The following is a 139,678-nucleotide window of genomic DNA, read 5'->3' as shown; positions in this document are numbered from 1 at the left end:
GATCTTTCATCCATTTTGAGTTTATCTTTGTGTCTGGTGCAAGAGAGTGGTCTAGTCTCATTCTTCTGAATGTGACTGTGCAATTTTCCCAACACCCATTCTAAGAGGCCAGCATTACCTTGACCCCCAAAAGAGACAAAGACCCCGCCAAAATGGAGAATTATAGACCAACATCCCTGATAAACATGGATGTCAAAATACTCACCAAGATACTAGTCAATAGGATCTAACAGTACATTAAAAGGATTATTCACCACGACCAACTGGGATTTATTCCTGGGCTGTAAGGGTGGTTCAAGATCCACCAATCAACCAATATGAAGATGTGATAGATGACAAATCACATTAATAAAAGAAAAAAACAAGAACCATATGATCCTCTCAACTGATGCAGAGAAACATTTGACAAAGTGCAGCCTCCTTCCTTGATTAAAACTCTCCGCAGTGTAGGGATAGAGGGGACACAGCCCAGTATCATAAGAGCCGTCCATGAAAAGCCCACAGCAGATATCATTGTCAATGGGGAAATAGTGGGAGCCTTTCCCCTCGGGTCAGGAACACGGCAGGGATGTCCACTGTCACCGCTGCTGTTCAACGCGGTACTGGAAGTCCTGGCCTCAGCCATCAGACGACAAAAAGAAATAAAAGGCACCAAAATCAGCAAAGAAATCTCACTCTCCCTCTTCACAGATGACATGATACTTTATATGGAAAACCCAAAGGACTCCACCCCAAGGTTGCTAGAACTCACACAGCAATTCAGCAACGTGGGAGGACACAAAATCAGGCCCAGAAATCAGTGGCATTTCTATACACTGACAATGAGACAGAAGAAAGAGAAGCTAAGGCGTCGATCCCATTTACAATTGCATCGAAAACCATAACGTACCTAAGAATAAACCTAACCAAAGAGGCGAAAGGTCTGTGCTCAAAAAAACTGCAGAACACTTCTGAAGGAAATCAAAGAAGACACAAAGAGATGGAAAAACATTCCACGCTCATGGATTAGAAGAACAAATATTGTTAAAATGCCGGTGCTGCCCAGAGCAATCTACACATTCAATGCAATCTCTATTAATAACATCAATATGGTTCACAGAGTTGGAATAAACAATCCTAAGATTTGTATGGAACCAGAGAAGACCGGATATAACCAGAGGAATGCTGGAAAAAAGGGGGAGGGGGCATCCTAATGGCTGACTTCAAGCTGTACTACACAGCCGTGGCCATCAAGACAGTGTGGTCCCGGCACAAACACAGACACGGAGGCCCGTGGAACGGGACAGAGATCCCAGAAGTGGGCCCTCAACTCTATGGTCAACTCATCTTTTTTTTTTTTTTTTAAATTTTATTTATTTATGATAGTCACACACACAGAGAGAAGGAGAGAGAGAGGCAGAGACACAGGCAGAGGGAGAAGCAGGCTCCATGCACCGGGAGCCTGACGTGGGATTCGATCCCGGGTCTCCAGGATCGCGCCCTGGGCCAAAGGCAGGCGCCAAACCGCTGCGCCACTCAGGGATCCCATCTTTGACAAAGCAGGAAAGAATATCGATTGGGAAAAAACCAATCTCTTCAATAAGTGGGAAGAGTGTTCCTATGAGAGAAACCCCACCGAGCTCCTCGGATCCCTGCCACCGTGTGAGGACGCGGTGAGGAGCCGGGAGACGTCAGCAGCTTGTCTCCAGCTTGGAAGGGAGCTTTCACCAGAACCTGACCTCCCGGGCCCCTGCTCTTGGACTTGCAGCCTCCGAACCGAAGAACAAATCTGTGTTGCTTATTGGACCCCTGGTCTCTGGTCTTTTGTTACAGCAGCTCACACAGACTGATACCGACGGGCACCCTTGGTTTTCCAGCTGTCCTAAAGGAGGTAAGCACAGCCAGCAGGTGCACACTGGCGCCCGCATCCCCACGCAGTCCCGCCGTGATGTGGAGCATGCACCCCCGGCCCCCGCCCTGTGGCAGGCACACTGCACGCTCCCAGCCCTGGCCCCGCCGTGGGACTGCGTCTGGATACCTTTGCTCTCCCGCTGTCAGAGCATCTGAAAGCAGAGGGAGGGGGAGAGAAGCCACCTCAGAGAATACCCGCAGTTGCATGCGACGGGACCAGCTTGTGCCTGTGCGGGCGTCAGTGGGCGGGCGTGCAGGGGCCGTATGTCCCTGGATGCTGGTGCGAGGTGGTTTCACCAGGGCCTCTCCCCTGCTGCTTTGGGGCGCTCTACCCCCATTCTCACAGGAGTTAAAGTGAGTCCACGACGTGAACGCTTTCCTTCCCCTACCCTGGGTGTCCTCGTGTAGCACGCAGCACGAACAACGTACACAGGAAAGCCGATAACCGAAGTTTGACAAGCACAGGAAAAGAGCAGCTTGAAAGATCCAGGAAGCAGGGCTCTGGTCCATTAATCCTGTGGCCAGTGAACTCCAACCACATTTAATCACAGCATCACCCCTGCTCAAGACACCAGTTCCCGGGGACGGCATCCGGCTGGCCTATCTTGGGCCAGTGTCCACACTTTGGCCGGGGCGGGACAAGTCATCTGGATCGGCAGCCCCCCCCCTTTTTTTTTTATTCATAGAGACACAGAAAGAGAGAGAGGCAGAGACCCAGGCAGAGGGAGAAGCAGGCTCCATGCAGGGAGCCCGACGTGGGACTCGATCCCAGGACTCCAGGATCAGGCCCTGGGCTGCAGGTGGTGCTAAACCGCTGAGCACCCCGAGCCGCCCCGGCCCGGGAGCCCTTTAGCGCCGTATCCTCTCGACAAGGATGGTTCCCCAGAACAGAATTAGGGTTCTGTTCCCAGAAAGGCGGAAACGCCGAGCAGGCAAGGACGACAGAGGGCTGGCGGCAAAATTAACGACGGGTCAGATTTCATTGCTCCAGGACCTCGCAGAGCCAAGAGGCAAAGAGGCGCCCCCCACACACACACCGAAGATCACCTTTAGAGAAATAGGAGCAGCCACCTGTGAGCCGCAGGTACTGCAGCCGCGACGGCAACGAAGTCAACTTCAGCCCCGAGTCTCCAAAGCCTAGAGCCGACGCGGCCCAGAGAAGGCGCTCGGCAGGTGGGCGCCGCGGATCCGCCGTGTTGTCCACGCGCTTTCTTAGGCGAGTGTGGACCGCGGCGGCCTGCGAGAGCCGCGCTCATCAGAGGAAAGCGGAGTCCGGTGTGTTACCCTGGGCTCACCAGGCCCGAGCCGGCCGTGCCTCCCCCGCGGAGCCCACGGTCTCACTGCCGAGGGCAGCGTCTGGCCGGTGGTTTAACGCCCCGTCACTTGGCGAACGCCGTCCCTCCGAGCAGACCTCCAGGCCGCCCGCCTCCGCCCCTCAGTCCATCCAGCGCTCAGAGTCGAGGCGCGCTGTGAGCTCCCCGACGCCCCCGGCTGTCGGCCCGGGCCTCGCCTCCGTGCCTTGGTGGCCGCGGGCCCACATGCCGTTGTCTCTGCCCGCCTGGCCGCCGTGCTTGCGAGCCGCCCGGGAGCACGGGGCCCACGCACACCCGTGGCCGCGGCTCCTTGCACCGGGCACCCAGCGGCACCCAAGCACAGTGAGAAAAAGCCCTGCAGGGGCTGCGGACGCAGGGCCTGCGCCCGGGAACGCGGTTTCTGGGTGACGGAGAGGCGGAGACGTCCCGGGGCCCTCGAGGGTCCTAGTCCGGTTCCCAGGGGGCAGGCTCGGAGGCCAGTAGGCAACGGAAGGCCCTGCCGGCCCAGGGGATGTGGCCCGAGGCGGGGAGGCCTCCGGGAAGGTGAGCCAGGCCCCTGCCACCGGGCGCTGCTGCGGCCCAAACCCACGCGGTGCGAACACAGCCCTTCCCACGATCCCGGCGCGGCGCGTGGGGGGGCCTCCGGGAGTCAGGTGGCCGGGAAGGAGATGGGGAGGCACCCTCAGGTGTGGCCCGGGGAGGGGCGCCAAGGTCACGGCAGAGGCCGCTCCGGGGCCTCGATGTACCGCGTGGGGCATTGCAGCAGGACTGGGCTTCTTCAGCAGCCGCTCCGAGCAGAGGGCGCCCTGCGCAGCCAGAGACTCACATGAGGCTCCCTCGGGCCTCCTGCCCCCAGTCTCCCACCCCGGCCTCTCACTGGCCCGAGCCCGCTGGGAGCCACTGGACAAGACCCAGCACCAGCTCCCGGCCAGAGACGCCGAGCAGGGGGAAACGGGCCACCGAGGAGCCCGCGGCTGCTGGACTCGGGGGGCCGGGCCGCTCTCCCCCGCGCCGCCGGCCTCCGAGGCACCTGGGCAGTGGGTCCACGAGGCAGATGCCCGGGCCCTGAGCTTAGTCTCAGGAACCCGAGCCTCACAGATAAAATTAGGGGCCCAGGAATCTGTGTGCTAACAGGTCCCCAAGGAGATGCTCACACAAAATGAAACTTGGGAGCTAGTGTACAGGTGCCTCAACGTACAGGTTTTGAAGAGGAGGGACACCTGGGGGGCTCAGTCAGTGAAATGCCCGACTTTCGATTTCGGCTCAGGCCGTGACCTCAGAGCTGTGAGATCAAGTCCCGTGCGGAGCCCTGCCCGGCGCCGCGCCTTGGCCTCCCGGCTTTGCCAAGTCTACTTGTGCCTCCCCGGCCCCCATCACAATTGGGTGCTCTCTCGCTCTCTCAAATAAATAAATGAATTAATTAATTAATTAAATCTTAAAAGAAAACCATTTCGGAGATTAAAAACATAAATGAAACATGTAACAAGATGCGAATTCAATTTCTGGCTAATTCCGTCCATCAGCACGAGTCCGTGGTCTTCCAGTTAATTTAACGGCCTAACAAGGTCACAGAAGAAGTCACCAAAATCAAGGGACATTGGAAAATGCAAAAGCCTGAGGCAGCAGCAGGGAACAAGACACGAAATAAAGATGCTTCTGTTGGTCCACTTGTCCTAGGATATTGCTATTATTTTTCTGTTATCGATTATGATTAGTCTCGGCCACAGCTGTCTACGCGGCCCCACCCCCAGACTGAGTTTCTTGAAGACGAGACTTGTGTCTTGTCACACTCTTCACGCAGGGCACAGAACGTGGCCCGTTACACAGCAGCACTCGGATAAACGTCTGTAGAATCAAATTCAGCATCTACAGTCGCCCCTTAGCCAGCGTGTCTCTTTCAGGCCCAAGTCAGCTCAGAATGTGGCCAGAAATTCTTTCTTTTTTTGATTTCCAAAACTATTTTTGAGTTTTCCATAAAATTGACCTTGTATAACGCTTTTTTCTCCAGTTCTGAGCATCCGTTCAGAATTGTGCAGTGACGCATTATACATGATACATTGGGTCTACTTCAGAATAATTAGGCGATTGTTGTCCTAGAAACTGCACTACTCTGTTTTGTTAAGAAAAGCCCCCTTTTCCTAAGACAGTAATATATTCAGATTAAAAAATATGCCAAGGCAAGAATCAGACAAAACAAGCTTTTAGGGATCCCTGGGTGGCGCAGGGGTTTGGCGCCTGCCTTTGGCCCAGGGCGCGATCCTGGAGACCCGGGATCGAATCCCACGTCGGGCTCCCGGTGCATGGAGCCTGCTTCTCCCTCTGCCTGTGTCTCTGGCTCTGTCTCTGCCTATGTCTCTGGCTCTGTCTCTCCTTCTATCTCTCAAGAATAAATAAATAAAATCTTTAAAAAAAAAAAAAAACAAGCTTTTAAAAGTGCAAACTTAAAATAAGAAAAAGATGAACGATACTTAGGTGGCAGGGGAGATACCATGATCAAGAGAAAGATGAACGATGCTCTAAAATGAGATGGACAAAAATAAATAAATAAATAAAATAAAATAAAATAAAATAAAATAAAATAAAATAAAATGAGATGGACAGGGCGGCCCGGGTGGCTCAGGGGTTTAGCACCTGCCTCTGGCCCAGGTCGTGACCCCGGGGTCCTGGAATCGAGTCCTGCGTCGGGCTGCCTGCAGGGAGCCTGCTTCTCCCTCTGCCTGTGTCTCTGCCTCTCTCTGTGTCTCTCATGAATAAACAAAAATCTTTTAAAAAATAAAAATAAAACATAAATAAAATGAGATGGACAAAAACAATTCATCAATCTTGCTGTTTCTGGGGAGCGGACAAGAGGACGAACACTGTACACGAACACGGCCGATACCATGGCCATGGAAGGCCCCGCGCGGATGGGAGGCCCGTGTGCCCGGAGCGAGGGCTGCTTGGGGGACAGGCCCCCAGGAACCGTTACGAGGACACACGGAAATCAGGCAAACGCGGGGTGAAACAGGACCTGGCGTAAAATATCTACATGCTCCCAAGCACATAGCCAGGTGTGCACCTTTGTCTTACCGTCGGATCCAGGACAGTGATGCGCCTCGGGTGCCCCGGGGGCTCTCCGGTCATTAGCCGCTGTCTTAGTTGGCTCACTTCGGAGCTGATGAGACGCGGCTCTGTGCACCCGGGCCCGGGTGTGGGACGGCCGAGCCGGACAGGACGGGCCCAGGACACGGGGCGGGGGGCTGCGGCCACCTCCCTGGGGCACAGTGCACATAGGAAGGGAGCTCATCGCGGGTCTGGTAGGCGGGGCTCATGGGCCAGGGCCAGTCGGAGCGGGCGTCTGTCCGCGGTGACGCCCGGGCTCCACCGACGCCAGGTCTGCGGCTCAGCGTGTCGGCCGCTCGCTAGCTGCGCGCCTGGGCCAGGCTACCTCTCCCCACCTCCGCGGGCACAGCGGGCACAGAGGGGCACCTGGGGGCCCAGCCCATGAAGCATCCGCCTTGGGTCCAGGTCACAGCCTCAGGGTCATGGATTGAGCCTCTTGTTGGGCTCCCGGCTCAGGGGGTCCCCCTCCGTCCCCCGCTCCACCCTGCTCCCTCTTTCTCTCTCTCCAATAAATAACATTAAAAAGTCTTTAGAAAAATGGCATAATGATGCCCACCCCCACGGCTCGCTGCCAGACGTAAGCGTGACCAGGTGTGTAGCGTGTTCGCCTGGGCGTTGGCGCGTAGTAGACGCTCAGGGAACGCGAGCTAGAGGGGTGCTGGCCGCGCCGCCTCTGTTTTCAGGTTTGCTTCGGGAGCGGGATGCCCCTTCCCACATGGGTGAGGACTGGGGTTGCCGTTGCGGGTGCGCTGCTGCTGTCGCGCCCAAGGCGAGGGCTCGGGTACGGGAGCGGGACACCGTGCGAGACCGGGTCGGACGAACAGGGTGGAGCTGTCGTAACTGAACCGGGACAAGACGGATGTGCCCAGCAGCAGGTATGACCCGACGGGGGGAGCCAGACCGCGACGGAGATTGAGCTGGCCCAGCTGTTGCTAGACGAGGGCTCTGGGAAAGGCCGCCCGGCAAGGCCCGCAAACACCAAAATTGAGGAGTAAAACTCCGTGTGCATCCAGAGGCCGCTGACTCAGTGGTGCCTTCGCTCAGCGAGCAAGTAGAAAAGCCTCCTGAGCAGAATCTAAGTGATCGTCCTCAAACTCATGAAACGGAATGGGCATCCTGCACCCTTGGGAGACCTCACCCCCGGGTCAGGCCCATTGCTCCCGCCGCCCGAGGGGTCCGTGGAGCACCTGGCCCGTGACGGAGACTGGTGGTGGTGGCGATCCAGGCAAGAGAGGCGCCACAGCATCGAACAGGAAGCCAGTCGCACCGCACAAGTCCGCGGCACCCGAGGGCAAATTGCCCCGGACGCCTCGAAACCCACGGAGGCAGAGTGTGGTGCCGCGTGTCCGTGGCGAGTGGCTGTGCCCCTCATCGTGACCACCAGCGTTGCCGGCCACCCCGTGCGCTGAGCCAAAGAGCCCACGAGTCCTGGTGCCCGCCTCCGCCCACACATCACATCCACGGGCGAGTCTTCTGCGTCCTAAAGACCCTGTCGGCTCGCCCAGCTCCCGGTCCTCTGCACCCCCCCACCCCCCACCCCCACCCCCGTCCAGGCCGCAGCGCTCTCCCGCCCAGAGCTCCGACGGCTCCTCGGGCCTCCACAACCACCCGCTCCCCCAAGTGGGCTTCGAAGGACACTTAAACACCAGCTTTCTCTTTCTCCGGCCTCGCCGCCAGCGTACGGAAGCGCATCTGGCTCCAGGGCACGGACCCCGCAGGCTTCCTGGATCGTCCAGCAGCAGCTGGGCCGCGCCGTCGGGTTTTCTGCACAGACGCCGTGTCCTGTGGGTCGCCCCCTGAGGGTCGGGCTCCTCCGTGCAGCTGGGCGCCTCTTAGGTCTTGTCTGACAGCTCCCGGACTGTGGGGAGCGGCGTTGCCCGGCACCCCGGTCCCTGACCTGAGCGGGGAGCACTTGCCATTTTTCCCGTTGAGGATGATGTGGGGTTTTTGTATATGGCTTTTATGATGCTGTTCCCTCTATCCCTACACGGTGGAGAGTTTTTATCCAACAAAGCGTATTTGTCTTTTTCTGCAACTGCTGAGAGGATCATATGGCTCTTGTTTTAGTAACGTGGTGCATCACATCCAGTGATTTGTGGGGGCTCAGCGACTCTTGCAGCCCAGGAATAAACCCCACTTGGTCGTGGTGAATAATCCCTTACTGCACTGTTGGGCCCTGCTGGCGAGTCTCTTGGTGAGAATCTTTGCACCCATGGTCGTCAGGGATAATGGCCTGTAATCCTCCTTTTTGGTGGGGTCTCTGTCTGGTTTTGAGAACAAGGTAGTTCCAAATAGATGGACACAGGGGAAGGGAAGGAAAAATAAAATAAGATGAAAATGGAGAGGGACGCAAACCATAAGAGATGCTGAGCTCTAGGAAGCAAACTGAGGGCTGCTGGAGGGGCAGTGGGGGGGGTAACCAGGCGACGGGCACTGCGGAGGGCGCTGCTTGTAATGAGCACTGGATGTATATGCAACTGATGAGTCACTAAATCCTACCTCCGAAACTAATTTATTTTTTAAAAAAACAGTAAATATTAGCTTATGGCACTTCCCTGACTTACATATTTGGTAGCTTTCTACCACCTTATCAGGAAAGTAAAACCCAGGACTCGGTTCCTGGGACGTAAGGTCTGACTACTGCTTTCCTCGCCAGCTCAACTCACCACCCTCTGGTCGTGCTCCCCTCTGTGCTCCTGGAATAGTCCGCGCCCCGCAGGGACCCTTGGACTTCCTCTTCCTGGAATCCTCACGTCCCAGGTGTTTGCAGCCAGCAGCTCAGACGTCACCTCCCCCCTCAAGTCTACTCTTATCACCCGATCTACAGTAGACACCTGCTTATTCTATGACTCCCCGCTGCTGTCTGAACACTTTGCATAGCATTTAACCCCCCTACTCCCCGATACCTCCTGTTTACGTCACAGGGCATCATCTGTCTCCTTGCACAGGGAGGTGGCCTCTGCTCTCTCCTTCCCCCTGTGTCCTCAGCACACACAGCAGTACGGGGCACCTAATTAAATGCATTACGTATTTGCATTTTGCAAATATTTGCAAAATCAATGTAAATGTATAAATGTGCACTCCTCAATTTTTTTTTTTTAAAGCAAATCATCTACAAATCGTCAGAACGGAACATCAGTACCGGATACATGTAAGTCGCTTGCAGCCCCCGACACTCTCCAGGGCCTGCTAATGGCTGAGAGCCTCCCCATGCCCAACGGCAGGACGTGTGAGCGTTGCCCTCCCTGGACGGCAGCAGCGTGGAGAAGGACTTTTATTTTTTTTTTAAGATTTTATTTATTCATGAGAGATGCAGAGACACAGGCAGAGGGAGACGCAGGCTCCATGCAGGGAGCCCGATGCAGGACTTGATCCCGGGTCTCCAGGTTCACGCCCTGGGCTGAAGGCGTTGCTAAACCGCTGAGCCACCTGGGGATCCCCGAGAAGGACTTTTAGAGAAAGAATTTGGACAGAAATTGCAGCACGGGTCAGAGGGGGAAGGCAAGAGCCAAGGTGACCGGTCACACGTCTCTTACCTGCCCAGGTGTGAGGGCTGGGCCTGAACGAGAGGCCATAAAGGGAGCAGATGCAAGGACTATGGTGGTAGAAGAAGTAACAGGGTTGGGGGCAGATTAGATTTGTGGCCGGAGCCACCTGCGGGCCACTGGGAACTCACGATCTTGTCCCACGTGCGTAAAGTCTGCTCTATAAGACTGACGACAATGAGCAACTGCTTGATTCAATCAAGAACTAGAGGTACACAAAGCCCTACAGCAAGACGTTCCTCTATAACTTGATTTCCCTCACGTGATCATCGTGAAAGTCTTGCATTTTTTTTAAAAAGACCGGATAGACTTACTGGACGTCCATCGCACATCAATCAAAAATGTTAAAGTGACTATAGCTATGTGGTATAGGAATGTGGCTATTTTGAATAAATCCAACAAAAAATGAGCAGTTGGGTCTTTCCCGCCTTTGTGCCACTTTGAGGACTTGGCTGACTTCTTACTTGCCCTGCCCTCGGGGCGGCCTACTCGTTTTCTCTAACTGCTGTACCAAGTCACCGCTCCGTAGCTCAGACACAGTTCGGGACGCCAGAGGTCCCGCCCCAGCCCCGCTGGGCTAAACCGAAGCCGTAGGCAGGGCTGCCTGCTCTTTGGAGGCTCCGGAGGAGGACTCCCTTCCTCGCCCTTTCCAGCTCCGAGAGGCCGCCCACGTCCCGCGGCGGGTGGCCCCTTCCTCCATCTCCCAAGCCAGCGACGTGCCTCCTTCTAGCCCTTCCTGCATCACAGAACGTTTCCCTCTGACCACAGCGGGAGGAGGTTCTCCGTGTCTCAGGCCCCGTGCGATTCGATCGGGGCCACACAGAGCATCCAGGACGGCCTCCCCACCGCCAGGCCCGTGAGCACACCTGCGAGTCCCCTTTGCCGGGTGGGGAAGCATTTCACGGGTTCTGGAGGCTGCGGTACAGGCATCTCGGAGGGCGTTATTCTGGGGGCCACGTGTGGCAGCCGTAGCCATCGTTCTTATCTATTAGAAGGAATTTGTTTTTTGGTGTTGCCAATTTCCCCTTTTGTGGCTGGACTGTCCCCAGTGGCCACTCACTGCCATGGGAGGAAGAGCCAGATCAAAAACTCAACTTGATTAATCTTATCACCAAAGCTTTAGAAAGTTGTTTTATTTCATTTATATATACCGCCCCCCCGCCTTGGCCTAGGAAGACTTCAAGGACTATTACGGGTCCTTCGGAACGTGATGAGGATGATGCTCAGGTGCAGAAGCACAGCCTCCTCTTCCCCTCTTTCCATGTGGACCCTCTCGCGACAGTAGAGCACAAATGGACCTGAAGTTGAGGGAAAAGAGACATAATGTAGGACCTGCCTCACAGGGTAGTTGTGAGGCTTAAATGAATTACATTTGATTAATTTGTTAATGGAATGATCCTAACCCTCAGAGCAAGGTCTCGTGTATAATAAGCTTTAGATAATAATTTTTTTAGAAAAACATATTATTTTCACGATTTTAGAAGTTTGCCTCAATGAACAAAGGTCAAATGTTCTCCCCCTGGGGTATAATTTCAGGCCTCAACGTGTCCTCTGGGGGGTTCTAGTACGTCATGGGCTTCGTTGCTCCCTGCATATCCTCGTTCCTGCATGAGTCAGAGAGCTGGCCCGTATCTCTCGAGGTGTCCAGACTTGGGGTCACAGGGGACCTTTTGCGCCCCAGGACCCTGCAACAACAGATCTGGCCAGCTCTTCCTCCAAGGAGAGAGTCCATGATGTTTAGAAATTCAGAGTTTGAGTGTGAATCACCTTGGAGAGTCGAGATGACGCTGGCATCTTCCGCTCCTCTGACAGCATCACTCTTGCCTCCTCTTCCTCCCTAAATAGCCGGCCTGTCCCCCTATATTCGCCCAGGGGTTTTAAAGCTCCCTTATGGCTTTTTCTAGCCTGTGCTCAGCACAGATCCCTGGTAACCTCCCAATCAGCCGTGACTTTTCCATGATAAGGATACTGACCCTTATCTCAATCACTAAGGGATTCTCAGTTCTACAAAAAATAAATAAATAAATAAAAATAAAAAATTGACCAGTCCGTGATGCAGACATGAGGTGCCTAAAAAGTAGTGAAATCCCATTTGAATTCTCCTACACGCACACCTTGCCACCAGGAAGCCCTGTCCCGAAGATCAGAGTAAAACGGGGCCCTATCCCCTTTCTGCTTTACTTGAATGCTCAGACACTCCCATGCCCCATTAGCAAGAGGTGGTATTTTGGGAAATCCTCGAATCTAACGAGCCTCACAATCTCCCAGGAGCTTGCACAGCGCAGCAATATTCCGGCCTGCCCTCCACACGAAGCTGGAGGAGAAGTGGGTAGATGGGTCCGGGGCAGCCGTGTCGTCTCCCTGGCGTCACCACGGCGGCCGGTTCTGTCCAGTTCTTCCAATGCCCGCCCCATTATTTGGACTCTCAGGTTGTAAGTCGTTCGGACGACGCCTCCATCCTCAGGGACGCTCCCCTTCTCCATCTTTTCGCTGCCAGGAGAGCTGGTCCAGGGGAGCTCCTAGAATGAATGATGCGTTGTGTAGAGATTCGCTCTACGGCCCAAACTGCAGGGTCTTGGCTCCAAATCATCAGCCTAGATGCCCTCTCTTTATAAGGTTGATTTCATTTTGGGAACCTCATAGCCCTTCCCTACCCTGGGTTAAGGGGAGCCCTCCACCCGCCCGTCCTCAGCAGCTCTACCTAAGAAGACCCCAGGGAGGAATTGGGAAGCTTGGCCCCTTGTCTTCCAAAATGCCTTGGGCTTCTTTGCAAATCAATTGTAATTTTCCTCCAGAATGAGTTTCCCCAAGTAGCAGCCTTGCTGTGTTGACAAAACTCAGGCGTGCCCCAAACCCAGCACACGGGGTGCCTCTGATGCCTGCACTGACCTCTTACAGGCGGGGGAGAGACGAGCCTCTCTTGGTAACACGTAGACCCACGCATTTCAGATGGAAAAGCGGAGTCTGAGGACAACGTCAGGCCATGCCGTGTGAGCTGTTTGAGAACACATTTCTGGCTGACCCGTCCAAACATCAGAATACATTTCATTAATTTGGGTGAGTTCTGGAAGATTGGAATGCCTGAGATGTGCGGACAGAGGCACGGATGGCAACGCTTCGGTCAGATGCGTTGGCTACTGGCAAGGCCTCCAGGAAGATCTCCCGATGTCAACACTCCACGCTCTCCTCGGACACGAATACTTGTTAAAAGCAAATTGGCAGCAGGCGGAGGCCCTCGGGAGCCCCCACGGCAGGAGCGGAGTGCTGCCCTTGTGGATGGGCGATGCTCGGGACCCCAGGCCTCAGCCTGCTCCCCGCCGGCGCCGACAGGACGTGAGAGCGGGACAGCACACGGGGCGGCGCCCGGAAGGCCTGGCGAGGCTGGGAAACCACGCTCCGCTCGCCAGAATCGTTGGACAGTCTACGCAACACCTGGGGGGGTGACCCCGGCCAACGACTCCGGCCATCTTCACGTCCACGCTGGTCTCCACTGGCCTTGCAGCCGGCAGCTTACTGAAGCGGCTCCACTTCCTCTCCGGGGAGAACTGAGGGCCCGAGTCCTGCAGCCGGAGCCGGGGGTGGGGGGGCTCCCACCTTCCCCTCAACGGGCAGCTCTGGTCGGTAAGGAGCCCGCATCTGGCCCCAGAAGGTGCAGAGCAGCGTCCCCGGGCCTCCCCAGGGCAGGGCCCAGCCAGCGGCGGGCGGGAGCCAGTGAGGGGTGCACTAACCACTGTCACCTCCAGCTCCACCGTTGCACGGAGCAGGGCGGTGGGCCCACACTACAGTGGAAGATGCTAGTTCTGGGGCCGCCAGCTACCTGGCCACGTGTCTTTATCACTGAGCCTCAGTTTTCCTCCCTACAAAGTGGACACAGCGGTGCCGCCCCGACCGGTGAGCAGGTGACATCGCACGCTCTGCTGGATTGAGCTGGGGCCCTGTACTTCTGCGCGGCTCAGTGCGTCCGCCTGCCCCTCCCGTGCGAGCCTGGCCGGCCCTCGGTCCCGGAGGCGGGCATGCTGCCCCCCCCACCGGGCGGCCGCAGGAAACCATCCGGGAGGGGGCGCAGGGAGCAGGCAGCGGGCCGGATGGTCAGCTCCTGGGCAGGATCGCACCGTGAGCTCTACGACAAGCAACAGGAGAACATGAAACATCCAAGTGCCACGTGGCTGCATGGAGACGGAAGAGGTTTCCAGAGGCATCTCCTTGACAACCGGAGACCCCGAGGAGCCGGCGCAGCCTCTGCGGCCCGTTTCTGTCAGAACAAACCATCCCTTCGTCACACCTGTCCTGGGGCCTCTCTGTGCTCGCAGGAATCCGCGTTTATTCCGTAGCGCGGACTTGCTGCTCTGCGTAAATGCTTCACAAACGAAAATCCCAGGACACAGGCAAAATCACACTCAGGCTTCCCAGGGCCGCGGCCCAGCTCCTCCCAGCGGTGGCCCGTCTCTCTCTCATCGTCTCCCCCTGCGCAAACCTCTCCAAAAGCTTTGCAAGCCTCGGGGATGAAATCCCGGAGCCTGACGGGGCGCCCGGTGGAGCCCACGGCCCCCACCCGTGGACGCGGGTGCTCTTCCCGCAACAGCCACCCACCCGCCCCCGGCGTCGGCCTGTGCGGGGGAGCCCTGGCCCCCGAGATGCACCCGAATCTCCCCGTCTGCTCCTTCAGGTCCCTGCGCACGTGTGCCCTCATCCGAGGACGTCCTGCCGCCCACCTGTCCCGTCACGATCAGTTCTGGGACTTTTCCAATGTTTTCCCCCGTTGCCCTCGTCCCCGCTGCCGCGGGTGCTCACGTGTGTGTGGGTGCACGTGGACACGTCCGCAGATCGACAGACACGCCGTTCAGATGCCTGCTTCGCCCGCCGCCTCGGGGTGCCCGCCCCTGCCTTGTTCCGGGCGCCCGAGGGGACTCGCCCTGCCACGCAGAGGGGAGCTGACCCGGGGAGAGGAGCTCGCGGGAGGACGGACCGGTGGCGGCCACGCAGGGAGAACTGGAGGAGAAGGAGAAGGAGAGCCGTGGGGGCCACAGCGGCCCTGCTCCCCAGCCCGGCCTCAGCCCGCAGCCCAGGGGGCTCCATGCCGGCGTCCAGCATGCAGGCCTTCCACCCGCCCTCTCCGTCACCTTCCTATCGACCCAAGTCTGCTTTTTTTTTTTTACATGTATTTATGTATTTCAAGGTGGGAGGGGTAGTGGGAGAGGGAGAGACTCTGGAGCAGGCTCCCCCCTGAGCTCTGAGCCCAGCTGGGTCGGGGCTTGATCTCATGATCCTGAGACCCTGACCTGGCCGTAATCCAGGGTCAGATGCTCACCTGAGTGAGCCACCCAGGCGCCCCCAAAGTCCTTCTTGTCTCTCTAATGCCCACCCAATGCTCCCCACCCAGCCCCTCAGCCTTCAGGCACCCCTACAACTTCCATCAGGTCCTCTGTCCAGCATTAAAGAGGGTTTTGGGGTTTCTTTTCATTTTTTTTTCTCTCCAACTAGATACTAAACTCGTTCGGGAAGCAAACACGTACAGACTTTTGAGGTGTGTTTGCATCCTGACCCCCTCACTTGGTACCGTATTTCACTGGATCTAAGCCAATGTAAGGCACAGCATTATTTCATAAACCAGGAAAATACCGCCGATCAGCTATAAGGCACGATCGACTGCAAAATGCATCCTGAAAAAAAAAATGAAAAAGAAAAAGGAAAAAAAAGAAGAAAAAAAGAAGAAAAATGAAAAAAAAAGTAAAAAAAAAAAAAGTAAAGAAAAAAGCACCCTGAAAAGTAAAAAAAAAAAAAAAAAAAAAGCACCCTGAAAAGCACTCTGACGTAGGAGAAGGGTACGTCAGCGAATCGCGAGAGGCGGAGGGCGTGTGGTCTCCGCTGGGCGGCTGGACCTCTGAAACTCAGACTTTCCTTTTACGAAATGGAAACCACACCTTTGGGTTCATTCAGCGAGTATTTGTGGAGGGCTTACGTGTTGCAGTTTTTCAGTTAAGAGGGAAAAGGAACGGGCTCTGGATGACTTCAGCAACAGGAGATTTACCGGAAGGGGATGGGGAGCTGGGAAAATCGGAGAGAGGCCGAGAGGCCAGCAGCAGAGCAGCCGGCGGCCGGGAAATGGGGACCATGGCAACCGCCTCGCTGGGGGGGGGGGTGCGGGCGCTGCGGCATGAGGCGTGAGGCATGAGGCTCGACCTCCGGCCTCGGGTCCCAGCCAGCACCTGGCACCGCTGCCTTCTTCAGCGGGAGGCACGCACCTGAGTCTGCCGCAAGCACCGGACAACACAAAACACGGCAGGGGAGAGAGGATGCCCCCAGCAACCTGGGGCGGGTCAGGGGGGCCACAAAGGCGGGACGGACGCTGTGCGGCGGAACGACGCCAGGGCAGAGCCAACCACCACCGAGGGCACAGTCTACCCCGGGCTGCGCTCCGGCCAGGCCAGGGCCTCCACGCCCGCTTGGGCCTCGCGGGCCCGCGGCTGCTCAGGAGGTGGCGTTGCGCTGCACCAGGCCGTCTAGCCTTCCCGCTCTCGGAGAAAATGCTCGAAATAACGGGGCCTGCGATACAGGATTCGCAGGGGGAGCCAGTGAAGTCCTGCGCCTCGGAAACTGAGCTGCGCGGCGTGCGAGTGGGGAGGGGGGCCTCGTGGCCACGGGGCCACACGCCCCCCCAAGTGGCCCCCTCGCAGGGCGGCTGAACACATGGCAATTCACTGTGCTGCCTGCAAGGCAGGCGGGAGGCCCCAGACTCTTTCCCTTCCCTCCGGGTGGAGGCTGTGTCTCCTCCCTGCTTCTCACCAGGCTCCCATCATCCCTGCAAAACCCCCAATGACGGGCCCCTGGGGGCTCAGTGGTGCAGCGTGCGGACGTGACCACGGGTCCCGGGATCGAGTCCCACGTCGGGCTCCCTGCATGGAGCCTGCTTCTCCCTCTGCCTGTGTCTCTGCCTCTCTCTGTGTCTCTCAGGAATAAATAAATAAAATCTTTAACAAAAAAACCCCGATGAAATGGAAAGAAGCTGAAAACACCTCTCGGGCAGCATCACTGTATAATAATAGTGATAATTGGTCGCCTTTCTGAAAGTATGTTTTTAAGGCACCCAAATATTTTAGGCTTTTCTAAGGGAAAATAAGGCTCCAGCGGGCTGAGCCTGTGGGAGGAGGAAGATGCGCCCCTGCAGGGGGCTGGCCCACTGGGCCCAGGACCCCCGGGGCTGAGCCCGCCCACCCGGGACGCTGGCCGCTGTGCAGACCACACGTGCGCGGGGCCCCAGCCGGCGGGGGGACACGTCGGCAGGCAGCACTGGCCCACGGTTGGGGGCGGGACAGGCACCTGCGCAGCCACGCGCTTCCGTGCAGGGTGGTAGGAAGGGGTGGCTTCACGTTTGCCTGTCCACGGCACGGGGACTCGTGTTGCCGCAACGCCATCGGAAGGGACAGTCATCAGAGGGGAGCCCCTGGCCCGAGGGAGAGCCCCAGGGGGCCTGGGCCGGACCTGCCAGGTCAGGTCTCGGGCTGCAGTGGTGGTGCCCAGGGAGCAGAGGGGAGGGCTGCGGAGGGAGGGCCAGGGGACGAGGGTCACTGCGAGCGGGCAGGACCCCAGGACCCTGGGTGGAGGGTCACTGCGGGCGGGGGGGACCCCAGGTGGAGGGTCACTGTGGATGGGCAGGACCCCAGGACCCCGGGTGGAGGGTCACTGCAGGCGGGGGGGATCCCTGGGACCCTGGGTGGGGCAAGGGTCACTGCGGGTGGGGGGGATCCTGGGTGGAGGGTAACTGCGGACTTGATCCTGGGGCTCCAGGTGGGACTAGGGTCACTGAGGATGGGGGGGGACCCTGGGGCCCCCGGTGGGGGGGTCAGTGTGTGTGGGGAGGGACCCCGGGGCCCTGGGTGGAGGGTCAGTTTGTGGGGGGAGGGACCCCGGGGCCCTGGGTGGAGGTCACTGTGGACGGGAGCCCCCAGGGAACCCCGGGCTGCCTCCGGGGCGCGAGGCTCCCAAAAGTGGGCTTTTGTAAAGAAACATTGCCCCCTGGTGGACACCTGCCCGCGATCCCAACCTCTGTGAAAATTCTCGGAGGCCAAGGGAGGGCGACGTCTGGGAGCCTTTTTCTCCCGTGGCTTCAGCCCCTTGCCCTTCCCCTTCCGGGCCGCTCCACAGGCCGATTCTTGAGGGACATTCTCATCAGCGTCCAGGGTCACGTTCATCCAAACGTAAGGTGACAGCCACCAGCCTGCGGCCCGTGAAGACCAAGCCCCGGGCTGCCGCTGGGAAGGCCTCTCCATCAGCCCGGCTCCAAGCGAGCCACCCGGGGTCACCTCGACACCTTCTCCCTCACGTGCCCCCCGACCCGTCCCGACGCGGGGTCCCGCAGCAGCGTCCCCTCAACCTCTGTGATGCGCCTCCCGGCGTCCTGCAGTCCCCGTGCCCCTCGACAGGCCCCGCTCCTGCTCCTTATCGGATATCCTTGCTCATCTGGCTCCGGCCTGTGTTGGGGACCCAGGTCACCGCGCTCTCCCTCCACGCTCTGCATCCCGCCACGCCAGCCTCCCTTGCTGTCCGGGACATCCCACGCCCCTTCCCACCTCAGGACCCGCACACGCGCTCTCCTGGCTGGCTCGGGTGCGCTCGGCCCTACGGCACTCGGATATTCCCTGTTCATTTGTCGGGTGCGAATCGGAAATACGTGACTCTCAGTGTAAATTGTCTGCATTTTGCTTTATTGTGAAATCTTTTAAATTTTTTTTTCCAGGGCACCTTACTTTTTACGACTATTCATACGTACGTGTATTTGTTTTTTTAAGGTTTTCCAACTCTTCACCTCCCTTATGACCGTAGGTTCCTCGAAGGGAAGAGCCGTACCTGTTTAGTTCACGTCTGTATCCTTGGGGCCTCACACAGAGCTACATGCACAGGGGACGATTTTTTTTTTTTAATTGAAAACTTACTCTCAGGACCAATACTGCTGCCGTTGTTAATAATAATACTATCTCATTTAATTTTAGTGCATGATTCATTAAAAAGTGCTTTTGTCTGGGGGCACCTGTGTGGCTCAGTTGGTTAAGCATCTGACCCTTGGTTTTGGTTCAGGTCATGATCTAAGGGTCATGAGATCGAGCCCCATGTGGGGGCTTCATGATGGGCACCGAGCCTGCTTAGGATTCTCTCTCTCCCCCTCCCTCCCTCTGCTGCTGCCCCCAACTCTCTCTCTCTCCCCCGGAAAAGGCGCTGTCTTCATCCCACCAAAGAGGATGTACAGTGGGTGCCATGACTGAATGTCTGTTTCCCCCAAAGTCACATTTAAGTCCTAATGCCCAATGTGACGGTATTAGGAGGCAGGCGCTCCGGGAGGAACTTAAGTCCTGAGGGTGGAGCTTCGGGACGGAACTCCTGTCCTTATAAGAAAGGGGAGAAAAGTAGGTCGTTCCTTCTGATATGGGAGGATCCTAAGGGAAGACGGCCCGTCTGCAAGCCCGGAAGAGCCCAACCGTGCTGACTGCGGTGCCCCCCCCGCCCCCCCGAGGCCTGCTTCAACGGCCTGAACTCAGACAGATGGCAAATAAGCACGTGGAAAGATGTTCAGCGTTCCTGGGTGTCCCTAACCTCTTTGCCCGAGGAACCCTCTGTCCAACTGCGCTGGTTTTCGCAGTTCGAGACTGTGTCCTCCTTACCACTCCTGCGGCCCAGCGGAGCGCCTGCTTCCTACCCTGCGTACGACCACCCGTCCGCGGGAGCGTTCATAGACGACAGCGGGTCTTTCTCATCAACAAACCTCCCGGAACAGTGTTTTCAAGTGAGGGTCCCAGTCCATTAGTGCGTCAAGACACCCGTCGAGTGGGATGCCACTGACGTGGACTTAAAAGATGAACCAGGCCAAAAAACAAACAAACAAAATAAAAACAGCCACAAGAGATGTTCGCAATGTTGGCATCTTTGTCTCCTTGAGGCAGAAGCGTTCAGAAGGTACCTGCGTTTCCCTCTCCCCACCTTCCTGCCTCAGCCCCCCAAAGACCGCGGCTGTGCTCGGCTCCCAGGAGAGAGGGTGCTCCCACCCACAGCCACAGCCCCTCGGCAGCCCCTCGCGGGTGGTGCAACGGGGCGGCTCGGCCTGGGGGCTGCAGCCCGACGCACCCCAGGGCTTCTCGTGGCTGCTGGAGTCCTGACCCCTGAGCAGCGGCATCACTCCCCGGGCTCAGGCGTTCCTGGAGGTCCAGAGTTTCGGTCCACAGCGTGAGGGTGAGGTGGGCAGGCCCTCCCACTGCCCAGTGGGTCAGTGAGCGGGTTAGAACCTGCCGTGCCGGCTCGCTGCTCCACACTCAGCCAGTCTCCACTCGAGGGAGAGAAACCCCTACTGGCCTCCAGACCCGGCCCTCCAGCCCCGTAAGCGGACGTGCCTCGTACCCATCACACACCTGTGCTTCTGCGTGTTCCCTGGTCCTCAGACACGTAGCTCCTTGGCTCCTTGGCAGGGAGTCTTGGAGGTCTGAGGGACCAAAACTCCACCTGAAACCACATGCAAGACATACCGAGACCTCGGTAATAGGTGAACCGGATTCATTTCATGAATTTTTAAAGACTTCACTCATCGCTCCAAGACTTCAGGCAAGTTTTTAATCTTTAGTCTTGCGTGTTTAATATAAGTGGTGGGACTTGATGCCCCGTCCGGGGCGGCGATGGTAAGGCCGGCCTCATAGGTGGCAGTAGGGATTTCCTGCGACAGTGACTGGCACGAGTACGAGCTCACTAGATGTTAGCCTTCCTATTAGTTCCTTCTGATTAAAAAAAAATTTTTTTTAGTATATCATGGTGCATATGTGCAATGACTAGGAATTTAGTCCAAAGGACTCTCGTCATGGACATCATGGCAAGGAAAATGCGAAGGTCAATAAAAGAAGTAACAGAAAAGCACGATTCAGGGAAGAAGAAAGGTAAACAAGACATAGTCTCGGGGCCAAAGGAAAGGGGAAAAGAAAATGAGTCACGATGTAAGAGAGCCTGAGCCTAGAAACACTGACGCTTACGTAGCTTCTCTGGGATCTCACGTCCGGCCTGCGCGGCCGTCGGAGCCCAGAGCCCCACCGCCCAGGCCGGCACGTGTCTGCCCTGCCAGGCAGCACCTTCGAGTCCCGGGAAGGGTCAGGGACACGCGACAGAACGTGGCTGACGCGACGCGGGTCGCTCGGTTCCTTCCCCAGATGCCACTGAAGTGTTCGGCGCACCGCAGGCCAACGGGGAAAGGGAGAGGAGACCCACACGGGCCCGAAGGGTAGCCCAGCGGCAAGGCAGCCGACCAGTGACGAAACGGGCTGAAATCCGGGGTCTCCAGTGGGGGGGACGGGTGCTGACACAGAGCTGGCTGCTTCCTTCTGCCAAAACCCACAGGGGCTCAGGACCCGGAGACACCAAGTATTTTTGATGATAGGGATGGGGAGAGGGGCTCACCACAGGACTGCCTGGAAGTGTCTGTGAGACCTCCACACCCTGCCACCTGTCGCAGCCAGCCACCACCTGCCTGCCCTCGCTGGGGCGGAAGATGGGGCCCGCTGGGTGGCACGGTAAGCTCGCCAGGGCAGGGATTTTCGTCTGCTTTGATGGCTGGTGGGTCTCACTGCAAGCACCCAGAATAACGCCCCGCACGAGGTGCTAAGGGGAAACCAGATACATGTATGTTGAATGAATAAATGATTGGAAATCCAGAGAATGGGCATCCCGGGTGGCCCAGCGGTTAGCGCTGCCTTCAGCCCAGGGCATGACCCCGGGGTCCTGGGATCGAGTCCCACGTCGGGCTCCCTGCATGGAGCCTGCTTCTCCCTCTGCCTGGGTCTCTGCCTCTCTCTCTCTCTCCTCTCTGCGTTTCTCGTGAATAAATAAAATCCTTAAAAAAAAAAAAAGGAAATCCAGAGAGTAAGGACAAGAGCCTCGGTTGAGTACAAGGTATTAGGAAAAGAAAGATAAAGTAAAAAAAACCTAGGTTTATAAAGCAAAACAAAACAAAAAACCACGATGAGACTTGCAGGCTCCTAGAGTTCCGACAGCCTGGCTGAACCCTGCCCCAGCCCCAAGCGGAGAATCTGCCCTCCTTTCTGGCCCATCCGAGTAGTTCCAGAGAAGAGACCTGCAGAACCAACCCCGGTCTGCAGTCAGAAGCCGGGCGTCTGCTGCGGCGCTCACCGCCACTCAGTAAGTCCTGCACACGGACACGGGTTCGCATCAGAATCAGCCAAGGACCAGCAGGCTTTTGAGGGAAGCTAATGTGAAAGACACAGGCCAAAAAAAAAAAAAAAAAAACACACAACAAAACAACAAACAAAAAAAAACCCAGACATTTTTAAAAAGAAAAATGAAAGAAAAAAAAAACTCAAAGGAAACAAAAGAGACAATGGAAAAAAAATCTCAAAAAAATAATTTAAGGATAAGATGAACTTTCTCTTTGAAGGAGGAGGAGTAAGCGTGCAGGAGGGGCAGGAGGCAGGAGTGCTGAACGCCGGCCCCCGGGTTACCGGCCTAAGGAAAGAGGTCAGGTGGCAGCTGCACTGCGAAACATAATTAGTATTTCTAAAGGGCCCAGGGCCAATCAGATTAAGGGGCAGGGTCAAAGGCAAGATTCATTATTACTGCCAGGTTCCTGAATTCCAAGCCAATTCCAAAAATGTGACCTAATCTACCAAAAGCTTTGGCAGATGTCCAGGGCAGCCTGACTGAAGTCGCCAGCACTGTGCCCCAGGATGTCCTCACACTGCAAATGAATAGAATTTGGCGTACGTGCAGCTAGCCCAGAATGAGAGTCTCTGCTCCCAACAAAACTTGTCTCATTTCCTTGCTTGGCATTCAAGGCTGCCCACGACCCAGCCCGGGGTAGCTCTCCCTCATTGCTTCAGCGCTTCACGAGCACTGCCCTGCAGCGGGCGGGGTCCTAAGAGCTGAGGATGCGGCAGTAGAGCAAAGAGACGTGGCCCGTGGAGCTACTGCCCCCCCAGGGAGACAGACCAGACCGAAGGGAGGCTCAGCAAACAGCGCTGGACGGTGGGAAGCGGAAGGAAGAGCAAGGCAGGGGGTAGAGGGATGGGCGAGGGCTGCTTACGGCCAACGTCGGGTGGAGGAACCCCCACTTGGGACAACCTACACACAGCAAAATATCCCAAACAACAGTTTGCAAAACACTGTCCTTCGGGTGACCCAGGGACCGTGACCCTAGAGAGAGGAAACAGATGAGGGGAGCCTCGCCAAGCCCCCCCGTGAACTGTCCTGAGGGGGGTCCCGGGCACAGCAGAGAGCGGGGACTGGTGGGCCCCCAGAGTTGGATGTGGGGATGGGAGCTCAGGGAGGCCAAGGCCAAGCCCCAGAGGGAGCATCAAGGGAAGGAGAACCTGGAGACCACAGACAGTCCAGCAGACGGTGCAGTCATGGGAATAATGAGTCATGGGGAGCTCACGCAGACGGAGAGCCACCCAGGCCAGGGCAAGAGCCACCTGCAAGGATCAGAGGTAAGTGCCGGATGCTCACGTAGGGCCAGCACCGCCGGGGCCTCCCTACCCGCCAGACCGGAAAAGCTCAAGATTCCTGGAGCCCTGGGTAGACACGCAGGCCTTGCTCCGCTGGGGCGAGAATTGGCTCTAGAGTGATGGCTGCTCCGATCTCGTTGAGTAACTCTTAAAAGCAAGACCTAAAAGTATGAATCTGTTTCCAAGTAACTTAACCATATTCCAGAACAAAGCTCCAGGCTATTTATAGGAATACAAAAATATCTCACGCAATCCATCAGCAGCCTCTGGAAGCAGATCCATGCCCAAATCGGTAGTGGAACCATATACGTGACTAATAAATACAAGAAAAGACGCCCGGGAAGTCGGGAACTCACAGGAAGACGCCCAGGGAGGGCTTTAAACACGAGAGGAATGTGGTCAGAACACCCGTTAGGTCAACGCGCCTTTGTCGCGTTCAGCTCTGTGACGCGGCACGTCATCCTGGGGTAGTCTGATTCCTGTTTTTAGAAACAGCGAGGTGATAGGGTGCGGATACTGCTGCTGCGGCCAGGAGCGTGCCATTGTTGGCATCACTCTGTTATCTCGGTATTCCTGGAGCAATCCGGAAACACTACAAACAAGTCCTCTTAACCACATTTTCCGAGAGTCCCCAGCGTCCCGAACACGTCTTGGATATTCCGGGAACCGGGCGGCGTGCGCTGCGGTCACAGAGGTTGCCGGCCTGGTATTTTCCATCCTCACCGGAATCTAAGGCTCAATGAGCTTCACAGGTCTGTTACCGTGGAGCCCGAGAAAACACTCCCATTCGCGTCACAACGGAGCTCACAGGGCAGACCGGGGCCCAGGCTACAGACGGGGACAATCTAATCAGGGCCCACCAGGCCGCGCCCCCTCAGCCTCCGTGGCGGCCTCTGTTTTCTCCAGGGAGGGTCTGGGGTCAGTGGCTGGCAGAGAGATGCTTCTGTTGGGCCATTTAATCACGTGGCATCTCGGTACATTCCACGCCACGGCCAACATCCAGCCCTCCCGGCCGGGCCGAGGGCGAGGCCGGAGCCAGGGCCCGGGTGCTCGCACCTTGGTACTTACTCCGGGCCCCGGGGTTTCTGTGAGTGAGAGCCGGGCCCTGGGCAGCTCCGCCAGCCGAGGAGGAAACTGCCAGACTCCCCACGTGAGCCCAGGCCACACGGACTGTGGGGACGGGAGGCTTCGAGGGGCGCCACAGGCAGGGGCGAAGGGACGGGACTGGCCTTTCCCGGGGAGCCGACGCCGTCCTTTCCTCCACAGCTCTGCGGGCCGGGGATCCCCCCGGAGCTGCGGTTGATGCTTTGGGACCTCCCGCCTCCTCCCCGGGATCACCTACTCAGCCCAGGCCTCTCTCAATCACTCTGTCTTGGAGAGACCCGTGCCGGACGGGGGATGGAGAGAAGACCCCCAGTCTCCCTCCAGTGCCGCGCCCCCTGGACCTTGGGGCTGCCCCCGTAACCTGTCTCCGGCTCCGCGTGGGCCCCCGCTTGACGCCCTCCGCTGACGGGGCCTCGCTGACCCGGGAGCCCGCGTGGGTCACGGCGACGAAGCGGTGCCTGGAGTCTCCACTCTCCAGGGCCACGGGGCCTGCTCTGCAACGAGCCAGACGGCCCGGCCCGAGTTCCCAAGCGCCGGAGTCAGCACCAGGCCTCGGCCACGCCCGCCCAGGCCCCGCAGCCTTCCACCCACGTGGGACGGAACCGGGCGGCTTCGCCCAGGACCCTGCCCACGGTGTTGGTCATAGCCCTGCCCGTGGCCGCACACGTCTCGACAGGTTACTTGGGAGTTTCCAAGACCGTGGGTGCTTCTCCCCGGCCTGACTTCCACCTGGGTAGACGGCAGCCTCTGACCGAGCAGAAAAACCAGTTTGTGAGGCACTTACCCAGGCAGCCTATCCAAAAGGAGGGAGCTCTCCGCGACTTTTGGGGCAGGTTCAGGCAGAGTGTGGCCGCGCGCAACAGGACGGGCAAAATCCTTAGGAAGCAAGTCTGATATTCTGGAAGAATCCTTCCCAAGTCTGCGGGGACCTCACCGCCCCCAAGGGCCTATCTGTTAGAATCGCGTCTCACCCAACTCTTTCGGACGGCTGCGCGACTTAGGGTGTTCTTGCTGGGTGGCACCTCACATATGAGCTGCAACTAACTCTAAAAATCAGTTCTGAGTTTTAAGAAGTTCTCTTGTTTGATTCATGAGGGACTATATAGCAGAGAAACAATTTTTCTTAACGTTTTATTTATTTGTTTGAGGGAGAAAGTTCACCCAGTGCCAACAGGTGTGTATCTGGGGGAGGGAGAAGGACAAGCAGACTGTGCACTGAGCAGGGGCTCAAGGCCGCTGGACCCCAGGACCCTGAGATCTTGACCCTCAGGGAAACCAAGACTGAGTTGTTTAATAGTGGACCGTGCCACTCAGGTGCCCCATGAGAAAACCATCTCTTTTAAAAGTGGGACATTAGGGGACGCCCGGGTGGCTCAGTGGCGGAGCATCTGCCTTCGGCCCAGGTTGTGACCCCGGGGTCCCGGGATCGAGTCCCACATTGGGCTCCCCTGCTTCTCCCTCTGCCTGTGTCTCTGCCTCTCTCTCTCTCTCTCTCATGAATAAATAAATAAAATCTTTTTATAAAAATGGGGACATTAGAGACCACCCTCTTATAATCTATTTTAAAGACAAGTAAAAAATAAAATAAAATAAAATAAAGACAAGTAAATGCCCAGTAGGGTTAAGAGCCCCAAATTAACAGTTTGTCAGTGGCAAACTCAGGACTTGATCCCAGAGGCTCCATCCCATCATGTGTACTTCACTACACTGCTACTCTTGGGCAATTGCTTTATTTATTTGGATTTATTTGTCTCCAGTGCCATTGGAGGGCTAGGAAATAATTGGGCCAGAACACATAGAAAAGGGAGGAAAAAAGAGTGGAAGGAGGAGCGCCTGGCTGGCTCAGTCGGTCGGTGAAGCCACTGACTCTTGATTTCTCAGGCTCCGGAGGTGGACAGTCTCTGCACTCAGCATGAGTTTCTCTCTCCATCTCCCTCTGTCTCTGCCCCCTGCACTCTTTGTAAAATAAATAAATAAATAAATAAATAAATAAATAAATAATAAATCTTTTTAAAAATTAAAAATTAAAAGCCTGAAGGAAAAAAATAGGAAATTAAATAACCTTATAGTATGAGAAGGGTTAAATGCAATAAAATATTGTCCAGGTGCTACACGGAAGACCCAGGGGCCAGCCCTCCTGGGCCGTGTTTTCCTGTCGCGACCAACTGTAAGAACGAGTGAGATCTCAGGGATCATCTGCCGAGAGAGATCTCGTACGGTGTCTCCTAGATCCTCTGCTCAGCGCTGACGCATCCGTGCCTGACCGTTCCCAGCCGTGTCTTCTGGGGCGTCGCCCTCAGGGAACTGCTTTGCCTATGGCTACACCTTTCTCCAGGTGCAGAGTGTAGAGAAGGCTACAAAGGGGACTCAATCTAGTTAGTTTTTTTTTTTTTTTAAGATTATTATTTATTTATTCCTGAGAGACACAGAGAGAGAGAGAGAGGGAGGCAGAGACAGGCAGAGGGAGAAGCAGGCTCCCTGCGGGGAGCCCGATGAGGGACTCCGATCCCGGGACCCCAGGGTCACGCCTTGGCCTGAAGGCGGACGCTGCCCCGCTGAGCCCCCCCACACACACCAGGCGTCGTGAGCTGCATCTGCTTAGTTCTGAAGAGCCACCCACTCCAGTACCTTCTGGGCTCCAGGCCCAGCTGTGACCACACTGAGAAGAGCTTCTCCCTCTGCCCAGGCCTGCCAACCCCACTTCCTTACAGTGAGGTGTAACCTTTTAACCACTTGCCAATTAAACTTCAGGTAAGGTGTTTCTAGGTAACCCCATCTGAAATCCCACCCAGATTAACACTTTCTGCGTAAGGCTCCCAATGGGGCTAAGCCCAGACTTCCCGCCCCGTCATCCTACTAACTTAAGCCACTCTCACCTGCTTTCCCTCCTGTGCTGGCTGGAGCTCTGGTTACAGCCGCCTTTCCCGGAGCCGCCCCCTCCCAAGCCCTGGGAGGCCGACTAGTGTACCTGTAAGATGACTGTGCTAGGACCTTGACAGCTGTTATCTTAGCGGGGGAGACCCCAGAAGCAGACCTAGCGTGGAGGACTCAGGTGAAAAGGATTTTATTAGCATCCAGACCAGCTCCGCCGATGCACCATCCGCAGAGTCAAGCACATCTGTGCAGAAACACAGGACCCCGGACTCGGTCTAACACCTGCTGTTGCCACCTTGAAGGTCCTATAAGCCAGGAACACTCTTCTTTATCTTGCCCGGGGCCCTGCCAATCACATAGCTGGTCTGATTAGAACGTGTTCCTAGGAAGGAGCACTGGAAGGGGAGCGGGAGGCGCGGCAAGAATGCGATAGCAGGCAAAGTCCCACAGGGGAGGGCACGGAGTTTGGCCCGACCTCACAGGGAGCTTTGGAGAGGGCAGGGGCCACCCTGGGGTTGCCAGGCGGCCAGGAACCCACTCTGTAGCTCCGTGTGCTCGGTGGCCGGGATCGGTGGCTGGGGGCCGGGGTGCGTGCTGCCCCCCAACCCCCCGCAGGTGCAGCAAGTCCAGCGGCTGAGGGTTCTGAGGAGCAGTCAGGCTGCTGGGCCCACAGCCCGGGCCAGGGCGTCCAGCCGCACACTGTCCCCTCCTGCAGCCCCGGGCCACGGCTGCCCCGGGCCTCCTTTCTGGTCCACACGCAGACGTCCCTCACCGACGCACCACACTCTGCCCACACCGGTTCCAAGTGACCCACTTGGGCCTCACCTTCTCCTCTGTCCTCACCCTGTCAGACAAGAAAGCCAATCGGGGGGTCAGGGAGGTCTGCTGGCCCCGAGCCCTCTGCCCCCGGCCTCCTTCCACCCCTCTGGGCTCTGCAGGCCTCGGCGGCTCCCCGCGTCTGCACCAGCTCAGCGCCCGCTCGCGGCCCAGCACCTGCCGGTCCCACGGTCTGGCCTCGGTCCACGCAGGTGGCTCCACGCAGGTGGCTTCTCCCGCCCCTGGCGCCGATCCCCGCCGAACCCAGAGTTGGCGGCCGGCGGGGAGCCCAGGGTCCGGGTCGGGACGGACGGACGGACGAGGAGCCGCGGGGCGCGCGCTTCCAGGTCCGCGATCGCGGTTCCAGCGCCGTTTTCTGGGAAACAGAACGTCCCCGTGGCCCCGGGGCCCTTTAAATTGGACTGTGGCTGTTTTCTTAAGACATTCCTGGAGCCCGGCCCAGCTCCTGGGGGGGCTGGCAGCCCGCGAGGGCCGAGGCGAGGCCGGGTGAGCCCGAGTCTGCAAGGGCCTCGGGCGGGGGGCAGGGGGGGGGGGGGGCGGGGGGGAGGGGGGGAGAGGGAGGGGGCGGGGCCGTGACCTGGGGCGGTGGGGCCGCGTGTCCCTGCAGCCCAAGGGGGAGGGGAAGCCGGAGAGGGGGGAGGGGGGGAACAGAAGGAGGGGGGAGGGGAGAGGGGGAGGGGGGAGTGAGAGAGGGAGGGAGGGGGAGTGGCAGAGGGAGGAGGGGAGAGGGAGGGAGGGGACAGGGGAAGAGGGGCAGCCCCGGAAGGGGGGCAGAGGGAGGGGAGGGAGGGGAGAGGGGGAGAGGGAGGGAGGGGGAGTGAGGGGACAGGGGGAGGGGGAGGGAGAGGGGGAGGGGAGGGAGGAGGAGGGGAGGGAGGAGGAGGGGAGGGAAAGGGGACGGGGAAAGAGGGATGGGAGAGGGGAGTGGGGGACGGAGGGAGGAGGAGGGAGGGGACGGGAGAAGGGGAGGGGTAAGGGGGGGGAGGGAGGGCGGGGGAGGGAGGGAGGGAGGGGGAGGGCGGAGGAGGGCGGGGGAGGGAGGGAGGGAGGGGGAGGGCGGAGGAGGGAGGGAGAGGGCGGGGAGGGCGGGGCGGGGCGTCCGGGAGGGAGGCCCCGGCCGCCTGCCCCGCCCGTCGGGCCGAGCGCCCCGCCCCCCCCAGCGAGCGCGGCAGCGAGGCGGAGCCGGCGCCCGGAGGAGCCGGAGGAGGAGGCGGAGGACAGGTCGGCCCGTCCCGGAGCCCGCGGAGCCCGAGTCCCCGGCGGCGGCGCAGCGGCAGGCGAGTGGGCGCGGGGGGCGCGGGGGGCGCGGGGGGCGCGGGGCGGGCGGGGCGGGGCGGGGGCGGCCGCGCTCCGGGCGCTGGGAAGCGAGCGGGAGGGAGGGAGGGAGGGAGGGGAGAGGAGGAAGGAAGGAGGGAGGGAGGGGAGAGGAGGGAGGGAGGGGAGAGGAGGGAGGGAGGAGGGAGGGAGGGAGGGGAGAGGAGGGAGGGAGGAGGGAGGGAGGGAGGGGAGAGGAGGGAGGAGGGAGGGAGGGAGGGAGGGAGCGAGCGTGTCCCGGAGGGCGGGGACTGGTCGGGGCCTGGGCGCCGAGACGCGGCGGGGGAGGGGGCGGGGGCGGGGGCGGGGGCGGGGGCGGGGGCGGGGGAGGGGCGCTGGCCCTGGACGGGGCGGGGCGGGGCGGGGCGGGGCGGGGGCGGCCCGGGGTTCCCAGCGCTGCCCCGGGGCGGCCCGCGCGCCACGCCCCCTTCCCCGCTGCCTTCGGCTCCTTCCCGGGCCCGGCGGGAGGGCGCGGGTCCGCGGGGAGGCCCCGGTCCCAGGTCCCTCGGGGCCGCGGCACCGGAGGCCTCGGTGGTGCCCGCAGGGGCGGGGGGGGCGGGGCGCCAGGCGGCCGAGCCGGTGCTCCGGGAGCCCGAGGGACCCTGGCGGCGCGGGGACCGCAGCCCGTGCTGGTGGCGACGGCGCGGCCCTTGGGGCGTCGAGGGCGCCCGCCCGCCGGGACCGCGGCCTCCGTACCCGGGGCGAGCTCGGGGTCCCCGCGGAGGGGCGCGACCTGGGGCGCGGGGCCCGGAGGGGCGGGACCTGGGGCGCGGGGCCCGGAGGGGCGGGACCTGGGGCGCGGGGCCCCAGGAGAGGGACCTGGGGCGCGACCTGGAGTGCGGGACCCCGAGGGGCGGGACCTGGGGCGCGGGACCCCGAGGGGCATCGATGCGGCCGGGTCCGCGGTCCCGGGGTGCTGCACGGACGCGGCCCTGGAAGCCCGAGCCCCCCCCGCCGGCCCCCCCCTGCCCCCCCGGCCCCCCCGGCCCCCCCGCGGCCGCTGTACCTGCGCGGACCGACCCGACTGCGATGCGTCCCGGGGGCGCCAGTGCCGGTCGGGGTCGGGTCGGGGTCGGGTCAGGTCGAGTCTGGGTCCGATGAGTCCGGTCGGGGTCGAGTCGGGGTCGGGGTCAGGGTCGGGTCAGGTCAAGTCTGGGTCGGGTCGGGGTCGGGTTCGGCCGTTTTCCGGGCCGGGCCGCCCGCAGGTGTGCCCCCGCAGGTGTGCCGGCTCCCCTCCCCCTCCCCTCCCCCTCCCCTCCCCCTCCCCTCCCCTCCCCTCCCCCTCCCGCTCCGCAGGTCTGGGCCCCACCTGGAGGACAGGAGGGCGGGGCACCGAGTGACCGCAGCGGGGCCTCTGTCTCCCAAACAGTCCCAGTCCCGTAAAGAGCTGTTTGGGGTTCGCGGTGTTTTTTCCTTTTTTTTTTTTTTAAGGCCAAATTGTGTGTATGAACAAGCCTCCTGTTTTTCAACAAACATATGATTCACACACACATAATCTTTTTAAAGTAATCAAACATTTTATAGACTTTAGTGATAAAAGGACTTTGGGATCCAATGTTGGGTCCCTTGGCTCCGCTCACAGTGAACTAGCACCATAAAAGCCTGGTTTCAGTCCAAAAAGTGCTCAACAGTCTTAACAACTGCGTGTTTGGGCCTTACAAAAAATTGTCGTGTTTTCACTGCGTTTGACCCAGGCTCTCCCCTAGGTAAGGGACGACGGCATTGGAATTCGTGTACAAATACATAAAAATGTGAAACTGTGTTTCACAAGAGACCGAAAAGATTGATATCGTGAATCTTTCCGCGGAGCCAGCTGCGATCTGGCCTGGAAGATCAGCCCCCGAGGCCGAGATGGGTGGTGTTGGGCTTGTGCTCTCACTTGTTGAAGGACACGGGTGGTTTGTCAAGTTGTGACAGCAAAGAGCTTCCTAGTCAAAACACCGGAGGAAATGGTTCCCTAATGCCAGATTAACTTTGTTTTCCATGTTGAAAACCTCTCTGAAAAGAAAAAAAAATAAAAATTTCAAACAGAAGCACGTCATTGCTGGATAAATTGTCAGATTTGTGTTGGTTTTTTGTGCATGTCTGTAAGTTTTGTATGTCAGTTGAAGCTGAATTTAGGGAGGAGAGTTGTAGAAGTCAGAATTTTTTTTTTTTTTTTTGAGGCCTGATTTGGAAGAGAAGCCCTTTAACAGTGGTTTGGAGTATGAATTTTGGTTGCAGAAACTCCATTCCCCTAGATGGGAATATTAGTCATTTAATCTTTTAAGTCTGATTTGTAAAATGGGGATGATATTCGTCTCTCGTTCAAGGATTTTTATGGAAATACACGGAACGATCTTTGCAAAACACGTCGACGGCACCTAACACAGTTAATAGTCAACATGATTAGATATTTTCCTTCTCCAGCTCACTCCGGCGGCAGGCTGTCGGATAAATTACAAGACGCCAGTTTAAGGCTCCTGGAAATGCTAGGAAGAGCTCTTTTAAATTCCAAAGAAGCTGCCTGATTTTGTAGCTAGAGCTGTCTGTCTGTCTGTCTAGAGGTACCAGGTACCTGTATATATACGCGGCATGTGTCCACCACAGTGGTGTGAATGACTGTGATTAATGGATTAATCTAATATGCTTTTAGTGCTGAAGTTATAGTCAGATAGTAGTTTTAGAGCCAGGCAGCCAGAAACATGAATTATTAATCATATTTTAAATTTAAAGAGGGGATCCCTGGGTGGCTCAGCCGTTTAGGGCCTGCTTTCGGCCCAGGGCATGATCCTGGAGACCCGAGATCGAGTCCCCCATCAGGCCCCATGCGTGGAGCCTGCTTCTCCCTCTGCCTGTGTCTCTGCCTCTCTCTGTGTCTCTTATGATCAAATAAATAAAATCTTTAAAAAAAAAATAAATTTAAGGAGAGTTTATATTTTAAGAAGTTGTGTTTATTAGCCCTGGGTAGGAAATTACACCAGGAACACAAAGATTTATCTTTAACCAAGTATGATTTTTAATTAAAGTATGAAAGAAATGTGGCTTGGGAGTTTCCAGTTCTGTTTCATGAACCGACGTTCAGGGCCAACTGAAGCCATCAGAAGTGTTTGGGACTGATGGGGAGCGGAGCTTCTTGTGAACGTTTCGTAAAGGTGTCGTGACTGGTTGCGAGCGCGGGTATTCAGCTGATTCGAGGACTCGCCACATTGTTGAATCATTCGTGAAATTTAAGAGAGATGCTTCCATCTTTAAACCAAATCGTCGGGATCCCTGGGTGGTGCAGTGGTTTGGCGCCTGCCTTTGGCCCGGGGCGCGATCCTGGAGACCCGGGATCGAATCCCACGTCGGGCTCCCGGTGCATGGAGCCTGCTTCTCCCTCTGCCTTGTCTCTGCCTCTCTCTCTCTCACTGTGTGCCTATCATAAATAAATAAAATTAAAAAAAAATTTAAAAAATTTAAACCAAATTGTCTAAGCACCTGTTGTTTCCTCCCGGACGTCTACAGGTGCGGGGGGTGGACGGGTGGGAACGGTAGCTCCCGGAACAGGACGCCTCGTTTTGCTCAGTGCCCCGCGGGGATGCGGAAACGGTGCCTGATATTTTTGCCTGGCTGTTAAAGGGTGCTCGGTGGTTATGAATTGTTTCTCGCCTGGGACATTATACCCTGAAGCAGTGAAGGAGCTGATTGAATAAGTTATTGATTCTTTTCACTCCTACAACCTCTTAGCACAGTGACAGATTCCCGGCTTATGCTTCTAGGTGTGTAGAGTGTGGCAAGTCGCTTCCTCTCTTCCTGCTTCCACCAGGTGTTGTGACAGTTAAATCAGTGAATCTACCTAAAGCGTTCAGAACAGCGAGTGGCACAGAGTCTGTGTTCAACAAATATTAGTGTTAAATTATTACTTCCCCAGATTTTCTCTTTCTGAACATTATATAATGAGCATGTATTGCTCTAATAACCAGGAAAACAATTATAGGAAATTCTAATGTTTCCCCCAAATCTACAGAAGCTCGGCAATTTAAAAAGTCCTGCCAAACTGTGCTAACAAAGTAAGAGAATATAATTGGGCAATTGTTATTGCGTTTTTTAAAATGTGGGATGGATTGCTACATTAATTTGTTCAACAAATTCCAGATCTCAATCCCATTTTCCTTTCTTATTGATACACTTGAAGTCACTAATCCACAAAGTCCTATGTTAGGGTGGGTCAGGTATGGGAAGGGCGGTGTGCACAGTCACAGCACATTATTAACAATTCTAGCCAGGTCAGCAAAAAAAAAAAAAAAAAAAAAAAAACTCATGCAGATGAAAAAGTCTAGCAGAAAATACAGACCCGTGGATGGTGGGATTCTGGTGCTTTCCCTCTTTTCTATCCAGTTTCTGCCATGAGTGTGTGTGTGTGTATATATATGAAGTCCCCTTGTGTAACGGTAACTCAGTAAAAACTCTGGTTTATTGGCCGCAAATAGCAGGATTTCGTTTTAGAAAAAAAAAAAAAAAAAACAGGTTGAGTAGCAGTTGAAGGTCCTGAAATGTTAAAACCTTGGTAGTGAGAGTTTGGCAGTGAAAGAGAGGCCCTTTCAGAATTTTGTAGGTTTATCTTTTCCCCGCCCCCCCCCCCTCGAGATTTACTTATTTACCTTAGAGAGAGAGGGCGGGGGAGAAGCAGAGGGAGAGGGCGAGTCCTGCTGCAGACGCCCTTCCCAGCGCAGCCCAAGGGGGCTCCGTCCCGGGCCTGAGCCTAAGTCGAGCGTTGGCCGCTCAGCCAGGTGCCCCGTGGGTTTATCGCCTTAAGGTATGTTCGGAATTAAGGTTCGCAGGCAGACCCAGCCTCCCAACGTTGAGATTGCTTGGAAATGGTCACGTGGAGGGTCTGGGCCCGGCCCTACCGCGCGTGGCCCTCGCCTGTCACGTGCCTCCAGGACGGGACATTCCCGAGGGAGACGCAGGTGCACATGGTCTAGCAGGAAGGTGCTTAGAGCACCACGGTGCGTCCATACCTTGGGCTGTTCTGTGTCCTGGGCCCAGATCGAAGCCCGTCACCTGTACGACCCCGCTCAGCCCTCACAAGGAGGCCGAGGGTCCGCGGAGCCCAGACCAGGGTCTGACCCCGAGTAGTTCCCAGCCCGCGTCCATGCAGTCGGCACAGCTGCCCGGAGCTGCCCTGCAGGTGCATCCAGGGAAGGGCTGGGGCCGGGGGCTGGGAGTCCCATGCAGAAGCCACCAGTCACACCCAGGGGGAGACGGGAAGGAGGCTCCCGATTCTCCTCCCGCCTGGGGGGGCTTCCCCATCGGCGCCGAGAAGTCGCCCCAGACACCCACAGGCCTGACGTGGGCCATAAAGTCTGCCACAGCTGCACGCCCAGGGAGGCCTTGAGGGTGCCGGGGAAGAAACCGGCCACGTCCTGTTCTCAACCTCGTCCCCCAGCCCCGTCGTCCCCGAGGGCCGGAGCGGCGGCGGCGGCGGCGGCGTCCAGGGCAGCGGGCGGTGGCGCCGGAGGCCGCGTCCAGCTGGGTTTTTCCGTCAGTTGCCAAGTGTCTTAAAAATCATTTCTAGTGCGACTCAGCGTTCGGTTTGTCACGTCAGGCTTTATCGGGTCCCGTAAAAGTGAGGGTCTGCTTGCCCTCCTCTGCCGGGGAGGGTCTCTGTCGCCTTGTCGTGGGTCTGCCTTTCAGAAGTCTGTGAGATAAAAGCCAGGGGGTGGCGGGCGGTCACGGCTTGGGGCGCTTCCGATTCCGCCGGAGAGTCTGTAGCTGAAGGAACGTCCTTTAGGGTCCGCTCGGTGAACCGGCCGCTGAGACGCCTCTGTGGTTTCCACGCCCGGGGGTCACGGCAGACACCTGGCTTCCTTACCGCGTGCGTGATCCTCGTCCTCAGTCCCCGTCGCCTGACACAGGGCCCCCTAGGGTTGGCCCAGGACAGGGGTGTAGGCTCGGGGTACCGGGGTGGCGGCATCTCAGACGCGCGCTGGCGTGGGCTGTCGGTCCCCCACCGCCTGTCTGCCTGCTGGAGGGCTCGCTCCGAGGGGCCGTGTGCACCACGTGACCCCCGGCAGTGGCATCTCCACGTTACCAGTGGAGAATAATCGGGCTTTGATTTAGTTGCAGATGCTATGGGGTCACGGTGTCCCTGAGCCCCGGACGTTAAACCCTGGCTCTCACTGGGACCCTTTGGCTGGGACTTGTGATGACCTCAAAGTTTGCCTGCTTTTTGCAGAAAAAAAAAAAAATCATTGCAGGGGAGCAACACAATTTTGCTATCAACACGGGCCAGTGAATCCAAGGATGGAGAGAGGACTCAAAACCCAAAAGCTGCGTGGACTTTAGTGAGGCTCAGTGAGGACCTCGTTGATAGAAAACCGTCACCCTGGGTTCATTCAACCTGAATCTCAGGCAAATTGGAAAAGTGTGGAAAGCAGCCGACTTGGTGCGTGTCCTGCACCCAGACTGTTGAAATCTTTTGAATTCTTCTTTTTTTTTTTTTAATCTTTTGAATTCTTAGACTGCGACCTGCACACGAGGCCACGGGGCTTTGCACGGGAGGGTAAGGTCCCCGCTGGCTGCTCAGGTTGTCGGGAGAGGCGGACGCCCGGCCACGTAGCGGAAGGACTGAGGCTTCCTGCCAGGGCCGCCTTGAACTCCTGTGCGTGGCAGGGGCGCAGGTGCGCTCGGGTCTTGGGCCGCCTGCCCCGTACGGACAGGCAGCGCGTGTGTGACGAGGAAGACGCACGGGCTCATAGATGCCTTTTGCCTTATTACCCTGGTCCCCGTGGCCTCGTTCCCGCCGCGCAGATCCCCAGACACACCAGGCGGATTCCCCCCGGGCTTCCCAGCCTGCGGAGCCACCTGTTGCATTCCCGGGGATGGTTCGGTTCCCGTGGGATTCCCGGAGGCCTGAGTCCCTAGGAATCTGGAACCCCCCCCCCCTGGAACCTGCGGATCCGCTGAGCGGCCTGCTGCGGCCCTTACCACCCAACCGTGGCCGGCTGCCCGTGTGAGGAGGGGGTCCCGGCGTCCCTGCCTCTTCCTCCCACTTCCTGCTGTCCCGTGTCCCCGGCCGCGGCCACTACCAGGGCCCGGGGACGCCCACAGGGCGCCCGGCAGGGGAGGTGCAGGTGCCGGGGGCCGCACTCACCCACACCCTGGCCGGGGTTTCTCTCCTGATGCCCTGCGGGCCTCCCTGCCCCTGCGGTTTCCCGCACCCCTTCTGAGCCGACGTCCTCCCGGGACACGTGTCTTCCCGGCCTGTCCTGTCCCCTCCTCCACGCTCCTGTGACAAATGGCTCGTCCAGCCTCTCCGCTCTGGGGCTGTTTTGTGCAGTGAGCTCGACGCCCAGGGTGGAGCCTGAGCCCAGCATCCGGGGCAGGAGTCCCACTCGGTCCCGCCTGAGCCACCGGGCGCCCCTCGTCATTTCTCCTATAGGGCATGTGTTTATCCGGCCCCGAGCCCTCAGCCACGGGTAACGGTGATGCCCAGGCGGCTTGCTCCGCCTCCGCGCCCCCAGGTCTTCCCACCCCTGCAGCCGGCCTCTCTGCCCCACACGGCCCGTCCCCCTGCGCCCTGCTTTAGTCGGCCTTACGCCCAGGGCTGTGTGGGTCCTCGTGCCTCTGCAGGTGCAGCTGGAGGACCGGTTCCCAGACGCCACCCCGCGAGCCCACCTGTGACCCCCGCCGGGAGGGCTGACTCATTGCGCTTTCCTCCAGCAACTGTGCGGCCCGGCCTTTGCCCCCGGCCCCCTGGCAAGCCCCGCGTCGGCCCCGTGCCCTCGGCCTGCTGAGAAGTGGGAACTTGCAGCTGTTGGACGGCCCGGAAGGAGGAGCGAGGTGGGCGCCTGGGGCCGCGGTCAGAGCCCGGCCACCCTCCTGCGGGCACCCGCTGGCCTTCCCCCGGACACCGGCCTGTCGCCCACGCTGCCTGCCGAGCCCCTTAGACGCGGGCTTCAGACGTGCTCGCTCTTTCGGGCCCGAGGTCCCGGGCTGCCAAGCTGTCAGCGCAAACCCAGGGAAGTGGAAAGTAGGGTTTCGTGCCCGGCGCTGGCGTCTGATTCGTGACTAGTTTGGGGCCAGTGGCGTCGTGGAGCTGGGGCTCATCCAGAACCGCCGTGAGGACGAGCTTCTGGAGCTTCTCCCCCTCAAACGGGAGCAGGAGACGGGGTTGAGCGTACGCCAACTCCAGCGGCATTTCCTGCGGGATCTTTAAAGAAATCTGGAGCTTTCTATCGACGTGTACGCCCTGAAAGGCTCTACGCGCCACGTTTTCTGGTTTGTTTACGCTGAACTGGGCTCTTGCTCCGGCCTTGACTTCAGCCTCGGGGAGCTGTCGACCCCACGTCGTCCACCCGTCCGTCCCGAAGTGCGGTGGAAGGAGAGCGGCCGGGGCTCGGGCTCGGCGACGACCCTGGGCCTGACGTTGCAGATTCGCCTTTGCCCTCGAGGGCCCTTGCGTCAGCCCTGGGGTGGGCGTGCTCTCCTGAGGCCAGTTGTCCTCTTTCTAAGAATAAAATCCATCAGCAGAGAAATCGTGGCTCAGCAAACAGGCGACCGTGGTGTCCTTGGTGTGCTCGTCGGCCTTCTCACGGCCCGTCCTGCGTCCAGTCACCTGCGTCTCCTAGGACGGAAGGAAGGAAGGAAGGAAGGAGGTCACGGCAGCGCCGCGCTGCTCGGATCTCCCTCCTGGGCTCACGCGGTGGAGGCCGGGAGGTGCCAGGAGGGGTGGCCCGGCCAGGTGCCCGCCCTCCGCCCTGCGTGTCGTGCCGGAACCGGGGCAGTGGGCGCTCTCGGGGCTTCCATCTGCAGCTGGGCGCCTGCTCCGTGAGGACAGGTGCTGGACCAGCTTCCATCCCGGTCCCGGCTTACCTGGCACCTGCGGGTGCTCCACCCACGGGAGGTGAGTGCTCCTGGGGTCCTTGCCTGGGGCCCCGGGTCACAAGGGCCTGGTGGGGGCAGCCGTTCCGGCCTGGGCTCTCCACAGGACGCTCGGCCTCCGTCTGCTTCATCTTTGCCTCCAGCCAAGAGAAAGTTCTGTTTTTAGGGGATCGTTTGCTTCAGGTGGGCCCACCCAGATAATCCAGATGCTGCCCCTACCCCCTGTATTAGGGGGGTGACCCTCATTATAGCTGTGAAGTCCCTTTTCCGTGTCATACAGTCACGGGATCCAGGGACGAGGACATTAGGCATCTCTGGGGGACCAGGCTGGGTCCTCGGTCGTCCCACCATCGGGGACGTCAACACAGTATCCTTAGAATTGACGAAACACGATATTGAGCTGAGGAATCGGTCACTGATGTGCGTAAACGACGTAAACGTTCAGCGTGTTGGCTGCAGGCGCTCGGGCGCGGAGGACCCCTAGCCCCGGCGTGGGATCACACGGTTCACGTCCAACCCGGCATCTTGAATCGCAGTTGCAGCCGTTCACACAGTTCGGAGCGTTTGGCAGCAAATAGTGTTCCAGGAGTTAGCTTGACGCCGAGGGCGCGCTCGGAGCTCTGGGTCCTCCTTGCGGTCGCCCCCCAGGTCGGCGGTGCTGGCTGCCCTGACGGGCCAGGAAGCGAGGTGGGCGAGGCCGAGCCCTGCGGGAGAACCCGCGGGTGGTGGCATCTTGCTTGGAAGCCGACGGGACCCCGAAGTCTGTGCTCTTCACAGTCCCCGGGGCACCGCGTGACAGGGACGGGGCCTCCAGGTCCATGCACTGGAGGGGAGGGAACACGGAGGACACGTGCCCCCTGACGTGCCTGGGACTCACGGGGGTCTTTGCCGCTGACGGCTTAGCTCATGGAGGACAAACGTCCTGTCTCTCCATCGTTTCCTCGGTTTTTATCAAGTTCAGAAATGATCTTCCGTCGTCCAGCAGGTGCTGTCAGTGCCCTACCCCGGGGATGCCGCCGTGAACGGCTCCCTGGTTCATAATACGCGTATTTGGGGTCCATCCCGTTCCTGGCACCCAGTTCCTAAAGCTCTGGGAATTTTGAAGGGAGGAGGGTGATAAACACATTCTGTTCTGTTAACGGGTGACTCTTGGGCCCCACCTAAGGACGGGCCTGTTGCCAGGGTGACTCAGCTGCGCTCGGAGTTGGACCTCGGGCCGCGGCCCTCTGGCCTCTGGAGGTGAGGAGCTGGAGCTTGGCTCGCTCAGCAGTGGGACCAGATTGAACCCTTTGTGTCCCCCATGGAGCCTGCGTGAAACCCCGGGCGGGGGGCGGGGGCAGCGTCTGGGGGGACGCCTGGGAGGCTGTTCCCGAGTCGTAGTCCATCGTCGCAGCAAACCAGGAACCCGGTGAATAAAAGGAGTCGAGTCCGTGGCTCACAAGGAGCCGGGCTGGAGGGCACCCAGGCCAGGTTCAGGGGCTGGGTCCCGCCCTCCCGGTGCTGCCCTGCCCTCCCAGCTGGCCCGACCCTCGCACTCGCCACCAGGATTCCTCTAGACCTTGGGGCTGAGTAGTCACTTCCTGTCCAGCAGCCCCCAGGCGTCGCGGGCGGGTGAGCGGTTAGGGTGTCGGTTCAAGGCCATGCTGCTGAGGAGACGCTCAGTGTCCCCACCTCCCGTCACCGCGAGGGGAGCGACCCCAGCACTTACCCCATGGACGGTGCTGGAGGCGAAGTGGGTTCCTGCGGTGCCCATGAGGAAGGCCCCCCTGAGCGTGGTCATCCCGGGCATGCAGGACCCCAGCGCACCCCTCCTGCCTCCCCTGCCCCGCCGCCCTCCTCCCTGCTCCCTCCTCCCTGCTCCCTCCTCCCCCTCCCTCCTCCTCTTCCCCTCCCTCCTCCCCACCCACCTCCCTCCTTCGTGCTCCCTCTTTTTCCCTCCTCCCCCTCCCTCTTCTCCTCCCCTCCCCCCTCCTCCCCTCCTGGTCTGCGGGCTTGCTATAAAGCCCACATGGACTCAGGCACCGGCCAAGCAATAACCCCCTCCTCACAGATGGGGAAACTGAGGCTCTTTCTGTAGCGTTGCTGCCGCTCGTCCTGGGTCGTAGCTGGCTACGGGCAGGGAGAGCTCGGGACCCAGGCCTCCTGCTTCCTGCTGTGTGCAGCCCCGTCGACTCCTCCCCGTGAGCTGGGGTCTGTGGGTGCTGGCCAGGCTCGCAACTGCTTAGCACTCGGCCCCGCCTGTGCCGGGACAGTTGAGCGGCAGGACGGGGCCGGAGGACCTCAGGACACCTCCCCAGGGCCTGCCTGGCCCGCTGGTACTGGTGGCTCACACCGTCCATGCCGAGGGCCACCTGGACACCTGTGGGGGGGGGAGGTGGGTCACGCCGTCCACACCGAGGGCCACCTGGACACCTGCCTGCAGGGGAGGGGCAGAGGTGGCCTGGGGCCACAGGAGACGCCCCACCGTGTCAGGCGCTTGGAGGCCTCACAGAGCGCTGGGAAGGGCATCCAGAGGGCAGCGAGGCCGCTGTTGCCACTTTGTCCACGTCCCTACACGTCTGCGTCCTCTCCCCACCGCCGAAGCGGGAGGGATGCCCTTCGCACTGGGCTCAGGAGCACGTTCTATGCTCTCACCTCCTAGGCCGGGTCGTCGCCTTCATCCTGGAGGCAGGGCAAAGGGGGATGGAGTCACCCAAGTTTTGACCTTGAACTTTGGTGTTGAGAAAAGTCTAAAATTGAGGATTTTACCTTATCTTTAAAAGGCTCCATCATTTTCCCTGTGTTTCATCAGGAAAAAAGAACAGGAATCGTCCAAGGGACGAGGCTCCGTGGTGAGGCAGCCTTGCTAGAGACGTGGGCACCCGTCTGTGGTGACGGTCAGCTGGGGGCCGACTCTGACCGAGGCCACGCTCAGAGCCCAGCTGGGCCGGCGGCGGTGGCAGGCTGGGTGTCCGCGGGGCCATGGGGAGGGCTCGGGGCCGTGGGGCGCGAGGGGGGCCACGTCTGCCAAGAAGCATGACTCGCTGTCGGCCGCGGAGCTGCCTGGCCCGCCTGGTTGTCCCCGGGTGCCGAGAAGCCGGCCCCGTACAGGGGAGACGGCGCTGCCCCTCGTGCAGGTGACAGAGGCCCCGGGCGGCGAGCAGCCTGAGCACAGGTCCCGTCCTGCGACCTTGAGCCCGTTGCTGCGGTTGCTGCCTTGGCTTCCGTCCTGGGAAATGGGGATGGCGCCCCTTCTTGCTGGGGCTACGGACGCCGAGGACCGTAAGGTGCTGGACCCTGCCGGCGCTCAGGGAACTAGGAGCCCCGTGAGCGGTGGCCATCGTTATCCTAATTAACCGGACGGGCTGACACATGATGCAGGGGGGGGGGGGCGGCGGTGACCTCCGACTCCTGCTGATTCTGGGGCTCGCCATGGGAGGCGCCGCCTTTTATTCTCGCGCTGCTCCAAGCTTAGGTTTCTAGGATCCTTCTAGGATCCGGCACCGTGAAGGGTCGTCGAGTGCTTATTAGGATGTTACCTTCGAGCCACACCTCCCGGAAGTACAGGATGCAGCTGCTGCTGCAGGTGGGCCGGACCAGGCGGGGCAGGAGCTGCGCCAGGGGACCTGCTCCCCGCGGCCCGGGTGCTACGGGGGGTCCAGGCACCCGACGCTCCGAGGAGCCAGCCCGCCCCGCAGAGATCCCAGCAGACGGGGTAGCCTCCGTCCCCTGCTGAGGGGGGGATCGCAAGCTGCCACCTGCAGCCCCAGGGGCAGGGCCTGTGATCGTGGGCCCCAGCTGCCCGCCCTCTCCCCGGCTGCACCCCTGTCGGGCTGCTGTGCCTCCGAGCCGCCCCGCGCCCCAGAACGTTCCGCAGCAGTGGACGCGGGCAGTCAGGCCGCCGCTGGCTCCCGAGCGCCTTGGAATGTGACTCGTGCAGCCGAGGACTTGGCGTTTTCACTTTACGTGCTGGCAGTTAGCCCTGCTGCGGCCCCGCGTGCCACGGCTGTGATGGTGCACGGCCCGGCTCCACGGGCGTGGGGGGAAGGCCTGTCCCCCCCCAGGCGCAGGTGCACCGTCCTGCTGCCAAACCCCGAGGCTCCCTCTGGGCCAGCTGCCCCGCGCGTTGGGCCCTGCAGGACGGGCAGGTGCAGGGCCTTCCTCCTCAGCTGCCTCATCGTGTCACTGTCTTCCTCTAAAATAACGACGATTCTCCTCCTCCTCCCCCTCCTCCCCTCCCCTTCCTCCCCCTCCTCCTCTCCCTCCCTCTCTTCCCCTCCCCCCTCCTCCTCCTCCTCCCCCTCCTCCCCTCCCCTCTTTCCCCTCCTCCCATCCACCCCCTCCTCCCCTCCCCCTCCTCCTCCTCCTCTCCCTCCTCCCCCTTCTCCCCTCCCCTTCCTCCCCCTTCTCTACTCCTCCTCTCCCTCCCTCTCTTCCCCTCCCCTTCCTCCTCCTCCTCCCCCTCCTCCCCTCCCCTCTTTCCCCTTCTCCCACCACCCCTCCTCCCCTCCCCCTCCTCCTCCTCCTCTCCCTCCTCCCCCTCCTCCCCCTCCTCCTCTCCCCTTCCTCCCCCTTCTCTACTCCTCCTCTCCCTCCCTCTCTTCCCCTCCCCCTCCTCCTCCTCCTCCCCCTCCTCCCCTCCCCTCTTTCCCCTTCTCCCCTCCCCCTCCTCCCCTCCCCCTCCTCCTCTCCCTCCTCCCCCCCTCCTCTCCCCTTCCTCCCCTTCTCTACTCCTCCTCTCCCTCCCTCTTCCCCTCCCCCCTCCTCCTCCTCCTCCCCCTCTCGCCTCCCCCTCCTCCCCTCCCCTCTTTCCCCTCCTCCCATCCACCCCCTCCTCCCTTCCCCCTCCTCCCTCTCCTCCATAGTCCCTGGTGTCGGGAAGCACACTTAGTTTTGATGAGTCCTGGGTGGGTTTTCTCCCCCCTACGATGCCGCAGCTGGTGACCCCGTGTGTCAGGGTGAGCCTGTCGTCAGAGCCATGACTCGCAGCCCGCATGGAACATGACCTGGAGGGCTCGGGACTGACGACAGACGGCAGATCCGGCCCGTGGTCGCTCAACTAGGCGCCCTTCCTCTGTCCTCCCGGAGGCTGCTGTTTGCTGGAGAACCTGAAGCAGGTCCCCTCTCTCGAGAACTGTGGCTCCTTCCTTTGGCTCCTTTTTCCCACGTCGCCCTGTGGGGAAAGCGTGGCAGCGTGCGTGGTGCAGGGAACGCGTCTGCTCCCAGTGTGGCCCCTAGTCGCCCGCGTCAGTGCTCCTCTGGCCCCGGCCGCCGTCCTCCACCCATGCCCGCGCTCGCTGGCAGGCCTTGACCCGTCCCAGAAGTGTGTCACCGGATTTTGACGGAGGCATGAAGTCTGTTCCTGCCACGAGGAAGTAAGTCGGTGTCCTGACCGGGTGTGAGCGGGGTCGCAGCCTGGCGGCAGGCAGAGCTGGGCATCTGGGGACGTTCGCCTCCGAGCATGTGGAATAGCCAGCAGGACAGTGACCTGGAGGGTGACCCGGTGTGAAGTGACTCAGCTGAAGGACGACTCGACGACCCCAGGGCACGTTGTTGCACGGCGGCAGGATCTGCCGTACGACCGTGGTCGAGTCTTTGAGACTCTTCGGTGGCGCCACCAAAGGCCGTGACATCTGGACTCGACCAAAGAGCGCCGTTCCCGCCTCTGCGGTTCCCGGGGCGGCCCAGGGGAGAGGCCGGGCCCAGGGCCGTGGGTGGCACCGGCCCACCCGCACCATCACCGCTGCCTCAGCCACGGGCTTCAGCTTTGTTCGGAGGCTTCCTCTGCTTAGAAAGAAGATGGAAACCACTTCCCCAGAGCAGTGGCTCTCAAACTTCAGCGACCGCGTGACTTACTGTTAAAGCAGACGTTGCTGGGCCGACGCCCGGGGGAGTCCATGTCGAGGCTTGGAAAACCGTCCGTGCCCCCAGCTGCCCGGTGGGGCCAAGGGGCTGGTCCCGGGGGCACTTGGACCGGAGAACCACCGAGTGTGGACGACAGAAGGAGTAGCGTTCGCTGCGTACTGAGTGTCAGGCCCCGTGTTGGACTCCGTGCCCCTCCAAGCTGCAAGCTTGCGCTACTGCCCCCGAGTCACCAAGGGGGAGACCGAGGCTGCAGAGTTCTGGGGACTCACCTGCCCTTGCTGAATGGGGGGCCAGACCCCAAGGACACCTGCCGCCTGTGGGCCCGGGATCCCCACCGTGTGGCCCAAGGCGGGGATGGGGGAGGATTGTGGTCGGGGCTTTGAACGTCCAGATGTGAAGAAGGCCTGACCCGCAGGCCGCACGTCTCCCCTACTGGACGTCGGCGATTGATGCGTCCCGTGACACGACGCTGGGAGGTCGGAGCAGGTCTCCCGTTAAGGACAGAGTCCGTGTGGATCGGCATCTCCCACCGTGGACGCAAGGGCAGCTACTCTCACAGAGGCTCGCACGTTGCTTGTTTGGTCCCTGATGGCGAGAAGCTGCGTTTCTATGGGGAACGACTGGGCACGATGGCACCAGAGCGCGGGGTGGGCGCCTCCCCACTGTCTGGGCCCTGGAGAGACGGAAGCAGACACGGTGTAATGAAGTGAGTCTCACTCAGGAAAGTTGCTGGGACGGTGCCGCCTTCCCGGGGTGGGATTTCTCCCCCCGGCCGGCCCGAGCCGTGCCGCAGCCTTGACCTGGCGTCCCCGCGTCCTGGCCTCTCCCTGCCCCGTCGCTGGCCGGGCCCACTCTTCCTCCGAGACCCGGGCATGTCCTGCGCTCTGTGTCCTGTCCCCCCTCTCCCGGCTGCGTTTCTGCTTCTCTCCCGTCTCACGCAAGTGACCGTGTGGGGTAGGCTCACCCGGAGCAGAAACTCCCCTTCCATCAGACGTGCCCAGGCTGCCCGCGCTGCTCGGGGTTGGGGTCATCGCGCCCCTACTGTGCGCCTGACACGGGCCCAGAGCGCGGCTTGCAGCTTCCCCACGGACGCCTGGCAGGTACCTCGGGATGGGAAGGGACACCACACGTGGTCCGCACGTCGCGCAGGGCCTGACAGGGAGGGAAGGGAAGGAGGAAAATCCCGTTCTCCCTGTCGTTTCCTCCACCATGTCCTGTGTTCGGTCTCTCACAGCTTTTCCTGAACCTTCTCAACTTCTCGACTGGTGCGTCCTGACCTTGTGTTCGTTACGACCCTGGAAGGAGAAAGAAGTGTCACGAGGTGGCTTACGTTTAAACTAACGTAGGTGTTTCCCTAGGGAGGTGACTATGACAAGTGAGAGAGGAGTCAGGTTTTATTGGGCGGGTTGACTCGGGCGCGCCGCAGACTGTGATACTCACTACTGTCCCCCAAGAGCCAGCTTCCACCCCGGAGAAGGGAGCGAGCAGTTCCTCGCAGGTGAACGGTCCCTCACCGGGAGCCCCGGGGACTTCGGCTGGACGCGTCCGTCATCCCGCGTGTGTCCTCACCCCGTGGCCAACGGCACCCGGGCCTCTGTCTGCCGCTCGTCCTGCAACGCCTGCTGTGTGCGCTCCCGGCCCCTCGGCCGCACGACTGGCACCGAGCGCACCTGCGACGTCCGGGCCAGGACCGTGTCTTGGGGGGACGGACTCACCTGATGACAGTCCTGTTCTTTACTGATCATCACAGAGGACCTTGAAAATAATATGGGCCCTAATAATAATAATAATAATAATAATAACAATACGGGCCCCAAATGCCACCTTTGAGAAGTTTGCATCTGGGGAAGCGCCGAATACCCTTCAGACATCCGGTTTGGCAGAGCCACAGGACAGCGGACGGACGTGGGGCCTGACGTGCCGTGCGGGTGAGGGTTGGGAGCCGGTCAGGACTGGTTTTCAGCAGGTGCTTCCTTTCCGCGTGTGTCCCTGACCCCACTTTCTCACTTTTGTTCCATGTGCCCCTGTGCAGAGCGTCCCAGAGGCGTCGGCCCTACTGTGTGTCCTTGCCTGCCCGCCCCCACCCCCCAGGCGCCCCCAGACCGTGGTGACGTTGGCCTTGGCATCCCCAGGCCCGGCCTCCTCGGCCCGCTGGATGCTCGTTCTTCCATCACCCGTCACCCGGCAGCCGGAGCACGAGCTGGAGCTGCTGCTTCCTGCCCAGTCCTGGGTTGTGAAACCCCAGCGGGCGGGCGGGTGGGCTCTCCCTGGCTCTGGCGGCTGCCCCCAGGCGTCCGACACGTAGCTCCCCCTCGTTGTCCTCCCTCCGCTTCCCTCTCAGCCTGCCTGCCCTCCCTGCAGCCAGGAACTGGGCTGGTTGCTTTGTGTGCGTTTTCTCATTTAACACCCACAACGAGCCTGTGCAGCCATCAGACGGGGGGTACGGACCAAACGGGGCCTTGTCAGCCTTCGGGCTCATCTGTGGGGTCTGAGGCCGCCACTGCCCATCTGTCCTTTCACTTCCGGCATGAAAATGGGGCCAAACTGCTCTGTCCTCCTGCCCCTCCTGCCAGCCGTCCCGGTCCTGCTGCGTTTCGTCCTCTTGCAGCTGACCCCCGGCTCCCCGGCTCCTAAACCACGCATCCGGACGACACCCAGGCCGCCCACGCACGACCCTGCTTTCTGTCCCCTTGGGCACAGGAGGGTGTGGTGGGAGCGACCCGGAACCTGGAGCCGGGACACCTGGGTCTGGTCCTGGCCCCGCTTCCAGCCGTGCGGTCCTGGGCACAGAATGGATTCCTCTGAGCCTCCTCGCTTCATTGAATTCAGGGGGCATTTGGCACGTGTCTGGCGCGCAGGCCGCCGTGCGGGGGCTGCCCGTCTTCATTATGAGGAAAGCAAGCACAGCCCCCGCCCCCAGAGCCGCCGGCCGGCCTCCGCTTCCCCCGGTGCGCGGCAGGGGGGCCGCCGTGGGGGTTGGGGGGGTGCAGGGGCGTGGCGGGCCTTGCCCCCTGCTGGGCGTGCTCGTCCCGGGTCGGGTCTGCTCCTGCTCTGGCAGAGTTCCCTGCACACGCACGTCCAGCTCCACCTCGAGTTCCCCGCACGCGCACGTCCAGCTCCACCTCGAGTTCCCTGCACACGCACGTCCAGCTCCACCTCGAGTTCCCTGCACACGCACGTCCAGCTCCACCTCGAGTTCCCTGCACGCGCACGTCCAGCTCCACCTCGAGTTCCCTGCACGCGCATGTCCAGCTCCACCTCGAGTCCCCTGCACACGCACGTCCAGCTCCACCTCGAGTTCCCCGCACACGCACGTCCAGCTCCACCTTGGCTCCCGTTCCCCCACCGGAACCTCTGAGCATCCTGTGCATCTTGGTGGCCCCACCGGAAAGAGACCTGGTCCCTTAACCCGTCCCAGAACCTTCATGCTTAGAACGAAGGTCTCTTCACTCACTGAGGGGTCCCGGAATATTTGTCGAGCACTTTTCACAACCGTTTTTCACGATGTGGTTCAGAGATCCTGGGAGCCTCAAGATCCTTTCAGGGCGTCTACAGAGTCGGATTCATTTTTATAAAATCAAGATGGTCTTTGACGTGTTTGTTCTGTTGACCTTTGCGATGACGCAGAAGCGTGTGGCCAAGCGTGGTGCCTCGTCGTGACCGCGGCGGTGGCTCCCCGAGTGCTCGCGGCCCGCATTCCTCACCGCCCCACGCTCGCCGCTTAAAAAAAAGCCATTTGGACACATTGTGTCCTTGAACTATTAGCTTTGTTAAGCCTCAAGCCTTGAAGGCGCCTGTTTCCAGGTTCTGGGTGGATCGAGCTCCTCTGAGAACAGCTGACGGTCTCGAGGGCCGCCCCTGGTGCGACCCGGGGGGCGCGGGCCGTGCTGCCCGCGGAGCCGACCCTGTTTCTGGTTGAAAGAAGGTCTGATGGGCGGACGTGGACAGGTCAGACCTGGAGGTTTGGTCGGGCAGTTTCTCGAGACAGAACGAAGCCAGGCTGACGCTCCAGGAGAAGCAGCCGTCGGTGTTTGTCACCCGCGGTAAAGTCCTAGCTTTCAGGCAAAAATCGTAAATGTGAGGCGCGTGGGTCGGTGCGAAAGCCCGACCGCCGCCCGCTGTGCCAGGAGCTTCCCCCAACGGCCTCCCGGCGACATGGGCGCTCCCGAGGCCGGGTGATGCCGTGTCCACATGCGGGGGCCTGGGCGGCTCCGCACGGACGCGTGTCTCAGGGCCCCGTGCGAGGAACGGTCCTGTTCAAAGGCGCCCCAGGCCGGTGGGTGTGAACACAGCGAGTGTGAAGGGTCATGCAAAGGGCTCGGGCCCACCTGGGGGCTTGTCCCTTGCGGAGGTTCGGCGTGACGTCACGGAAGGCGGCCGCATGTGCTCCGCGTGTCCCGGCGTCAGGTTGGGCCTCCTCGGCTCTAGCGTCCCCAGGACGCGGGCAGAGGCCGGGATGGGAGTCGGCGGCCCCGCTGGAGACCGCAGACTTGGCTTCGGGCAGGTCGACGGCCGCGTGAGTCTCGCTGGCTCGCGGAATTTTTTGTTTTGTTCTAGAAAACGCTTTTTCATACAACGTCGGTTTGGGTGAGACCTCAAGGATTTACCAGTTATTTTGAACGCGTCAGTGAGTATTTTTCAGACTCCTGTTTTGGCCTCTGGTAGTAAATACATCGGCAGGTTGAGGCTAACGTGCAGGAGCCGTCGGCGGGCTTCAACCTGGAGGCCTGGAGAGGGTCCGAAGACCAGGAGGTTCGGGAGCTGCTCCAGGAGGACCGTAGGTGGGAGGTTCTGGCCGGCGCCGCTCACCGGGAGACCTAGCGGCCTCCAGGGACGCCGGCCCTGCCCGTCGGTGGCTCTGGACTCGCACCACAGACTGGCTGGAGGACCAGGAGGACGAAGCCGCTGTAGACACGTGCTCCGCCTCCGCGGCGTCAGGGCGTTGGGGGCCAGCAGGGCCGTCCCTGGAGGCTGAGCCCCCCAGAGGCTGCGTCCCTGCCGCCTGCCCCACGGAGCCCCTCCAGGACACCCGGCCAGACGGCCCGGTCGGCGTGACCCTGACTAGTGTGGCTTGTCCCCGCGCCTCTGTCGGCCGCGGCCCAGTGGCCCCGAGGTGGCCTCGTGCGCCGGGCGTCCCAGGCCTTGCGGCAGCGCCAGGCCCGCGTGCGGGTGCTGTGGGCCTCCCGGGGTCCTTTGTGGGGATTTGCACACAAGGCATGGCCAGCGCGGGGACGGTCGCCCAGGGCCTTCCCATCTGCGGCCCGGACGCCGTCCCAGAGAGGCCCTCAGGTGGCCCCCGTCAGCAGAACCTGGGGAGGCCGCGGCTCGCGCCAAACACATGACAGGAGCCACCGCAGCGAGCGACCCTGCCCTCCGCTTTGTGACCTGCCCCCCCTTTGGGTCTCCACGAGCCTGTCCCGCGGCTCACAGCGTCTGTGTATCCACACAGCTTGCTGGACACCTAGGCCTGAGGGGTGTCCCCCTAGAGTCCCCACACGGGGCCTTGCCGCGCAGGAGGGTGACGGGCCATCCGTCGGGGTGGGGGGTGACTCGGAGGGGATGCGTCAGCAGGGCCTGGCGCGGCAGGTGGCCGAGGCGGCAGCGTGGCTGGGAGCCGCGTGGGGGCTGGGAGAGGACGAGGGGAGTGGCCCCCGGCAGGGGAGGGGCCGCCGGGTGCAGGTAGCCGGGCTGCGGAGGGACCTCGGGGCGCATCATAGGCCTGGCCCCACCTGGGCTCGAGTTCAGCACCCAGTCGCGGGGGATACTCTCCCCACCCCCACCCCACGTGTGTCCCCGCTCCATGTGTCCCTTACTCTAAAATAGTCTTAGAAAACCTCCAAGAAGCGGGAGGGCAGCCGGCCCGGGAGAGAGCAGTTGAATCAGGGAAGCTGGAGGAGGCCGCGGGGAGACCCTGCGGTGCTGGGGGGCACTGGTCACCGGGGGGGGGGCACCCCAGCCTGCTGCAGGAGCTGCGGAGCCCGGCCAGCTCCCTCCCCTGAAGGCCTGGGCACAGGCCTTGCTGGGCACCCTGGGCCCACCTTAGGGGCACGACCGGATCCGGCCTCCTCAGGATTCCCTCCGTCTCCCACCCCGTTTTCTAGGTCAGAGCCTCTCCAGCCAGGGTGTGAAGCGTGTTACTGGGAGTCCGCTCAGTGGGACCGGTCGGGGATTTGCTCCAAGTCAGGACTTCCCTGGCAAGGGGCCCCTTTTCCTTCGGCCGCACCCTCCTGGTTGGGCTTTTCGAGGTGTCAGGTGTGCAGCGTCAGGTCTCAGGTGTGTGTTATTTGTGCTGGAGTCATGTTTGCTCACAGTCAGCTTAACTCAGGGCTTCGTGCTGCCTCCACTGCCGACGCATCCAAGTGCCGGACACGCACTAGGACTCGCTTTCTGTGCATGTCGTGTCCCTGGTGATACCTCGTGGGACGGCATTTCCACCTTGCAGCCAAGTGTCGACGGGTAGGGGGTCCCTGCCTTTCAAGGACCTGCATCTCAGTGGCTGGACAAGTGGAGCTTGAGTAGAAAAGGAATTTTGGAAGTTATCCTTGTGAGCCGGACTTTTTGTGTTTTTATCAGGTCAGAAATTTCTGGAAGAAGCCGGAGTCAGCCGAGGAAAGGGTGTAGAAGGGCAGGCCTGACGCAGAAAGCATCCCGGGTGTGCCAGTCTCGGCAAGGGGTGATTGTCCCTGCACAGCAGACCGGGTTATCTGATGTGCGGTTTGGAAAGTGTCACGTATTGTGCTTTTCACACACATACCCACACACGGGGCATTCATCCTCACGTGGTCGGGGGCACTGAGCACAATGTATATGCTGAGCTTGGCGGATAAATGGATGCCCTTTATCCGTAGGGCGTTTATTTTCATCATAGGCACCGAGAAGGCACGTTTTCCAAACGGGTCACGCGTTCACTTCTGAGCATGTGAGAGTTCTGTCATATTGATCCTAAGGGGTCTGTGGAGGTCAAGTGGTAGAGAGAAAAGCCAGTTTGCAAGTGACTTGTTAGATTCTGAGCTTCTCCTGGGCTCCTAAGAACCATCCTTGGGAGTGTAGAGTCACGTTCCAACGCCTGGGTCGGTCCCTCTGTGTATTTTTGCGTCGTTGGGATCAGTGTAACATCCTCTTTGCTGATCTGCTTTTGCACGTAACCTTGGTTCATGTTGCTCTTTTCCTGTGTCCTCACACCCCACATCTTTCTCCTTGTAATGGCAACAAAATAATCCCCTGGGCTGATAAGTAGCCGTCGGTTTAACTTTCTATCCAAGCGCTGGACATTTGGGTTGTTTCCAGGGTTTCACAAGAACATATTTGCTGTGATCATCATGTGCAGATTGCTCAGTCAGCAACTTGTTATGCACCTTCTGGAAGGACAGTCTCTGCCAAGGTCTTGGAAGTGATACCAACTCATTAAGCTAAGAGTCTTCAGAACTGGCATTCAGGATTTCCTGAGACAGCATCTTAGTCTTTGGCTTATTTTTCTTCATTTAATTAGCAGATATGGAGAGAGGAGGACCTGTCGTGGGCCAGAGACCACTAGGCCCTGGTCCCCAGCCAATGGTGCGTAGAGCAGCCAGAGGGTTGGAGATGAATGCGGCAGGGGCAGACGTCATCGTGGTGACGTTGCCATCCCGTAAACGCGGTGTCGGTCAGACTTCCAGGTGCACAATGGGCATTTGGTCTTCGTGAGGCAAAATGTCTAGATGTAGTGCAGGGTAGCAGATGGTAGGGTGGGGTAGTAAAAATTGCAGATTAAAAAAATCAATACAGTTTTTGTTATTTCTAAATTAGGCTGACAAAGCGATGGCTGGGTTTGAAGCTGTATGGTGTAGTGAAAGCACGAGCCTCTGGATCCAGGGAGTCCTGCATTTGACTCTTAATTCTGTTACATGTAGACTTGTGGTTTTGGGGGAAACAGTTAAACCTTTTGAACCTCAGCATCCTTATCTCTAAATTGGGTATAGTAGTTTCTGTCCTTTGGACTGTGTGTATTTCTAGTGCCCAGTCCAGGGTAGGGGGCTCAGCAGATGGTTATTGGCAGAATAGAAAATGGATGGATGGATGGATGGATGGATGATGGATGGATGGATGATGGATGGATGGTTGTTTGGTTAGATAGATGGAGTGATGGATGGAGGGATGGAGTGATGATTAGATGGATGGATGGATGGATGGATGATGGATGGATGGTTGGTTAGATAGATGAAGTGATGGATGGAGGGATGGAGGGATGGATGATTAGATGGATGGATGGAGGGATGATTAGATGGATGGATGGATGGATGATTGGAGGGATGGAGGTATGGATGATTAGATGGATGGATGGAGGGATGGATGGATGGATGATGGATGGATGGATGGGTGATTGGATGGATGGATGGATGATTAGATGGATGGATGGATGGATGATGGATGGATGGATGATTGGATGGATGACTAGATGGATGGATGGAGGGATGGAGGGATGATTGGATGGATGGATGGAGGGATGGATTGAGGGATGGAGGGATGGTTGGATGGATGGATGGATGGATGGTTAGATGGATGGAGGGATGGAGGGATGGATGGAGCAGTCACTGTGGATTGAGAAGGCCCTGAGGCCCTCTGTAGTAAATAATATATCAGCATCAGGCTATATCTGCTCTATTACCTTGAGGTTTGTTGAGCAAATTTTCTCACCTCTAAATTAAAGGAAACCACATTAAGAATCCATAAACGTCTCTGTTGGGGCGCCTGCGTGGCTCAGTTGGTTAAGCATCTGCCTTCGGCTCAGGTCATGATGCCAGGTCCTGTCCCTGAGCCCCACCTTGGGCTTCTTGCTCTGCGGGGAGCCTGCTTCTCCCTCCGCCTGCTGCTCCCCTTGCTTGTGTTCGCTCTGTGTCAATTCAATAAAATCTTAAACAAAAAACCACCCCTCTCCCTTGTCATCTCCTGTATATTAAAAGCTGTAAATGACAAAGCGTGACTCACTGTGGCCCTCAGCAGTAGGGGCTTATTTCCCCAGACCTTCAGAAAGTGTGGAGGAGGCAGCTGCTTCTGCCATTTGCCACCAAGGATCTCTGCTGCCTCCGTTCCTTTGATTTACTCTGTGTTGAGTTTAAAATGTAGACTTTTTGGCGGCCAGCGAATGATCGTCACGGTTCTGCGCCTCGTGACCACTCTCAAGGTTGGGAACCCGAGAGGCACCTGCCAGGCTGCTTCCGTCTTTGATGAGGAGGCAAAGTCCTTCCCCAGCGTCCTCAGGCTTCGCTGGGTTGGCAGGGCCCCTGCTGCCCGAGCCCAGGCCCTTCGCTGGGCCCCGCATCTCCACCTGAGCCAACTAGGCCTCCGTCAGCAGGGCCGTGCTGAGGCTGTGTGCACGGGCGGCAGCCCACGTGCCAGCCACACATCACACAGGTTAACTGAAAAAGTAAAAAAAAAAAAAAAAAAAAAAAGGCAGAAGGGCAGGCTTGGTGGAGGTGATTTATTTATACGAGGCCCCCAGCTCAGGTGTTGAGACTTGGTTTTAAGCTGGGTGGCGCGTTTCTGTGGCTGCACGTGACCTTGTGGTGCGAATGGAGGGGTTTTCTTTTTTTTTCATTTGTTTTGAGTGACAGAAGGAAACAGCAGTGAGAGCCACGACAGGGAACCGCTCTCTAGCATCAGCTCCAGGCCTCTGAGATGCCACAGCCCGGACTTGCCAGACGCCCTGCGTGGACGGCGGCCAAAGGACGGTCGGCGAAATCCTTCCCCAGCCAAGCGGAGCGAGGGCGAGAGGATGGGGCCCGAGGAGGCCGCATCCGGGGGCTGGCGGTGACACTCCCACGGTCGCCAGGGTTCGGCTGATGCTGGCTCGCGGGGTCACGCCACGCACACGACCTAGGAATCCAGATCCGAGGTCACAGAGAAAAGAACGAGTTTTTGTGGGGGTTTTGGCTTGGACGACAAAATGCCTCGCGGTCACCCCCACCATTTCCTCTTTGGATGCCCCCCACCCGCCTTCGGAAGGGTTCAGTGGGGTCCCGTGCACAGACCTCAGGACCTTGGCCTGTAAAGACGTGCCTCCAAGTCGGCCTTCGACTGACGTCCCCGCGGTGGGCAGTGGGGCGTGTGCGGGGTGGGGGCCGGGCTGCTGGTGGCCCCGTGGGCATTGGCCGTGCCTGGAGCCGGCCCTCGGGGACTCGCTCCCCGGTGGTTGGAGCTCAGGGGTGTCTCGTGTGTGTTCCACGGCCCCAGACGTCCAGGTGCAGCGGCCATCAGAGGAGGAGAAGCACCCAGTAGGCAGATGCCAGTGCGCTGGCCCCCGAGGCCGGGCACAGGCGGGGGACGGGGCGGGATTCAGAGTGAGCGACAGGGCGACAGGGAGAGACCGGCTCGGCAGGGTGGGCCTCACTGCCCCGGGAAGATGCCGGCAGGAAGGAGGAGGACGTCCCTGGCACCCCCTGCTTGGCGCGTCCTGGTAGGTGGGACGCGTGGGGGAGGCACGGCCCCTGGCAGGTGCCCAAGGAGCCGCCGGAAGGCCCAGCGTGTGCAAGGAGCTGGCAGGGGCCCGCGTGTCCTGCTGAGTCTGTCCCCACAGCTCCATCACACTCGAGGCCGTGAGGTCACGGTGACGTGCTCCCTGCTGAGGGACGGCAGGTGGGCATGGGGGCGGGGCAGGGCCGAAGCCGGGGGGGCCCCCCGTGGGGTGCTGCAGCCCGGCCTTGGGCTTGGGGGAGGCGCCTGGAGGGGGCGGATCTGGGGGGCGCCTGGAGGGAGGACGGCCTGGACCTGCAGGTGGACCCGCGGGACGGGCGGGAGGCAGAGGGAAGCCACGGGTGAACGGGGTTGGGCGGGCACCCCGGAGGCAGCCGTGTGGACAGCTGTCCCCAGTCTGGTTGTGGCCGTCGTCGCATTTGGGGTCGGGGTGCGGCATCCGTGGGAAGATGAGCAGAAGGCAGGCCGGGAGCCCTGGGGCGCGGCCAGGGGCTGCCAATGGACGTGCACCTCTGAAGGCCACCACCTTGGGGGCAGGACCCAGCCGGGGACCCGGAGGACCCTGGGACCCTGCCTTCCCGGAACAGCCACCTGCCGGCGGGGAGGGTCTACCCTCAGCAGACGCTTGATGTTGACAACGCCGCGGGCACCATCCATGACCCCGGGGCTCAGAGGCAGCGCCTGCAGACAGTGGGACCCTCTGCCCGGGCGCCCCGCTTGCCGGCCCTCCAGGCTGCATAGCCCGGGTGGCGCTGGGTGAGGATGCGGGCGCTCCGGTGTCCCTTCCTCCGGGCTTCCCTCCCTCTGGGACATTGGCCCCAGGGCCTCTGCATCTCTGGAGCCTCCCTCCCCCTGGAGCCTCCTCCCTCCAGGCCTCCCTCCCTCTGGGCCTCCTCCCTCTGGGACATTGACCCCAGGGCCTCCCTCCCTCTGGGACTTCCCTCCCTCCAGGGCCTCCCTCCCCCTGGAGCCTCCCTCCGGGACATTGACCTTGGGGCCTCCCTCCCTCCGTGCCTCCATACCTCTGGGCATTGACCCCAGGGTGTCCCTCCCTCTGGGGCCTCCCTCCTTCTGGGCCTCCCTCCCTCCCTCCCTCCCTCCAGGGCTTCTCTTCCTCCAGGGCCTCCCTGCCCCTGGAGCCTCCCTCTGGGACATTGACCCTGGGGCCTCCCTCCTTCTGGGCCTCCCTCCCTCTGGGACTCCATCCCTCTGGGGCATTGACCTCAGGGCCTCCCTCCCTCCATCCTTCTGGGCCTCCATCCCTCTGGGGCATTGACCCCAGGGCCTCCATCCCTCCAGAGCCTCCATCCCTCTGAGACCTCCTCCCCCTGGGACCTCCCTTCCTCTGGGGCCTCCCTCCTTCCCTCCCTCCAGGGCCTCCCTCCCTCTGGGCCTCCCTCCCTCTGGGGCATTGACCCCAGGGCCTCCATCCCTCCGGGGCCTCCGTCCCTGGGGCATGGGCACAGTCATTTCTCCTGCCTCGCTCAAGCCTCCCTGCTTGGATCTTCTGGTTAAGCCTGGAGTCCTTCCCAGGTTAGCGTCAATACTGCTTCCTCCGGGAAGCCTGCCATGCTCACCCCACACTGGAATCGCCGCCGCCCTCTGCGCCCCCGGACTCCTCGTCCTTACGACAGTTCCACGCCGTGTGCTGGAGCTCTCACTGCCCTGTCGGGGGCGTGACGTACCGTGGGCTCCGGGAGGACGGAGCCTGTGTTGGTCTCAGTCCTCTCGGCAGCGCTTACCAAGTTGCCAGGCTCGGAGTAGGTGGGAAAGGCTCATGAGGGGCAGGATGGTGAAGGGCCCACCCCCTCCTGTCCCTTGCTTGGGCCGTGGGGGCCCTGCCGGCCGCCCGCCCCTCGGGAGCCCGAAGCCGCCCCAGAGGCCGCAGGAGGACCATGTCGCCAGCCTGGCCGGTTTCCCTTGGGCAAGGCGCTGAGCCCGCCGTGAAAAGACACCGGCACGAGCCGGGCTGCGGGGTCGGGGGCGTTGGCGGGGGCGCAGGAGCCGAGCCCATCCCCCAGCCGGGGGCACACGGCTTTCTGTTTGTTCGCACGTTCGCGGAATAAAAGAATTTCCTCTTTTCAGCGTGGAATCCTCCCCTCCGTTCCGGGGAGGCCGTGGCTCGCGGGCTTCGCTGTGCATTTCGGGGCTTTCGGTTTGTCATGTGGTGCAGGCTGTTTGCCTTTCCCGGCGGATGCTAACCGTTTCCTGTGAGCTTCCAAGCTGCCGGGGAAACATGCTCCCTACTTTCATCTGCGTTTTTCCCAAGGGCTGAGCCAGGCCTCCCATCGCCGTGAACCTGCGAGGGGGACGTCCCGTCGGAAGCTGCGAGCCGAAGCGCGGCCGGTGCGGCGGCGGCGTTGCCCAGATGCAAGCAAGGCGGGCGTTGCCGGCCGCTCCTCACCGCGGCTTGGGTTCAGCCAGCGCCAGCCTCTGGCCCGGGGACGCGGCGGGACAGGGAGCGAGCGGCGCAGCGGAAAGCGCAGGCGCTGCGGGCTTCACGGCTCGGAGTTTTGACCAAACTGGATTTTTTTGGACACCGTCTTGCAACCGTGGCAGGCGCTTGAGCGAGCCTCCGTGAGGCGCCGGGTGCGGAGCGGGCGCCTGGCTCTTCGGGACGTGCGAGCGCACATGGGCCGCGGCCGGAGACCCGCTCCTCCGGCAGGTGGAACGTGCCCACGTACCGTGCGGGAGGTCGACAGGGAGAGCGGCGGGACTCAGGGAGCCCGAGGGAGGGGACGCTGGCGAGGGGCGCTCGGTCCACAAAGCGTAAGGAAGCGACGCTTCCCTCAGGCCTGGGTTATTGGGGTTGTTCTAACGGCATAGGGCTCTGGGTGCGCCCCTAAAGCTGCACCAGCGTTCCCTGTGGGGCCGACACCCGGCGTCGTGGATGCGCGGAGTCCGCCCAGACGGAACAGACCAACTCGCAGAAACGGGGAAAGTGGCCGCGGGGCCGGCAGACTCCGCTCTGCGGTGACCAGGGTCGGGCCGAGCGTAGAACCTGCTGACGGGTTGATTAGCACCGTCTGGTGTCCGTGAAACTCCCTGGAAAGCAGGACTTGCCCGCCCCCACCCCGCCCCGAGGTCACGGGCCGTGAAGGCCTTGAGCCGCGTGGCAGCCGCTCGATGCCTGCAGTTTCCGTGTCCCTGTACCTCAGCGAAGCTGAAGAGAAGGTGCCGGCATTGCCGCGGGGCCCGGGTGAGGCGCGGCTCTCCGATGCCCTGTGCCAAGGCCCGGCGGCAGGAGGTGGTGCAGGCGGTGCTTCGGACGATGAGCCGTTTTGCACGAACACGCGTGTCTTTATTTGGCTCCTCTGGCCGTGTCCGGTCTTGGCCACCTCCCGGCCACTGCTGAGGCACGGCCCGCCGGGGACGCAGTGGGAGCCGCCGTCCCCTCCGCGCCCTCACAGGGCGGCTTGGACGTCCGGCGGGTGCAGGTGGACTTTGAAGGGCGATCACGCGGCCGGCACCTCGCCGGGAAGCACCGCCAGGCCCGACAGTCACTGCGGCCGCGGCCGGTTATTCATCGAGATGCTGTGCAGATGCGAAGGGGCCTGTCCCGAGCCTCAGAGAACCGGGAGGGCATTTACGGCAAATGCAAACACGAGCTCTGCGCCGCCGGGAGCTCCAAGGAGCTCACTCCCACCCATGACAAGAACGTCAAGATCCCGCGACACGAATAAGCAAAACACAGGAACTTACTGCCTCGCTAAAGGGGGGAACGTTCATATTCACTAATCAGAAACGCAGATGCAGACGGCGCTGGGAACGCCGCTGGGAGTGCAGAGCCTCAGGGCCCAGGAGTCCCCGTCACTCTGTGGGTGGCATCGTTGCACGGCAGCAAAGCCCTGTTAAAAAAGGAGACTCTTAACTCTACCGTAAGGAACTCAGGGAAGCTGGGGCCACAGGGTGAAGGAGTGAAGCATGAACATGAAGGTACCCAGTGTAGCCCTATTTATAATGATGAAAACTGGCAACAACCTACATATTTTGCGTGTTTAGGGGAGTGATTTAATGAATTGGGACTTTTCGGCATGAAGGACTGTTATTAGGCCCCTTAACCGTGATGAACCTGTGTAGAAACACACATTTAAATATTTAAAATAAAATGGAAGAAATAGTCCTCATTTATGGAGCTGGTCCTAGTGGCATTAGACCAACATTCTCCCTTTTTATTCTTTTCCTTTTAAGATTTTATGTATTTATTCCTGAGAGATGCAGAGAGAGAGGCAAAGGCACAGGCAGAGGGAGAAGCAGGCTCCGCGCAGGGAGCCCAACGCGGGACTCGATCCTGGGACCCTGGGGTCATGCCCTGGGCCCGAGGCAGACGCTCCAACGCGGAGCCCCCGGGCGCCCCCCCCCCTTTTTGTCTTACAGCCACCGTGTGCGAAAGGTCTCGTCACACTGTGGAGTCGAGGCTCAGAGCCTAATTGCTCAGGGACTCGCCCCTCACCGGTGCAGGAGGGACATTCAGTCCAGGTCTCGTGATTCCAGAGCTTTCCTTGGGCTCCTGCCAGCAGCATGTACCTGGCCGTGGGGAGCTGAGCACGAGCCCAGTGGTGCTCCCAGCCCCGCTGAAGCTGTCGCTGCGGAGCCGTGCGTGAAGCAGCGTCGCTGCCCTTGCAGTGGGAAGACGGGCAACATCGGTGGAGCGTGACCTTCCGGTTGCTTCTCCAGCTGTTCTGTGTCACCACAGAGGTTGGCAAGGTGGGAGTTGTGGGCGTGTTTTGAGCGCTTCTCCGTGGCTCTGGTGTCGCCAGGCTATGTCCCCGTGTTACCTGCCGAGGAGCTGGGGACACGCGGCCCCGGTGCCTTCACTGGGGGCGCGGCTTCCCGTGCCCGGCTCTCCCGGGGTTACGGCCGGTGGGCAGGGGCACCGCCCTCACTCCTGGTGCCTCCGGACGCGGGTGTACGCCTCGTGGGGCACATGCCTGCAGTAGCACCGTCCGTGGGCTCTGAGGGCCCTCGTGCCCATTTTGCCCCCTGAGATGACGTTGTGTCGGGATTCGCAAGTGGAACCAGACCCGGCGTGAGTACGGAGCACCGGAGGAGAGCCGGTCACGTCGTCCAGATGCCCCTCGACGCGGGGCCCCCGGGTCGCTCCGCATTTTGCACACGGGGAGGCGGAGGCACCCATTGGTTATGTGACTCGCTGGGGGCTGCAGGCAGTGAAGACAGCCGGGAGCCGGGCCCACGGACCCCGTGATCGTCCTGCTCCCTCCAGGCTGTGTTGTGTGTGGAAACCAATGCGATCAGGATCCACCGGCTGTTCCCAGGTGTCCCGGGGCTAGAGGCCCGTATTTCACGATTGCAGCAAGTATCTGGTGGCGCCGGGAGCCTGGCAGGGTGTCACGGGCATTCTGGGCAAGTCCCAGCGAGCGGAATTGTCGGGAAGATGCGAGAGCGCGGCTGAGGGCGCGGGCGGGGCCGAGGAAGGAGCAGCGTCCCCAGGGTGCAGGGAGCCTGCGAGCTCGGCCGTCCTGGGTCTGTGGGGTCGTGACTGGAGCCAGCGGGCGCCCCTGGGGTGCAGCTCCTTACGTGCGGCCCAGTAGCCGCTTCCCGTGTGCTCGCTCACCTGCACTCCGGCCCCGGGACCCGGGGAGGAGCCTCCAGCCGTGTTGGGTGGGATGTGCCGAGAGCCGCCGCCGTTGCCGTGGACAGAGCCGTCCCAGAGCCTGCGTCTCCAAGTGAACAGGGTCCCGTAGGTGTCCTGTTCTCATAAAATGAAGATGGTCTGCTTGAGGGAGAGGGAGCGAGTACACGGGGGGGCGGGGGGGCGGCAGGGAGAGCATCTGTGAGCACATGCCCCAGAGTGAGGGGCTCCAGGCCCGGTCCCGGGACCCCCGAGGTCGTGGTCTGAGCCAGGAGCCGGACTCGGATGCCTCAGCCCCAAGCCCCCTGCACATCGGCCAGGTCAGGATTCCCAGTGTCCGTCCCCCCACAGCCTGCTCCTCCCCCACAGAAGCTACTGGTCTCTGGAGCCAGAGCCGTGGTGTCGTCTACACCCGTTGTCTCCCTCGTCCCTCACGGCTGCTTCATCAGTGGGTCCCCTGCCCTGAGCACCCTCACGGGCCTGCGCTGTGTGTCCCCGGACAAGCGCACGGCCCCGCAGGTGGCCGCCCCGGCCCGTTCATCCACGCAGCCCTCAGGCCTGTCCACGCAGCCGCCCGACACACCACGAAGCTCTTCGGTCGGTCCCACTGCTCCCGTGTTTACGTGGAAGCATCCGCGGGACCTGCTCCATGTCAGGCGCCTGTAGGGACTCGTCTGGGTGCCCATGTGTCCCCTGGCTCTGTCGCAGTGCCAGGCCCGGTGTCAGGAGCCCCGTCCCCTCGTTCACAGCCGTGTCTCCCGCCGTGCAGCTGTGCCTGGGACGGGGTTTGTGCTCAGTGAACGCCTCTTCTCAGGAAGAGTCCCGGCTCAGTCGTCGTGACGGAGACTACGCTGGTGCCCGTGCGTAGGTCATGTGGCCTCCTGTGTGCGACGAGGCCGTGGGGTGGGTGTCACAGCCGCGTGCGTGCAGCTGCGAGCTCTCGCGGGGCCGCTGTCCCCCTCCCGCCCCTGCCGTGAGCCCAAGTACGCTCCCCCCCCCCAACGCCCCTGATGTCCCCGTCTTGCGAGTCGTGTCTGACTCCTGCTGGGGAAGCAGAGGAACATCCTCCAAGGTCACCTGCCGCGACCTGCAGGGCGGAGCGGACAAGCCGCCAGAGACTTTTGTTTGGAACGCACCCACCGAGTCTTTGAGACCAAGTAGACCTGAAGAAAAGGGATTTTGTGTCTTTTTTTTTTCCCTTGAATATCGTGTTTCTAAGAAGACTGTGTTCCCCGGCTCTCCTGGGTCACAGCCAGCCGAGGCTTCGGAGTTGTCAGAGGCGAGACGGGCCTGGCCGGGCCGAGGACGATGCCAGCCCCCCCCACACACACTGGCTGCGCAGAGCTGCTGATGTCACGACGTGCTTCCCGCCCAAGGACGCTCCTGCCCCGGTGGTTCTGTGCACGGCCTGGCTCGGCACCGACGGCCTGGGTGTGCCTCGGCTTGCTCACCTGCTGAGTGGGCGCGGGAGGACCCACCTCATGCAGCCGCTGAGCAGGCTGGGGGAGCGGAAGCGCGTGGACTAGTGCCCGATGGACTTCTCCGCGGAGCCCGGTGAGTGCTGGCCGCTGCGGGCGTCCCCCTTTTTGTCTTACAGCCACCGTGTGCGAAAGGTCTCGTCACACTGTGGAGTCGAGGCTCAGAGCCTAATTGCTCAGGGACTCGCCCCTCACCGGTGCAGGAGGGACGTTCAGTCCAGGTCTTGTGATTCCAGAGCTTTCCTTGGGCTCCTGCCAGCAGCGTGTACCTGGCCGTGGGGAGCTGAGCACGAGCCCTCACTGGCCTGCACTGTGTGTCCCTCAGCCACCGAGGGCTTCAGGGGCTTCCCAGCGAAGGTGACCTACGGGGCGGCCGTGCAGGAGGGAGGCGAGTGTGTGACAGCAGGACACGCAAGGCACGAGCGAGTGAGGCAGCGGCCCCTGGGCATGCGGGCGGGTCTGGCCCTACGGTGGCAGCGACCGAGAGCCCCCGGGCCCCTGGGGGCTGAGGAGGTGGGACCTGGTGCCGGAAGCTCGACTTCCGGGCTCAGCCTGTGACCCTAGGTGGCGGCGCCCTGGGTGGCCTCGCCCGCCCCCGCCGGCTGCCCCAGACCTCGGCCCGGCCCCAGCCGCCAGCACAACCCGCCGGCACCGCTGGCACCTGCCACGTGTCACGGGCGTGGCCTTGGGTCCCGGGCTGCCCGCTCCTAAGTGGAAGTAAGCGTCCGATTTCAGGTCCTTGGCCTGTTGGGAGCCCGGAGGTAAGGCGTCCCAGCCCTCCCAGCCGTGGCTTCCGCGGGGGGGGGGGGGGGCGGTGGGGCCGTGGGGCCCAGCCCTGTGTTGGGCTCATCTCCCCGGGAGTCTGCTCGAGATCCCCCTCTCCCTCCGTCCCACCCCTGCACACGCTCGCTCTTGCTGAAATAAATCCTTTAAAATAAAGGCCTCCCGAGCAGGCGCCCCCGAGGTGTGGTGAGCATCGCGGAGCCTTGGGCCAGCTCTTCACCTCCCGGGGCCTCCGTGTTGTCATGAACGGGAGCGGACGTCCGCTCGGCTCGTCAGGGCAGCGGGATGACTGGCAGGGGCGAGCCGCCAGCGAGGGTTCCTGGGTGCCTAGTGCTGCGTGGACACCTGCGAGCGCCCGTGACGTCCCAGCAGGATGATGCCGCAAGGGGGGTGCCGATGTGTCCCAGGGCAGGGGAGCAGACGATGCGGCCTCCGTGTGCGCGTGCCTTGCCCCAGCGGCCGGGGGGGCTCCCTGCGCGTGGCGGGCCGTACCCCTCGACGTGTGGCCGCCCTCAGTCCCGAGCCGACCTGCTCGGAACGAAACACTGAAATGGCTCCTTAGTGGCGTTTACGTTCGTTACCCGACGAAACCTCATCGCCCGCGTGGATGCAGTGAGCACCCTGGGGTTTGCCCTGCCCGTGGGGTTACTCGGGAGCGTGAAAGCGCGTGTGGGGCTCGCGTCTCGCCTCCATGGAGCAGCACTGCCCCCGGCGCACCCTCGCCCGTGACCCGAGGTCGGTGCTTGTCTGCGCCCGTGCGGCCTCCACATCACCCTCGGGGCTTCCACCCGGCGGCTTGGTCCTGGCAGGGACAGGCTCAGGGAACGAGGCGAGGAAGGCGCGTCCCGCTCACGTCGGGGTCCGGCCGGGACGCTACCGCGGGCGACACCAGCACCCTCAGGGCCGGGCACAGGATGCCACCTGCCCAGGGCGCGGGGCCACGTAGGCCAAGACGCCCCGTCGCCCGTCAGGAGCCAGCAGAGTTGCACCCGGGAGCACGAGCGCTCGGATCCAGGGGCTGCGCCCGCCCCCGCGCCCACCGGCCTCACCGTGTTCGCTTGACTCTTTCAGGTTCGTCCCCGCTTCCCGCCTGAAGGCGACGGTGGCCCACAGCACGTCCGATCGGTGAGTCCGCTTCCGTTTCTCGCACAGAGTGACCGTTGAAAGGACGCTGCCACTCCCGGGCCAGACCCCCCGGCCACTCCCGGGCCAGACCCCCGGCCCGGCGCTCCGCTCTGGCGTCTGTTTATTCACACTTTCTTCCTGCCCCGGAAACGATTCGCGATGTCTCCAGGCCTTAAAAACCCACACGGATCCGTGTTCCTCCGCTAGGGACGCCGTCAGGGAAAAGATCTGTGATTACTCGCTGAAATAAAATCTCTTCTTTTTCTAAATTTTTATAAAGAGACCATTGCGAGGCCCCCGTTGACGGTGCGCTGGTTCAGGCAGTGCCCAAAGCAACGCGCCCGTCCAGCCAGGGAGGCAGCAGTGGCTCGCGCGGTGCTGGGCGGACCCTGGCTCACAGCCGACATACCGGCTTCTGGCTGCCGTGTTCCCCGCCCCCCCCCCCTGTCTTTGCACCTGTCGCTGTGGTGACGTAACCGGTACCAGTGCCAGAAAGCTGCCTGTACGGTTGGGACGGTGACGTGGCCTCCCTCCCTGACGCCACGGTCGTGCCGTTCCGTGCAGCGTGTAGCAGTCAGCTTCTGCCGTGTGAGAAACCAGCCCGAGATAAACTGCCAGAAACACCCCCGTGAGGCTCAGATACGGGATCAGCCTGTTAGTAGAGCGGCTGCAGGATCGCTTGTGGTGCCCTTGAGTCCCCCGAGGACCACAGGGCGTGGAGTGAGGCCCCGAGCCGTGCCCATCCCGTAGCCCGCAGGCCTCCCTCCGCGGCCGGATGGGGGGGCCCTGGCAGCCCAGGTGAGCAGCCCCTGAGGTGAGCAGCTCCTGCCACCGCCAGGCCGCCCCCCACTCCCTGCCGCGTTGCTCATGCCTCAGCCCGACCTCCAGGCTGTCACCTCGTTGCTCAGGGGCCGCCCGTGCCTGGGACCTCCCACGGCAGTGGCCTCGCTCCTCCGCCCGCACCCTTCACCCCGCGTCCTCTCCTGCCCACCTCCCACCGGTCCTTTAATTTCAGTCGGGCTGGCCCGTTCGCCATTTCTCCCGAGGACGCCCCATGCTGTCGCCCCTTCCCCTGCTTGGAATCCCTTCCGTTGTGCAAGGCCGCTAGAGCTTCCGTCCTCCACGACGTGGCCGTCCCTGCCTGTCCCTGCCGTCTGGGGCCCGCCCCGCTCCGACCCCGTTGTGTGGTTCGCTGTCTTGGCTGTGGCCGGTCTGCTTCCCCTGCTGCCCCATCGGCGTTGTCTTTACCCCCGAACAGGCCGGTGTGGGATGGCAGTCACGCCGCGGTCCCGGACAGCCTCACAGGGCTGCGGCGTCCAGGCCGTCCTTGCGGTGCCACGCGGCGGCTGAGGGCAGAGGCCCTCCGTCAAGCAGGAAGGCGTGTGGACGCCGCTCTTGGTCGTGGTCGCGTGAGGCACCTGTTCAGATACCAGCTCCTGGCCCGCCCCGGGGCCGTTCCCATCATCAGGTGCAGGGAGGAGCCCGGGAGCGTGGAGCGTGGGCTCCCGGGATTGCTCTGCGTCTGCAGCCACTTGCTGTGGAAAGGAGGAGAGACTCATATGAGACTGCTTGAGCCCTGGGCCTGCTACCTCTGGGCTCGTATGAGCCCCACCTACCTGAGCCTCAGTTTCTCCACCTGTGAAATGGGAATAATGTTTGATTTGTGGCCTGCCAAGGTTTAAAGGCTGACGTACGTGCCCGTGTTTTATAAACCGTAAAAGATAATTAAAGTGCATTAATCAGTGGTGGGGCTGTGGCCGGCCGGTGTGGAGAGAGGGGCAGGTCCTTCGTGGCGTGGGCCTGGCTCTGGGGGAGGGAGGGCGGTGGGTAGTCGCGTGGTCGTCCCGGCGGGACCAAGCAGAGCAGCAGAGGCCGCAGCGCCTGCTGGTTGGGCTGCCCATTTTGCGTCCGACTGCGCCCGGCACTGTGCTGCCTTCTGTGGGATCACTCCACGTCCACGCCAAGGCTGTCGCGTCGGTCCCATCTGTAGCAGCTCAGCCGCCTCCCACCACTAGCGGGTCAGTCCCTCGGGTCCTCTTTCAAAATACCTGCTGAAAACTGTCCGTCCCTGAGAAGGGGAGTTCCTGGTTGGCCCCGATGTCCAGTACACGGTCCTGCAGACGGGAGGACTTGGGAAGGGAGAGCCGCCGGCGGTGCTCAAAGGGCGGGGGGCCAGGCTGGAGGGGCGCTCCACCCCCACACCCGCCTCCCACCTCCACCCCCACCTCCACGCCTGCCCCACCCCTTCCCCACCCCTTCCCATGCTCCACCCTCCTCCACGCCCCCATGCCCACACTGCCCTCACCCCCATGCCTACCCCTACTCCACCCCATACCCTCCCCTACTCCCACCCCCACCCCGCCCCCACACCCTCCCCCTTCCCATCCCATCCCCACCACCATGCCCACTCCCACCCTGCCCCATACCCTCCCTACCCCCGCCCCCATGCCCACCCCCACCTCCACGCCTGCCCCCCACCTCCACTCCCACCCCCACCCCTTCCCCATGGCCCACCCTCCTCCATGCCCCTGTGCCTATACTCCACACCCCCACCCGCATGCCCAGCCCCCTACCCTACCCTCATCTGGCCCCCACCCCTCCACCATTCCCACCCCATCCCTGCCCCCATGCTCACTCCCACCCCTTCCCAATGCCCCACCCCCACCCCTTCCCCATACCCACCCCCATGTCCACCCCACCCCTTCCCTATGCCCCACCTCCACCCTTTCCCCATGCCCCACCCTCCTGCACACCCCCATGCCCACCCCCACCCCTTCCCCACCCCCATGTCCACCCCACCCCTTCCCTATGCCCCGCCTCCACCCCCTTCACCATGCCCCACCTCTTCCATGCCCCCATGGCCACCCTCACCCCACCCCCACACCTTCCCCTACTCCCACCCCCTCCCCACCCCTTCCCCATGCCCCACCCTCCCCCACCCCCCCTGCCCACGCCCCCACCCCCACGATGCTCTCCACCCCATCGCGGCTCTGACTCCCAGCCTAGGCATCTGGCTGTGGACCCCAATTGGTGCAGGAGTCGGACTTGCCCCACCGCCCCTGTCGTGAAGAGCAATAGGCAGCTTCTGAAGGGACCTGTGAGCTGTTTCTCCCGTCCCGGGTCACCTCCAGGTCCACAGCCGGACCCAGCCCTGCCCTGGGCACACGGGATTTGCAGCGGCCTCGTCCCCATGACCTGCCGGCCGCCCTCCCCTGGCTCCACAGGTATTTCTCCTGCTTGGAGCCCCCTGGCTCTAGGCCATTCCTGACGCTGGAATGTTCTGGCAAGAACTGGGGCGGCCTGAGGCTCTCGCCGCCTGCGAGCGTTGGTGTAACCTGGGCCAGCCTGGGTTACTGTTGTCCACCCCAGTGACTTTCTTCTTCCGGTCAGAAGCTTTGATGCTTACAGCAAGGAATGGGGTCTGGTTGGCAGCAGCGTCGGTAAGAAGAACCGTCAGGGGCAGAGGGTCATGGGAGACTAAGCGAAGCCTAGACTTTTTATAGAAACACCACAGGGTGAGAAGCCCTTAATCCAGTAGGGATCCCTGTCAGAGAGCAGCCCACAATTCCCCAAGTGCCACCCAGGAACGGGGTCTTCCTTTTGGGCTTTATTTTCACTTGGCTCCGGCTTAGTTGTTGTTTTATTATTGTTGTTGTTTGGTTTGCAAGTAACAGAAATCCAGCTTAAACCAGTGGCTTGACTTCACGGTCAGGATGGCTCTGGAGCGGGCTTCAGGTATGGCCGTATCCAGGAGCTCAGAGGCCATCGTGAGGTCATTACCTTCCACACTCTGCATCCGTCAGCTCAGCCCAGTGCCGTCAGCTTGAACCCGGGCGGTAGCCGTCGAGCTACGTGTGCGTCACCCCCGCGGCTCTGGATCGTAGTGAAGAGAGCCTGTGTGTCTGGCCCTTGTTCTGACAACAGCATCGAGGAGGGGTCTGGACCGGCTCGGGTTGGCTTCCCTGCCTGGCTCAGCTCGGCCAGAAGAGCGAACAAAACACTGAGCAGCGTCGTGTGTTCCCGTGGCCCTCGTGAGGGTAGACCCCGCCAGAGCCGCGCGCAGCGAGGTCCCTACGACAAAAGGAAGAATTTCGTTACGAGAAGGAGGAGGAAAGACCGAGCATACCACGCAGATAAAACCTTTAGGTACCAGAGTCCGCTGATTGAGGAATTCGGGGCGGGGGCAGCCACTGACCTGGAAAGCTCACGGTTAGATCCGGCCTCCGATCCGATCCGTCAGCTGCCTGTCGCAGGTGCCGGGGGCTGGTCGCCTGACCAGGGTAGTGACAGCGAGGACGAGGACGCGGAGGCGTAAGGGTGGGCGACCCCGCCCCCCACCGTGGGGTCAGGTAGGCGGCCTCAGGCCGCAGTCTCCTCGCGCCCCCAGAACCTAGGCGTGACCGCTAGCCTGGAGGAGCGACGGGGTCTCGGGGTCTGCAGGCCTTGAATGAATCAGTGAACGGGCTTCTACGATCGTTGACAGAACCGTACGTAGGTTTGTTTTGTTTGCTGGGAAAAGGGATCGTATTTCCTCTTCTCAGAGGACTCTGTGGTCCGCGGCTGTTTAAAAACCATTGCTCAGGCTTGCTTACGTCGTCGTGCGTTCCGCCCGCGTGATCTTACACGTTCGTTTCTGGTCTTGGCTCGACTGGTAAAGCTTCGTGCCCGTGAGAGACGTAGTTCCCTGTGGGACGGACGCAGGGATGTCAGCAGCTGAGCACGTGGCACTGAACTGCGGGCTGAGGTTTCCAGGCATAGATGCAGACTGCTTGCAGGCCTGGTTGCCACCTGCTGAAGTGCTACCCTGGTGCCAGGCTCTGTGCTAGGTGCGTCGCCTGCGCTCTCTGAACTACTTGTGTGCAGACACGACACTACTTCTGTGAGCCCTGGGCCTGCCCCGGAGCGCCTGCTAGAACTGGCTCCTGCCGGCCGCGTCTCTGGGAACACTGGATGCAGACTCCGGATTGTCCCTCTTCCCCACGTCTGCTGCTTTGGGTCCACCTTCCAGACAGATGAGCGGATCCTGGGATCCCAGGGTTGGAAGACACTGCTCAGGTCGTGCAGCTCAGTGGTTTTCAAGCTCTGCTCCTTGGTGTTCCAGCTTCAGGACGAGGGAAGGCTGAGCAGGCCCCAGGTTCCTGCCCTGCTTCAGCCACCACTGTCTGCTGGGAACCACTCATCTGCGGGAATAAAAAGGGTTGGGGGGGGGGCGCAGCCCGGGTGGCTCAGCGGTTTAGCGCTGCCTGCAGCCCAGGGCCTGATCCTGGAGACCCGGGATCGAGTCCCACCTCGGGCTCCCTGCACAGAGCCTGCTCCTCCCTCTGCCTGTGTCTCTGCCTCTCTCTCTGTCTCATGAATAAATAAATAAAATCTTAAAAAAGGGTTCAGGATTAGGTGTCAGACTTGAGGTGGAGTCCAGGCTACTGCTTTACTCACCGACCCGTGCGACTCGGAGTGGTGCCTGACCTCTCTGAGCCGTAGCTTCCCCAGCTGGCAATGGGGAGAGAACATGTGCCTCGTGGAGCTGTTAGGGGGCCTGGCCCAGGTGGCATCTGTGAAGTCCCTGGCCCCTGCTGGCCCGCCAGGTTGCACACGTGACCTAGGAGACCTAACAGGATGCAGCTGTATTCTTTGTTGTGTGTGGTTCTTTTTTTTTTTTAAGGTTTTATTTATTTATTTAAAATGAGCATGAGCTGGGGGAGGAACAGCAGGAGAGAGAGAATCTCAAGCTGACTCCACCCAGAGCACAGAACCTGACTCGAGGCTCCATCTCATGACCTGAGATCATGACCCAAGCTGAAGAGTCGGACGCTCGACCTCCTGAGCCCCCCACTGAGTCTGCCTCTCACTGTTCCTTCAGAGTCTATGCAGAGGAGTGTGTCTTGCCCCCATTTTCTCTTCGAAACTCGGTCAAGCCCATGACTCTTCTGGTTGCTCTTAGGCAGTGAGGAGTCCCGTGGCCCCTTTAGGTGACACATGGCAGACATGCACATTCCCTCTGGAACCTGGAAGTGCTCGGTGTGGCCCACAGCAGTCGCCGTTCGCCCGAGAGAAGACGCCCGCCATCCTGCGGGGACGGGCCTCCCCGTGCTCCAGCCCTGCCCGCGCCGGGCCTCCCTGCGTGAAGCCGACTGCTGCCGTCCCGCCTGGCTCCGGGTCCTCCGGGTCTCTCTCCGTCCTGCTGGCTTCTGTGGCTTTCTCAAGGACTCCCTCTGGAACTTTCCATTGGATCTCCCAGAACTCAGGCACGTCTCCTGCTAGCTGTGACATCAGCCGGCAGCTTCGGGCCTCCACGCACGTTCCCGCAGCCTCAGGCGGGATTCAGCCCTTTGGGTGGAGCCTGATTCAGGGAGACAGGCCGGCATTCCCGGAGCCCAGGGTTCCCGGGGCTTCAGCTCCCGGAGGGAGGCTGGGCAGCCACCCCTGAGCGGCCTTCTGTTCCTCCGGGGTCCGCACCTGGGGGACCCCGACCAGGCCTTGCAGGTGTTGCTTGTGAAACCCCTTCCCTGAGGCTTGAAATGAAGGGCCAGCTGTCTGCCCGTCACCGTCGGGGGTGGGGGGCTGGGGGGGTCCAAGCCCCTGTGAGGAATCTGCCCCACAGACCCCTCCGTGGCGTTCCGCTGCCCTGAACCCGTTTGGGCGTCCTCATGATCTTGGAGCCCGCGAGGTTAGCTTCCTAGAAATTTCCACATCGTGGTCTGGCCCCTTGCTCTGGAATTTCCCATCTGTGGAATCTTGATGCTGGAGTGGAAACTTCCACTTTAGCATCTTGTCAGATTAACTGCTACCCCCGGCCAGGGCCAGGAGCTCCTCTTCAGCGCCCCCCAAAGCAGCCTTCGCTCCTCCTGGAAACCCGGGCCAGCGCCGCACAGTCCCTGCCCAGCCCCGCACGCTCCCTGCCCCCTCCTCCCGCCCAGGTGTCCCACCCCGATCCTCAGGGAACGGGGATGGGGGGGATTGCTGGGAAGGTGCTGCTTCCAGAGCCCACCCTGGCCCCCCGTCACGTTCCCGTCACGGGGGTGGGAGGTGCGCGTGTGCCCCAGGCCACGCATCTGCCCGGGGCAGAGATCCCAGGTGCAGGCCGCTTCCCCCGACCCCCACCTCTGAGGTCCCAGAAGCCCTTGACCTGCCTCCGGGAAGGCCTCCCTCTGGTTGCACCGGTGGCGAGGACCTGGAAACTCCACGCTCAGCCACCAGCCACCGTTTCTGGTGCCCGTGACCCTGACACAGTTTCTCTCGCTCCGAGAGCTGACTTGCCACACCTCGTGGGGTTGCAGGACTCTGAGAAGTGAAGACTTGCCGAGTGTGCGCTCGCTCGTGCCCCCGATGACACGGGAACCCCAGGCGGGCAGGGCCCCCCTGCACCCCCCACCACTCCCGCCTGGGGCCTCACCTTGGCCTCGGGGGACGGAGGGCTCTCCGCTTGGCTGTTCGGGTGGTGTAGACGGCCGCGACCTGGGACACCTGGTGTGTGTGCCCGCCGTGCGGCCCGGAGGCGCGGGTGTGGGCGGGAGGCGGAGGCCGCAGCTTCCTTAGCAGCCCAGACACGTCGGGCAGAGTCTCTGAGCCTCCATCTCCTCGTTTGTTGGGTGAGGGTAATGCCAGGTGCCCGGAAGCAGGCGGCGTTAGGGGAAGCGTCGGCGCGGGCGTTCACAGCGGCCTGCCACACGGTCTACGCCGGCAAGTAGCAGCTCTACCATTATTTGCTTTTGACTGTTGCCCTGATTCCTGAAACGTCCTCAGAGCCTTGGAAAAAAATAGTCCAATTTTCCAACAATTTTTTTTTGGGGGGAGGGGGATCAAATAGGAATTGGAGGGGAAAAAATCAAAGTATGTGCAGCTTCCTGCTGTAAAAAACTATCTTGCAAAGCTCGTGAGTCCTTCGTAGCAAACCATGTGACTTTGGGTTGCAGAGGCCGCGTGCGTGGCCCAAGGGCTGGGAGCAAAGCTCCGGCTGCCCGGCCCCACATGCGCCGCTCAGGACCTCCGGCCGGGCGGGCCCCGGGCAGGCCAGTTGCTCCCAAAGCCTCCGTTTCTGCGTGGGTAGCGGTGAGGGTGCTCCGCGGCGTCGCTGCGGGAACTAGCGCGGGGCGTGCGGGGTGCAAGCCCCAGAGGAGGGTGGCTCACCTCTTCCCGGCGTCTTCACCTTATGGGGGAGAATCTGCACGACGTTTGTCCCCGGCGACAGACGGCTGCGCGGAGACACCGCGTGCGAGAAGCTGTTCTCGCTGTCGTGCTCGGGAGAGAACGAGAACGTCGCGGGGCAGGGCCGCTCACGAATACCGGGCCGTGGCGGGTAGGACAGCAGGCTCCGTCCGCTAAGCCGCTGGCCTCTTGAGGCCTCCTCTCGTTTCCTTGCCAAGACTTGGCGACGTGGCCTTGCCACTAGCCCGGGAGACGTTTCTACGTCGCTGGTACGGGTCGTGAGAAGGCGCAGCCGTAGCCGCGGTGGCCAGGCGCGTGGGATTCAGAGCGGTCTGGTTCTCCGCAAGCCGGCGTAGCTGGCACCTTGGTGGAACCAAAGGGGGTCTCGAGAGGAGACAGGACCTTCCCGTCGGGGGCCCGTGGCGGAGCTGAGCCCTGACCCAGGAGGACCGGCCCCTCGGACGTGACGGGGCAGGCGTCCCTCGGGCGGATTGTTGTGGGGTCCTCACGGGGCCGTGGACACCCCCGGGCAGCAGCGGGTCCATGTGGAACCAAGCAAGCTCGCTGCTTGTCGGGCTGATTTCGAAGCCTGCGTAACTCATGCCTGGACGTCTTTGGTGAACGACTGCCCCGTTCTGACGTGGGGCCTGCAGACGGTTCCGGAATACTCTGTGTGGAAGCTTAGGACCTGGTGGAGAGCCAGGGCCAAGGGAAGGGGCGCAGCCTCAAGGGAGGGGCCGGAGGGTGGGGAACGCAGGCCGAGCACCTGCCACGAGCCCGGGCACCTACGGGGACACGCTCACCGCCGGCCACCCGGCAGCCTTTCTGCCCCGGCCCCGTGGGCCACTCCCTGAGCCCGGAGCTGAGCCACGGGACCACAGAGCAGCTGCTGCTGATCCATGGACGAGGGGACCCCACGCGGCTGCACCGACCGGGGAGCTTCAGCCTCAGACCCCTCGCTCCGAGGACCCCTTCGCTGCCGCCAGCCTGTGCTGCTCCTAACTCTGTCGTCTTGTCGTAAGACCCCCAAGAGTCCACGGCCCAGGATGCAGAAGGCCAGGTCCTCCGTAGGCCCCGGAGGACCGACCGGCAGGCTTGCTCCAGGGCTTTCCCTCCGCCCTGTTGGCAAGTGCTCACACTCCAGGTTGCTTCGCTGCTTGCCCCCACGTGTGACCCCTTCTGCGCCTCACCTGAGTCCCCGCTGGGGGCACCTGACCTTTCAGTGGAGGGGACGCAGGCCCAGTGAGGAACTGCCGTCGGGGCTGGGTCGGGCTCCGCACACCCTCTGAAGGGGGAAGGTTCCAGCATTCCTGCAGAAAGGCGGGCCGGTGCCCAGCCCTCTGGCAGCTTCGGGGTGGCTCAGAGGAAGGCCCTGCGGGGGCAGCCGGGAGGCGTCGGCCGGCCAACGTAGGCCCGGTGGAAAATGCTCCTAAAACAGAAAGGAAACAAAGCAATGTCCGTGAAACTGTGTCCACGCTGGCAAAGCCACAACCGCACGTCAAGCGTCAGGCGCGGGCCGGCGACCTGCCCCGCGTCCTTCCCCTCCTGTGGCTCAGAGGCCTGCGGTGCTTTGCTTACTCAGAGCTCAGTGTGTTAGAAAGAAGCGAGAGGAGGGGACGTGGGTCCTAGCCTGGCTTCCCGGGCCCCTGCGCACATCCAGGCGTGCACGGGGTCTCCCATCCGTGAGGCGCTGGCCGACCTCACCCCTGGAGCAGGACCAGGTCGCCTGGGACGCGCGGGGCAGGGCCTGTGCGGCTCAGGGTACGAAGGGCCCTGCTCTGCACGACCTTTTCTGGTTCTTTTCTTTCCTTTTGCTTTGAAACAGTTATTCTAAACTCAGGTTTAAATGCGTGTTTTTATTTTTTTTCAGATTTTTTTTTTTTTATTTATTCATGAGAGACACAGAGAGAGAGAGAGAGAGAGGCAGAGACACAGGCAGAGGGAGAAGCAGGCTCCGTGCAGGGAGACCGACGTGGGACTCGATTCCAGGACCCCGGGTCACGCCCTGGACCGGAGGCAGATGCTCAACCACTGAGCCCCCCCCCGGGTGACCTAAATGCATGTTTTTACGTCTGTAGAGAACAACATGGTTAAGACACTACCAGGTTCAAGGCTCACACCTATTACAGTGCACTTGGGGTTTTATTTATTCTTTTTTTTTGCCAGGTCCCTCCATCAATGCTAGTGATGGAAAGTTGCTCCCAGTATAGAGACAGGAACTACCGGGATGTAGAAAATGTCAGGCACCGCCCGGATACATACGCGTGACCCTTGCGCCCACGCGGCAACTCGCCTTGCTCGCCCGGACTCCAGGGTTCGTCCTGCTGGGCCGACGCCCCCGCCGGGTTCACCCTCCCTGGCCACTCACACCTGCCCAACAGTCGCTTTCGGCCGCAGCGAGGCCAGCGACGTTTATTTTCCACTTCCTACACGTTTCGTGTTATTTGAGAAACCCAAGTGCGAAACGGAAGGATAAGGAGTTGAAACAGAAAATCCCCTCCCTGTGTTTCCTCTTTTGTTAAAATAGGATTTTCATCCTGACGCCCTGGCTAAGCCCCTGATGACTCCCCGGCTTGAAAGGAGCAGCTCTGACCCAGTTACTCGGCTCCGTCGTGTCTCTGTAACGAGAGCCCTCGCGGTGAAGGCCTCAGCCACCGGCTTGTTCCCCACGCGTGGCTGGTGTCCCCGTGGCTCTGGGTTCCCACCCCCAAGTGGAGGGCGCCGTCGCACTGGTACGAGCGATGCATTAAGACTTGGTCCTTTCTCTGCTCTCAGAAGCCCCGAGATGCCGGGTGTTTGGGGCCGGGCCTTGTGAAGCGGCCGTTCGTGGCTCCTGCAGCCGGTTCCCTGCGTACCTGGGCCTGTTCTTCCTCAAGAGAAGGATGCAAAAGGGAAGAGCGCACACCCACCGCGCAGGTCACAATCATGAATCTTCTTAAATACTTCCGAAGAGGTTTCTAATTATTAGTGATCGTAAGCACATATTTTGTGTATGATTTTTCATCTCACGCAATTTTCATTTAAGAAAAACATTTTTTGGGGCCATCTCCTCTTTGCTTTTTGTGTCCAATATATGGAAACTGATTGTCGTAAGTGCTAAGCAGGCATGTGGGGGTGGGGCTAGATGTCCCCCGGGGTAAGGTCCTGGAGACTGGCCTTGTGTCTGGGCTCCAGAGGCGCTCGGGGAGCAGTGAGCCTGCGGAGCGGGAGTCCCTGCCGGCCTGCGTCTGCCCGCCGCACGGGCTCGCTGTTCCCCGTGGACACTCACGCTCCGCACCGGCGGCTGCAGCACCGCACTTGCTGTCTGGAGGGACACACACACACACACACGCACTCACACACACGGCCCTTTCTCCATCCTTCGTCCGCCGTGGAAAGGGGCCGTCAGCCCGGTGCCGAGACAGCCCGACTCAGTACCGCGCCTGGCGCGCCGGCGGCTGCAGGGCTGAGCAACACCAGGACGGCCGCAAGCCTCTCCCTTCACAGGGCTCTCAGGCCTTCGTTCTCACGCACAATTGCAACCCGCTCCACCTGGGACCGCGCCGCGGGACAGGCGGGAAGGCCAGGGGCGAGGTTGGCGCCGGGAAAGGGCCGTTGGGGCGAGGGCGCAGCAGGGGCTCGCGGCTCAACAGAGGCCGGCGGTTCGCAGACGCAGCTTGTGGTAAACAGCGTGAGACGCGGGACGGCGGTGCTGAGCCTCCCCGCTCCCAGCTGCACAGCCCTGCGCTCTTTCCCAGGGAAGCGGGCGCCCACCTGGGTCCACCTCGTGTGCCCCCCCCCTCCGCCAGTTGCTTGTTACTGAAGAACCTCATGCCCTTAGCACAGTCTGTATTATCCTGGGTTGTTTGTATTTCTTTATTTGAGAGAGAGCGTGCATGGGAGAGAGAAAGAGCACGAGCAAGGGGTGGGTAGAGGGAGACGCAGGCTCCCCGCGGAGCAGGGACGACGACGATGACGGTGACCCCGCCGTGGGGCTCAATCCCAGGACCCTGAGATCTCAACGCTTAGCCACCTGAGCCACCGGGCGCCCCTGTGTTATCTTGTGTTTCTTTGTGGTAGGAGCTCGAGGTCACCACTTTGTGGGGGGTTGCGGGGTGGGAGGGGACACCCCATGCCGGCCGTCCTTTAAGATGGAATCTGCTCGTGCAGCAACGCAGGACTCTGGGTCTTTGCCGACCCCGACTGTCTTCCAGCACGGCGGTGTGCAAGGCCACTCCACGCGAGGAGGCGTGGACACCGCTGTCCAGGAGGGGCTGCAACCTGACAGGAGCTCTTAGAAAAGAAGTCATCAATTGACATTCAAAACACCCTTAAAGTAGCCTGAATCCATTCTTTTAACTTTATGCCTTAATCATTAATATAGACAATAACAGGGAGAAGCCAGTAGGTAGACAGTGCACAGGAAGAAAAAGAAAGAGCACGACCCGGGGGTCGTAGCAACGGTGCACAGCGGCCCCAGTTGCACAGTAAGGGAGCGTTCACGTGATCGGATCTGGCCAAGGTCACTGAAAGTCCCGCATCCTCGCTTGTGTGGCCCAAAGCGCATGACCTTAATCTGTCAGGATAAAGGCCAACCGAGGGGCGTCTCACAAAATAAGGGTCTGCGTGCCCCAGGATCGGAATCGTGAAATACAAAGAAAGGCTCAGGGACCATCCCAGAGTAAGGGCGGCGGACGTGACGCTTGAACGCGGCCTGAACTGGGAGGCCCCGCTGCCGTCGGGCCAACGGCCGAGGCAGCCCGGGTGGTCGTGGGGTCTTCAGCCTCAGCTTCCGGAGCCCGCTGCCCGCTGACTGCAGCGTGCTGACGTGAGAGCCACGCGGGAGGATTCGAGGCCGCACGGCCTCACGTCTGCGGTGTCTCGTGCTCTCCGTCGGAGAGGGAGCGCGGGAATTAGAGGAGAGGCGCCTGCGCGGTCCGGGCGGTTTGCATCCAACTCAGAGTTGACGCCGGCCGGCCGTGATCTCAGGGTTGTGGGGTCGCGCCCCACGTCGGGCCTGTGCTCAGCCCGAGTCTGCTGGACTCTCCCTCTGCCCCCCTCCCCATCCCACGCTCGCGTGCACACGCTCTTCCAAATATATTTTTTCAAGAATAAATAAAAAGTAGATATAGCAAAAATGTTGATTTGAGGAATCCAAATCTGGGTGAAAGACCTCAGAGAATTGTTTTCGCTGTTGCTGTAACTTAGATTCTCTAAGTCTGAAATTCTATCAAAAGTCTTAAAACATGATGTTTAGGAAGACGTAATCACGCAGGGAAATGCCTCTGCTGCAAAGGAGCATAAAATCACAGAATGTGATTTCAACCCCTTTAAAAACTCACGGAGAAAATATTAGAAGGAAATAGAGCAACACGTGAACGTTTGGAATCTGTTGTCCGTGTTAATATGTGTCACACATTTTTCTCTAAGTAGCTGATATATCTTGAAAAATCAGGAGGAAAAAAAATCTTGCAGAAAAAAACTGGCCATCGTCGCGGTCAAGCTGGAGAACTTCCCTGCACCATCGAGGGTCTCCCAAGCCTTTGCTCCTTCCCACTGTTCCTGTGTTCATCTGTTTCGAATCTGTCCCTCCAACATAGAAGCTTTTTGAGGAAATCACTTTTGTCGAAGTTCCATCTACACGGCGCCGTCGGCTTCGGGCACACCGCGCCCGCCCTGTCGCCGTGCTGTCCTCGCAGTGTGACCGACCGTGTCCCCCGTGCTGCGCTGCAGCCTCCGTGACCGGTTTGCTTTATGATTAGAACTTTGTACCCTTTAAATCCCCCTCAACTGTTTTACCCACTCCCCATCCCACCCGCTTCTGGCCGACACCAGTTCCGTCTCTGGTATCTGTGAATCTGTGGCTGGTTGGGTATTAACCTGTTTTTTTTTTTTTTTTTAATTTCACAGGTAAGGTAGAGCCTGTGGAATTTGTTTATCCCTGCCTGACCTATGTCCCCTAACACAGTACCCTAGGTCCGCCCTTGCCACACATGGCACGATCCCGTTCTGTTCACGGCTGAGTTAGACCCCGTGATCTGTGGATGTGCGTGTGTATATGTGTAAATACCCCCCACGTCCTCTTTATCGTTCACCTGCGGGCGGGCACTTAGCTCATGTCCACATCTTAGCTACTGCAAATAATGCTGCATTAGGCATACGAGTGCATGTATCTTTTTATATTAATGGGTTTTTTTTAAAAAAAGATTTAATGTATTTATTACAGAGAAAGAGCATTTTGAGGGTGAGGGGCGGGTTGGGGGGGAAGGTGACTCCCCGCTGAGCAGGGAGCCGGGTGTGGGGCTCCATCCCAGGACCCTGGGGTCGTGACTTGAGCCCCCCGGGCACCCCTCATGTTAGTGTTTCTGTTTTCTTTGGGTAAATACCTAGTAGTGGGATTACCGGGTCATGTAGTATTCCTATTTTTAATTGTTTGAGGAGCCTCCGTACTGTTTTCCACAGTGGCTGCACTAATTTACATTCCCAGCAACAAAGCCCCAGGCCTCCTGCTATCCTCCTTTTTGCCAACACTTGTCATTTCTTGTTTTTTTGTTGGGAGCTGGTCTGATGGGTATAAGGTAACATCTTGCCATGGTTCTGATTTGTATTTCCCTAATGGTTAGTGATGCTGAGCATCTTTCTACATGTCTTTTGGCCACGTGTATGTCTTCCTTGGAAAGAAGTCTATTCCAGTTTTCTGCCCATTTTTAATTAGATTATTTGGGTGTGTGTGTGTGTGTGTGTGTGTGTGTGTGTTGAGTTGTGTTCTTTACATATTATGGGTACTAACTCCTTACCAGGTATATCATTTGCAAATACCTTCTTCCGAAGGTAGAACGAAAACAATATTTTCGTTTTGTTCACGGCTTCCCTTGCTGTGCAAAATCTTTTTATTTTTGGTGGAATCCCAGTAGCTTATCTTTGCTGTCGCTTCCCTCGCCTCGGGAGACACCTCCGTAAGCGTTGCTAAGGCCCGCATCCGAGGGGGGGGGGTGCTGCCTGTGTTTTCTGTTAGGTGTTCTGCGGTTTCAGGTCTCACAATTAGGTGTTTAATCAGCTTTGGGTTTATTTTTGTGTGTAGTGTGAGAAAGTGGTCTGGGGTAGTGTATTAAATGCATTTTCCACTGAACACTGTTTTCAACTTGCGATGGGTTTATCGGGACATAACGCCGTGGTACGTCGAGAACGATCTGTGTGCACGGTTCAACACCTTTGAAAAGTTGTGTTTCTCTGTAGTGATATTTTAAGGGAAATTCTGTATTGGGCAGGAATTCAAACACCCTGACCTCTTAAACCTCCTTCCGGCCCCGAATTCCTTGCTTTCCTTTCTAGTTCGTTGGAAGTCGGCACCTTTGCAACCAGACGCAGTGCTGGGTACTGAGCACGTAAGGACAGATGGGTTCATGGTCCCACAGACGGACACATCCGTGACCCCGCGCCTGTGGTAGGTCCCGTGGGAGCCTAGCAGTTCCCTTGAGAGGCAGACTGGCCCGGGGCAGGGATGGGAGTGTAGGCCAGGCTGGCGTTGACCCCTAGACCCGGGAGGTTACGTGAGATGGTGCCGTCCAGAGACGGGCGCGGAGCGTTCCGGGCTGAACACTCCAGCATATGCAGCACATGCTGTCACCGCGGCCCTTCAGGGTCGTTCTGGAGATGCTGGCCAGGGAGGCGAGCTCTTTCCAAGACCTGGGAGCACCAGATCCCGCAGGGGCTGCTTTCCCAGGTGCAGGAAGAAGTGGTCCAGGCACCCGGGGAGGCTGCGCGTGGCCGGCGGCCGGGTCCCCTCCACCTGCAGAGTCCCGGCAGGGCTTTGCCTGTGCTGCCCACCTGCCCCCGGGGAGCAGTAAACAAAGAGTCGGGGCAGTGCCGTTTGGGGGAGTTTGCTGCTCTCTGAGGTACCACTCAGTGGCGCTCCTGGAATGTGTGTGATTCGTCTGGAATCATAATAAAAGCAAAGGGCCAGGTCTGCCCGGCACCTGGCCCTATAGGCTGCGTAGCTGTCCCTGGAGTCCCAGAGTTACCCTGAAGTGATGTCACAAAATGTGTCCCCTGCTTCCCTGGACAGTAACTCATCCTTGAACCACCGTCTGCCTGGGCCCATTGTTCATGCCAGTTGTGAGAGCCTGAGGACACTGATACATGAATATTTCGGATCCACCGTGTAACCAGATCCAACAGGGGCAAAGCAGTTAAGAGCCCATAACTGGGTTAGGTCGAAAGCTTCTCCCTTTATCTCGGGACCTTTTTATTTTCCTTTTTGTAATGATTTGAGAGCACGATTTTTTTACTGGGGTATTTTCATGTTAAAGATGCATCATAGGTTCTTTTATTTTTTATTTTTTTATTTTTTGTGTATTTTTTTCATTGGCGTTGGATTGGCCAACATGCAGTACAGCCCCCAGTGCTCATCCCGTCAGGTGCCCCCTCAGGTGCTTAACAGGATCGCATGAGGTGACACGGATTCAGGACATGGCGAGGAGTGAGCCTCGGGGCTCCCGGTCACTAACTGGCACCGTGTGTGAAGACGAGCACGGGGTTCTCTGGCAGGAAACCTCATCCCTAGTCCCGGCTCTACCCCCAAGACCCTAGAGGAGCCCCTGAGCTGGGGAGAGGCCTTCCACCACTCGCATCTGGTCCAACAAGCTCATTTTTCAGGACCGTAAGAGATAGAAGAGCCCCTGCGATGGCTCGAGGCCTAAATGTTGTCCCCGTCCCTTCTGAAGCAGGAGTCGCAGCCCTGGGACTGGGGAGGGACCCGGCGCCCCGGGCAGCTCGGGCTCGGCCACACAGCAGCAGGGCAGTCGCCTTGGCCGGCGGGGCCGGGCTGAATCCTGAATCGGATCCGGGTCCCAGAACCCGGGTCTAGGCTGCCCACGTGTCCCGGGGCCTCAGCTCCCCGCCTGCCCGCCCTGAGGACAGAGTGTCCCTGGTGCCACTAGGTGTCGCGCTTGGCCCAAGGAGCGGAAGGGAAGGACAAGGGGAAAAGGGTGCCCTGACCCGGCTCCCTGACCCGAGAGCCAGCCGGGTGCTCGCAGCTCCCAGTCCCGGGGCCCTGGGTGCTTGGGGGCCCCGCCGCGGGGGTGGCCGCCCGGGACGTCCGGGTGCGGGTCTGGGTCAGGGCCCTGCTCGCGCCAGGGAGGGCCCCCCACACCCCGGAAGGTGGGCCCCGGCGCAGGGGTGTCACGGCTCGGGGCGCTGGGCGCCTGGTGGCAGGGGGCCACTCCAGGTCCTGAGACCCCGCGACGCCCGGCCCATGCCCCCCGCCTGTGGGGCCTCAAGGCCTCAGGCCCCTGCTTTCCAGAGCCGCGGGGCCCGGCGGGTGAGGGGAGGCGGGGGGCTCGCGCCGAGGGGGGCCCGGGCACCCGCACTGTCCTCGCTGCCACGGTTCAAAGGGAGGATTTGTTTGTTGCGTGGACCTTCAGGCAGATGGAGCGTCTGGTTTCTAGAATCCTTGGGGGACAGTCTTCTGGGGGTTAGGAGCAGCGCTCATGGCGCACTTAGGTCGCCCCGCGTCCTTCTGGCCGAGCCTCACAACCACCCGTGAGGAGGCAGCGCCGGCCTCTGAGGCCTTTGTGGACAGAGATGAGGGGACGGAGGCGCGGAGATGGTGACCATAGCCCTAGGCCGTGGCCCCGCCTGCTTCCCCAACGTGGGCTGGGCTCCCCCCAGGGCTGGGCTCCCCCCGAGGGCCGGGCTCCCCCCAGGGCCAGGCTCCCCCCGAGGGCCGGGCTCCCCCCAAGGGCCGGGCTCCCCCCAGGGCTGGGCTCCCCCCAGGGCCAGGCTCCCCCCCCCCGAGGGCCGGGCTCCCCCCAGGGCTGGGCTCCCCCCAGAGCCGGGCTCCACCCGAGGGCCGGGCTCCCCCCGAGGGCTGTGAGTACCCGTGGCACCTGCTCACCCGAGGAGGCGGCCGAGAGGCCGTGGAAGGAAGGGGGGAGCAGTGCACACAGCTGGCTCCTCGCCACGCGCCCCGCTGTCCCCGCAGCCTTTGAGCACGTAGGTCCTGCTCCGTGTTCGTGGGGTGCGTGGTGGGGCCAGGATCCGCCCCCTGCACAGTACCTCCTCCTTTTACCCAAAACCACACATCTGCCAGCTTCCACTGGCCCACGGGGCCGTGTGCCTCCCTCTGAGCGGGATTCTCATGCAGCCTCCTGCGGACAAGCAGATGGCCTCCTGGAAGGGGGCTGTTCCTAGGGCAGGTGTTTTCGGGCCGCCTTGCACACGGGGCATCTCCGCCGGTTTTGTCTGCTTTGAGGTCCTGCTGTGGCACGGCTGAGGCCGTGGTGGGTGGGGGCGCGGGCCCCGAGGCCCTCGGTGCTGCGGTCCCATGGGCGGGGGGCGCGGGGACCTGAGCAGGTGCAGGTGGGGGATGCGGGGAGCCCAGCAAGTGCGGGCGGATCACGGGGAGCTGAGCAGGTGTGGGCAGGGGCGTGGGGAGCCCAGCAGGTGCGGATGAGGGCGCGGGAGCCCAGGGGGTGCCAGGGTGGGGGGGGCGCAGGGAGCCCAGCAGGTGCGGTCGAGGGTTGGAGCACAGGGAGCTGAGCAGGTGTGGGCAGGGGGTGCGGGGAGCCCAGCAGGTGCGGGGGGGTGCAGGGAGCCCAGCAGGTGCGGGCAGGTCATGGGGAGCTGAGCAGGTGCGGGTGGGGCGGGTCATGGGGAGCCCAGCAGGTGTGGGCAGGGCCGTGGGGAGCCCAGCAGGTGCCGGGGTGGGGGGGCGCAGGGAGCCCAGCAGGTGCAGGCAGGGGGGTAGGGCGTGGGGAGCCCAGCAGGTGCGGGGGGGGGGGACGGGCGTGTGGTGAGCCCAGTAGGTGCAGGTAGGGGGGACCACAGGGACCCGAGCAGGTGCGGGCCGGGGGCACAGGGAGCCCAGCAGGTGTGAGTGGAAGGCGCAGAGTGTCCACCCTGGGGCAGTTGGGATGGGGGGTGGGGGTGGGGGGAAGCAAGCCCAGCCGTGTGCGGGGAGGCCTGCAGGGCGGCACCGGTGTGACCGTTGCACCCCCGGGGCCACGGGCCTGGCCCCCGACCCGCCTGAGCCTCTGGAGCCCGGGCCTGTGGCGTCACCTCTCAGGAGACCTTCAGACTCGTCCTTTCTTTCCTTCCCGCCCCTTCTCTTCCTCCTGCGATGGGGAGATAGGATCTGGGGGCTGAGCTGTGGCTGCCGTCGCAGGGCCCGGAGCACGCCGGTGACGCGTCCCTGCAGGGACCAGCAAACTGACTCTGTGTTTGTGGCATTTTCTGGGAGAGTCTGCACAGGGGACGGGCCTTGGCCAGTGACTCAGCAACAGCGGGCACAGCCCCTGCCTGTTTGTGAGAAGCTGTGGCTTGTCGTGTCTCTGCAGACGTGACAAGGGCTGTGGGTGGGGGACGGGGGATGGGTGGGGGGATGCAGCAGGGGGGACACGGAGGGGGAATGGGGGGACAGGGCGATAGGGATGCTGCTGGCAGCCCCGAGAGGAGGCCCTCAGCTGCACGGAGCACCCAGCCTGTGGGACATGGTCCCGGGGGCCGCGGGGAGCCCCATGAGCGCCGACCCCTTGGGGTGCCGTCCTGTTCTCTGGGAGCAGCCGCCCTTGTTAGCCCGAGGCCCAGCCTTCTAGCCCGAGCGTGTTGCACGGTCCTCGTGGGGACATGAGGACACGCGTGTGCTCCGGGAGCTGGACGTGCCTCATGCGCCTCATGTCGCGGCCCGGGGAGTCGGAGCGTGAGTGTCTGCGCGGCTGCGGCTGAGGCACAGGGCAGGTAGGTGGCCCGTGTGGGGCCTCGCTGCCCGGACAGGCCGGCCCACGGTCATTGCCGGTCTCCCTCGTCCTGGGCACGAGTGTATTCACCGTTTGTTTTTCTCTTTTTATGAAGATTTTATTTATTTATTCATGAGAGACCCAGAGAGAGAGGCAGGCTCCCTGCGGGGACCCGACGCGGGACTCGATCCCGGGACCCGGGTCACGGCCTGGGCGCAGCCCCGCCTCCTACAGCCCTCCCTCCGCGGTGGGCCTGCGTTCCCCTGCAGGGGGACCGGAGAGGGAGAGGCCCCGGAAAAATAGGCAGAGAGGAACGTGCCCTGCAGGGGGGCTGGTGACAGGGCGTGGAGTTGGCTGGAGACGGGGAGGCGCCTCAGGGACCGAGTGGGGAGACAGTCAGCGGGGACGGGGCGGGACCCTGCGGAGGGACGGGAGGTGGTGGGCGAGCGAGGGCCAGAGCAAGGGGCCAACATCCGCTCAGGCCGTGTGTCCGCGAGCTGCGGGCTGGGGAGGCCGCGTGTGTGTCGGGCTCAGCACCTGCGCACGGGTCCGACCCTCTCTCAGCCGCAGGTGAACCTCGTGTTTGGAGGACAGTCCTGCTGCCCGAAGACAACACGGCGACGTGTGAGGCCAGGCCCCACGAGGACGGGTGAAGTCACCCCGAGAGCCACAGCGGCCGCGCGGGTGAGGACTGAGGACCCGGAGGGAGTAAGCGACCCCTCCGCCCTCTCCCCGCCGCCCCCCTGCCCCCATCTCACTGCCTCCACCAAAGACCCCACATCCCCTGTCTCCGAAGGAAACGACACGCATCAAGGAGACACTTTGTAAAGCGCATTCCCGGGAGCCGGGCGCCCGGGCCTCTGAGCGCCCCCCGGAAGGCCGGGCCCTGATTGGCAGCACCTCCTGCGTCCCGTGTCTGGAGCGTCATGAAGCCAGGGCTCCCTGCACTGGCCTCTCATCACCAAGATGCCCGGATGCCCGGGCCGCCCCCTGCAAAGGCACCGTTTTACAGCAGCGGAAGCCTTTAAAAAGTGGACTGTGGTCCAGGGTGCGGGTTCTCGCCGCTCCCCTCCCTGCTCCCCTAGAGGAAGGTGCAGCGTTCCCGCCGCCGCGCCCTCCCCCTGCCGACCACCGGCCTCTGCTTCTAACTTAGCAAGTTCTGGATGTGTTTGGGTTTGGCAGGTGAGGACGGGGACTGTTGCCACCGCGCTCCGCGGGTCCTCAGCGGCCTCGTGCACACAGCTGCCCCCGGACCCCGTGCACACATCTGCACCCCCGTGCACAGCTGTTCCCCCCGTCCGTGCACACAGCTGCGCCCCTGTGTACCGAGCTGCCCCCCCATGCACACAGCTGTTCCCCCATGCACACAGCTGCCCCCCTGTGTACAGAACTGCCCCCCCATGCACACAGCAGCTCCCCTCATGCACACAGCTGCTCCCCCATGTACAGAGCTGCTCCCCCCGTGCACACAGCTCCCCCCATGCACACAGCTGTGCCCCTGTGTACAAAACTGCCCCCCATGCACACAGCTGACCCCCTGTGCACACAGCTGCCCCCCCATGCACACAGCTCCCCCCATGCACACAGCTGACCCCCCCGTGCACACAGCTCCCCATGCATACAGCTGCCCCCCGTGCACACAGCTGCCCCCCCCGTGCACACAGCTCTCCCATGCATACAGCTGCCCCCATGCACACAGCTGCCCCCCTGTGCACACAGCTCCCCCCATGCACACAGCTGCCCCCCGTGCACACAGCTGCCCCCCCGTGCACACAACCCCCCCATGCACACAGCTGCCCCCCGTGCACACAGCTGCCCCCCCGTGCACACAGCCCCCCCATGCACACAGCTGCCCCCCCCGTGCACACAGCTCCCCCCATGCACACAGCTGCCCCCCCCGTGCACACAGCTCCCCCCATGCACACAGCTGTGCCCCTGTGTACAAAACTGCCCCCCATGCACACAGCTGACCCCCTGTGCAGACAGCTGCCCCCCGTGCACACAGCTGACACCCCCATGCACACAGCTGCCCCCCTGTGCACACAGCTCCCCCCATGCACACAGCTGCCCCCCCGTGCACACAGCTGCCCCCCCATGCACACAGCTGCCCCCCGTGCACACAGCTGCCCCCCCGTGCACACAGCTCCCCCCATGCACACAGCTGCCCACCCCGTGCACACAGCTCCCCCCATGCACACAGCTGTGCCCCTGTGTACAAAACTGCCCCCCATGCACACAGCTGACCCCCTGTGCAGACAGCTGCCCCCCCGTGCACACAGCTGACACCCCCGTGCACACAGCTCCCCCATGCACACAGCTGACCCCCCTGTGCACACAGCTCCCCCCATGCACACAGCTGCCCCCCGTGCACACAGCTGCCCCCTGTGCACACAGCTGCCCCCCGTGCACACAGCTGACCCCCCTGTGCACACAGCTGCCCCCCATGCACACAGCTGACCCCCCCGTGCACACAGCTGACCCCCCTGTGCACCCAGCTGCCCCTCCCCCGTGCACACAGCGCCCCCATGCACACAGCTTCCCCCGTGCACACAGCTCCCCCCATGCACACAGCTGACCCCCCATGCACACAGCTGACCCCCCCCCGAGCACACAGCTGCCGTGCCCCCATGCACACAGCTGCCTCCCGTGCACACAGCCCCCCCCCCCAGCCGTGGCCTCCAGGCCGCTATCTCTGCCCTGGCACAGGCGGCCCACATTGCTGGCATAGCGTACATTCCTGGACAACTGAAGTAGCCGGGAGCCTTCAGAGCATCCCGGTGGGTCGTGGGTGTCTGTTCCGGGCAAGGGGGAAGGACATGGTGGCCCCCCGGGGCTCATATGATGCTGCCCACAGAGAGTCTTGCAGCAGCGGCGCGTGCAGCCTCCCTTGAGGACCAGGCCTGCGTCCAGGCTGCAGCGGGCGCCCACCTTGCTTGACACACACTGACTGGTGTCCAAGCAGGGAGGCTTAGCGGTCCCGGGTGAGGACCCAAGTCGCGGACCAGCCACTCGGGGAGCTCTCGGTGCTGCCAGAGCTGCCGTTGGAAGTTGGTGTCAGAAACCACATCAGGAGAGACCGAAGTTGGCACGCACCAGTGTTCTTCCATTTGTTTTGAGTGAATCGCTGAACTCCAGCTCCTGTGCCCCAAAACGGCGGTTAGAGTAGGGCTTGCTTTAGGGGTGTGTGCGGCCTTTGGCCTCCACGTTGGGCTGCACGCCGTCCGCGTCATCATCACCGACCTTCCGTGTATCTCCTTTCGCCTTTGCCCAGATTCTAAAAGAATGAATATTTGAGAACCTTGAAATCAAGGTAACGTCGTGGTCTCTCGGAGTTACTTCGCGGTACTCACAAGGTTAAGCATGATTTTTTTTTTCTTTTGGCACCTAATTTAAAAATCAAAACACCAACTGGTGGATTCGAGCCAAACCCCTATTTTTAGAACCGTGTAAAAAAAAAATCGCCGGTTTTATTTTAGGCCACGCGGAGGGACGGACAGCCACGGAGGAGGCTCCCGGGCACCGCTCCATCCCTCAGGCAAGAGCGGCCTCCCTGATGCTTCCCCAGCAGGGCTGCTTCCAGACCTCTGGCTCCTGGGTTCCTGGGAAGAAAGGATGTTGCAAGCTTAATTTCTGAAGAAGAAGGAGGAGGAGGAGAAAAACAAGAAGTGTTTTGTGACCTTCCCTCCAGCGCTGAGCTGGGGCGGGGCGGGGGCGTGGAGACTTTTTTTTTTAATTAAGAATGAAGGAGAAAAGTTGCCTTCTGTGTTCCTTGTGAACACAGAAGACTCGACTCGACTTAATTGTGCCTTTGTCAGCAGGGAGTTGAGAGGGGAGTCCGCTTCTTAAGCAAGGAGAAGGCCTGGCCTTTAATTACCCCAGTTGGCCTCGGGCTGCGGGCGGTCGGAGGGGTCGGCGGTCGGTGCACCTGCTGAGGACGGCCTCCGCCTCCAGCCTCTCAGCCCCTTCCTGCACCGACCGGTTCCGGGAGAGAATCCGGAGGCCTGCGGTGATGCGGGAGAGCTGAAATCTTTAGGTCACTTTGTTGGGTTTTTTGGGGGGTTTTTGTTTTGCTTCTCAAGCAACTTAAAAGTTGCGGATTCGCGGCTGTATTACCACATTCCACAAATTCAGTGAAGAGTAAGTGCTCAAGCTGTCGTGCCTTGAGAGACCCCAGATTCTAAGGGGACGGACCGGTGATCCGGGCTCACTCCAGCCGTGGTCAGTGATGCAGCCGTTTCCCCAAATATTCATCTGTCCACGGCCTGTTACCTAGACCGGGAGGTGCTCGCGGCCTCTCCGCGGCCTCCAGAGGTGCCTCCGAGCTGCCGCCGCCTTTCACCGTCACCCGCGGGGTTAAGGGGGACGCACCTACCCTTTTCTTCACGTTTGAGGAGAGAAAATGAAAATTCAAAGAAATGAAGCCATTTGTCCAAAGTCACAAAATTCCCGTGCAGGAGGGCCAGGAGCTGGGGCACCTGGGCGGGTTCCTGGCCTCCCCGTCGTGCCGTGCACACGTCCTGGTCGCCATGGGCCCGCGGGCGTAGCCCCGGAGCACACGGTGCAGACCGCCGGCCGCGGGGTCCCTGTCCCGATGAGGAGGCGCGGCCCAAGCAGGGGAGCCGGGCGGCTGGTGCGGCTACTGCAGGCCGCGGACGGCAGGGAGACGCCGGGTCCAGGCGCCCCTTGCCCCCGAGCAGGACTGAACACTCCCCCGAGGAGCTTCCTCCGTCTGTGAGAGGGGGCCATGCGGGGCCACAGGGCCGTGGGGACGGCGAGGCCCGACGTATCCGTGCCCGCTCCGGGGAGGCCGCGCCGGCCGGGCTGCCCGACGTCACAGGCTGACGTCCCTCTCCGGGAACGGGTGCACGTCGGGGACCCGGCAGTCAGAGAGGGGCCCCGCACGGTGGGCGGCCGAGGAGCAGCCCCTGGGCAGCTGTCGCCTTCCTCGCGCGGCCGAGCTCTGGGCCTGGGTCCCCAACGCACGCAGCAGCGGCTCCCCTAAGTCCCACCGCGCGCCCTGCAGCCGCCCTGCCCCGGTGCAGCTGAGGTTCAGGCGCGTCCTTCCCGGTCTGATGCCAGCACCGGGGTGCCCCTGGCTCCCGCCGTGTCCATCACTTCATGCCTCGGTTTCTCCCTCCGCCGGGTGAGGACAGTCGAGGCCGCCCCCGGAGGGTTGGCGGTCGTTGAAAGGCGCTCGGCAGGGCCCGGTACCTGGTAGGGACCCACCAGTGCCGCTGAGCCAGTCCTCGGGCCCAGTCGCCGTCCCACGTCCCTGGGGACTCCCCGCCCCCCCACACCCAGAGTGGCTCAGTGCAGCGTGGCAGCTGGCCGTCCTCGGCACCCTACTTACGGGCAAACACCGTTTCCTCCTCTCGATACATTTGCAGAAAACTATGCAGCGCCCACCGGCTGTGCCGCCGTCTCCCTGGGGCAGCGCCGCCAAGGACCGGGGTGGCCGGCCCACGGCATGGCTTAGCTCCCGCCACCACCACCCTGCCGCCACCTGGATTCATTGCTTTTGGAGCTTTTTGAAGTTTGAAAAATTTATTTTTAAATTTAAATTTTTTTTTATTTGTTTCTCCATTTGTCTTTGGGGTCTGGTTTCGGTGGCAGGGCCAAGAAGCAAGCTCAGAGGTCGCTAGATGGGCGCAAGCCCACGCGGCCCTCTTCCCCGAGGCCTCAGCTGCCGAGCGTGCCTCCGGCAGGAGGCGTCCTGCCCGTGCTCGTCCCTCCTGGTCCAGCGGCCCCCCGAGGGTCATGAGTGGCTGCGGCCTCACACCGTCCCGGCCGCCGAGGGGAAACTCTCGAGTGCTGGACGGAGAGATGTTCGCGCCGCGGGACGAGGCAGCGGCGTTACCCGCTAACAAGCTCGTCGCGTCTGGCTTTACGTGCGTGGGTCTGCGACTCTGGCCTGCCCGGCCGAGCCGGTGAGCAGGCCCCGCCGCTGCGCCAGGTCCGAGGTGCGACACCCTCGGTGGCCGTCCGGGGGCCGAGCCTCCAGTCTCTCGGGCACCAGGCTGCGCTTGTGGTCGCCGTGCTTCCCCTCCCCTTCCCCACGTCGGACCCTGGGAGGCGGCTTCGGGGCAGCCACTGGAGACCCGACCTCAGTGACCCAGCGGGACCTGAATTTTGCCCTTGGGGACCAGAGACCTTTGTTCTCCTGATGAAGTAGACGCTGTGTCCCTGCCGTTCCATCGAGTAAAACACGGGGCTCGCGGCCCTCAGGGTAGTCGTCGCTGCGAGCAGCCCTGGTGTCGGGTCTCCTGTTTTCCTTTGAACGTATTTTAAGTTAACTCCGTGTTTAAGTTCGCCTCTTTCTTAAAAAAATTTCTACTTAAATTCAAGTTAGTGAGTGTGCAAAGTATGATTAGTTCCGGGGCAGCGCTCAGACACGCCAGTGCTCCTCCCGCCGCGGGCCTCCCCCGTGACCCCAACTCCCGTGACCCTGTCCCTGTGACCCGTCTCTGTGACCCCATCTCTGTGACCCCATCCCCATGACCCCATCCCCTGTGACCCCATCCCCTGTGACCCTGTCCCCATGATCTCTCCTCCCTGGACCCATCCCCATGACCCCATCCCCCGTGACCTCATCCCTGTGACCCCATCCCCTGTGACCCAGTCCCCATGACCCCATCCCCTGTGACTCCATCCCCCATGACCCCGTCACCATGACCCTGTCCCCCGTAACCCTGTCCCTGTGACCCCATCCCCTATGACCCCGTCCTCGTGACCCCATCCCCGTGGTCCCATCCCCTGTGACCCCGTCCCCGTGACCCTGTCCCTGTGACCCCATCCCCCGTGGCCCCGTCCCAGTGACCCCACCTCCCGTGACCCCGTCCCTGTGACCCCATCCCCCGTGACCCCCTCCAGCGACCCCCAGCTTGTCCCCCAGGGTTACGAGTCTCTTGTGCTTCATCCCCCAACCCCCCCCCCCGTCATTAGCCTAGTGTATCCTCCCTCCCTCCCTCCCTCCCCGCAACCCTGTTCCCAAGATTCCCCGGATGAGCTGGACCACGTGGCGCTGCTCCTCCTCTGACCTCCGTCCCTCCCCTAACAGCCCTGCGCGGCGGCCTTGCACGGGCAGGACCCCAGGGGCCCTGACACCTGACTGGGATCCCATCATGTCTACGCAGCACATCTTCCTTATCCATTCCTCAGCTGGTGAACATCTGGGCTGTTTCCATGCTGCAGCTCTTGTGGACGCTGCCACCATAAACACGGGAGTGCGTGTGCCCCTTTGAGTCACTATATCCATGTCCTTTGGGGTAAATCCCCAGCAGTGCAGTTGCAGGGTCGTAGGGCAGCTCTATTTTTACCTCCTTGAGGCCCCTCCACACAGTTTCCCGCAGCGGCTGCGCCAGGTCACGTCCCCGCCAACGGCGCAGAGGGCTCCCCTTGCTCCACATCCTCCCCAACACCTGTTGTTCCCTGACTTGTTAATGTTCCCGTTCTCGCTGCTGTGGGGGGGGGTCTCGTGGTGGGTTTGATTTGTGTTTCCCTGACGGCCAGGGACGCGGAGCATTTTCTTGTGTCTGTGGCCATGTGTACATCGTCTCGGGAGAAATGTCTGTTCATGCGTTTTGCCCATTTCTTGACTGGACTAAGTCAGCCTCTTCTTAAGCGGTATCATCCAGAAAGCCATTGGTCTAGTGCATAATCATCTTTTTCTAGCAAACATTAAAATAAACATTAGCTATTATCATTAAGGAATCTACGTCTGCGACCACCAAGTCATTGAATGTTCCAAAGAGGAGAAAATAGCACTTTGACACGGAGGCCAATCACATGGTATGATTTACTAGCCTTCTTCTTTTTTTTTTTTTTAATTTACTAGCATTCTTTCCCTGAGAGTCGTGACTTTATTTATAACCAAAAATATTTCTTTTTTTTTTTTTAGCGTGTGTCACTTTGTACACACTGTTCTACATACTTTTTCTTCTTTTTCTTCAATTTCTTCCAACTCTGTCTTGTAAGGCTCTAACCGTATCCCCCTTTTGAGGTAATAACCATCCTTCTCTCATGACGCGATACGAGGACGGAAGCTCTGAGCACAGCGCCCGGCGCGGAGTTAGAGCTGGGAGTCGTGCGTACCTCTTTGGTCCCCGTGGCTGTTTTCAGCTCAGCTGAATTTATCAAATCCTCGGGATCACAGAATTCTTAAATTCCTTGTGAGTGTGTGGTGTGGGTACAGTGGCTCACCGCCAGGAAAAACTGGCACATGCCTAATAAATGAATAAAGCCTGGGCAGTCGGGGAATAGTCAGGGGTAAAAAACAGAGACCAGGGTCAGAAGGATGTGTCTTTTTTTTTTTTTAAAAGATTTTATTTATTCATGAGAGACACAGAGAGAGAGAGGCAGAGGCACAGGCAGAGGGAGAAGCAGGCTCCATGCCGGGAGCCCGACGCAGGACTCGATCCCGGGTCTTCAGGATCACACCCCAGGCCAAAGGCAGGCGCTAAACCGCTGCGCCCCCCGGGCTGCCCAGGATGTGTCCTGATATTAATGCACATTGTTGTGAAGGAGTCTTTTGGTGACTGGCTTTGTCCAGGTGGTTTCTGAAGGGGTGTTGGGGAGTCTGTGTCCAGCCAGTCACCCCCCCCCGTTCGCGCCACCTCTCACAGGAGAAGAAAGAACTGAAGTTATCCCAGGACCTTAAAATCGTTGATTCCTAAGCTTGTCATTGGTCCCACCACCGGCTTGAAACATTGGAACAACTTTCCCAAAGAGCTTTTACGCCCTGGTCAAAACCCCGGAGGCTGAAGGCCCCAGGCCGAGCAGCGTGGCAGCGAGTGGGCCCCGTCCGCCCCAGGACCATGTGCCCCGCCTGGGCCGCAGCTCGGCAACCATATGGGAACGTGTTCTCTGGAAAGAAGCCAGGAATCTGGATTTTTATGTGCAAACTCTCAATTTCTAAACGTTGGCGCTGCTTTGTTGTTGTTGCTGTTTCAACTAATTCTCTGTGGGCCCATAAACCAGGTCTGCAGGCCGACTCCGCCCCCGCCCCCCACCCCCGGCTGCCAGTGTGAGTCTTGACTTAGAGTTTGCTTCCTTGACTTTAGAGTTCGTCCTTAGGTAAGAGTATTTTTCAATAACTTGGCCTAATGTGCATCCGTCCGTGTTCCTGGAGTGCCTGGCAGATTTTCCGTGTGGTGAGTGCAGCCCCGATGTCCCGACTCCGGATCCGAGACTGCCATGCTCCTCCGTGGGCGGCCGGGGAGCAGGTACCCGGGCCCCTAGGCCCCTGCCGTCGGTTGCGACCCGGCTGCCGCGGGTGATGCGGGGCCACGCGTGTCCGTGTTGCAGCAAGACCTGACTTGCGCCAGCTGACGGCGGCCTGGGCCTGGCCCGCGGGCAGCGATCAGCCTCCGCTCCGGCGGCGGGAGGGAGAATGTGGGGGCCTCGACCGTATCGTTGGGTTTCTCTCTGGTCTCACTGCTCAAACAGTAGCAGAGCACGCTCCTGTCCCGGTAGGCAGCCAGGCTCACCCTTCTGAGCCCTGGTCGCTGTCCGTGGGCGTCCGTGAGTCTCATACACCCTGCGAGGGGCACACGTACCAGCGTTCCCCTTACTGTAATATGCTGAGCACTTAGGCGGCAACACGACCTTCCGAATCGAACCTGCATGGCTGTAGGACGCTGCCTCCTGCTCACGTAACGCGGTTTGTCCGCTTCGGTGTTTGGGGCATTTTGTTTTCTCCATTTTCCATTTTTCAGCAAATAATACTAAATACCTCTGTACGCACATGCCTTTTATGTTGGGTTGCTTCCTTAGGATAAATGCCCTGGGTTACAATTATTGGTTTCAAAAGATAAATATTTTCTTAGGCTCCTTGTAAAGGATTGTAAGGCGGCTCTGGAAGAGCTCCAGCCACTGCCCAGAGCAGTCCCGGCTCCACGGTAGGCTTCGCTCTCGCGGGCCGCCGGGACCTGGAAGGGCTGAGCTCACGAGTCTCTCCATGCCCAGCCCCGCGTTGCTCTAGCGAACAGGAGTGGAAACACCGCTCCCCTCCGCATGTTCCTCGCGGTGGGGGGGATCACTAGGCGTGAATCTAACTCTCTGCGTAGACGGCCCTGGAGCAGGCTCCTAAGGCATAGGGGTAGACGCCCCCTCTGGGAGGCCATCCCTGTGCCTGGGCGCCACGCGCCCCTCTGCTCTGTGACCTCCCGGCGTAGCCACGGCCCCGACGACATCCAGCAGGCTTTGTCGCCGGTGTGACGCCAGCCCGCCCTCGCTGCCCCGTCCCTGGCCCCCGCACGCAGCAGCTGTTTGAGACACGCCGCCTGCATCACAGTCCTGCTGGTCCCCGTGCGGCGAGTCTGTTGCGCCCTGATGGTCAGCGGGCAGGAGGCTGCAGAGATGCCTGCCCTCCCGCAGGGCCCGGAATTAAGGCGGCCTTCGGGGACTTACACCGGCAAGACCCCAGCACAGTGAGGGGAGGGCTGCCCAGGGGTCACCGGAGGGACGGGACCTCACAGCAGGAGAGCTCGGCCCAAATTGTGATCCTGGCCTGACTGTTAGCGGAAACGACACCGCAGGCCCCTGTCTGAGTACAGGATGCGCTCGTGGGAGGCAGGACGTCGCCCCGAGTCTGCAAGGGACACAGTCAGTTGATGTTTACTGAGCATTGTTCAGGGACGGATCTGCTGGGCCCGAGGTCGCTGCACAGGCGGGTCTGGGAGGCCTTCGGGGCGCAGCACGGCCCGGCGAGCCGTCTCGCTCACCTCCCCTTGCTGACCACGCGCTCCCCCCCACCCCCCGGGCCCTGCTGCGCCTCACGTGGCCACACCCTGAAGCACCAGATCCCAGGGAGGCCTGCCCCGAGCAGGAGAGCAAGCCTACAAGGTCCTCTGTGTCCTTGAGCGTGACGAGCACGGGTCATCCTGGAGCGTGGTCCTGGGCTGTGTGGCCGGGACCGAGCCGGGTCGCCCGCCCATGGCCGCCTGGCATCAGGGTGGGTTGTAGGTGGTGCCAGCAGTGCCTTCTCCTGGGCGGGGGGCAGGCGAGGGGAGTGGGATGGCCGGAGCCCCTCCAAGGGCGTGGCCCATCCAGGGAGGGCGAGTGCCTGGGAGGAAGGTTCTGGCAGGTGGAAGGCGGGGCCGAGGCCGCCCCGCAGGTGCACAGCAGGTGCAGGTGTGCGGCAGGTGCAGGTGCGCGGCAGGTGCAGGTGCGCAGCCACAGAGAGGCGTGGAGCCCGAGGCCTGAGGCCCAGGAGAGGCGGGAGCTGGAGACCCGGAGGGGGGAAGCACGGGACGGCGGGGAGGCCGGGGCACACAGGTCAAGTTTGCGGGGTCCCCCGAGGGGGCCCCGTGACCCCCGCCCAGGGTCCCCACCGCAGCTGCACTGCAGGCCTGAGTGGGTGTCAGGAGCTGGGCCCGGAGCGCAGGCCACGGGGCCCCTGTGGAGGCAGAGCTGAGAGCACGATGCTCCCTGCGTAGCTGCCAGGAGTCCCCGCCGGGCGGGACCAAGAGCCACCAGCCAAGCGGGCGTCAGCCCCGTTCCAAGAGACCCCCAGACAGGGAGGCCTGCGCCCTGTGCTCCCCGTGTGCCCTGTGCTCCCCATGCTCCATGTGCTCCCTGTGTGGCCCGTGCTCCCCATGCACCCTGTGCTCCCCTTGTGCCCCATGTGGCCCGTGCTCCCCGTGCACCCCATGCGCCCTGTGCTCCCCTTGTGCCCCATGTGGCCCGTGCTCCCCGTGCACCCCATGGGCCCTGTGCTCCCCTTGTGCCCCATGTGGCCCGTGCTCCCCGTGCACCCCATGCGCCCTGTGCTCCCCTTGTGCCCCATGTGGCCCGTGCTCCCCGTGCACCCCATGGGCCCTGTGCTCCCCTTGTGCCCCATGTGGCCCGTGCTCCCCGTGCACCCCATGTGCCCTGTGCTCCCCTTGTGCCCCATGTGGCCCGTGCTCCCCGTGCACCCCATGCGCCCTGTGCTCCCCTTGTGCCTCATGTGGCCCGTGCTCCCCGTACACCCCATGTGCCCTGTGCTCCCCTTGTGCCCCATGCGGCTTGTGCTCCCCGTGCTCCCCGCCCGCACTGTGCCCTACGTGCACCCCGTGCTTCCCATGCCCCCCGTGCCCCCTGTGCTCCCCGCCCCACTGCCCACGGCCCTGCCGAGGCCTCTGGGCCCATGGAGGCAGCCTGGCCTCGCCTGCGACCACCCTGCCATCTAAGGAGCGTCCTCCCCAGGAGCCTGTGCACCTGGGCCGTGGCCCAGGATGCTTCCCTCTGTCTCCTCCACTGGTGGCCCCGCAGAGGGGAGCAGTGGGCGATTCCAGGGCACAGACAGGCTTTCAGGGTGTCCGGCCGGAGGAGCTGCCGGGAGGAGCGTCGCTCGGCAGCCGGTGCTTCTGGGGAGCCTGTGCTCCTTCTGACAGCATCTTCCCAGGTCCCTGGTTCCTGAGCTCCTCGCGGCCCTTGGTGGCCGTTCGTGGCGGCTGTTCCCGTGGCAGCCGGGCCTCGGCGGTCAGGGCCGGCCCTGAGGAGCTTGGCTCACTGCTCAGCCTCTCCACGGCTCCCTGGGGCGCCCATCCTGCAAATGAGGAAACTGAGGCTGGGCCGGCAGTCGGCGGGGTGTGCGAGGTCTGTTGAGTGGCAAGAGTGGGAGCGTCAGCTCTGTCCCCGCAGCTCCCTCTGTCCCCGCGTCCGAGCCTCGGCACAGCTCCTGGGATGGGGTCGCAAGTGCACCTGCAGGCCCCACAGCAATGCAGCCTGCACATCCAGGCTCCCGCGGCTCTCCCCTCACCCCAGGCCGCCAGGGACTTAGCCTCCTCTGCCTCGGCCCTGGTGGCTGCAGGTCCTGGTGCAGCGGGGACCTCTCCCCTCCCCTCCTCTCCCTCCCCCACTCCTCCCCCTCCCCTCCTGTCCTCCCCCTTCCCTCCCCACTCCTCTCCTACTGCCCTCCTCTGCCTCCTTCCCCCCTCCTCTCCTCCCCACGTCCTCCCCTCCCCTGGACTCGCTGGGCCCTCTGTCTGGCAGCCCAGATAGCAGCTCGGGCTGGGCTCGGGGTTGGCACGCACACCTCCTAGGACGGGGGACAGCTATCTGGCGTCGCCACATGCTCGAGGGCGGCCCCGGGCCGAGGCTGCAGGAGAGGTGCTGCTGAGGAAGGAGCACAAGCTCACGCTGAGGCGAGAAGCTGCCCTTGCAAACCCCTGGGGGCCCTGAGCTCCAGACAGGAGACACTTGCAGAGCGCTGTGCCCTCAGAGTCACCGCCGCCCTCTGACCCTGCAGCGTAGAGGCCCCCCCAGGGGACCGGGTGCCGGGTGGGGGCTCTGGGGACTGCACATGGGCCCTCGGCGCTGCTCCCCCAGCACCCGTCAGCCTCAGCCGCCCTCAGTGGGCCGGTGTCCCCGGGGGTCAGGGTCCTCCTCCCTCCAGGGCAGGTGTGTCCGGGCTCCAGCGTCATCACCGTGTCCGGGGCACGTGTCCAGGTGTCCTCACCATGTCGTGTGCTCCGTCGAGGGCTGTTCCCTGCTGTGCCATCGCCTGCACGGTCCCCACGTGGGGCCCTTGTGGCTGGCGTGGCCCCAACACCTCAAGGCGTGGCCTTGGCCACAGCTTTCAAGGGGCACGTCGACTAGCGTGGGATTCTGGAAGGCTCGTGGGCCCAGGGCGGCGGGGTCGGCGCAAGGAGCTGGGAGGGCACAGGCCTGTCTCCGGGGGCGGAAGGACGGCCCGCGGGGGGCACAGCCCTGCTCCCAGCCGCCCTCCGGCTCGCGGGACAGCCCGATTCTGGAGGTGGCTTTGCCATCATCTAGGCTCCTGGGCGGCGGCTGCCTGGCAGATGGGCAGCTGGGGGGGACCAGGCTTGGCAAGGCCCCCGCTGCCCTCCCCTGTGGCACACGGTCCCTCCTTGGGTGTCGGGGGCACGGGGCACAAGGTGTGGGGTCTGGAGACCCGGGATGAAGGCTGTTTGCGAGGGGAGGTGGAGAAGCAGGTCCAGAGCAGGGCCCTGCGTCCAGGAGGGGAATCGGGGGCAGGCGGGGTGCATGGGGGTCCTGCAACCGTCGGGGCCTGCCCTGTGCCAGCCCTGGAGGCAGATGGTGGGGAAACGGGCAGAGGTGCCCAGGACAGTCGTGCTTGGGGGACAGGAAGGCCGGAGACCGAGACGCCCCCGAGGACGTCTGGGGACGGGGTGGGGGGGACCGTCCTGCGGCGTCGGTGCCAGATCAGGGGCCTGTTGTGAGTTCTCCGGCTTCGCCTGGAATCCTGACGTTCCACGGAAGCACCTTCCCACCCGACGGTCGTGTTCAGGGGCGTGTGTCGCGCGGTGCCTCCGCCGACGGGCGGCACGGAGCCCTTGCACGCGGTAGCGGAGCCAGAGATGCGCGTCCTCTGACATCCTTCCCCAGAACCTTCTGGCTGAAGGCGAGCTCCCGGTCGTTGGGGGCGGGCTGCACCTTTCCACGCCCCACAGACGCTGCAGGGGCACACGCCTGGGGACACAGCGTCCTGCCCCCTCCCAGTTAGGGGCTTGCACACGTGTAACGTCCCCGGCTCCAGGAGCTGCCCGGGCCGACCGCCCTCCCGCCACACGCATCGTCCTTGCAGGGCCCCGGTGCAGCCCACGCGGCACCCGCCGTGGTCGCGGTTTACCCATGTGCGCGTCTGGAGCTTAAGCCAGCACGCGGGGCAGCTCTGAGGCTGGGAAAGGAAGGACGTGGAGCCCGGGAAGCAGGAAGAGACCAATGAGCAGACTCCAGCGGGCAATAGAGCAGACAGACCGACGGTTGCCAGAGGCAAGTGGGGGGGCGGCAGGAGATGCAGGCGCCCGGGTGTGGGGGGTGGAGGGCACGGCGCAGGGGACACAGGCCAGGATCCCGCCAGAGCCTGTGCGGGGACACCCGCGGCCTGCAGACCGGCCGAAGCTACGGCTGCTCCTGAAACCAGCGGGCGCCCCGTGCCAGCCACGTCCCAACTCGGAAATCAGAAGGGAAAGGAACAGAAACGGAGCACCCGGGTGGTTCTCCCTGTCTAGGGCCGAGGCGGCCGAGGCCCAGGAGGAGGACAGGAGCAGAGCTCACGGGGAGGCCGGCCCCGTGCCCGGGTCGCCCCACTGCGCCCGGAGCCCTGCGGGACCTGCCCGGGTGCGCTCCTGTGGGCAGCTTGGGCGGGAGGCCTGCAGCCGGGCGCCCACGAGGGGTGGCTCGGGCTCCTGGAGGGCAGCGGACGAGGAGCCGGCCTCCAGGCGCCCTGCGGCTCCTGCCTCCGCTCGGTCCGCCTCTGAAGTCAGCTGTGCTCCATGTCGGAGACACCGTCATTACCGGGGCCTCACGTCCCAGGCGGAAGCAAGGAAGCACGTGTGGTTACCGAAAGCGGAAGAGGGGAAGCTCCCGACTGGCCGAGGAGATAGGAGTCTTCCCACGCGAGCGCCCCGAGGACGGACGGGCGCTAGCACCGGCTCAGCCTCTGGAACTCCTGCTGGGCCACAGGCAGCTCCGTGCGTGCCGCGTCCTGCGGTCCCCCTCCCGAGCGTGACCCCGGCTTCATTAAGGGCCAGGAAGGGTCACGGGCTTTACGAGGAAGCGTCTGCACAGGGGAGAGGTGTTCATGTTGCCGGTGAACGATGATTTGCTCGGGAGCGTCAGCCACGCCCCGGGCACCGGGGGAGCAGCGCCTCCCCTCCAGCTCAGGCCCCGACCCGCACAGGCCGGGGCGCCCGGGGTACCCGTTTCCTTCCCATTACTTCGCCGTACCCGTGCCGACAGGGAGGAATCACCAGGCCAGGGGCCGGGCAGGAGCTGCTCTGGAAGCCAGGGGTCGCGGCGACCTCGACCCAAGGCCCGCCGCCGCCCCTGCCCTAAGGACGGGGAAGACTGCACACACCAGGGCTGGGTTTGGGGACCGCGCCCCAGACACGGACGCCGTTGTGTAGTGTTGGGTCACGGCCCGCGGATGCTCAGTGAGGCTCCCTACGGACACGCACTTGGAGCCCAAGCTGAACGCTGAGCTGCTCCGACTCAGCCTCTTGGTGCAGCAGATACTGCGTCTGGGGAAGGAGCACGTGAAGAGCCCTTTTGTGACGTGACACGATCCCCTTACATGGGGCTCGGGCCCTCTCCACCCACCTAGGTCTCCGCAGACCCTTGAGTCACTGTTTCTTTGGGAAAGAATTTCAGGCCGTCACCTGCTGCCGGCAGGGGGGGGGTGCGGGGGGGGGGGGTGACTTCCTCCACTTAACAGGCCTGATCTGGCGGAGGAAGTGCTGGATGCCGAGGGACCCCGTCTCCACCCTTTAATGACAGCTCATCTCTCGTGGAAATCGCCATCATGTGCGGACCGTGAGGTCCTAGGATCATAGGGTCTTACTTTTGACTTCTCAAGCACGCGCCGAGGAAGAAGGGATCCCGCATGCCCGTCCCCGACGCCGCAGCCAGGCCTGCTCGCCGTCCTCTCGCCCTCTCCCCGCCCGGCTAGTTTCCGTCGCCGAGGACTGGCTGCGCCTCGGACGTCCTGCGCCCAGAATCAACGGCGCCTGCGCCCGAGCCTGGCTTCCTTTGCTCCGTGTGATGCCTGCAGGTTGGCCCACGAGGTCTGCGTGCGGCTCTGCTCGGTGGCCCTTTGTCCCCAACCTATGGGCGGGCTCCTGGGCTGAGCCGCTGGCCGCCCTCCCCCCTGCGTCTCCTCCCCTGTACCTGCCGGGCCTCCGGGCCTCATCCCAGAGCTCCGGCCTCAGCCCCGGCCCTCGGGCCCTTGTAACCCCCCAGCCCCGCCCCCGCGGCCTCGGCGCCCCTCACTTGCTCACCCTCCTCCTCCTCCTCTGCTGTTCTCTCATATTCCCTGTGCCTGGTGCTGCTGCTCAGAAACCCTTGGGGCCTCCCCCCTCACAGGACGGTCAGCGCAAGCCCAGGGCTGCCCCTCGGGACTTGCCCTCCAGCCCGCCCCCCCCCAGCACCTTGCACCCAGTGCCACCCCTTGGGACCCGCCTGCCCCCCCAGCACCCATACCCAGTGCCACCCCCTCAATACCTGCTATGCAGCCCAGCACCCCATACCCAGTGCCGCCCCCTGGGACCCGCCGTGCACCCGCCCCCCCAGGACCCATACCCAGTGCGTGGTCTCAAGAATTAGGGGGAGGGACACGCAGCGCCCAGGGCCATGAGGGCATCACTCACCGAAGACAGGGCCTGGGAAAGAGGGTGGGCACAGGCAGCAGGCGTCGCCGGCTCCTCCGGGGTCCTGGTGAAGCAGCAGCGCTCCGTGTGCGGGGACCTTCAGCGGCTTCCCCCCAAGGCTGGGAGTCGTGGGTCACGGAGCCGGAGCCTCATCTGCCATGAAGGCCCTCGGGTCAGGCAGGAGCCCAGGACCTGACGTAGGCTCTTCGGTTTCCTCGCTCCAACAGCCCCGCCCGAGGGACCCCTGTCGTCCCGTCCCAGCTCAGACGCTCACGCCCGAGTTTGGAGAAGTGACGGCAGCGGGTCACAGCAGGGCGAGCCAGGCGCCGCCGGACCTGATGGTCACAGCCCCAACCACGCCGCTGCCTCTGTCCTGCGGGACGAAGCCCCCGAAAACCGAGTCCGAGGAAGGAACAGGAGCCGTAGAAAGGCTCCTCAGGGGACAAGGACAGGATGGGCCAGCGGCACCAAGAGGAGGCACTTCCCAGAAGGAAGGGCTGCTCGGAAACCCGCCTAACCCTGTGCAGCGGGGAGCCCGCGGGGCCGTCAGCGCTGATGTCGGGTGCTTGGCCCTGCAAGTCCGGGTCGTGGGAGCAGTCGGCAGTTCCCGGGCCTGGTTCACAGCGTTGAAGGCTGAGTATGGGTGGGAAGAGCCGTTCTTTCACGCGGACGCGTTTTAATTCCCGAGCAAACGCACACATGGGTAGAACCACCAGGCAAGACTGAGCATCGTATTGGCGTTTCTCTCGGAACCGACTCGGAATCACCGAGGAAGCTTTTTGGGTTGTTTTTTAGATTTTGTTTACTTGAGAGAGAGCACGAGGAGGTGCTGAGGAAGAAGCAGCTCCCCCTGAGCAGGGAGCCCGACACGGGGCTCAAACCCAGGACCCCGGGGTCACGACCTGAGCAGAAGGCAGATGCTTCACCGGCGGAGCCCCCCGGCACCCCACATGGGAAGGCTTAACACGGACTCCTGGGTCCTGCCACAGACCAACTGGATCAGACTTTTCCTTATAACAAGTGCCCCAGATGCTGCAGACACACAGGGGAGGTAGGAACCCTCTACTCAGGCTCTGCAGCCGTCTCCAGGTTTATTAGCCAGACGGGCTCACTCTCGTGGCTTCCTGCGGCTTCTCAGGGACGTGGGGTCATCCTGCGTCTTACCTAGAACCAGTTCTCCTTCCCTCGGGCCTTCTCCCCAGGCCGCTGGATCCGGCCGCTGTGGCTGAGCAGTGACGACCTCGTGCCTGAGCAGCAGGCCCCACGTGGAGTGCTCCCTGCCGCCTCCCGGTCCTCCGCGTGTTTCTGACGGTCAGAGGCAGGCCCTGTCGGCGGTGAAGAGAACGGCCCCGGGAGTCAGGGGGCCCCGGTCCACCCCGCCACGGGCATCGGCATGGCCTTTGGCAAGACCCCTGTGACCTGCATCTCATCTGTGAAACCGAAACGGGAACAGAGCTCCTCTCTGAGAGGATTAAACGAAAGGATCCACGGAATTCGCTTACTGCGTACACGGGGGTAGTGGTCAGGAATCATCGTGACAGCAGCATCGCCGTCCAGGGTCGTCATCAGGACTCGAGAACATGTGCGTGGGCAGCAGGCGGCATGAGCCCCTCCACGGTACCGGCGGGGCTGCGAGCGTCTGCAGGTGTAAAACCTGCTACCTGGTTGCTCCTAAGGGGTTTTATTATTTGACAGGGAGGGAGGGAGGAGCAGGCTCCGCAGCAGGGGCCGCCTGGGGCTGCATCCCAGGACCCCGGGGCCGCGCCCGGAGCTGAAGGCCGAGGCTCCACCGCGGAGCCCCCGGAGCACGACCCTGAGAGGACTTCGAGGTCTTGAGAGACGGTTGTTCGCTGTCCTCCCTGTGCCGACCCTGGGCCCACAGAGCCCGGCAACAGCGCCGCTCGCCCAGCGCCCACCCTTCCCCGCCCCGCCTCTCTCTTCCCCCTCGGCCCGGCCCTTGTTCCTTGTGCCCTTTGCTCTCAGAGCCGTGCGGAGGAGGGCAGGACGTGCCGCTCACAGGCCATGCTTGCTCTTGCCGCCATGGGCTGTGCTCACGGGCAGGAGGCAGCGTCAGGTCCCACGTCCCTGTTGTCAAGTCTCGGGCTCCGGGGCGTTGGGCAGAAACAACAAGGTCACCTCTCAGCAGCCTGACATCCTGCAGCCGTCGGCGTCCCTTCACAACAAGCACAATGCGCTTCACGGGGGCCGGGGAGCTTGTGCAACCAGCGCGGGGGCTGCGGGGCTGCAGGGGCTGCAGGGGCAGGAGCGGGGGCTGTGGGGGCTGCAGGGGCAGGGGCTGACTTCCAGCAAGAGCACGGCCGGGCCGGAGCAGCAGGGCGCCGGGAATCCCAAGGCTGCTGCACCTACTTTGTCAGCAGCCTGAGCTCTTGACGGACGCCAGGATGCCCCTGCCCCCCAGTCCCCAGGGCACAGCCAACGGTGAGCTAGGCCCCAAGTCCTGGCTGTTCCTCACGCTGCCCAGATCCCGACCCGTGCACCCCTGGGGACCCCTAGTTGGGGGAGAGCCTCGGTGCCTCCATTGGCCTGAGCTGCCATCACAAAGCCCCACAGACCCGAGTGGCTGCAAGGCCAGAATATCCGGGAGGCGAGCCGTCTGCAGTCAGGCAGCGACAGGGCCCGTGCCCACGTGCTCTTCCCTCCGTGCCCACGGTCTTCTCGTGAGGATTCCGGTCGGATGGGATCGGCGCCCAGCCTACTGAGCTCATCCCACAGGATCGTACCCCTAAAATCCCTCTCCCCAATGGCAGCTGGGTTGCTGGGGGGTTAGAACCTCGACGTGTCACTGTGGGGGAGGCACGCTGGAGCTGATGACACGGGGGGCGGTGTTGTCTGCACAGCGCTGGGCTCGGGGCATGGCAGGGGAGGGCGGGGTAGCCCGGTACTGGGTGCGGGGCCACAGGGTGCTGAGAGCCCATCCAGGGGACGTGACCAGAGGGTGTAGGTGCTCACGCTCAGCACAAGTAGCCTTTGCATTTATTGTTCTCACACGCTCATTTTATCTGATGCTCTCAACAGCCCTTTGAAATAGAAAAATACTATCATCCCTGTTTTTCCCGTGAGAAATCTGAGGCTTACGTAGGTCTTGAGTCCCTCCCCGGGCCCTGGCGCCCCGGCGCTCGGTGGTGGCAAGGGCAGGAGTGAGCTCTGGTCCCGACCTAGGCCTTGAGGACGTCCCTGGAACGAAGTGTCCGAGGCACAGCACGAAGGCCGTGGGACAGGTTACGCTGGAGGGACGCGCAAGTGTGCCCGCAAATGTGAAAGCAGCAGCAGCCACGCAGATCCAGCCTGGTTCTGCAAGATTTTCTCATTTTTCCAGAAATCTTTCTTCATCTTAAAGTGAAATATCTTTCAAGTTAAAACACACACATGTGCGCACACCTGCATGCACACACATGCACACACGCACATGGACACGCATGCACATGTGTGCACACACGTGCACACATATGCAGACGTGCACCACGCACACCTATACATGCACGCACATGGACACATGCAGACACACATGTACACACATATGCACATGCACACGGACACACGCACACATGCATGTGTGCACACACATGCAGACGCACACCTGTACATGCACACACGTGCAAACACATGCATGCACACGGACACACATACATGCATGTTGCACACATGCACGTGCACACGCTTGCATTAACCCTGTGCAGGGCCCAACCAAACACGTCTGCCCTCAGCCTGTAGGCTCTGGCTGAAGCTAAGTGTGCACGGGGTGAAATGCGTGTTCCTGGACGGCTCACGGACCCCGTCTCCGGCCGTGTTAGAAAGATGCCGCTGCCGGATCGGGTTGCCGTGAATCCTCGTCTGCCAGGGAACCTTGGGGCCTGCGATCATTAAATAGCCGTGTGCACGGGGCACAGCCCTGCGCCCACGCTCCTGGCGGCACTCCCAGGCACCCCGTGAGGTAGGGCTGCTGCCTGCACCACTGCCACGGACGGGGGGACGACGAGGACAGGGAGGCGTTGACGGCAGAGGCGGAGTGACAAGGTCGCGGAGTTTTTATCAAACTGGGGTCCGTGCAGACCTTTGCGCCTCTGGGGCAGGGACAGCGCTAGTGGCCCAGGGTCTCCGGATGCTGACCTCAGCCCTGCCTCCCCGCGACACCCAGAACATGTTGCTCAGCTCATGGAAAGGACAGGGGACGTCTGCTGTTCAGGGCACTAGACAAACAGACGCTTTCCGCAGCAGAAGGGGTGTTGCACAGACGCCGGGCACTCAGCAAGCCCAGGACTCCAGGTCGTCGGTGTCAGGGTCACCCTCGCCCCGAGTGAGTCCGATGAACGGGAGCTGCACCCTTCTCTGGGCGGCGGAGCATGGCTGCTGCAGGGAGAGGCCTACAGGCTGGTTCCGGGCTTAGGAGCCGCGGGAGCCGGGAGCCAGCGTCTTGAACTTCAGGGGCCTCATCCCTAAGGTGAGGGTGAAACCATAATCCACCCTCCAGGGCAGGGCGTGGCTTCACGGGCTCCCGCACGAAGGCAGCATGTGCACCGGAGGCTCCGTGCAGACGCCAGGCGGTCGTTGCCTCGGAAGCTCTTCTCCAAGAGGAGAGCGAGCCTGTTATCCAGCTGGTGGCCCGGACGCCAGCCAGACATCCTTGCCCCCAGGGAAGAGCAGAGCACCCCCTCGGGAGGCTCAGACGGGCGGGGGGTGCTGCAGGCCGGGAGGAAGTGCTCCGCGGGACACCCCCCCCCCCCCCCCCCCGGCAGGTATTCCTGCAAACAGAGCCTGACGGTGAGCAGTTTGCTCAGAGCCACGCGGGGGGACAGGGGTGGCCCTGGCCGGTGCCTGGGAAGTGGGGGAACAGCGGCAGGACAGCTGCCTCGGGCCTGGGAGCCCGCGTGCCCTGGAGGCGAGGAGGGTGCTGCGCGCTGTTCTCACGCCACAGGGACATTAGAGTCCTCAGGCTACAGCCCGGGAGGCAGGCCCTGCCCAGGGGAATCCTGCTCACATTCTGGAGGCAGGACCAGTGCTCAGGGGGCAGGGGGCGTGGGGTGAGCTGTGGGAGGAGGGCAGGGTGGCGCCAGGGGCCCCGGGAGTGGATGTGGCCGCTGAGGAGCCGGGGGAGTGGGGGGTCGAGGGGGCAGGACGTGGCCACCGTCGGGAGGGGGGGCCGAGGGGGTGGCCTCCTGTCTTGCAGCCTCTGCGGCCCCAGCTCACAACCCTCCTGTGGCCTCCGGAGTGCGGGGTCAGCCCAGGTCCCCGCCAGCGCCTGGGGCACAGACACTGAGTCCAGCTGGTGGGGGAGGCCCCTTGCATCCACCTGCTCCCGTGGGTCCTCAGGCCGCCACCCTGGGGTCTGGCCGGCTGGCATCCCCCAGACACGGGGGCACCTGCCCCCCCCCAGCCTGCCTGTGGTACCCACCCCTGGACGGGCTCACGGCCCCGGAGGTCCCCTCGAGCCCTTCCCAGGTGGCTGGGGACAGAGCAGGAGAGCAGCCTGACCCCAGGGCCCAGGCCATGGAGGAGTGTCGTCAGCCACAGCCCCAACGAGGCCACTGGAGGGGGGTGGGGGGAGTTAGAACTCCCTGCCGCTCCACGGATCCCCTTCGACGTTTGCAGGGCGTCCATCACCGACAGTCTGAGCGGAAAGGTCCCCACTTTTTCTTGAACACACACTTCCCCATCGGCCTAGCATTCCTCACGCGGCTGCAAACCTCGATATTGCCTAAAAACGCACCCTTTGTGCAAAGTTCCGCGGAGGTGCCCTCCCTCGCCACTCCCTGGTGCCGGGGCTTGAATCCACGTAGTAGTTGGGTGAAGGAGTCAAAATGAGATAAAAGTCAAACCCTCCGTTAAGGTGCAGAGCAGGGATATTAGACCACGGGTAACGGGGCCTGGCTTGCGGACGCTCGCAGCCGCCGCAGGCCCCTAACTACCCCCGATGTTTGTGTTTCCTCTTAGAAGATTCTAGAAGAGGCTCCGTCGTGCCGTATGTTGGGGTGCATGGATTAGATGCCTTGTGCTGCAAGATTCACGGAGGAGCTCCAAGGGGAGGGCCTTCTAGTAACCACCTCCCAGAGCCCGCGACGACTGGGGAGGTGCACCCTTTCCCCCTTGGAAACGGAGGCTTTGGGACCGTCTAAACAGTTGTGGTCTTTTCAGGTTTCAGGTAGAAACAAGGGTTGAAGATGTCCAGCAAAACAGCAAGCACCAACAACATCGCCCAGGCACGGAGAACGGTGCAACAGCTGAGAATGGAGGCCTCCATCGAGAGAATAAAGGTGAGAAGCCGGCGGGGCCGAGGTCCCTCTGCTCTGCAGACGCTGGGCCACGATTCAGGGAAGGTAATGCCCTGTAGGGCAGCTTGGGCTCGGGATCCTCCCAGGCCATGCGGGGAGTCTCCCAAAGCCCTGGGCAGCCAAAGGGTCGGAGTTAAGCCTGTTTGGACGGAAAAACCTAAAACCCAGGACGGGCACCTGCTTCCCTGAACGAGCACCGTCAGGTCCCGTGATCTGTGTTCCGCCTTGGGACGGGCGTCCGGGTGGGCTGTCTGGACACCCTTGTCGTACCTCTGGAGTCCGCTGAGCGCCCAGAGTGATCGGTGCGGGTGAGGTAGCCGTGGGCAGCGAGCCGACGCGCACGGCCTCCTTTGTGAAGGGCGCGCTGCCTTTTAAATGCGTGTAGACTATTTTAAGGACACGTTCTGCACCCAGGGGCAGTAGTGCCAGCCTTCGATGAGCTCTGGAAGAAACGGGAAGGCATTTATAAGGTCGCCTGGCTGCGCAGCCCTTGCCCCCCAAATCTCAAGTGGGAACGCAGCATTGCACGCCCTGGAATGTCGTGACGAATGCTGTTTCCTAGAGACTGAAGCAGTCACCTGATACATTCCTCTGGGCCTGGGGAGAGTCACCTGTCTCCAAAACAGGAGGCTGCCTGTGCTGTTGACAGGCCCCAGCTGCCCCGTGCTCCTTGCCTGGAGGCTCTGGGCTGACGATTCTGTGGGATATCCCACCCAGCCATGGCATTTTCCATTTTTAACTCCTGCCAGAGGAAGGCACGGAGTCCTCCCGCTCGGGTTTGGTCTCTCCTTTTTATTTTCCCAAGCTCAGGGTTTAACAGTGACTGTCGAAGCTCTTCTAGAACTTGACTCCCTCCCTCCCTCCCTCCCTCTCTCTCTCTCTCTCTCTCTCTCTCTCTCAAGAGTATTGACTCCAAGCCAGGAATCCAGTTCCTGAACTCCGTTCTGCATTCCAGTCCTGTATCAAATACAAACTAAGACACAGCGTCCCCCGATTCACGTATACGTCCCCTCTCCCCACCCTCTGAGACATTTCAAGTCTATGGATAGTCCGTTGTAGCAACAAACACCCATATGCTCTTTGCCAAGATTCATCAATGATTAACAGTTCGACACACATGCTTTCTCTGTCTACACCCACATAACACACATCCTCTAAACAAACCAGTTGGAAAAAAAAATTTAAAAAAAGATAAACCAGTTGGAAGTCGTTCGCAGACATGGTCACTCTTCCCCCTTGATTACTTCAGCACCTGGCTCCTAACACAAGGGCATCCTTCTTCACGGCCACAGTACAACGATGACATTTAGGATCCTCTGATAACCCAGCACACAGTCCGTTTTGGAAGGATCCAGGCCGCGTGTTTTGCAGAAGGGTCCTCACTTTGGATACCACCTGTGTGCGATGATCCGATTCCCGTTACTTGTCTTGGCAGGAATACGTGCCAGCTGGGGGGACGTCCTCTGTGCTCACCCCAGGAGACACGTGATGTCCTTTTGTCTGACCTTGAAGTCTGATCACTCAAGGCCAGAGCTGCCAGATTTGTCCATTTATGAGCCTCTTCCCCTTACTAACGAACAAGTAATAGAGGAGAACGAGGCTGACTCTCAAAGTATCACCCCCACCGTCTTCCACCCAATGGGCCAGGATTCAACTCTACTTTTTTTTTTTTTTTTGGTGTTCAATTTGCCAACATATAGAATAACACCCAGTGCCCGTCCCATCAAGTGCCCCCCTCAACTCTACTTTTAATGTCTGTTTGCTTTGGTTTTTTTCTACACGTCAGGTTTCAAAGGCATCAGCGGACCTCATGTCCTACTGTGAGGAGCACGCCAGGAGCGACCCTTTGCTGATAGGGATACCGACCTCAGAAAACCCTTTCAAGGATAAAAAAACTTGCATCATCCTATAGAGGAACAGAGAAAGGGCTCCTCGCCTCTCCTCAACAAAGCAAATTATGAGCAGCTCCTTGGAAGAAATTTACCTTCAGCTTATCTGGTAACCACTGCTAATAACTAAAATACTCTAACTTGGAATAATCGACTCCGACGTCTTTATTTTTCCAAGTTGCCTTTTCTTTAAAACACCTTTTTCTGATTTAATACGGAATAACGGTCTTCTTTTCCACCCGGTAACTATGGTGTCCTCTTGGGTTACTGCTTAAGAAAAGTTGGTTTGGGCCATTTCGAAAAAAAAAAAAAAAAAAAAAAAAAAAAAAAAAAAAAAAAAAAAAAAAACAGTGCTAACTTAAGTCCTAAAGCCTTTACATCATCCTGGGGTTGTGCCGACCTGCACCGCGTCCCCGGGTGAGGAGCGCCGTGTGTAAGTCTTTGTATATACACGTCTCAAGGCTTATTCCTTGTTAAAACGTCTCTCAGTTCCTCGGCTCCAGAAGCCACGCCTGTGCCCTGTCGTATGTACGTGGTTCCCGAACAAAAAGTAAACGTCCTAAGGTCGGAGCCACTGTAACTGAGTGAGGAAGACTCCGTGCTGACCTCTTAGGCTCATCACCTGCACCAAGTAAAATTAAAAACCGAACTACAGGCCCTCCTCTGAGGTTTCCCCAAGGGAGCCTTTGGGCTTCAGCGATCGCGGGTCTTGAAAAGGGGAAGAGGCCCCGGGCAGGACTGTGGGCAGCTGTTCCCCGGGGGCTCGTGTTCTCTGCAGTGAGGGGGACGTGCCCTGCAGGGGAAGGTCCGCCTTGATGCTTAAAGTAAAGGAGGATCCATGGGAGCCCGGGCGCAGAGAGAGCGAGAATGTGTCAAAGCCGTGTGCTTTCCTTAGCCAAACTTTGTGATTTCCTCCTCTCTGCCCTGCCCTTCAGCTCGCCTCTCCGGCCAGGACGGCTGTTTGCGGAGGTGAGGCTCACCCCCCGGCCCCAACGGGGTGGACCGTGGTGGGAAAGAACCCTGCAGGAGCCAAAGTCATCAGATTTGTCAAATACCCGGGGGGGGGGGGGGGGGGGGGGGGGGGGAGTGCCGCGTGTTCCCTGCTTGTCCGCACCCCCTGGGGCAGGTTTAGACCTGGGGTACACTTGGGCTTCAGGGTGCCAGCAGCTGTCCTCAGGTTCCTGGATGTTCCTCTGGGTGTGAACCAGCCCTCAAGTCCTGGGGCTTGCCTGTGGGCATCCCAAGGAATCTCCTAGGCCACAGAGTATCTTAGCTTTATCAAAGAGGGAGGAAGGGCCCCCTTTTTTAAACTAAAAACGCTCCCTTAAGGGCGCACGCCATACACAAGCCTCTGATATTTTAATTCATGTTTAGTTCCTTAAAATACCTACTAATGAAGGATTGAAAGCTCACCTTCCAAAAGGATCCAACCCCCAAGATGGAACTATTTACAGCGCTTTCCCCTAGTCCTATACGCTCTTGCTCTGCAACGCAAGCCCCCCCCCCCCCCCCCCCCGCCCTACAGTCGCACGTCTGGGTTCCGAGTCTGAAGCTGACTGGGGCTGAACAGATGCGGGGCTATTTTTAAGCTGCTCAAACCGAGTCAGGACTTCCCCAGCCACCTATCTTCAACATTGTGAACTGCCCTCACTTTTCCAACATCATGTGAAAAATCATGCCACTGGCCTTAACCCCTTGACATCTCCCGCTTGGTTTTGCAACACGCCCGGTTTCCGAGAAAATTACAGGCACCTGTTCAGGAGCGAGAGGGGTGACACTCGAAATGTGCACTAAAAACACATGACACTTAACGCTTCACTCCATGAGGCCTTTTCCTTTAACAAGTGTATTTTTCTACTGATGGTTTCAGAACACTAATCGTATTTTCATTCTGATTTTAACATTTTTCCTTAAGTATTTATAATCCAGCTTGTTAAATATTTTTATGAAATTTTATCATACCTACTCGGTATCTGTGCACCTTTTCAGTAGCAAGCATAAGTTTATTCTTTAGTACTAAATTATGTTATTTTTAGCCAACGGGAGCCACGTAGGTTTTGCTCTCTATTTGTTGATATGCTTGTAGTGGGTAAGGAATGGACTTGAGGTCCCGGGAGGTTACATTTTTTGCCGGTCGGATATCATAAAGGCTAGGAGCATGACTGTCCTGTAACCTCTTAACTAGGCGTAGGGCATGTTCAAGAGAAGTGAAATCCCATCCTTTGACGCTGGACCCAGTGCGGAAAAATTGTAGCTAAATGTTGATTTACTTAACAGCTAGATGTCTATTTAAGAAAATCTATGTATAGGATATGCAGAAGTCACTTTTATTTATCAGGCTTTAATCTACTTATAAACCATGATTGAACTGTTCTGCAGCAGCTCGCTCATGATAATGCACAAATGCCCCGTATACGGTGGGTTTCTTTCCCCCAAAGCACCACTTTAAGGACACAGTAATCACATAATATACGTGCAGCTTCTCAGCTTCATATCTAGGAAGCTATTTAAATAGGTTCATTATATTTTTGTCTTTAATACTGCTTCTGTTAACGCTGATCTTTTTTCTCATTCTTGTATGTTCGTTAGTGCATGAATCTGTCCAATCGAGGCCCCAGGACCATGGCAAAATTTGACTCCAAAGTATTTTATAGAAACACATTACACCAGGTTGTCCACAAGGGTAGAGGTTGTAGTTACTTTTTCTTCTAAAAAGAATCTGGTTTTTACATTTCCTTACCTTATTAAAATCAAAGTGCCATAATTACCTTTTAAAGGAAGGACCTGACCTGCTTTCTTTCTGCACTGTTTTTGTACTTTACTAATCTTTAAACTATCAAAGAAATTATACCAATGATTTAGTCATTTTGAGGCATAGGTTAGTTTAGGTAGTAAAGGTAGGTGCTGAACGTTGTCTTCAGATGCCACCTTCTCAGCCAATTTACAACCAACAGAAGTGTTACGCGATTAGTCCAGCTATTGATTGAAGATCTCTAGAGGCCCAAGAAATGAAGTACAGTACGTGTCAGTCCTTCTCAATAAAATATAATACCGGAATGTGTTATGAATTGCATTGATTTCTTTTATGGTGGAGCTGTTAATGGGAGCAAAACACATGCATCAAATAGGATTCTGTGTAAATTAAAACAGAACCCTTACCTAAAGTTGGGCGGCCTGGATCGTAGCCTTGGAGTGTTTTCCAGCCATTCTTGTGTCCCTGTGTCATGTGACTTTGGACAAGGCACTTCATCTTGCTGGGCCCCCATTTCACCACCTGTAAAACAGGAGGCTTAAAGTAGATGATGGTGGGAACTTCCCCCAACCCCCCAACGATGCCTCGGTCCAGCAGCCTACCCTCTCTACAGGTCCTGCCAACATGTTGGTGCTATAAGCTGCTTCAGATATACAATCGGTTCATCTATCACGTATGCTCATTTAATAGCTTTTGAAAGGCCTTTTTGTTACATAACTTTTTCTAGTTTTATGACTTGATTACTGTAATGTCTTGTTTTTAGTCATGTAACTCTAAACATCATTCACTTGATGTCTCAGTAATCTGCGTTTGATATATGGTTGAAGGGATTTTGTTATTTCATAGCATTCTTTGGCTACTCATCTGTCTAGCATCTTATTAACCTAAGCACTGTGATCATTGTTTGGAAATCTGTCCTATGGAAAGAATAAAAGCATTTACTTCACATGTACTTCACAGATTTGAAAGAAGTTTCATTAAAACGTTGTTCTCTTTAACAATGGATCAGTGCCTCACTGTATCATCCTACCTGTGGTTTGCTGAATAAATTAATAGAAGACCAGTTCTCTTCCCTTTCCCTCCATTCAGTTAACCTTTTCTGAACGCCTCCTGAGAACCAGATGTTGAACACAGGCTCTGACACTCGAATGAGCAAGACTCACACCAGCCTGAGCACAGCTCACGGTCCGGAGTAAGGTGGGTGGGAACGGCAGGTGCATAAACTAGTAATCAGAGTACAGTCCCGTGAGATCCCAGAGGAAGGAGAAGCAGCTCCGCATCAGTGAAGTCTGAGAAGGTTTCCAAAGGAAACCTTTGGGTCTTGAGAAAAGAGAAACTTTGTAAGCACTGGAATGAAGTCTTGGGAGGAATTAAGGAAGAAGAGGAGAGTGGCCTCAAAACCAGGGTGCAGGGTGCTCCCATAGTGCTCGTTTATCCTGTAAGCAACTGGAAGGCAGTGGAGGTTATTAAAGAGGAATGATACGACATCTAATGTGTGAGGGCTGTTTCCTGTCCTGAGACACAACTGTGACCATGGAAACAGGTAAATGAAAAGGCCATTACACTCCCAATGACTCATATTCACCAAGTGTGTGCCAAAGGTACCCTACTCCTCCTTAGTTCCTTCTCCTAGGGCCAAGATTCCCATGGAATGAAGGAAGAACATGGTCATCCAGAAAGGGAAAAAAGGTGGCCAGTGACTGTCTGGTTATGGACCAGGCAGCAAACGATGATTCGTGCCTTCAGATGAGCCTTCTGTTGCTCCAGTTACTGTCTCCTTATCAGAGCCATCCATGCCTACTAAGGCCATTTAATTGTAGGCCAGCCCTGGGCAAACATGTACAGCTGGTCTCAGGAACCCCCACTTCAACTATCAGGTTTTTTTCAGAAACCAGTGTTTTCTTGGTCCTGAAGGAAAATACAATCCAAACAAATTCATCCTAAAATGCTAATGACTTAATGGTTAGTAGAAGATCACTGGAACTACAAAAGAGAACTATGGAAAGAGCAAAGCTTAGCATAAAGGGGCAAAAGTTAGAAGTCGTAGATCATCGAGAATTATACACATGAAGCATACCTATAGCCTATAAATTCTAGATCATCAATTATAAAAACAAGTAATTGAAATCATTGAGATACAGAATGGTAAGATCCCAGGTTTAGAAGTCTAAGAACTGTGCAACCAAAACATCTATGTGCAAGTTGCTACTGCTGGTCTCTAGATCCAGTCGCCACCCCCGTCCCCATCCTACCACACACACAATCTGTTTAGAGAAAAGTGACAGCCCTATTCACTAAAAGACTTTAAATCTGGTCCATAAGATAGTCATCCTGTGACATAATGGCCCTGTGGATCCATAAGTTGATATATTAGGGGCAGGCCTAAGGCAGTCACGCCCTGGAAAAACCTGGCCAGCAGTACCTGCTTCATTCCAGACAATGATAGACTGGAGCATTAATGTCCCCTAGGACCAGGTTAAGGACAAGCCTAAGTAAAAGCTGGCATGTGAACAGAATGGAAAAACCAGAAATAAACCCATGTTTATATGGTCATTCTATGACAAAGGAGGCAAGAATGTACAATGAGGAAAACAGTCTCTTTGTTAGATCGTGCTGGGAAAGAATGCAAAAACAATGAAACTGGACTACTTTTTATACCATATACAAACTCAAAATGGGCTAAAGACCTAAAAATGAGACATAAAACCATAAAACTCCTAGAAGAAAACAGAGGCAATGATTTCTTTAACATCAGTCCATTTCCTTTCCTCCGGGAAAGGAAACAAAGGCAAAAATAAACTATTGGGACTACAGCAAAATAAAAGGCTTTTGCATAGTGAAGGAAACAACAAAATGAAAAGGCAACCTACTGAATGGGAGAAGATACTTGCAAATGATGTATCTGATAAGGGATTAATGTTCAAAAATATATAAAGACCTTATACAACTCCAGACACACACACATACACACACACACACACACTCCAATTAAAAATGGGTAAGGGACCTGAATAGACATTTTTCCAAGGAAGACATCCAGATGGCCGACAGACATGAAGCGGTGCTCAACATTACCATCATCAGAGAAATGTAAATCAAAACCACAGTGAGATACCACCTCACACCTGTCAGAATGACTAGACTCAAAAGAAATAACGTGTGGGGGTGAGGATGTAGAGAAAAGGAACCCTCTTACACGGTTGGTAGGAATGCAAATCAATGCAACAATGTGAAAAACAGTATGGAGGTTCCTCAAAAAATTAAAAGTCAACATACCGTATCGTCCAGTAATCCCCCTACTAGGTATTTACCCAAAGAAAACACAAACACTAATTTAAAAAGATATATGCAAAAAAATAAAATAAACATAAAAATATATATGCACCCTTATGTTTATTATAGTATTAAAATTTTAATTCTAGTATAGTCGACATAGTTTTAAGTGTACAATATAATGATTAAGCAATGCTATACATCACTCAATGCTCATCAAGACAGTGTATTTTTACTGTCCTTCACCTATTTCACCCATTCCTCCACCCACCTCCCCTCTGGTAGCCATCTGTTTGTTCTCTACAGTTAAGAGTCTGGGGTTTTGTTTTGGTTTCTCTTTTTTCCCTTTGTTCATAATTCCACATATGAGGGAAATCATATTGGCACTTGTCCTCTGACTTTGAAATTACACTGTTTCATTTAGTGTAATATCATAGATCCATCCATGTTGTTGCAAATGGCAAGATTTCATTCTTTATAGCTGTATAATATTCCATCATTTTATATAAATATATTCATATTCATCTATCCATGGACATTTCATTGCTTTCATATCTTGGCTATTGTAAATTATGCTGCAACATAGCCAAATTAGAGAAGCAACTAAGCGTCTATGGGTAGATGAATGGATAAAGAAGAAGTAGCATACACACACACACACACACACACACACACAAAATGGTTTATTATTCAGCTATAAATAATGAAATCTTGCCATTTGCAATAACATGGATGGATCTAGGAGGGTATTACACCAAGTGAAATAAGCCAAAGAAAAACACATACTATGTGAGTTCACTCATATGTGGAATCTAACAAAATTAAAAAAAAAAAAACCAACAAAAAAAAACAGAAACCGACCCATAAACACAGAAGAGAATCTGGTGATTAGGGGATGGGGCAAAATGGATAAAGTCAAGTGGGAAGTACAGACTTCTGGTTATGGAATTGATACGTCACTGAGATACAAGGTACAGCGCAAAGAATATAGTCAACAGTTTTATAATGTCATCATATAGTCACAGACGTCAGCTATTCTTGCGGGCATAGCATAATACACGGAGATGTGGAATCACTATGTTGTGCACCTGAAACTAATGTAACGTGTCAACCACACTTCAATGAAGAATTCTCAAACCCATGATGTAGTTCCTATTATTATCCCTGCTTTACATATGAGGAAATAGAAGCTTGAAGAGATCCAAATGCATGTTTGATAGGCCTTTCAAAAACACTGAATTTTTTCATGAACAGTTAGTATGATGTAAAAGAAAGAACACGTGTCCTGGAATCAGGAAGTATAAGTTCTAGTCCAACTGCCACTAATTTGCTAGGCAACCTAAGGACCTTTAGGACTTCTGATCCTGTTTTCAGAAAAAAAGGATTTGAGAAAAGGATGAAGCCTGGGTAATTATTAATATTTCTTCTAGCTTTAAATTTCATACAAATTTGAGAGATGAGAGCAATGCACTTTCAGTTACATTTTGCCATTTCCACTCCAGGTCATTTTACATTTTTTTCCTTGAATTAAAAATAGGAGGATCAAAGTCTAGAGTATGGGGTCAGGGAAGGATATGTGGGTTTGCTGTATGTAATTATAGGTATTTAAAAGATATTTTAAAAATCACTTCCTGATACTTTAGCTACTGACTCACCGGCAGAACTGGAAAAAATGTTTAAGGAAAAATCAATTACAGAAAGGTATTTGATATATAGGCAATTAATAGAATTAAGAGAGCAAAACTCCAACAATGCCTACATAAGAGTTCAAAAACATAACTAACTATAAAAAGAAAAATAGCTCACTCAAATATTAAAGGTGAATAACAGGGCATTTGGTTTTTAGAAGCAGGACAAAGAAGAATTCATTCATTTGTCGAAGTCCTATGAGGAATGTAGTAGTTCCTACTAGTCCTGTGCTAAATTTGTCCTAGGATAAACCCAGAAAAGACAAGGATCTCCCAGGATAGTTGGGGAAGGAGTTATAGGGTTGGGCTGTAGGAGATAACCAGATAAATTACTACTGAGTATGGTAAATGCTATTATAAAGAAGTTGGTTCTGAAAGAACAAGACAAAAATCACAGCAGGAAATATAAGTGGAAACAGAAATATGTAATATGCCTGATAGAGAAGTTAAGGTAATGATCATAAAGATACTTACTGGACTTCAGAAAAGGGTAGAGGACATCAGTGAGACCCTTGACAAAGAGATTAAAAAAAAATAACCTGTCAGAGATGAAGAACTCAACAGATGAAATTAAAAATACAACAGTTGGAATAGTAGGCTACAGGAAGCAGAGGAGCATATCAGTGACCTGGAGGATAGGGTTTGGGGAAACATGCTGAACAGGTTAGAGAAAATAAATGCTGCAAAATGAGAATAGACTCAGGAGAACTCAGCAACACCACAAGCAGAATTAACATTCACATTATAGGGATCCCAGAAGGAAAAGAGAGAGAAAAGGCAGGTGGGGTACAGAAAATGTATTTGAAAATACAAATAGTATTGTAGCTGAAAATATCCTGAATCTGGGAAGAGAAGCAGAGATCCAGATTCAGAAGGTACAAAGATCCCCCAACAAATTCAACCCAGGTCTACACCAAGCCACATAGTAATTAAAATGACAAAAAAAAAAAAGTGATAATTTTAAAGGTTGCAAGAGAAAATAAAACAGTTATATACAAAGGAAACCCCATAAGGCTATCACCTGACTTTTCAGCAGAAACTTTACAGGCCAGGAGACAGTGGCTCAATATATTTAAAGTGTGGAAAGGGAAAAATCTTCAGGCAAGAATAGTCCATCTAGGGGCGCCTGGGTGGCTCAGCCAATTAAGCATCTGCCTTTGGCCCAGGTCATGATCTCAGGGTCCTGGGACCAAGCCCCACATCAGGCTCCCTGCTCAGCAGGGAGTCTACTTCCTCTCCCTCTGCTCTACCCTTCCCCCTGTTCATGCACTCACCCCCTCACTCTCTTAAAGAAATAAAATCTTGGGATCCCGGGTGGCTCAGCGGTTTAGCGCCTGCCTTTGGCCCAGGGTGTGATCCTGGAGTCCCTGGATCAAGTCCCACATCGGGCTCCCAGCATGGAGCCTGCTTCTCCCTCCTCCTGTGTCTTTGCCTCTCTCTCTCTCTCTCTCTCTCTCTAGGTCTATCATTCATAAATTAAATAAATAGATAGATAGATAGATAGATAGATCTTAAAAAAGAAAGAAATAAAATCTTAAAAGTCTGTCCAGCAAGGCTATCATTCAGAATAAAAGATAAAAGAGTTTCCCAGACAAGAGTTAAGAACTCATGACCACTAAATCAGCCCTACTATAAATGTTAGGGGGGGGGGGGACCCTGAATGGAAAACAAAAGCTGCAAGTAAGAGTAAGAAAAATATGAAGCACAAAAGCAAAAATAAATATATATCTGTAAAAATTGGTCAAGAGAAGCACTAAATAGAAGAATGTAAAATATGATATCAAATATCTGAAACATGGAGTGGGGTACAGAATGAGTTTAAAATTAAGCAACCATCAGCTTCATATAGATCTCTAGATGCAGAAGATGTTACATATAAACCAAATGGTAGTCACAAATCAAAGAGGAGTAACAGATATGCAAAAAAGAAAGAATAAGGAATCCACGTATATCACTAAAGAAGACCAGCAAACCATGAAAGAGAAAAGAAAGAAAACCACAAAACAATAATAAAATGGCAATAAATATCTATCAGCAATTACTTTGAATGTAAGTAGACTAAATGCTCAAATCAAAAGACAATGGATTAAAAAAAAAAAGAAAAAAAAGGCAAAGGATGATGGAATGGATAGAAAAACAATACCCATCTATATGCTGCCTAATAGAGACTCATTTCACACCTAACTACACCTGCAAATTGAAAGTGAGGGGATGGAGAAATATTTATCATGCAAATGGATGTCAAGATAGTTATATTGGACAGAAAAGACTTTAAAACAAAATCTGTAAAAAGAGCCAAGGACACTATAAAATCATAAAAGGGACAAATCAACAAGAAAATATAACTACTGGGGTGCTTGGGTTGCTCTGCTGGTTGAGTGTCCAACTCTTGGTTTAAACTTCAGTCATGATTTCAGGGTTGTGAGATCGAGCCCTGTGTCAGGCTCCATGCTCAACAGGGAGTCTGCTTGAGGGTCTCCTGCACTCCTTCTGCCCCTCCCCCTGCTTGTGCTCACTTTGTCTAAAACAAATCTTAAAAAAAAAAAAGATATAACAATTGTAAGTATTTATGTCCCCAACATAGGAGCACCCAAAACACATGTAGCATCTAAGAACAAACATAAAGGAACTATTCAATAATAATACAACAATAGTAAAGGACTTTAACACCCCACTCACCTCAATGGAAGGATAATCCAAACAGAAAACCAACAAGGAAACGGTGGTTTTGAATGATACACTGGGCCAGATGGATTTAAGATATATTCAGAACGTTCCACCATAAAACAGTAGAGTACATATTCTTTTCAAGTACACATGGAACATTCTCCAGAATAGGTCACATATTAGGCCACAAAACAAGCCTCAACAAATTCAAAAAGATCAAAGCCATACCATGCATCTTTTCTGACCACAATACTATGAAACTAGAAATCAACCACAAAAAAAAAAAAAAAAAAAACAACCAACCCTGGGAATACCACAAATACATGAGGGCTAAATAACATCCTACGAAACAATAAATGAATCAAACAAGAAAATAAGAGAAGAAATCAAAAAGTACATGGAAACAAATGAAAATTAAAACATAATGGTCTAAAACCCTGGTGATACAGCAAAAGCTGTTCTAAGAGGGAAGTTTATAGCAGCACAGGCCTAACTCAAGAAGAAAAGTCTCAAATAAACAACTTAACCTTACACCTAAAGGAACTAGAAAAACAAAACCCAAAACCAGCAGAATGAAGAAAGAAGAGCAGAAATAAATGATATAGAAAACACACACACACACACACACACAAATATAATAGGTCAATGAAACAAGGAGCTCTTTTTTTGAAAAATTAACAAAATGGATAAACCTCTAGCCAGACTCATAATAGAGAAAGAGGACTAAAAATCAAAAATGAAAGAGGAGAAATAACAACCAACACCACAGAAATTGTAAGAGAATATTATGAAGAGAATTTAAGAGATTATAATATATGAATAGACATTTATGAATATATGTCTAACTTAGACAAATTAGACAACCTAGAAGAAATGGGTAAATTCTTAGGAACATAACCTCCCAAAACTGAAGCAGGAAGAAACAAAAAATTTGAACAGACCAATTACCATTAAGGAGATTAAATGAGTAATCAAAAAACTACTCACAAACTAAAGTCCAGGACCAGATGGCTCACAGGTGAACTCTACCAAATATTTAAATATTTAAGCAAACTATTTCAAAAAGTAGAAGGAAAACCTCCACATTCACTCTATGATGTCAGCTATCCGAAAACAGGATAAAGACGCCACAAAGAGAACTCTGATGAACACAGAAGCAAAGATCCTTAACAAAAATACTAGCAAACCAAATCCGATAATACAGTAAAAAGTATCATGGAGGGGATCCCTGGGTGGCGCAGCGGTTTGGCGCCTGCCTTTGGCCCAGGGCGCGATCCTGGAGACCCGAGATCGAATCCCACGTCGGGCTCCCGGTGCATGGAGCCTGCTTCTCCCTCCGCCTGTGTCTCTGCCTCTCTCTCTATCTCTCTGTGACTATCATAAATAAATAAAAATTTAAAAAAAAAAACAAAAAACTGTGTTAAAAAAAAAAAAAAAGTATCATGGACCATGATCGAATGGGATTTTTCCTGGGTTGCAAGAGTGGTTTGATATTTGCAAATCAATAGGAGAAAGGATAAAAACCATATGATCATTTCAATAGATGCAGAAAAAAGCATTTGACAGAGTAAACACCGAATCACCATCAAAGCCCTCAAAGTGGGCTTGAAGAATACACCTGAACATAGTAAAGGCCGCGTCTGGAAAAACCCACAGCAAACATCATCCTCAATGGGGGAGATCTGAGCCCTTTCCCCTCAGGCCCGGAGCACGGAGCACGGCAGGGACGTCCATGCTCACCGCTGCTGTTCAACGCGGTACTGGAAGTCCCGGCCTCAGCCGTCAGACAACAAAAAGAAACAAAAGGCACCCAAATTGGTAAGAGCGACGAAGAACCAAATTAACAGAAACGGAGGAGAAACTGGCTTAGTCGAAATGAACACAGTCTAATTGGACGCTGGCTTCTCGTTGGCCCCCCTGTTGGCTTACGAGGTTTCGGGGGGGGGGGGTCTTTTTTCTTTGACTCACCCTCTACTTTGCAAATACAGAGTAATTCCATAGAATACCTGGGAGGAGGCACACATACACAGAACATCACTCGTGGGAGGCGTCATCGTCATTAGGTGACACATGTCGGGCACCTCCAGGAACGGACCTAAGTGTTTTCCACACGCGATCCCTTTAATCCTCGCAACAAACCAATGAAATACGCCTTGTTCATTCTCCCATTCTACAGGGGAAATCACTGAGGCCCAGAGAAGGTACCTAACCTGCGCGGGTTCCAGCTATAGGATCAAGGACCCTCGCCCAGGCCTTGCTGGCCTTAAGGGCCGGCTGTGTGGCCAGCTCCGTCCTTGATGGTCGTGCCGGGGGGCGACCTGAGGTCAGGAGGCTCCCCTCCAGGTGAGCCGACGCTCGTGAAAGGATTGCCTGGGTGACCTCAGAACAGTGACGAACGGGGAGGCCATCGGGGTTAAGGGGTGACGCCGAGAAAGTGCGCGTAGTAGGTTCCTCCTGGACACTTGGCCGTAGGCGTCGTGTTAGGATAAAGCACATTGGGGGCACGCGGACCCCCCTCTGTGATGAGGTCCAGGACGAGGGACAGCGCGGCGGGGGACCGTGTCCTGGGGGGGCTCCTTTAGCTGAGGTGCTGCCCACTTCCCGGGAGGCTCAGATCCACTTGGTCCCGTCCCCCAGGCTGACCCTGTGGCCCCCCGCCTCGGACAGACGCCCGGACTTCACCGTAACACCCTGAGGCTCGCTCTTCCTCGCCCTGCGACCCGGGGGGAGCCTCTCCAAGCCTCAGCTGCTTCAGCGAGGAACCAAGTCAATAAATGTGAAGGCAGAACCCCCGGGGGGCTCAGCGGGGGCGCCCAGGCCGTGACCCGGGTCCCGGGATAGAGTCCTGCGTGGGGCCCCGCGGGGAGCCTGCTTCTCCCTCGGCCTGTGCCTCTGCCTCTGTGTCTCTCGTGAAGAAATAAATAAAATCTTCATAAAAAAGTAAAATGTGAAAGCGTGTTATAGCCACAAAGTGCTATCAGAAAAATATGAACTAAAAAATAAAAGAAAGAAAAGAAAAATATGAACTGACTCCCCGCCCAGCTCCCACCTTGCAGCCTGGGCCGGGACCAAGCTGGACAGGGTCCCCCATCCCAGGGACAAGCTGGGCAAGGCCCCCCATCCTGGTCCGGGGCCAAGCTGGGCAGGGTCCTCCCATCCCACGGAGGCACGTCCAGTGCACAGCAGATGGCTGCTCAGTGGCTCAGGGCCGCTCAGGGTGCGGGGCGTCCCGAGACTCAGCGACAGTCCCCATAGGAAACGAGCAAATCTGTATCCTCCAGGAGCACATCCTTCCTGGTTACAGCTCCTCCCGGAATCTCCTGGGCCAGACAGAGAAGGCCCCGCTCAGCCCCCAGGGCCCTCAGCCCCCAGGGCCTGCGTCAGGGAGGCCCCCCCCCCCCCCCCCGGTCTGTGGGGCTCCTGCTGACCTTCTGGGGAAGGGGGGGAAGAGCCTCAAGCCGTCTCACACTCCCCTAATGAGTTGCCCGGAGCTGAGCCCACTCTGGGCCCCATTCAACCTGAAGCTCCGGGAGGGTCCTGAAGCCCTGGGGCTTTACTGTCAGCAGGACAATTGAGAAAATCTGACAATGCAAACACCTCACTTTATACAGCAAAACCCTGAGCCCCAGGCGGAGAGATGTGAATTGTTGGGGGGAAAGTTGAACCCTGTGCTCAAAAGGATTAGGACGGGAAGCCCAAGGGGGCCAGCGGGGTGAGGCCCGGGGCAAACACGAAGCCCTCGTCTAAGGGGAGGTGCCTCCCGGCTCCCGCCCGGTGTTGCCATGTATGGTAATAGAAATCAGAATTCTTCTAAAAAATGCCTCCTTGTGTGAATGTTGACAACTGATTTTTTAAAAATGTAAGCATTTGCCAGCCAGATTTCTCTTAGCTGCCAGGTTTTGCACGAGGACCTCGGGAGCCATCGCATCTTTTCCTCGCCTCTCACTCTGGTGACAGCACCTGCCTCTTCCCCCAATGTTAACTTAAAAAAATTTTTTTGATTAAGTGATTGAAAAGGCTGACTTGTAGGGCCCTTCGTGGCCTGGCTCCCACCAGCCTTCCCAGTTCATCACCTATTGTTGGAAAAACGTGGATCCTAGAGCCGGCTTGCCTCCGTCTGCGTCCTGGGGTTGGGGCTTCCTGGCAGCGGGACTCTGGGCAGACTCCCCCTCTGCGTCCCAGGCTCCTCATCTTCCAAGTAGTCCCTACTTCACAGTCGCTGGGAGTGAAGAGCTTAGAGCCGCGCTCAGCCCGTAGTAGGCTCTGAACGTGTCGTTGGCCCCAGAAGCCCGCCCCATGCCTTCCGGCTGCAGCTGCCCCTCCTAGGACTCTGCAGGGTCCGCTGGGAAGACCCCGTCCCGCAGGGCTCACTGGCCGGCAAGCTCCCCCCAGGAGCACTCACATCATCACGTCCCACGTCCCACCCCTGCCTCGGTCCTCAGGCATCGCCACTAGAGGCAGGGACCTTGCTTTCTCCCTTTCGTACCCCAGGACCTAACAGGATGCCAGGCACCTCCTTTCAATCAATAGCGTCAAAGGAATAAATGGGCCGATCTTGATTTTTCTTATTTGATTGTAACCCTAAGGTCAAACAGCCCCCTCGGCTGCATCCTCTGTAGCACTTGTCGCAGGACTAGAGCGATAGTCAATTAAGTAATTTCTGCGGTTTGCAAAAATACAAAGCCCGCGTCTGATGGGAGGGCTCCCCGCCATCCCGTGGGCCCTCCAGAGGCTTCGCCCACTCGCAGTTCCTTGGGCCTTTCCTGTTACCCGGCACTCCCTGCTTTCGATTAGATCTTTGATGTACGGGTCTCGTTGCTTGAGGTTCCTTGAGGCCAGAGTAGGTGCCTGATTTTCCCACCACAACCACCCGGTTCCTTGCCCAGAGTGAACCCTCCCTGCGTATTTCTTGGTGTTCTTCATGAACGCAGCCTTTTCGCAGAGTTTAAGTTTTTCTAAGGATTGTTAAAAAGAAAGAAAAAGATTCAATTCAATTTGAGGGACGCTGGTCCCACATGACATCACGCCGTCGGGAGTTTTGTTTATTTCAGAGAAACGCATCTCGCCGCCTGCAGCCTATTGCCACATGTCAAAGAATCAGATTTAATCTGTAGAGTTGACAATTAAGGAAACGATTTCACAAGCGTTACAGTAAAGCATCTCAAAAGATGCTTTGGAAATGCTGCTTCCGTTGGCAGGACCCCAGTGCTCTTTCCTAGAAATAACCCTTTTTAATTTAATTGGGAAATAATATGTGTATTATAGGAGACCCGTTACCTTCAGGAGTCCCTTCGTTACAGAAGTTTAACTTAGTGAGGACCTCGGTTGATCGTCGTAAGCACCGCCGCCGCCTCCTTGGACACTGAAGTGAAGTTGCCGGGGGAAAATAGGTATTTTCCACATACAACACCCCGGAGGTAGACGAAGGGCCTTTTGCTCCTGCGGTAACATTCCCACCTACTTGCAATAAGTGGGCTTAATAGCACTTAAGGCAACAAGTGAGGAATATTAACGTCAGTCAGAGGCAGACGTTGCCCAGGGAATTGCACGCTTGCTTCCAATCGACTCACTGCTTCAACGATTGGGGTTCTCAAGGCCGCGTTAACTCTGTGCTATGCTGTCAGAATAACAACTGTTAGAATTAAAAAGAAAAAAAAAAAAAACCAGTTTTGCTTTATTGGGATCTTCCCGAAACAAAACAGTCTGAAGAACGGATACTGCGGCTTCGCATCTCTAAGCTCTATGAATTTATAGATTTGAAACTCCCCCTTTCTCAAAACAAATAAGTTTTAAGGCATCAGGGAAGCCTGTGTGAGGATCTTTAGGCTCCCGATTGCTGTCACCTGCGTTTCAGTAATGGGCCCCATTGAGCACCGCTCAGGAGCCAGGTGGTTTGCATTTATTTCTAGATCATTCGTTGAATCAACAGATATTAATGCAATACCTACGGCTTGCTGAGAAGAGCACTAGACCTTGGGCTGCAGTTGTGAAGCCGACATGAGCTCTTAGGTCTGGGGAAGGTATGGTTTTGTAGAAGAGGGAACAATTCTGGGTCATTTTACCTCCATTTTACAGATGGGGATGAGACACAGAGGACTTGGCGCTGGCAGCGCTCCGTGGTCTTTACACCAACACTGCTGCTCTGATCTCTGCTTTCCTGGCTTAAGTCATTCATTTTTGCAAGGGTTTTTTTTTTTTTTTTAAGTCTTATTTATTTATCGGAAAGAGCGAGCTAGCAAGCGCAAGCAGGGGGAGCAGCAGAGGGAGAGGGAGAGCAGCCCCCCGGCCCCCGCTGAGCAGGGAGCTGCCCCAGGACTCCATCCCAGGCCCCGGGATCACGGCCTGAGCCGGCGAAGGCAGCCGCTTAACCGACGGAGCCACCAGGCGCCCCGTGCCAGGGTTCTTACTCAAGCAACTGCGGAAGAGGATTGGAAATCCTTAGGAAGGTAAGAAAATCCTATTCAAAACTCCCTGTGCTCCATCTTTTGATAAAACACACATTATATGCCACTTCCGTTTTGCACCCGGCACCAGCTGAAATAAAATGCAATGAGCTTAAACAAGGCCTAGGGGATCCCTGGGTGGCTCAGCGGTTTAGCACCTGCCTTTGGCCCAGGGCATGACCCCGAGGTCCTGGGATCGAGTCCCAGGTCAGGCTCCCAGCATGGAGTCTGCTTCTCCCTCCTCCTGTGTCTCTGCCTCTCTCTCTCTGTGTCTATCATAAATAAATAAATCTTTAAGGAAAAAAAAAAAAAAAAACAAGGCCTAAAAGCCCACATTTCTAGCAGAAGTGAAAAAGCGGAGACTTTATTGCGAAGTGAAGAGCTCCTGGTCTAGGCTATTCATAAGTCGCAGAAACTTGGAACTTTTGTTACCGTTAGTTGGTTTGGTTTCTCTCCCGACTATTTTTTCCTATAATTCCACGTAGTCATGACAAGGACGGGAGACGGATGGCGGGGGAGCCGTGCGGGGTGCCATTTGCCAAATAGGCAAAAACAACAACAACAAAAATCCTGCGGACTAAAGCTATGTTCGGCTTCTCAGTAAGCACTTTTGCTTTCCTTGGCGGCACCCACGGGGGGCCGGGCCGCTGGTTATCGGCGGCTGCTCCAGCTCGGAGGGGACTGTCAGTGCTGAAGCCTCTCAGTGGCCTTGCGCTCTTCTCCCGCGTCTCCTCTACTTTAAGCAGGGCCCTGAGGCTGCGGCAGGGACGCTCTGCAGAAAGACCCGGAGCTCCCGGGAGGAGGCCCCGGGAGCCTTCCCAGGCCACGTCCCTGTTTGTTCCTTAAACGCGCCTCTGCAAGCTGCACAGCCTTGGACGGCTGGTCACTCCCTGATCGCGTCACCTCCCGCCTCTTATCCCAGCACCCCCTTTCAGCCCCGTGTTATCTCCCCCGAACACTGCTCCCGTCGCTCCCGGAGTGAAGGCCTCGGAGTCCCCAGAGTTTACAGGAGAAGCCCGTGCTGCAGGGGGACACAGGATGCCCTACGGAGCCGGGGCCTAACCCGCCCCCCCCACCTGATCTCTGCCTTCCCCTCTGCACCGGAGGCGCCTACAACCAGCCTTTGTTCCTCTGCAGGGTTTGGTCTTTCAGGGCTTCCACACCTTGGCACAGACCAGTGTTGCTGCCACCAACATCCTTTTCCTCTCTAGCTGGGGAAATGAAACTCGAGTTTAAAGACCCACAGAAAGTGATCTCTCCACTCTGAGACCTCTCTGGTCTTGCAAGTAACTTAGATCACTTGCTCCTCTTTGCTTCCTTAGCATTTTGCATATAGGCTTCCTAGGACGTTAGGGTCACCAAACAATTATTCAGTTTTGTTTTGTTTTGTTTTTTGCAAGTGTAAGCTCTAAGACATCCCTAACTGCAACCCCAACTCCTCTTAAACCACCTTTGGTTTTTGGACTCTGGACATAGTGTAGAGTAGGGCACCAGTAAAATGTCTGTTAAAGTAATAAAACTACGCCACGTCCAGCACAAACGTCTAGAAGCAGAAATATATACATACATGCACACCTAGTTATCCATGTAGAGACACATATACTACAGATAGATGATTTCAGAAGGGTTTTAATTTTTCCATATAAAAAACTTGTTTAAAATACATTCCGAGTTAAAAGAAACAGAAGCACACATTAAGAAACGATGCAATTATTCCATATCAGTTTATTGTAGGTATTGTGTTTCAAAAAATTTATAGCATAAATAACTTCTCATGTCATAAAATAACTTAGTACAATTTATAATAAAACTTTTGAGAATTTAACATCTCATCAAAATACAATAAAATATGGTTTTAAAATAGGATTAACCCTTTCTGCTTTTCTTTTACTTGAGGGCATATAAACCAAAAATACCCAAGCTACTGCTGCACATTTGAACTTTAACAAAGCACATTTGGTTTATTTAAATGTAACTCAACCATCCTAAATTAATACATAGTTTGTTTTCCTTCCTGCGTGGTTCTTTGTAATTTTTGTTCCTTTTGACTTGTATTTGTTTCAACATAGCTTCCTTCTTCATTTTCACCTCTTTCCATCTGCAAAGTCATCTAGCTCCGGGCCCCCGGAATCTGTAGTTGAACTCACTCAGCCCCTTGACATCAGTTTCTGTAATCCTTGCATCAGTGTGGGGAGTAACTGCTTGAGTAACTACAAAGGTATTTCAAAACTTCAGTGCAATTTGGTTCAGTTATTTTCATTCAGATGCCATCACCGTTCAGGGAGGTTAATCACTGGAACCCACTGATCCATGTAGCGACTTTCCCGGCAAAAACAAATAAGTTGACTTAAGGCAGGATCCTTCCACTGTGAGGAATGGGGATTCTGGAAACAAATGGAGAAAACTACATTTACTATTAAAGAAGAAAAAAAGGCAGCATTTGCTAATAGTTACACTCATTCTGAGGGAAAGACAACTTGAGCATTCTGTACTTTGTGCGACAAGAGACCAGTTACAACCATAAAAAGATCAACATTTTTCTTGGTAGCTGATTTCTAGGGAAACCACTAGGTAATGCTCTAAAGCACACCCTGCAAGCATGCATGCGTGCAGCCCTCCGCACCGCGTACATGGGACTGCAGGATGTTTGTTTTTGCAGGAGAGTAGCATTCACAGGCTTGTCCCCTGGAAGCCACCTGAGCAAAACAGCTCGGACAAAGATCTCCATGCCCCGAGCGCAGGGAGAGGCGAGCCCCTAACAGTTCGCTGGAACTGCCACCTGTCATCCTCCCCAAAGACAGGGTGGTGGTTTTCAGGACACGCAAAATGATTAGGCCGCCACTTACCTAGACCAGCCCATAAGTAGTAGAATGTAAAAGACAAAACTGCCTATTTATCTCTGGAAACACAAGTTATCTTCCCACCAAAGGTAGTCATGGGGGGGGGGGGGGGTCCATTAAAAAAAAAAAATCAAGATTGCAAAGAAAAAACGATTCCCATTCCGTCCTCTTCGTGTATTTCTAGGGAATTAATAAGGTCGGTCTCCTACACCGCTTCTATTTTTAGCTTGCAGCGCTGGAGGAGAAGCCGACTCCTTAATGAGGGGGAGCCAGGAATGTGTTTGGCTGAACCTAATCTGCCTGCTAAGGGAGTCGGTCACGGGAGGCAGCGCCGCGGAGGTGGGGAGGGGCCGCCGTGCTGACTCACGAGGCTCCTTCCCCTGCGGCTCCCGCGTGCTCGGACACGTCCCGGCCCGCCCGCCCGGGATGGGGCCACACCTGTCGGCTGCGGTCGGGAGCTCGGCCCCGCCACCGACCCCGGGGCTCACCGGCACCAGGCACCAGGACCTCCGGCCCGGCCCCGTGCACCACCCCCCCCCCAGCCTCACCGTCACCAGGACGGCCCGGCACCGACCCCGTGCACCCCTCCCCGTGCATCACCCCCCCGCCCCCGTGCACCCCCCCCCAGCCTCACCGTCACCAGGACGGCCCGGCACCGACCCCCTGCACCCCTCCCCGTGCACCACCCCCCGCCCCGTGCACCCCCCCCCCGCCTCTCCGTCACCAGGACAGTCAGGCCCTTCCCCGGTGCACCCCCGTGCACCCCCGTGCACCCCCGCCCCCCCCTCACCGTCACCAGGACGCAGTGCAGGTCCGGGGGCTGCTCGGCGCCCTCGCTCGCGGGGCCGGCGTGGGGCTCGAGGAGCAGCAGCTCGGCCAGGCGGCCCGGGTTGCTGACGCGCAGGATGTCGATGTCGTTCTCGCAGCAGAAGGCCTGGATCAGGGTGAAGTGGATCTGCAGCGCCACGTCCCTGTCGTCGTCCTCGTCGGCCGCCAGCAGGCACAGCACCACGTTGTCCGGGTCGCTGCGGGCGGCGGGGGCGGCTGAGCGCGCAGGCCCCGGGGTCCCAAGGTCGCGCCCGCCCGCCGCCCCCCGGCCAGGTGGGGGCTCCCCGGGGGCAGATGAGGGGCTCCCCAGGGGCAGGTGGGGGCTTCCCGGGGGCAGATGAGGGGCTCTGCGGGGACAGGTGGGGGGTTCCCCGGGGGCAGATGGGGGGGCTCCCCCGGGGTCGCCTGGGGGGCTCTCCAGGGCGCAGGTGGTGGGCTCTGCGGGGGCAGGTGGAGGACTCACTCCCCGGGGGCAGGTGGGGGAATCCCCAGGGGCAAGTGGAGGACTCACTCCCCGGGAGCAGGTGGGGGGGCTCTCCGGGGGCAGGCGGGGGGCTCTCCGGGGGCAGGCGGGGGGCTCCCCGGGGCAGGTGGGGGGGCTCTCCGGGGGCAGGTGGGGGGCTCTCCGGGGGCAGGCGGGGGGCTCCCCGGGGCAGGTGGGGGGGCTCTCCGGGGGCAGGTGCTGGGCTCTGCGGGGCAGGTGGAGGACTCCCGGGGGGAAGGTGGGGGGGCTCTCCTGGGGCAGGCGGGGGGCTCTCCCGGGGTCGCCTGGGGGGGGCTCTCCGGGGGGCAGGTGTAAGACTCACCCCCCGGGGGCAGGTGGGGGCTCCGCGGGGTCGCCTGGGGGGCTCTCCAGGGGACAGGTGGTGGGCTCTGCGGGGGCAGGTGGAGGACTCCCCGGGGGGAAGGTGGGGGGGCTCCCCGGGGTGGCCTTGTGGGGAGCTCTCCGGGGGCCGGCGGGGGGCTCCCCGGGGCAGGCGGGGGCTCCGCGGGGTCGCCGGGGGGCGGGGCCCCACTCACACGTTGAGCAGCTTGGCCGCCTCGTACACGCCGACGGTGATGGTGCGCTGACTCAGGGCTTTGCTGAGCACCTCCTCCAGGGCGTCCCCCACCTTGTCCATCCTGCCCGGGAGCCAGCGCCGGGCGCGTCAGCCCAGGCCCGGCCCGCCAGCCGCCCTCCGACCCCATCGCCCTCCCCGAGGCCGCCGCCAGGGCCCGCGGGAGGGGCGCGTGCGCCCGCCCGTCCGCCCGTCCGCCCGTCCGCCCGTCCGCCCGTCCGTCCGCCGGCGCCTCGGGGGCGGTGCCCGGGGCGGGCGGGAGGCGCCCCGCAGACCGCGCGGGCGAGAGGCGCTCGGGAGGCCGCCGCCCTACCTTTCGCTCTTCTGCTCCGCAGCCGAGAATTCCTCCAAAGTCATATTGCAGCCGCGGGTCCGCCCCAGGGCGCGGCGTGCGGGCTGCTCGGGCCTCTGCGGGCGCGCGGCGCCTGGCGTCTGCACCGCGTCCGTCCGCCCGTCCGCCCGCCCGTCCGCGGCCCCGCTCCGCCCGCCCCGCCCCTGCGCCCGCCGCCGCCGCAGCCACTGGGACAAAGGCCCCCTCGCCGCCCTTATGGGGCCCACCGCAGCCAATCACCACCCGCCTCATTTGCATGCGCACAGCCATTGGGTTATGCAAATCAGCCTGCTCCGACCATGTGACCCCGGCTCCAGGAACCGCGGGGAGAGGAGCGGAAGGGGGCGGAGCCACACGGGAGGCGGGCGGCCCAGGGGGCGGGGCGGGCGGCCCAGGGGGCGGGGCGGGCGGCCCAGGGGGCGGGGCGGGCGGCCCAGGGGGCGGGGCGGGCATGGGGAGGGCCGCGCAGGGAGGGGGAGGCCGGGGCGGGTCCGGAGCCGACTCTGAGCCTGTGGGAGGCTCCGAGGAGGGGGGGATCTCTGCAGCGGCGGGGCAGGGGGGTGCCTTCCCCTTGAGCCCCGAGCAGGCTGCCAACTGTTTTTCTGGTTGGTGCACATTTTTTTATTGCCGTTTCATGTCTTTTGTTTTTAGCAGTTGCTATTAAAGTCTATTTCCAGGGCTAATGCACCCAAGTCTAGTAATTATTAGTAAGCAGGTTACATAAAAAGAGTGTTTCAGACCTCTGGGGCAAAGTTGACTTCAGAAGTGTTGTTTATGTAAGTCTAGGCAAAGCTGCTTATTAGTAGTAGTATTATTTCGGTGCCCTGATGGCTGGTTTGATTTATTTTTGGAAGGTTGCAAGGGTTGGAAGCTCAAAAAAGAAAAATCAACACATTTGTGTTTGGTAATGGCAGGGAACCAAGCTGGAATCTTTTCCACGGAAAGCAGAGAGGCTTCCCACCTGCCCAGGGTGACTCTGGAAACCGTGGTCAGGAGGGGGGCCGCATGTGCATTTGCTGCACTTACGACCCAAATTCACCTTTCCCAGAGAGCTTTTCCCAAAGGAGGACCCTTCTGCACCGCCCAGCTAAGAGACACACATGTCTGACGCCCACACAAGTCTAAATTCAAAATACTCTCGATATGCCCTAAGCTTCCTTTCACAAGGCAAGTATGTCACTACCTTCCACAGAGAGCCTGTGATCTCACTGTGAGTTATTGATGTTAGATGCTGAATCATGAAGCTGCAGCTATAGGACCTTTTAGTCATACGCTAAAATTTCACCTTTGAGATAATGGCAACCTGTGGGTGGAAAGCAAGCAGAAGTTACACACTTCTGAAAAGCAGACTTCAGTGGATAGACTTTGACTTCATAGGTTGAAAGTTCTCGCCTTTGTTTTATGAGTGTATGCGATAAATGCAAGAGCAAGTCTTAAACCTATTGAAGTCACCAAAAGTGGTGAAAATGCCTCCTGTAGGCTCTCATTTGAAACAGTGCTTTGCATTATTAAGGTCTCCGGATAGCCAGAGGTCAGAGAAGTAATTTTTTGCAAAGGTGCATAGGAGTTTTTGCACCTGCATGTTTGTATCATTCTAGACGAAATATTCTCCAGCTCTCTTGATCTTAATTTAGTGGAAAAGAAAAGTGATATGTTGGTTTTCTGGCTCATTTATTTGAGCTGACATTTTGCACTTAATCCCTAACTGCACCGTCAGCAAGGGGCCGTGTTTGAGTGAAGGAATGGCCATGGCCAAGGGCTAATTTACCCAGGAGTGCATGTGGACTTCATACCTGTGCCCTAAATCCTAACTTGTAATGCCTTTGTCTAAGAATTCCTTAAAACTGAAATCTAGGTGGGTGCTGAAATACTTTCAGTTCTGCAAACCAAACCCGAGTCACAAACAGGGCCTGAGTCATCGTTCGGAAACTGTTGAATGTGTTCTATGGAACTTCAAGGTTCTATCCACTAGGTGTTTCTTACAGGTTCTTTGGAAGAAAGTGTGATCACAGCAAGTGACAAAGAATTAGGGAATTATGTGAGTTTCTTGATAGCAGGCCCTGTGACTTCCTGAATTAGTGTTCTCAGCATCTCATGCAGTCTCTGCATTTGACAAAACAGTCAACGTTTTATTAAGTTGACTAGAATCCGAGAGCTGAACGAGATCTCAGGATCCTACAGTCCTGTGCGGTGCATGACTCTTTAAGATATTACACCTGTAATTGATTTAAAAAAAAAATTTTGGTATCACACTGTATACCAAGAACTGTACAATCCCTGGTCCTTTGCCTTTAAAGTGTTTGCCATCTAATTGGTATGCCCATGCTTGGACTGGATTTTGGGACAAAATAGTGTGCACTGTCATCAGCTAGCTGTGCTGAAAGTCCCATGACTTTAGTCATCTGAACGGAAGCTGTAGGACAGAACCCATGTATTGTTTAGGCCAATTCAAATGAACCACGGCCCTGATAATGCCCCACCCAGGTCAACTGTATACAGTGAAAATGTGGTATAATGTGGTTATTTCTTAACATAGGCTTAGTCCCTCACTCGTTTTCGAGTGGTCTACATTTGGCCTCAAGGGAAAGGGACTTCTTCAAGTGTTATGGGTTCTCTGTGAGCTAAGCCTAGCCTCCCAGTATTCAAAAATACTCATTTGTCATGCTTTCTGACTCAGATATGTTACATCATTTCACCTCATTGCTGAGTCTGCCTAGAATGTTTCATCAGGGATTGTCTTCCAGCCGTGGTCCTCTTGGCTGAAAGTAGGAGCCCCCATTTCCCTACAGTTAGGTTACAGCTATATATCAGAATGATCACAGATGAGGATTTATTTCATAAGCACTTATTTGCCCCGGGCGGGGGGGGGGGGGTGTTGCTATCCAATGACAGATCAGAGGAACGTCCCACAGTCAGTATAGAACCTGTGTGCATATGTTTTTTAAAAAATAACTCTAATATGTGAAATCATTTTAAAAAACTATTCCAAGTAGCCCCGAGTACTTGACCTGCATAGGACTACAGTGACCTGTAGTAATATTTGTAAGGATGCCAAATGGTTTTATTCGGAAACCAGATGAAAATATGTACTCAAGAATTGTTAAATTATTTTACTACTGCTACCTACTGTGCATGTTGAGTCTTTTTGATATTTTTCTTTGCTTTTATCATATGTGTAGTGTATTCCTACTACTGATTCTATAGTGTAGAAAAACTCTTTATCCCCAAAACTTAGGCAATCCTATAACATCCAAAGGAAATATGATGCTTATTATTTCAGTATTAGACAGATCATTTTATATATTAAAGGAGATCCATTAAGTTATGATACAGTTACCTAAGTATAACTGTATTATATTTTATTTTATTTTTAAGATTTTATTTATTTATTCTTGAGAGATAGAAGGAGAGACAGAGCCAGAGACACAGGCAGAGACAGAGCCAGAGACACAGGCAGAGGGAGAAGCAGGCTCCATGCACCGGGAGCCCGACGTGGGATTCGATCCCGGGTCTCCAGGATCGCGCCCTGGGCCAACGGCAGGCGCCAAACCGCTGCGCCACCCAGGGATCCCCTGTATTATATTTTATTATTAAAAATCGTAAGATTTCTGATATATTTTTTCTGTAAGTCTGGTGTAGCTAGTTTCTAAAGGCACGCTGTGAATTTTCTTTATTTTTTTCTCCCAGAGAAGGTCATTCAGACAAAATTTACTGTCACCTCAAAATGTGTTGTTTTTTAGGATCAATGTTTCCACTTGAACTTAACATAAATGTTTAGCTTCTTGGACTATCCCTGTGGTAGGCAAATGCTAAGATGACCTCAATGATCTCTAACCCCTGGTGTGAAGCTCTGTATATTCCTCTTCCCTTGAGCGGGGAAAGAATCTACACCTTGTTTCTAACCAACTGAATATGGCAATGGTGCTGGGCTATCACACCCACGATCATATTACATTCTGTGGCAAAGGTGAAAGGATTTCACAGATGCAATTAGGTACCTAATCAGCTGACTCTGAGTTAATTAAGAGGGAGATTAGGCTAGATGGGCCTGGCCTAATCAAGTGAGTCCTTGAAAGAGGGCTTAGGACTTCCCTGAAGAGAGACTAGAAGCATCAGAGACTCTCCATCACGGGCTCTGAAGAAGCAAAATTTCATGAATTCAGCAGTACCCAACACCTGGGAGGGACTTTAGAAATGGATCATTCCTAGTCAGTCCCTCAGATGAGGATGCAGGCCTGGGTCACACTGATTTTAGCCTTGCAAGATTGTGAGAAGGGAGCCAAACTGAGCCTGACCTTCTGACCTGCAGAAACTGTGAAATCATAACCTGAGTTATGTTGCTAGAAGCCACTAAGTTTGGGGTAGTTTGTTATATAGCATCAGAAACCTAACATGAGCCCCCTACTGCCATCTCGTCGTGTGTTCAATAAATCCTTACCCTTTGCAAATACTCTTCAGTTATTAATATAATAGTCATGGCAGTGGACTCATGCTGTTGCTTTGAGCCTTATGCCAAACACCTTGTGTTGACATCACCTGTTCCCATTTCACCAGCCATGCAGGAGCTCGCCAGTTGAGGTGTCAAATGAAGAGACTCACTAGAACATTCCTCGCTAGAAGGACCCCCTTACCCTGTTCCTCACCTCCCCACTGAGTCGAGTAATGCCAGGAGTCATTTATTTTAGTAGGAATGGTCTCTCTGTGAATGTCCCTGAATGGTGGACTAATCACTGGTGAGGCAGGAGGTGGTCTGAGGTGGTAACTGGCCAATGGTAGTTGAAAAGGTTCCTGAGTTTTCTATCTCTGAAAGAAGACAGATCATTCTTTTTCACCTGTTACTTAATTGCAAACTTTTCTTCTTCCCATCTCTTAAGAGCTCAGTCCTTGGACCTCTTCTCTTCTCTGCCTATACTCGCTCTTTTGGTGACCTCATCCGTGGCTTTAAACATTTATATGCTGATAACTCCCAAATATACTTCCAATATGGCCAGTCATCATTCTTGAACCTCAGGCTTACTCATCATCTCGGTCTCAATATACAATAAGCATCTCAGACTTAAAATGACAAAAGTTGACCTTCTGATTATCCTTCTATTGGTCGATGGCAATTCCATCCTTCCCGTTGTTCAGCCTCCAAACGGTGGTGTCATCCTTGACTTCTTTCCTTCACAACCCATATCCAGTCCATCAGCGAATCCTATCAGCTTACCTCAGAATGAAAAATAATTCAACCAATTCTCAGAGCTGCCACCACCACCACCATCATCTCCCACCTGGATCACTGCAATAAATGATCTCTGCCTCCGCTTTTGCCCTTCCTCTGCTTACCTCCAGCAGCCAAAGCGATTCTATAAATAGCAAGTCAAGTCACAGTCGATCCTCTGGCCCAGACTTATATTAGACCCTCTTTTTGCTAAGAGTAAAAGCAAAGTGCTTACTATGGCTTAAAAGAACCTACAAAATCTGTCCACCATGATCAAAATGCTCTGGAATGGTGGTAGTGATAATTGCACAGCTCTGTTACTATATTAAAAACAACTGAATAGTGCATGTAGGGTAAATTATACGGAATGTGAATTACAGCTCAATAAAGCTGTTGTTAAAAATACGTATCAGCTCCCATCTCCAATCTCGTCTTCTACTGCTCTCTCCTGGGCTCATCCCCCTCTGGCCACACTGACTTTCCTTTTGCCTCAGGGTCTTTGTCCTGCCTGCCTGGAATACCCTTTCTCCTGATAACCACTTTGCTCACTCCCCTCAAGTCCCCATCTTAAAGAGGCCTGTCCTGACCCCTGAAGTTGCCGTATCCAGCATGTCTGATCTCCTAAGTCCTGTTCCCTCTCTCTTCAGCAAATTATATCAGTGGTCACTTTCTGATAGATAGGTAGATTTCATTTAAATTCAAATTAGTTAACATAGAGCGTGATATTAGTTTCCGGGGTAGAATTTAGTGATTCATCAATTACATAGAACACCCAGCGCTCCTCATACCAAGTGCCCTCCTTAATAATGCCCATCACCTAGTCACCCCATCCTCCCACCCACCTCCCCTCCAGCAACTTTGTTTATTTCCTTCTTGTTAAAGAGTCTCTTGCCTCCCTGTTTTCATCTTATTTTATTTTTCCTTCCCTTCCCTTCTGATCCTCTGTTTTGTTTCTTAAATTCCACATATGAGTGAGATCATACAGTGTTTGTCTTTCTCTGGCTGACTTATTTCAATTAGCATAATATCCTCTAGTTCCTTCCACATCATTGCAAATGGCAAGATTTCATTTTTTTTGGTGGTGGAGTAATATTCCATTGTATGTGTTTATATATATATATATATATATATATATATATATATATATAGGCATGTATGTGTACATATATATACATATACCCAGCACATCTTTATCCGCTCATCTGTCGATGGACATCTGGGCTTTTTCCAAATTTTGGCTGTTGTGGACATTGCTACTGTAAACACTGGGATGCAGGTGCCTCTTCAAATCACTATATTCGTATCCTTTGGATAAATTCCTACTAGTGCAATTGCTGAATTGCAGGGTAGCTCTATTTTTAACTTCTCGAGGAACCTCCACGCTGTTCTCCACAGCGGCTGCACAAGCTTGCATTCCCATCAACAGTGCAAGAGGGCTTCCCTTTCTCCACATTCTCGCCAATATCTGTTGTTTCTGAGTTACTAATTTTAGCCATTCTGACTGGTATCTACCTCATTGTGGTTTTGATTTGTATCTCCCTGAAGATGAGTGACGTTGAGCATTTTTTCACGTGTCTGTTGGCCATTTGTAGGCCTTCTCTGGAGAAATGTCTGTTCATGTCTTCTGTCCATTTCTTGATTGGATTTATTGTTTTTTGGGTGTTGAGTTTGACAAGCTCTTTACAGATCTTGGATACTAGCTGTTTATCTGATAGGTTGTTTTCCAATATCTTCTCCCATTCTGTCTGTTGTCTTTTAGTTTTGTTGACTGTTTCCTTTGCTGTGCAAAAGCTTTTTTATCTTGATGAAATCCCAGGAGTTCATTTTTGCTTTTGTTTCCCTTGACTTACTTCTGTATGTTGTCTACTATCTATCTCTACTCCCTTGGTACAAATTCAATGCAGTAGGATTTGTTCTGTTCACTGGTTGATCCCTAAGTGTTTAGAATAGTGCCTGGCACAGAGTGCACTCTCAGTAAATATTAAATCAGACCCCGCTGAATGAATAAGTTGTGTAGATTCAAAGGTATAATTAATGAACTAGAACATTAAGCTATAAGTAAACTTTTGGTCTTATGTGTTGGAAAGGAAGATGTTTTGATTGACCATTATTTTTGTTGTTGCATTTTTTTTAATTACAGAGGGTTCTGCACCTTTATCTGCATTTTATATTCTTCTGCATACTTCCTCCATCCCCAACCTGACAGTTTTTAAAATATTTTTTTCTAAGGACTTGTGACCTCTACCAGTCTGTGCTGTATACACATATAAAACCCAGGAGATTAAAAGGTGCTTAATTGCCAAGCTTCAAGTCTTGTTCTTTTAATGTAGCATAAAGAAATTATAATGATGAGGAAAACGACCTTGAAAGGTTTTATGAAGGTGAGTTTTGAAGTAGGAGATTTAAAAGGGTAAAGATGTGGTGTTTTGTTATAGAAGCAACATACAGGAAACACAATGGAGATGAAATTAAAGAAATATATTCAGGACACTGCAAACCAAAGAAACAAGGCATAAAGGAAAATAAAAGCATCCTGTACTATTTGAACTCTTACCTTTTCCTCTGGTGTCAGTGCTTGCTTATAGCATTTAATCCCTATTTACTGAAATTTTTTGCCAGTAGAGCTTGTAATTTGAAATTGCTCAGAAAATCTGTTCTGTGAATAATGTGCATTTTTATCTTTCTCTTTGGTTCTCTTTTACCTTGGCAATGAAATGTTAATCTCAAGGTCTGGAAGGTGTTAAATATTAAAAGAAGACAATTCACTGTTAAACCCTATAAGGCTGATCTTTCCAAGAGAGTCTCGGCCACGGGGTTTTGAAGCACCCATTTCTGGATGGCTCTTCGGGGAGGCTGTCTGACAGGACTCTGGCTACTGCTTCGCTTCATATTGTAAAGGTCCCAAGTAGCCTCATTTTTAGCAACCAGAGAATGTGGTAAGCACACTGTTATCTGGCTGTCCATTAGGAACACTTTACTCCTGTGCTCTGTGGACCATATCAGTTTGTGGCAAAGTGATGGATTGTGTTTAACATTCTGTTGTTGACCTGTAAGGATTTTTGCCATATGTTCTAGCTCATGCCCTTAAGAGATAGGAGGGGGAGGGCATATTAGTATCGCTGACCACTAAGCAGAAATGTGTCAGAAATTTTGCTTTCTCAGCTGAAACATCACCCTTGGCAAGCTGTCCCTCCCTATTCTAGGAAAACATCACCATCAGATACAAGAAGGCCTATTTATAGATTCATTGGATTGTTGATATTTTATATCTGTAAATTAGGGAATTTTTGAAATAATGCTGTAAAATTCAGATTTATGTGGCTGCTTTGCACGCACAGCCGATGTAAATCTAATTTGATGTCCTTTCAAGAATGTGGCTTGAATGACACATGATATAGGCAGGCTGCTCACCTGCTCCATATCTCAGTTTCCCCATCTGTCAACTATTTTTAAAAAATTTTTTGGAATTCTCTCTCCCCAAAATAAATAGTAGGCATAATCCTTACATATGGAGAGATAAAAGCTGGCTGCAGCAGCCGGTAGGGATGGGGCAGGGGAGGCAGGGTTGTGCAGATTTCAGCCTCCTCTCATCCCTCTCCCCCAACTCAACCCACAGTCTCTGAGACACACATTGGTCACAGTTGGAAACTAAAAAGTCTGCCCTATAAGACACTTCCAGCTGTTATTTATTTATTTATTTATTTTGCTTAGTAATTTTGTCATTCTGTAATTTATAATTTTCACAGCCGCTGGAAAACTTCTATCTTACTTTACCACAAAAATGTTGTTTTTCTGGGCCTTAACAATTTAATCAACAAATACTCTTTGTCAAGAATCAAAAACACATTCATATTCTCCTGCTTT

The 139,678-nt window shown here is 58.0% G+C and overlaps 2 protein-coding genes and 1 long non-coding RNA gene across 4 annotated transcripts; 1 reads left to right on the top strand and 2 right to left on the bottom strand.

Annotated features, from left to right (window-relative positions):
- The first annotated feature begins 29,245 nt into the window (after nucleotides 1-29,245).
- On the top strand, nucleotides 29,246-108,878 carry GNG12 (G protein subunit gamma 12). Of its 2 annotated transcripts, XM_041747151.1 has the most exons (4): nucleotides 29,260-29,426; nucleotides 63,529-63,582; nucleotides 106,706-106,824; nucleotides 108,629-108,878. In XM_041747151.1, exons 3-4 carry the CDS (start codon nucleotides 106,732-106,734, stop codon nucleotides 108,752-108,754), a joined length of 219 nt encoding a protein of 72 aa, XP_041603085.1. In that variant the 5' UTR covers nucleotides 29,260-29,426; nucleotides 63,529-63,582; nucleotides 106,706-106,731; the 3' UTR covers nucleotides 108,755-108,878. The 2 variants fall into 2 exon arrangements, with proteins under 2 accessions (XP_041603086.1, XP_041603085.1); XM_041747152.1 differs by lacking the exon at nucleotides 63,529-63,582 and having other exon boundaries at nucleotides 29,246-29,426.
- Nucleotides 32,379-34,207, bottom strand: LOC121486288. Its single transcript, XR_005986595.1, has 2 exons — nucleotides 34,086-34,207; nucleotides 32,379-32,860 (listed from the first exon to the last, which is right to left on the bottom strand). It is a non-coding gene; the product is annotated as an uncharacterized LOC121486288 (long non-coding RNA).
- An 18,386-nt stretch (nucleotides 108,879-127,264) lies between the features above and the next one.
- Nucleotides 127,265-130,788, bottom strand: GADD45A (growth arrest and DNA damage inducible alpha). Its single transcript, XM_041747150.1, has 4 exons — nucleotides 130,594-130,788; nucleotides 130,243-130,344; nucleotides 129,185-129,419; nucleotides 127,265-127,938 (listed from the first exon to the last, which is right to left on the bottom strand). The coding sequence occupies exons 1-4, from the start codon at nucleotides 130,635-130,637 to the stop codon at nucleotides 127,825-127,827; spliced, it is 495 nt and encodes a 164-aa protein (XP_041603084.1). The 5' UTR covers nucleotides 130,638-130,788; the 3' UTR covers nucleotides 127,265-127,824.
- Nucleotides 130,789-139,678: the final 8,890 nt, after the last annotated feature.

The sequence above is a fragment of the Vulpes lagopus genome, chromosome 3 (genome assembly GCF_018345385.1).
Source record: "Vulpes lagopus strain Blue_001 chromosome 3, ASM1834538v1, whole genome shotgun sequence".
Lineage (NCBI taxonomy): Eukaryota > Metazoa > Chordata > Mammalia > Carnivora > Canidae > Vulpes > Vulpes lagopus.
The sequence above is the reverse complement of the archived record's forward strand: the minus strand, read 5'-3'. Positions and strand labels throughout refer to the sequence as shown.

Coding starts and splice junctions, on each gene's coding strand:
- GNG12 (XM_041747152.1), top strand. CDS start 106,732: ATGTCCAGCAAAACAGCAAGCACCAACAACATCGCCCAGGCACGGAGA. Junction 106,825..108,628: donor CCTCCATCGAGAGAATAAAG/GTGAGAAGCCGG, acceptor TCTACACGTCAG/GTTTCAAAGGCATCAGCGGA.
- GADD45A (XM_041747150.1), bottom strand. CDS start 130,637: ATGACTTTGGAGGAATTCTCGGCTGCGGAGCAGAAGAGCGAAAG. Junction 130,345..130,593: donor GCGGAGCAGAAGAGCGAAAG/GTAGGGCGGCGG, acceptor GCTCCCGGGCAG/GATGGACAAGGTGGGGGACG. Junction 129,420..130,242: donor GCGGCCAAGCTGCTCAACGT/GTGAGTGGGGCC, acceptor CGCCGCCCGCAG/CGACCCGGACAACGTGGTGC.